At 41.2% G+C, this 144,179-nt stretch overlaps 1 protein-coding gene across 20 annotated transcripts; it reads right to left on the bottom strand.

Annotated features, from left to right (window-relative positions):
• Positions 1-19,886: 19,886 nt before the first annotated feature.
• Positions 19,887-111,351, bottom strand: adgrl2a (adhesion G protein-coupled receptor L2a). 20 transcript variants are annotated; one of them, XM_079575498.1, is made up of 25 exons: positions 111,156-111,351; positions 84,843-85,056; positions 74,515-74,624; positions 66,908-67,708; positions 52,224-52,514; positions 51,398-51,501; positions 50,266-50,451; positions 49,781-49,819; positions 47,340-47,523; positions 46,428-46,550; positions 44,878-45,083; positions 44,050-44,223; positions 42,432-42,641; positions 40,703-40,923; positions 39,982-40,048; positions 33,294-33,385; positions 31,822-31,866; positions 30,399-30,425; positions 29,487-29,655; positions 28,641-28,769; positions 27,273-27,369; positions 24,864-24,992; positions 23,403-23,420; positions 22,577-22,615; positions 21,818-21,959 (listed from the first exon to the last, which is right to left on the bottom strand). In XM_079575498.1, exons 1-24 carry the CDS (start codon positions 111,229-111,231, stop codon positions 22,578-22,580), a joined length of 3,750 nt encoding a protein of 1,249 aa, XP_079431624.1. In that variant the 5' UTR covers positions 111,232-111,351; the 3' UTR covers positions 21,818-21,959; position 22,577. The 20 variants fall into 20 exon arrangements, with proteins under 20 accessions (XP_079431628.1, XP_079431617.1, XP_079431627.1 ...); XM_079575497.1 differs by having other exon boundaries at positions 21,849-21,959; positions 23,369-23,420; XM_079575502.1 differs by lacking the exon at positions 22,577-22,615 and having other exon boundaries at positions 19,887-21,959; positions 52,224-52,511.
• Between the last annotated feature and the right edge of the window lie 32,828 nt (positions 111,352-144,179).

A 144,179-nucleotide genomic window follows, 5' to 3' on the forward strand; every position in this document is an offset into this window, starting at 1 on the left:
AGCTAATTTTAGGTCCACGGAAATATGTTTGATTGGAGAAGACATGCTTTGCTTCACCATAAATTAATTGTTGGTAGATAGATCAAATTGGATCGGTGTATCAGATATTGTGAAAGAGTAACAGTAAAAAAAAGAGTAAGAGTAAAAAAAAAAAAGTCTCAAAGATGGTTTACATAAAATTTAGCAAAATTCACTTCTAATTCGCTGATATAATCCACTACAGACTGCAGTCTTTATTCTAATTCCGTGCTGTCTGTCTACTCCTCCTCCGCTGATTCATTAGGCCTTCCTTCAGTGGGTAACTGTGGGTAGTACAATACACCTCAGTGCTAGATTTACACTCCACTTGACAAATGAGTGAGAGTTGAATAAAAAGACTGTGGCCTTTTGCCCTCTGGTCGCTCAGTAAAGCGATAGCTGCTGCTTTTGGACAGCTGGATGACTGACTGCATCTCCACCGAGGAGCACATTTTTCCACTTTTCTGCCTGGCTCAAACACGGCAATGCCACGAGGCGTTTGCCTGTCTGGGGGAGCGATGCTGGACTAGTGGGCCAGTCAGTGCGCCTGTGTATGTGTGTGTAGGACGTACATGTCCACCTCTCTCACTTACTCAAACATATCCGTCCAAATTTGACAGCGCAGGGGCAGACAGCCATGTTGCTGAATTCTGATCATTTAAATGCTCAGAGGCCTGCTTGAATAGCAGAGGTGTTAAAAAGACACACGCAGAAAGAGAGATAGTGGACTCTAGCCAGCCTCCACATCACATAAGGGACTGCCTGCCACTTTCTTGTGAAAAATAATGCTCACTTGTCAATCTTCTGAGAGCAGTCAGATAGCCGCCAGTCCCACAGAGACCTATCGAGGTGTATGCTTTGTTTCATCCAGGGTTCTTCTCAGAGGATATCAAAATGCTCGCATCCAAAACATCAGCAAAAAGCCCTCTCCATTCTTCACGGAAACCAGTGTGCTCAAACAGCCAAGCCCAACTTGGACATATTTAACAGGGCATTTCCAATTAATGTATCTGCTAAAACTGCTTTTGCATGCTAAATAGGCACAGATATAGCATATGCCCTGAGGATATTACATGAACCGCTGCTCAATAGCACAACAGTCCCCAGACCTTTTAACAGATTTATCACTGGCCTAATTACTTAAATTACTGCCTGATGATAAAGCGGGAAGCTAATGGTTGTATACACAGGTACTGCAGAAAAAGTTATTCTTTAGTATTTGGTACAAACTATAAAAGTGTCGGATGATTCATCTGTGCGGCTGCAAAATATAACAATCAGCACCTGCAAATCTGTCCATAAGAAAACATCACAAAGCAGGTATTTGTTTTATTTACAAATGTCTGTATTTCATTCAAAATTGCTGTACAGAGTGCAACCCATGTGGAGGTATAATATTCATTTGTGATGAGCAATACCGAAGGCCTACGAGCAGGAATTCAAACTTTCAAACAAAGCTCAAATGATTCCAAAAAAACAAAACAGAATTGCAATGCTAATGACATCAGTTCAAGTTGTCTGGAGAAAGCTCGTCATTACTGTTGTTTCAGAGACACCGCGCTGAACGAGCGTGTGTCCTAGACCTCCCATGGGTCATCCCAAATGAGGGGCTTTATATTGGCCTGTGTGCTCGTTCGGCGCGCCACATCTTACTGTTTTGCAAATTATTCACGAGGATTATAAATCAGTGTTGTCCATGTTTTTCTGATGATGGCAGGATGCTTCCTCATTCCCTAATACCAATGACACGGAAAACAACAGCTGCACCAATAAAGCACTCCGCCGCCATAAAAAGAATAAATAAATGTAGAGGAAGCAAAAGCAGAGGAGGCACATCAATAAACGTGTCAGCATATCCAAATGTCAACTGCATGACTTAGCGCCGGCTTCTCAATAATGGTTTGTCAAGTCAATTAACCAGTTTATTTAACCAGTTCCCTGTTAACGCAAACAAAGAAATTGGCAAAATCATGGGCAGCAAGGTTTTACGGCTGACCTTGTGGGCAGCACAATGCATAGTGGAGAGACATACGCCTCACTTGAATTTGTATCAAGCAGTTTCTTTGCATATACTGTATATACTCTGTAATTGACTCTGTGCATAACTTCAAACCAAAACAACGCTGCCCAAGACGTGACTTCCTGTTTCGATCCAGCACACCAAAGTAAAAGCACCATCTTATTCATTAGTTCAGCAGTTCATTAGTTCAACTTTCTTTGTGCCTATCTATTAACAGACAAAACACTTAAAATGTGTGTATTGAATTATATTCTTGTAATGTTGCAAGTACCTGCTGAACTAATCAATGAGACGAGCTGTGTGCTTTTATTTTGGCGTGCTGGATCCAAACAGGAAGTCTCTTCTTGGATGGCGTTGTTTTGATTTGAAGTCAATTAAGTAATATATAATAACTATGTCATTTCTAAAGTCCCTTTCTTTGCTGATTTCTACAACTAATCAGAATCCCTGGGATACAACTTTGACCAATGAGAAGCGCTTTCCTGTGAACTGGCCTGTCAGGTCCAATCAGGAGGGAGGGGGAGGAGCTTAATCATTTACTTTTAAAAGTTCTGTCTCTGCTCTCCTCATTTTGCAAACTAGGACAGGCTGTCTGGTTAAAGGGAGGACAAATTTGATTGTGTACTTTCAAATTTCACTCTGATCCCTCCTCACTTTGCAAACATACAAACTGTCACTTTAACTCAAGTACATTTTTGAAGCAAAGAAAGCTGCCATAAAAAAAGGGCACACTCTAATACTGTTGGACCGCCTTTAGCTTTGATTACAGTAAACATTTGCTGTGGCGTTGTGGCATCTACAACAACATTTCCATGTGTTGCATTCATTTTTCACCAAGATCTTGTATTGATGATGGGAGAGTGTGACCACTGTGCAAAGCCTTCTCCAGCTCATGATGTTAACAATGGGCTTAACATCTGCACTCGGTGGTGGTCAAGTGTGAAAATGATATCTAATGCTTCCCAAACCACTCTTTCACAATATGAGCCGATGAATCCTGGCACTACCATCTTGAAATATGCCTGGGCCATCAGGGAAGAAAAACAAAATTCCATGATGGGATAACCTGGTCATTCATTCATCTAGATTCTTTCGGCACACTGGCTTGCTGAACCTAGGCCTTTCCAATTGCAGGATCCCCAGTTAGGTAAACCCAGGTAGCAACTTTTTTTTTGTATGTGTATTGAATTACTTGAGTTCATCCTGTGTCTTTGTAAACTAGCCATTAACATTCAGAACACCGATCAGACAACATATTGTATAATCACATGTGATGTTAGCCTATTGATTTACTTCCCTGTTATTTAGAAGCACTCTGTTGAGCATTACAGCCACTCAAGTTTGCTAAACCATTTGAAACCAAGATAATTCTAAATGAACAATGATTGATGCAGGCCCGCAGTCAGTCTTTCCCCCCATCTGAACAAGGCGAGCACCTTCACACTCTGTTCAGTGCTCTTTGTATTTGCGCGAGCCGGCCACTGAGGAGGTTCACTGCGCTGCAGCCAGGGTGACAGAGTGTGGTGATTCTGGCTAATGAAGGTGAAATACGATGACACTTCATTTCCACATTAGCCTCCCTGTTTCCCCTCTTCGCTCCTCTCAGTGACCTGATCATCTCTCGCGCACCTTCAAACACAGACAAGCTTTTATTAATATTCTTGTGGGGGCTCGCAATATTTATTTTTCGCTCTGGGAAAGCTTCCATTTGTGCAACTTTGTGTTGAATTCCACTTTGGATCAGGTTGTGTTCTTCTATACATTTGCACGTTTTGCCTTATGGGGACATTTAGCCCTGGCAGATTTGAAGATGTTGGAGTTGTTTTGTTATAACTTTTTGGAGATGGAAAAAATAATCAAGATCAATATATCTGAATGCTAGAAATATTGAAGTTACACTGAATTCAACCTGGATAGACTCAAACAGACAAAAGCAGCGATTAGGAAGATTTATTGACTTGTATATTAGTTTTGGTGATCAGACCCCGGCGGTAGACATCGATGTATGAAAGTCAGTATGGATAAACAGCTTAGATAGGGATGTCTTCCCCCGGAGCCTGGACACTGGTGGTGGTATGGAAGACCCGTGAAGCTGCAGCAGGGAGAAGCCGTGGATGGAAGAGGCGGAGATGGGGTGGAGGCGGGTCGCAGCGCAGCTGGGAAGCGAGCAAACCATAATTGCTGGGGCTTAAAAGGGCGATGATTGGCTGCTACAGAGGTGCGGCTCTTATGCTGATGGCTGAGGTGGAGGTGTGGTCCTCTCGGAAGCGATCATTGGCTGGAGGTATGTGATGCTGAAATTAGTCTCCCAGGTTGAATTAACGCTTGGGCTTCATTATATTATTCGCATACATGTTTAAAATTAGTCTTATTGTCAATGCCAAATGTTGTAAGTTGATTATACAAAAAAATACAACTATTTGGAAATGGTACGTTTTTGTGCTATATTGTAAGGCATAATAATACCTTAGGAGCACTTCGACGTCCGCGCAGTAATATCTTCACTCCGAAAGGATTCTCTGCACGGATGTCGAAGTGCTCCTGGTGTTATTACGCCTCACAATATAGTACCCGCTTTGATCCGCTTAGAAAAAGGACATGTTTAAAGGAACAGGCCACCGTTTTTTTCCATACTGGTGGATGAGCTTGGTCGCTTCTATCTTCACCACGTTTGGAGCTATAGGAATATACTGGGAGAGGCTAAATGCTAACAACATCTTTGGTCTATTTGCATGACTAAGCGCACACGTAAAGACCAGACAGGTACGCATCAACTCGTCTAAGCTCAGGTAAGAACATATCTCCGTATGGAAAAAAGGTGGCCTGCTCCTTTAAAGAAAGAGCACTGTTGACATATGGAGAAGATGGCGCCACTTCTTGTTGATCACCAGTGTTTGTGATCTTGAATTGTTGCTAGCTGAGAAGTTGTCAATAGGCAGGTTACTTTTAATGTGGCTTTTGGATTTTCTCTCATGTGTAATAATAATAATTTAGTCTTTAAGGAAAATTATTTATCAAAATACCTCAAACTACAAAAAACAGCTTTATGTAAAATTTATTTAAGAGCGTCTTTTTGTCTTCTCAGGGAAATACTGAATATTGCAAGTCCTTTTTCTTCTTTTAATCTACCCTTAACTGGGACATTTTTGAGGTTACTTTCCAAATCCTTTTCAATTTATCTTCTTACAGATTCTTAGCTGAGCCACATGACTTATTAATATTACCTCAGTGCTGTCATCTCCTTCAAAATGGTGCGAAGACCTTTCTACGTCCAAGCCCTTGCAATCACATACATAATCTTGTACAAGCTGCATGGGGACTTATGACTGGAGTATGTGACCCCAATTAGTACTTATCGCGGGGTCTTGCAGCGGCGCAATCGTGTGGAGTGGATTTGGAGTGATCATTGTCAGTCTGGATGAGAGCCCGCATAAGTTTGAAAAATGACTCCCATCTGTCAACTTTCTCTGAAGAGATTCACTGCAGTCAATATGAGGGACTTTTTGAATGTGCCTATATTACAGAGAGAAATGTGGCATCACAGTGATATTCAACATCAGCAGTTTTGGTCTTTGGGGCTTAATAATGTTGAGTTGCAGTTCTGGGTGTTGATTGGATGCAAAGGTGAAAATCTAAGATGCTGGAAAAACGAAGCAAACCAATATATATTCATGAGGTTAATTATAGGATATATACTAAAACAATGCCTTTTCATCACCTCGCAACTTGTGAAAGAGAAAGTTATACAGAAAGATGTTGGTTTCACAATTATGAGTACATAATATTAAGTTGTTTATCTGTTTCTTTCTGTTCTTAAGCACTCGATTTCTTTTATTTAGGCTTAAGTCGTCTTTCTCAAAAATCAGACCCTCAAAAATACAGAAATGATACAGAAATGACTTTATAGAGCTTTCTATCCAGTTAAGAGTGTTGTTCCCTTGTCACATACATAGGCGAAGTTGTGAATGTGTCAATCGTGCATGTTTTGAGTTATCGTAGAATCTTACTTCCAACTGCTCGAAGGGCTGTGGCGCCCGCTTCAGTTTCTTCATATATTGCTCCTCCATTCAACCTAAATTCCTCATATGTACAACCAGGCTTCCCGCCTTTTTGCCCTTTTAAGGAACAAGTTTCATGGGAGGAACAGCCATGTTATTAATTTCACAGCCCACTCGGGACCATTATTATGAATGGGGCTGAATGGGACCCGCCAATCTCTATTTATTGAATCTATGGTTGCAACACACTGCAGCCCCTTTTGATTCTAGCGCCATTTCCGCCGTAAAAAGTAAATATAAAAGGCAGTGAAGATTGTTTGGATTGGGAGCAAGGAAGAAGAACTTTATTTATATATTTATATGCGTTGATTTCCTGGTACAAATCAACACTTAGAATGGATTGATTCAACGAATGTAGAACTGTTCAATATAACATTTATATAGCACTTTTCTGCACACTCAAAGATGCTTTACATTGCATTATTCATTCACTCTTTACTTGCTAGTTTTAAGCTACTTTGTAGCCACAGCTGCCCTGGGGTAGACTGATGGGAGCGAGGCTGTGAGGCTGCCAGTCTGCGCCATCGGCCCCTCTGACCACCACCAACCAACCAACCACTCACACACTACATTCACCCAGGCTTCCTGGTGTTCCCACACAGTCTCCCATCTAAGTCAGTCAGACCCTACCTGGTTATCTTCCGAGATCTGACGGGATCGGGCATAGCTGTGGCCCAAGTAGCTCAAGTTCAATGAGCGCCGTGTAATAGAGGCACCTCACTGCCTTTGGAGGCACTACCACGTGTGTGCACCCAAAGATTACACATATCAATGATTAATCCATATAGGCTAATATCCAGCAGCACAAGAGTGCAGTGTGTGAACCGTGGTTTTCAGACTATAAAGATAATAACAAAGAAATGCATTTGCTTAGTGTGTTTGAAATGATCACTGAAAACAACAAGTTGCAAATCATAATCACAGTTTGTTTAAGTGTAACTGTAATGTCATTAAAACTTCAAACGCATCTTCTTGAGAAACTGAATTTACTAACCTTATAATTATGATAATCAGTTCTTATAGGTGATCAACAATTTTCATAGTTAGGTGTGAGAGACAGCTGTAAAACATGTAAACTATTGATTAAACACAGTTACAAACACAATCAAAATCTGTGTCTGGCAACATTGCTACAAATTCACAGCTTCAAGTTTATTGCTGCCAAAACAACCTGTCAAAGCCACTATTAAAATTAACTGACATCAATCTTTGAGTGTAAAAACAATTTGTTTCATTTACACATTAAAATAAAATCCCCCACGCATGTTACCCTGATTTAATGCTTTTTCTAAATTAAGCCATTACGAGATCGTGTTCATGAAGAAAACATGTAGTCCCTGGTAAATAAGCCGTCCTGATTGCCTGCTGATTTACTATTGTACTTCCCAATTGCTGTTGTTATATCACTTTCCACCAACGAGTGCCTCATAACCGGCTCGTGCCAAGAATCAGGAACAAGAGGTGCACATAATCACATTTAGTATTCAGACTGGCCTATCTGCCTTTGATGTATGCCCAGGAGTGACTGTGTACAGTGCTGCTGCTGTTTTAATCAAGTGGACCTTTGTTTTAGTCCAGCTGCCGCCTTTGCCCCGGGCCCAGCACTCGTGCATAGTCATTATGTATTGATCTACAAAGATACAGAAATACTCAAGCGACAGACTCTGGCTGCGTTGTACACCCACGCTCGGACTGTGGAGACAATATTTCATTTTCCTTCTTTTTATTCTGAGAGCACACTAACAGTATATCAAAGACTAACACTATATATGAAATCATTTGAATATGTGAAAGATGTACCAGAATTAGGGATGACAGTGGCTCAAGTGGAGGAGCAACTTTCTATTGTTGTAGTAGTTCAATTATGTTCTGTGCATATAATTATTTATAGAGGTACTATATTTGGCCTCATTTTCACAGGAGCAACGGCATGGTTGAGGTTCCTTCTGAGTGTTTAAAGGAACAGGCCACCGTCTTTAAATGCTGAGATATGTTCTTACCTTAGCTTAGACGAGTTGATGTGTGGCTGTCTGGTCTTTCCGCGTGACTTCAGTCACATAAACAGAGCACAGACGTTTGCATTTAGCCTCTCCTCTTCTCATCTATGGATCCAAATGGCGCTGAAGTTAGAAGCGACCAAGCTCTTCCACGATTTCACTATTTAAATACGGTTACATGAGTCCGTACACAATCCAAGTATAGTCACACAAAATTAAACAAGGCGATTTTCAAAGCGGATAAAAAGGGGAACTATATTGCAAGGCGTAGTAATATATGCCACTTAGAAACTCTAATTTAATTTTGTGTGACTACTTGGATCGTGTAAAGGCTCATGTAACCAGAGTTAGACGTTAGAAGCAACCAGAGCTTCTAACTTCACCTCCGTTTGGGTCCATAGATGAGAAGAGGCTATGCTCTGTTTACGTGACTGAGGGCACATGTAAAGACAGCTACACATCAACTCGTCTAAGCTAAGGTAAGAACATATCTCAGTATTTAAAAACGGTGGTCTATTCATTTAAAGAACTTCAACACAGAACATTCTGAGAATTCTTCTAAACTAAAATAACAAAGTACTTTTATATTTCTCTACATTCCACCTCCGCTCCGAGGCACCAATCACCTTTCCCTTCTCCCTCATCCATCTATGGCTTTTCCATCCTGCAAGGGAGAGAAGTTGTAAATCCGCCGTAGCATTTTATCATGTGGTGGCAACTGCGGGCACTCCCTGTCAGCGCCGGCCGCCCCCGCTGGACCTCTGCCACTATCGACCAAGTGACCCAGTGTACTATTAAGGGAAAAACAACATTTCCACCAGCCTGCTCCGAATCCCCTGAGCAGCTGCGGAGTGGAAGGCAGTGATGTGAGTGGCACCGGGTGACAAACACTTTGAACTGGAGACAACAGGAAATTAATGCAGGGTGCACGGCTCAAGGCACAGCACATAGCGCGCGGTGCACTTAAATTGACATGTCTATCGAGATGACACATGTTGATACCTTGGCTGTAGCCCCAGTGCACTATAGAGATACAGACTGTCCACTGCTGTTGGCACAAAGTGACCACATAAAGACAAAGCCCGCTATATGAATACAAACTCATGAGGCTTATCTCCGTCATCCCAGGACCAAATGTCAACAGGGCACAAAGAAATACAAATGCAAATAGGTAGGTATGGTGGCAGGAGCCGGGGCTATGGAATAATTCCATTAGAAATCGTTAAAGGAACAGGCCACCGTTTTTCCATACTGAGATATGTTATATATCTTACCTGAGCTTAGACGAGTTAATGCAAACCTGTCTGGTCTTGGTGCGTGCCCGTGGATAAGCTTGGCCGCTTCTAACTACACCCCGGTTTGGAGCTATAGGAATGCATTGGGAGGGGCCAAATGCTAACAACATCTTTGGTCTTTTTGCATAGCTGAACACACGCACAAAGACCAGACAGGTACGTATCAACTCGTCTGAGCTCAAGTAAGAACATATTTCAGTATCAAAAAATGGTGGCCTGTTCCTTTAAGCTAGGTCAGATCAAATCAATATTATGGTGTCTGGGAAGAAAAAGGCATAGAACAGGCATGGTATTCTTGCTTGATTCTAGTGGACTGGAAAATAGTATGTGAGAGTATCATAACAAGGTGGTGTTATACCAGTGTCTTTAAACAAATAGATTCTGTTATGGTGTGCAAAGCGCCTGTTTTCAGTTCACATAAGGACACACTCATATTTCAGTAGTGAACACCCAGTTCGTTTAGATCTTCCACACATTATAGATCTTATTTGCATGTGAAATTCACAGCTGTAAGTTGTAATGCGGTTCAAAGACATATATTCAAGATGCAACATCTCGTCAGCATCTGTTAGAATTCCCTGCGGCTTTGCTTTACACTTCAATGGTGCGTGCATAAGCGCCACTAGCATCACTGTGATGTAACAATTATATTGTGCTGTCGCCATAGCAATGCGTGTTATTATCATGTTCTTGGAGGGAGGACACACGAGAGCCGCATCCGCCAGACAGTGCCGCACATAAAGGCTAAACCAATCAATGGGCCGGCGCTGCCACCATAATCCATTACACAGAGTTATTGAAATACATTCAAATTAAAAGTCTATTTCAGGGCAGCGCTAACATGTAATAGCTGCCATTCATAGCCGCGAGTATCAATACTATGATTATCACAAATAAGCTCTATGCAATTTAGGCTCCTGTATTAGGCAGAAAAGACGCCTTGAAAGGGAAGAAAGTGCTTGACATTAGCTCATCTGATCATTGAAATCTATTTTTGATTGTGGGAGATATGAAACCCCGGGCTCGGGTATCTTTAATTGCTTGTCCAGCCTTCTTTCAGTCAACATAATGCTTTGCCTCCGTTCCTATCTGCAATTGGATCCATTGAATCGGAGATGTAATTTACATGATTGGCAAGACGTCTTATTGTCATTTGTTCGGGGTCGTTAAAAAGTTTCGAACTTCAAAAGGTCAGCACAGTAATTTCATCAACAAAGAAAATGAGAATAGATTCACAGGGCTTTCCCGTAAGTAGATGTTAATGGCATAATCTTTTTGTAGAATATGCCGCGACGAACGGTATATTTCAAAGGAATTAAACCTATGTCTGTTACGTATAATTTTCCACGGGTTTTACCAGATGCACTTTCATAGCACTCTCAGAGGCAGGCACCAATGTTTGAAATACATATAAGTAGTTGTGGTAGTTAGTAGTAATCATAGTTGTAGTGGAGACTGTCCTCCAATAGAAAACGACACAAGTGGTTGTTTGTCTTATCCCTGAATTACGACCATATAAGACGTCTACTAAAACAGCGCCTCCAAGCTCCCATTGAGGGTATGTACATTACATTTAACCCAATTCAGAAACGACTTTATTTTACGTAGTGTATTTGACCAACTTTGACAACGATTCCAAAAGTCAAACGCAAAGAAATTAATCACAAACTTGCAAAATTAGCCCCATTTGCAATATATGTTCGGGCAAATAGCAGTCCCAGGTCTTCAGCCCTGCCACACCTGTGGAGGAACTGAACATCCAGCTGAGCCAAAGACTCTCCACGCATCACACCTCCCCAACCGCAGCAGCAGCCACAATTTACCGCTCTCATATTATATTATATTATATGGGTAAACTAGGTTATCGCCATTTTACTCACAACAACAGCGACACCAAAGTATTACTTACCATTGATGTCTTCGTGAGTCCTTCTTCTCCTCCATATGCGTCACTGACAACTCCATATCTCTCCTGTCCACTTCCATCTCTGTCCTCAAACGTCCTCGTGTCTCAGACTCCGTGTCATCCGTACGTCCGGTTGTCCGGTGACCGCTGCGAGCCTCGGATCCGCGCCGGGTTCCAGTGCATGTGATGCAGGTAAACTCCTCTTCTCATCCCGGAAAAGTCGGGCCTCGGCTCCGCTGCTGTTCTCCACAAAGTCCTGCGTCTCTTTCTGAGTTCCTCTGGAGAACGTGCTGCCAAATGTCCGTGATGAAACTGATGTCGTTAATTTCTCCGCAGTTTCGTCATTTAAGGATAAAAATATAAAACATTACAGCCGTGTTTTAACTGCTGTAAAGCATTTCCTCTGATGCCTGTGATTTATATGGACAATATTACACATTTTATTATTTTTCTATTCAAAATAATAATAATGGCGATAACCTAGCCTACTACCCATCTAATATAATATGAGAGTGGTGAACTGTGACGCCGCTTGGGGAGGTGTGATGTGCAATAGCGCAGTGCCCGCTTGGAGAGCCTTTGGCACCGCTGGATGTTCAGTTCCTCCACAGGTGTGGCAGGGCTGAAGACCTGGGACTGCAAATGGGGCTAATTTTGCAAGTTTGTGATTCATTTCTTTGCGTTTGACTTTTGGAATCGTTGTCAAAGTTGGTCAGATACACTACGTAAAATAAAGTCGTTTCTGAATTGGGTCACATGTAATGTACAAAGCCTCAATGGGAGTTTGGGGGCGCTGTTTTAGTAGACGTCTTATATGGTCGTAATTCAGGGATAAGACAAACAACCACTTGTGTCGTTTTGTCGATTTGGAGGACTTGCTATAGTGGTGGTAACACAGTCTGATTTAGCACTATAATCTGTACAAAATGCCTAAAGCAACACCAGTGTCAGAGTAAAAAATGTTGATATAGCATATCAAAAAGCTGCAATTGATTTCACATAATGCATTCGCTTTTTAATAAAATCATATCAGATTATGCCTGTATAGGTTTCCCATGCTTTATTGAAAGCGACCTGAGGTTCAGCCGACAGTAAATTATGCCACTGTTGCTGTATTTCGGCTTTCTTGCAGCTGGGATGTTGTTTTCTTTGAGGGGAAATAGCTGAGGTTTGTTCCTCAATCATTATTATGTACCAAATCTGTCATGAGCAAAGTGTGCAGTCACAAGCCTTTGACATCAGTCTGAATATGGGTGGCATAAGGAATGTCATCTGACAATAAAGGAAAAAGAAAAGTCCCTTTGTCCCTCAATAGCAAACATCACGAGTTAGGTTCAACCAAGTATTTTAGTTTAAATCTTAGTGGCCCTCTTAAGCGCATTCACATTGTTATTCTGACAAAGACAAACTATTTTACAATTAGGACAATGTCTGCACAGTGGCAATGGAAACACTATAGCAAAGATCAACACAGATGCTTCTCACTTACAGTGGGTTGGACCCGGTGGGACCACTTGGCCAGGATTAGCATGACAAGGTCCTCGCACACGGCCCTCCCTGAATCTTAATCAGAACACGCAGTCCAATTGAGACATTTATAATATATCTGAGATCGTGTCCTCAGTCTCCTTGCTCCTTTTGCCACCAGCAAGGAAACTACAATCAATATTCAGCTGCGATTCCAACCTGCACCCAAGGTTACAGGTGTTTTCCTTCATCTTATCAATTATAAACGCAGCCAGACATCCACTACTGTTTTCTTTACGGATCCGATCAGGAAAGGTATGGGGCAAGGCTGCAGCTCGATCAATGGTTATGCCTTAATTAGAAAATTCCATCGTTTCAAGCTGAGGAGAAATAGCAAGCTGAAATACAAAAGAACAGTGTGAAAAATGTTATCCAGCTATATATTCATGCATTTTTTATTTTTTTTTAACAAATCATGCAGAAAACCATTATGTCAGCCAGTCACAGCTTCCTACGCATGTCAGGCTACCAATTCATATGGATGCATTTTCTCTTCCAACCATCTATGTGGCCAAGTGTGCTCTTCCTGCAACGTTATTTTTCTATGAGTTAGCAGCAGTGTTTTTATCCAAATAACTAAATAGCTCAAACAGTCAGTGAGTTCTTGAAGGACAGTCACTACGTAGCATCATGTTCAACGTTTTGGGGTTGCGGCTAATGGCTAGCACCTGACAAAAATCTTAAATAGTACCAAGATTTTGAACAAAACAAACAAAACAAAAAAACGCAAAAAAAAAAAAAGTACCAAAAAAGTTGTTTGATACTATTAGCTCTGAGATAAAAATCTACAGAAGTACTAAGTAACTTGTTTACCTTAATCAATCCTTTTCGTAGGTCCTCTGGGGGTAATACAAATGTTGATGGGACGACTGGGGGGGTCTTTCATCTCCCCCAGTTGTCTCTGGCCAGAAAACCAGACTTGCAGCTTTCCCTGCTCGGACCCGGAGGCCCCAATACACACTTATAGAATCCCAAAGGCTAACAGGCTAACTGTGGGCTAGCACCACTTAATTTTTCACTCAGAGCCAAGTCTGAGTGAAAAATATGATCTCCATTGTGTATTTGGATGTACAATATCCCACTCTCCCTTAGTCTTAGTCTTTTCTGTCAGCGTAGTATTTACTCTCACGGACAATGAGTAAACAAAAACACAACATGCTACGACACCTGCAGTGGCGCTTATGGCCTCTAGGGGCATGAGTTACTTAGTACTGCTTTAATGAACGCAGACGTTTCCTCCGGTCATGTAGTGACTAGTTCATCAGTAACTCACTTTCAGTCATGTTCTCTTGAACTATTTATTGATTTGTGCAAGACACTGCTGATCCTTATAGAGTTCGGGGAAAATCCACAGTTACCATGGAGATCCACCATGTTTGCTGCTGTTAGCATACCGTTTCCATAGACTAACATCAGCTAAAAACAGTATAAAAAGTGGAGGGAAAAAAAGCCGTAGAACAACTCCATTAGCTGCAGAGTTACTGCTGGTAACTACATCTAACTCACTGTAGTGCCCAAGTGTTTTAATGTGAACAATAACTCCAGTATTTTAACTTTTTAAATCTCCATTGGTTCATGATAGAGTTCGGGAACGTGACGTCATATCGCTAAGCATTATGGGATTAGCAGCAATTGTAAATTAATGGAGATTTTAAAAGTGAAAATACTGGAGTTATTGTTCACATTAAAACACTTGGACGACAGTGTGTTAGATGTATTTACCAGCAGTAACTCTGCAGCTAACGGAGTTGTTCCACGGCTTTTTCCTCCACTTTTTATACTGTTTTTAGCTAATGTTAGTCGATGGAAATGTACGCTAACAGCTGCAAAGATGGCGGATCTCCATGGTAACTGTGGACTTTCCCGAACTCTATTGCTGCCAATCCCACAATGACATCACATTCCCGAACTCTATTGTAAAAATAGCGCGAGAGGAAGGACAGCGGCCTCCCGAGAATTCAAGTCAGAAGTCCCGCGTCACATATAATATAAAACAACTACGTCACAAACCTACCGCAGCAGAACAACCAGCCTCATCAACCTCTTCAAAAGCCCATCCTCTTCACCAAACAAAGTCATTGACCCACCACATAGCCCAAGCAGGTCAGTTGGTAGAAATAATCAATACGGCAATGTGTCGGCTAGACGCGCCTTGAGGTGTTTGAGGACCCTGGCTTGTGGCTCTATTACTCCTTGACATTATCTTTTAGTTCAGGTACGGAGGAAAGCGCTAAACAATATTGAGCAGGAATTTGTCCAATATTGTCATTTTGTCATATTTCTTTATACTGTATTACAAATGTATTACAAATTTACACATTAAACGCATGAAGTGCCACCAATAAAACGGTTAAATATGACAATAAAATTACATGAGAGATGACAAAGAAACATTTTTACCTTATCAGACGGACTATTTAACAGATAATTGCAAACAGAGATGAATTTGTATTAGTCACTTCCTAGACTGGCCCTGAAGATTTCGACTCACAAACTCTACTCAGTGCAACAGCGAGCATCCGGAATCCAGGCTCCTAATAAATACAACACTTATTTCATGTAACAGTCAGAGTTATCAGGTTGTTTCGCAGTAAACAGGGACAATGCATTTTTCTACTTGATGGGTTTGGACTCCTATGCGGAGAGGAGCGTCTGTCTCATCAGTAAATCTCACATTCATCTGATAAACTCATTGGCACTTGCCGGAAGGAACGCCCCGAGCAATAACTACGATCCCCTGCCATGTACAAGCTTGGGCAGGCCGATATAGTTAGCCATCAATGCTGTACTCCGTGCTTTACGCAAACAAATGCATTATTCCGCTCTATCACCAAACAAAATGGTCGTCTCCGCGCTCATCAGTGAGTGAGAAAATGCAATTTGTTTGGAAATTGAAATGGTGCTTTCGTAATAATTTGTGACTTTAGTGGATTGATGTGAGGGAGCGCAGACAGAGAAAACACTGTCAGGCACATCATCATGACCATTGACTGGCTGAAGTGAATAACATTGAAACAAATGCATTTTCCTTTGATAAGGGGCGGGAACAATCAGGCAAACCATCTTTTATTAAAAGAAAAAGTAGAGGGTAGGGGAGAGTGGGGGAAGATGAGCCACTTTTTGCTATGGTTGTCGTTGTAAAAACGGTATAAAATAGATACAACATTTTAATATTTACATACATTTTGGGATGTTTTCTAGTGGTTTGCATCTTTGAAAAATTGGGGGTTTTTTTGGTCTTCAAAAAAAAAAGTTTGTCTTGTGGCTCAATTTACTCCAGGTGGAAGTTGAATCACCAGATTTTAATTAAATTAAATGTATTTTTTACATTTTAGTGTGTCCCGTTAGTAATTTTTCTTTTCATACACACCATCTGTATATTATATAATAAAAAAATGCAAAGACTATAATTGTATATTAAAAGGTTCTGTCGCTTTTTATTCATTGTGTCTTATGGAGCAGTCTTATGGGTCCATTTACCCCATTTTTTCTTTGTTGAAAACACCAAGAGAGTTGTGTTTATTTCAGAAGAAATCTGCCTGAACTATGAATCTGTAGAACAGTATGACTAACCAACATGAGGGAAAAAATGGACCAAGATGTATTAGCTTATTTGTGATGATTGTTTTAGTGAAAAACACTTTTTTCATAAAAAGTGGGGTTATTTTTCAGCCATTTATTTTTTATTTTTTGTCTGGCAACTTCGAATCATGTAAAGATCAAATCTGAAATCTCACATAAAAGTTTTTTTTTTTTCAAAATATAAGGGTGGTTCAACTGACCCACTGGCTCAACTTACCCCTCTGCCCCCTACATATCACTGTGTTTCATAAATGACCAGACAGAAATACTCACATAGCTGTTTATTTGGCTACAACATGAAGTAAACATGACGTTTTCGGCATAAGCTGATTGCTCTGACTTTTTTTTAGCCTAAGTATCTACCAGGTGGACAAGGGACCTGATATCAGATACACCATTCATCTTACAGAGCTCTATATACATAGACAAGTCATAAGAACCTCCCTTGAAAGCATGTGAATACAGATGTTAATGTTTGATAAACACCATGAGACAACATGTGCATAATCGCATTGTGGTCAAACAGAGCCAAATGTCTCAGTAACTTAGATAAATGGAGAAACTAACCGGGACGAAGCACCTGAAAGATGTAAGTCTGCCTCGATGACTGGCCCTACACAAAGCAGCATTTTAGTTTCATTCTGTGCGTCTTATTACTTAGACTTGTTCGAAACCTTCAAACTGGGCCTGCAGAATCAGTAGTGCTTCCCCCTTGAGCTAAATGAGAAGTGCGTAAACTAGCAGCCCACGGTTTACTTCATCTCGTTTTGAGGCCGTCGCTCTCATCCTTTTTTTTTATTTGAAATCCTGCATCTGGTAATTTCATAATTATGGGAGGGGATTATAACGAAGGCAGCCGGAGCGCCAGGTTAATTGGATTTTTCACCTCAACGGGACCAGATCTAAGACGCCTATGGGCCGCCAGTTTGGATTTTTTGAAGTTGGGGACAGGACAAAAGAGACGGAGGGAATAAAAGAGGGTGCGCCTTTGACTTTGAGTTGGAGAAGTTAGTGTTGCGTTGCCAGTGACTGTTTCCCGGCTTGAGAGGTGCCGGCTGACTTTGATGCTGATGCCATCTATAATTGCAGTTGTGTTTTCCACTTCGAGCAGTCGCTGGAGTGGCTTCTGCGCGAGTTATTGATAACCCCTCGGAATGTGCAGAACTATTTCAAATGAAACTTTGTAAAGAAGAAACTTGATTAAAACATGAAACTATTAAAATTTATTCATGCCCCCTCAAGGCATATCGAGATAGATGTATTTTTAAGCTGCCAACATGATGTTAATGAACTGAATCTGAGAAGAAAAAGAAAACATCTCAATATAAAGCTTTTTAAAATGTGTATTTCCTTTACGAAACCAACAGCAAATCACAGGTTTTGATGTTTGTGATTTGTTTTTTGCACCGAGGGTTTGAGAGTAACACAATTTAGCTGCATGTGCTTGAATTGACAATATTGTCTTCGTACATGCACTATTTTATAAATATGAGAAAGTGAGAATGGATTCTTGTGGAAGTTGAAAAAGCACTATTTATACCAAAAACCTGACTTTTAATTATTTACTAACATTGAAAACACTGTAAACTTCATAAGAAGAAGCTTCAGTTTCTGCTTCTTTGTTTATTCACAGCAAAAACATGCACTGGTTCCCCATGCAGCATTATGATTTTCATCAGTTGGATCATGACTTTCCACTAATTGCATCATATCCATCAGAAATCTCCCTGATGGGGAATAGTATCTGGTTCTCCTGCACTCCACAGTGTTTTTCTCACATTAGTCCTGTGTGTGTTAGTCAATAATACATCCATCTTCCGCAGGTTCGCCTCCATTCTGCTGACAGGGTTCTTTGGTTCTCTCCTCCACTGGCCGATGATGCGCCGCTCACAGGGACCAGGAGCAGCTCGCAGCCCCTCGGCTCCTGGCCTAATTCTGAATCAATGTTTGACAGAGGCCCAGCCTCTCTTTCCGTAAACCTCCAGGAATTAAACAGTGTCCTGCAATGAGAGAGAATGAAGGACACTGAATCTGCCCTGTGTGCGTTATTGTACTGCTGGAGAAGTCCCATTTTTACAGTGGTTTGACAATGAAACATTTTAAATCTAATTTGAATTAATAGATTTAATATTGTAACTACTACACACTCTGTAAAAAGTAAATAAATAAAAATGTTTGCCTGTAAACTAAAGAGGGCTCCTCACCCACCTGGTTGTGTGGATACCTTGTAAACAACCCAAATCTTATTCCCAATTGGGGACATTAGTTATTCTTGTTCCAGCTGTCTGGGAGTTTGCACAGAAAAATATCTGTAGCCAGAAACCAGGGTCATTTTAATTCTTTCAACGACTAAAACAGAATCTGTGCATTGTAGGTGTTTTAAAACCATATATGACACATATATATGTATCCAATTTAACTGCTCCTAATAATGACTATGATTTTCCATCATTATTACGTCTTGTGTCATTAAGTTTGCCATTTGAACAGTCAGTCACCTCAACACTGACTGACATTCAAGTGGTCTGTACCCGGGATCAGCTAAACCACCAGAACTCCTTTTCTGACACATTTTTGTAGCCTCTGATAATTGCTCCAAATGTCACCTAATTGTGGGGAAAAAAAAAAAAAAGTCAAAACAACACACATCCCACACGGCATTATGTGCAGCCACTCTGACATAAAGTGCTAGATTTTTTTTTTATTTTTTTTTTGCTGTGTGCCAACTTTTGAGTCACTTCCTTCAAAGCCAAACGGTAAACAGTGCAATTTGCCGCTTCCCCACTGAGCCGCCACTTCTCGGCGACTGGCGTTGTATTAAAATGCTCCGTAATTCTGCATTACCTGAGGCATAAAGGGAACCGGGACTCCACTGCGAGGCCCAGCATCCGCAGTAGACATTAATTAAAGCCAATATAGATATGTCATATGCAGATGTATTATGGGTAATGTATTTCCACGACGCCAGCCGAGTGGAACATCGCGGCCCTTGTTAGCTCTGTGGGCCCCTGGTCGGCTAATGGTGTCATATACGACAAGTGCTCGTACAATAACTGTGATAAGGTGGACAAGGCTGGGAACGAGTGTCTTTTTTTTTTCTTTTCGAACCTTTATTAGTGTTACAACCACATAGAAGGAACAGAATTTTACAATGCAATTTTCCTACCTGAGATTCTTCAACTTGAATCACATGGGGAGATTTGGCTTCTCTAACACAGATGGAATTAGCTCAAAAAACTATGCAGCAATCAAATGCAAAATCATATAGAAAACCAAATTTTGCTTCAAGGTGCTTGGGACATACTTACAACCTGAGTAAAAAGTATACTTCATTCATAACAAAATAATGACTTGTTTTTTTTTTTTTTTTTTTTTTTACCTCAACCGTTAAAAAAGAAACGGGTAGTTGACCAAAAAATCTCACATTTATTTTATTTGTTAATTAAACAAGTGTTGAAATTTACATCAGTCTTAAGTGATGAGCCCCTTGGTAATATGTTTACATAAAAAAATGAGCTACAGTACAGCAAATATACCAGTGCTGGAAAATATTCACACATTTTCCGTCCATTTGGAAAGTTTTTTCAATAAATAAAAAAAAAAAGAAAAAAAAAAAAAAAAAGGTAAAATCTGGGTGGAAGAACTACATTTATCGATGCAACATTTTTATTGTCAAAAGTCAGTTTCAGTCTTTCTTCCCGTTGCTCCGGTAAAAAGTTAAGTTACACAAAAAAACTGTGCAATGCGTACAATTCACCCTATTATAACCTGTTTGTCCCATTCTACTAATGCCACTAGAAATCAAAGCAATAGTCTTAAATGGGCGTAAGCAAAACACTGTTCACAAGTGGATAAAGGTGAGAATGCCGTTTGTCGGACCTTCCATATTTTCCTAAACCTTTACTGTAAAATCTACTACCATGAATGAAGTGTTGAAACCATAAACACGCTGTATAACATGTGTGCACCTTCTACACAATAGTCTCTCAAATGTTAAAATTTTTGAACGTAAAAGGTTTCTCAGCATTTACTGTCTCCCGGGATTTTTACACTAGCAATACAACAAAATATATATTTTAGCAATTTCCTTCACAACAGTTCAAATGTACAGTTGAGAAAATATAAGGCCAGGGGCTTGATTGCTAGTGGTTATACAATCCAAACTTCATGGTGATGGAGAGTGACTCGGAGCACTGGACCTGCATATTCCTGCACCTTTGAATGTCTGAGGGAATATGTAAGCGAGCTGGTCCGAGTGCTGATTCACGTGTGCTGTTTGTCTACAATAAAACCAGGACTTAACAAAGATAGAGGTGAATGTATGTACAGCCTTTTGATCGGGACATTGCTGATTCAGTGTATTATTTCATTTTTTTGGCCTTTTTACTGTTTGTTGTACCTTAAAATTCTCATTTATTCAACAGCAGCAGCACATTTAAATACATAGTTGGTTTGTCTCTTTAAATTTAAATTCCACTCTGCATTGTATATACAGTCTTAAACTTTGCTCTGCCATCTGAGTCTGTTGGTCTGCGGACAAAGTGGGTCGAGTGGCATGTTTGGATTGAGATGGCAACGCAGATGGGGGAAGTGAGGCTCGAAAAGGTGGCTGTGCCCGGGGGCTTGTAAGCTCCGTTAAAAATAAAACAAACGGCCAGTAGCTTGACTGGTGTGTCCTCTCAGAGGCAGGGGCTGCGAAAGGACGAGGGGGTGGGGGCTGATTTAAATACATTTAAAGGCTTGTCACTAACTGCATCTGTCCTTCCCGTACATCGCCTTCAGGGATGCAGTCCTCTTTGTTTATGGGGATAATGTAGCCATCACTGCTCCCCCGGCCTATCTGGTAATAGGCTTGGAGCTGGTTGCTGGAGCCCAGGTTGGGCATGCTCTTGTAGAAAGTGTCCTCAGCCTCACTCTTCTTGGACGGGGACAGGTCGTCCACCACATCAGGGCTGCTCTCGGGGAAAGGAGAGTCCTTCAAATTGGGCATGCTCGTGTACAGTGAGTCTCTATTGGGGGACTGGGGGCTGTCCTCAGTGTTTGTGGTGGTGATCTGGGTGGTGTAAGTGTCGTCGTCCCCGTCAGGCCTGCCCTTCCTCTGGGGGGCATACAGGAGAGAGTGAGTCCTCTGAGGGATGAGCGGTGCCTCCAGCTCCAGGCCCACAGGGTCGTGCACCAGGGAAGTGGCGTCAGCCACGATGGCGTCGTCCTCGCTGCTGCTGCCGCCCACCACCGTCACCCTCGGCGGAGCCCGCTCCGTGTGGTGGCGGTGGTGGTACTGCGGGGGCGCGCGGGGCCTTGGCGGCTGCTGTAGGGTCAGGTGCTGCTGCTGGGGTGGTGGGTGGCTCTTGTTACAGGCACGCAGGTTGTTGTGTACTAATTCAGAGATGATCATTTTCTCAAAGGCAGCATCGTCCAGACTCAGGCCGCAGTCTACTACCTGCACACTGTCGCCATAGTCGCCGTTGCGTAGCGAGTAGCTATTGTTAAAGTTACCATTTAGCGGTAGTGTATCCATTGCACTTGTATCCCTCACCACGTTGTTCAGTGAGTGCCCTGCAAAGAGAGGAAGACGTGAGGGGATTCCACATTAGTCAGTCGCAAAAAGCAGCAAATGTCAAGCAATTTAATGCTGTTTAGGATGCAGTGTCACAAGTCAGAATAAGCCATGCCATAAACTGGTTAGTTAGGCACAATCCTTCACAAACAATAAACTCACATGCATCATTTGTAGTGAGAAATCATTTTACTTTCTGCCATTTATACAGTTTATTTTCCCTTTGAAAAATTGCTTTTTTTTTTAAAGCAGAGCACTATGCATTTTAGTTTGCCACAGAAGTGACACAGCGATGAAAAAGATCCCAAACAACATTAAGTGACAAACTGGAACATTAATCACTATCACAGACACATGGGGCAAAGGAGATGTCCATAGGAATGAAGCCGCAAGCGGGCGAGCGACAATACTCAAGAGGTTTTAGCAGCTAATGGGTTTGGTTGTGCCGAGGGAAAGAAAGAGACAAAGATGAAAAAGATGACATGAACAAGAAAGGGAAAATATTTGTGTATCAACATGGGACAGCCATCTTTGTTCTCACTACAAGGGGAGCCAACAAGCAGCACTCCACCATCACCACACACAGCAGGTGAAGAGACTCACTGAAGACACTCACATCATGTCTGTCTGCTCAGCCTATCTGGTCTAAGAGCAGCTGATGTACAAAAGAAAGTAAAATGATTTATTGGAACATGAAAAAGAATCACTCCAAAAGAAATAACAAAACAAAGTCTTAACTGCAGCTTAGCGGGAGCAAGGGTTCAGCAAATTAGGGAAACAAGCATTAAAGAGCTCTTTTGTCTGACAAATTTAATGCCACTTTTGTTGTTTCGTCTTTGTTTTGGGGGGTTTGCTGGCGTTACTTTGTGGTTTGTGTCTCCAGGACTGGTAAAGGTCAGATCTCGCCTGCGGCCCAGCACTTGGCATCTGTCACACTGACAGTTCCCTGAGTCCCTTGCAGAACGAGTAGAATAACAGAGGAGCGGCCGGGGTCAAGCCAGTCATGTCAGGAATGTCTTTGGGCACGGGGGTCGCACAAAATACTGGCAAAAAAACATAAATATTAGCTTCTCTGTGATTAAGTGAGCAGATAACGCAAGAATGTGAGGCGATATCTGAAAAGCCCTTGTAAAACAACAGCTTCAGGTGATAATCTTCTTGGGACATAAGCAGCATTTTTATTGAATCGCTCATATGCAAACCTTGTTGTATTTCAGAGAACTGACTGTTTTTATAGGTTCAAATCAAGCTTTTCTTCTTTTTGTCAGAGTCAAAGTTTAAATAATTTAGTGAACCGCTTGCTCATTGAGTGTGTGAATGGCCTAAAAACAAAAGAAAAGTAAAACCAGTGATTGTGCCGGGGGGTTGGTTCGGTTGTTTTTAAATAAGCATGCTGAAAAAAATTTACATTTGATAGGCAAAGTTAAGTTTTACTCCCATACTTGTCTCTCTGTAGGTCACTATAGAGGGAAGCACAAGGGAAGAGCACAAACAATGGAAGATGCTGTTTCAGTTTTTCAACGTTACAATAGCGCATTCTTCACTGCTAGCTTTTGCGGCGCAACTCCGACTACGAAACAGGAGGCTTAGTGCAAAAAAAAGAAAAGAAAAGGAAAAAAAAAAAAGCATTAGGAAACAAACGCGTGTTTTAAGGTGCAAATAACGAATCGCCTGGTAATCTGCGCAGCATAAATCTTAATAAGCATGCAGTTTATACTAGAGCCTCACCACTGTTTACATTAGGTCCAGCCTGAACACACAGTATCCTATTCCACTCTTAATCATTATGTCTCATTCCGGGTTTTGGATAAGGGAAATCCGAGAGTGCCCCGGGTGGATCAGGACCAACCACAGGAATTTCCATCCTCCATGTGAACATGTGGTGGGCTCTAGACACATACTTCAGTGGATATGTGTGCCACCCCACATGCACTGCCATACGCTAATGTTGCGCAAACACAATTCGGAAAAAGGGACGGGGCACTGTGGAAATGTCAACTTGAAGGCGATGGAATTGTTTTACATGTAATAGGTTGCGTTCACGTCAAGATCGCACCACGGGGGGAGCAGAGGTCGGATTCTTTGGTAGGATTTGTCTTTTAGCCGTGGTGGAAATGAACTAAGGTGAAAATATAGATATTTTTTCCCAGTAATTATTGAATCACAAAGACTTGTTTGTTGGCAGATAAATCTAGCACATCTCTGGACCAAATCCGTTAAAGATAGGATAACCTTTTCTCATAAACCATGTATTGCTTAAAGCTGCATTATTAACTTTTAATGCGGGAAAAAAAAGTTGATATTTGTGCCTATTTGTGCCATGTAATGACCCAGCGGCTGTATGAGTGGTCAGCATGACGCCTTTACTTTCCATCACAGCGGTCTCCAGGATGCTGCAGAATCAGCTGTGTGGAAGGTTTTCACTGCTGCCGGAAAACCTACAAAACAGTTGATCCGGGAGCATTGTAGAGACCGCCGTGATCGAAAGCAAGTTGCCATGCCGACCAGTCATACAGCCACTTGGTCACTACAAGGTCAAATAGGCACAGATATCAACTTTTTTTTTCACATAAAAAGTTGCATAACGCAGCTTTAAAGTGCATATGCCACATTTTAAGTCATGAACGCAACCAATAATCAAGTTTGATGTCAGTAACGCAATCCGTAGAAGGGAAAAGAGTCACTTTAATGTAACTTTCATTTTTTTTTCTTCAGTGTCCCAACTTATTCCGAGTTTGGCAACATTAGTCAATTCTGTGACGGGATTTTGGGGGTGAATGATTAAGAGGGAACAGTCCACTACACTAAAAGTCCAGCTCTAGGATGGCTGTAAGCCCTTCTGACGGACACACAAACGCACAAGCAGAGCAGAGTGAATGCAGTGAAATATTGAAGAAGCACACCTGGCGAGTTAAAGACTGGAGCCGTGGGGGTGTTACAAACGACAGTCTCGGCCAGTAAGGTGTTATAAGGGTTGTTAGTGCCTTGAGGTCGCAGAAGAGGGTTTGTTAGTAGATAATTTCCGGTCATTCCTACAAAGTGTAAGCAGAGGTACATACAGTTCAGAGAAACAGCAAAGACAAAACAGACGGGACACATTTTATAGAGTGAGGAGGGATGAGGGAGGATGCAGTAAGCCTGTTTAAAGAGGCAGTAAATGTCATTGGGCCAAAGTCGGAAATTAAAGAGTTTGTTTTATAGGTCAAATCGAGTTGGGTGACATGAGTTATTTTTCTTTTCTTTTACACCGCCTTGTAAATACAATGCAAACTGCAAATTGTAACATTGCTAACTGTTATAAAAACATAATAAAGAGTGTGACGTTTTACAAAACACGTCCAACATCCCATTTCTGTCTGTTTCAAAAAACCTCCAACCCAAGTGCACTGTGGATTTGGGAAAACTTCTGGTTGCGTGTTTTTTGAATATAAATAACCGGGGTTTTACTGCCTGCGACAAAAATGCTCTGACGTCACATGGCAAAGGAGAACAAACAAACAAACTTTAGGTCCGATTTTGGGTCAGAGCGAGATGTACCAGCTGGTGGGAGAACTATGGGATGGAAGTACAGTCCTTACGGAAGGAACGCCGTCGCTCCCGTCACTGTCGGAGTTATTATGTCCTCACAAAGAGCGTGAGTCGATTCTCAAACAGTCGTCTGCATGGTTAAAAAAAAGTTGCAGATTGCTAGCAGAAAAGCTAAAATACAGATCAAGTATTCTCATTTTAAGTAATTTTAAAGTTGCTTGGGCAAGTTGCTTCAACATTGTAATATATTTTAAATGAGTGATTACAGCATTAAAAATGTGTAAAAATGTTTGCATTACGTATTACTGTTTCAAAATGTAGCTGAGTTACACTACTTTGAGTTACTTTGAGTTACTTTTAAGTTACTTTTGGCAAAATCTAAACTGAAAATAATAATGCCACTGAGCAAAAGTGCAGTCAGAGATTTCCTTTTCCTTCACTTTCCCACTCGTGTTTCGTTCTTAACAACACCGAACTGCAGATCTTATACACCAGTGTCCAACTTGATCTGGTGCTGCATTTTATTTCGGGGGAGTTTGGCATTTTTTCATTCATACATTTAATTGAACTTGAGTTACTTGTATAGTAATGACTAATATATTCCTGTATTTTGTGTATGTTATATTCCTTAGTTAATTATTTTTGTCACACGCTACCCCCAACACTGTCAACTGAAGAATGAGACAAAAAGGAGTTTAAATTGAAGCACCTTAGATTTAAATGCATTGTATTCACGCAAAGCAGTATAAAATAAATCATGACCAACAATAAGTATTTATCGTCATAAAAATAAATGTCATTCCTTCAAAAGCTACTCAACCTTTCCGGTGGCCACCTGAGGTACTGAGGTATTCCCCTGCCATCCATCACTTGTGCTAAATGCCACCTGTCATGTTGCTAAGTCTCCGGGGATCTTTTTAATGACAGGGAAGAGCCTTTAGTGCACTAACCCATTACCATTACCCCCTCGAGTGATCAATACAAAACCTTCGCATTAACTAAAACGTCTATAAGAACCAAAGGGGCCGACGCAATGTGTTTGTGCTTTGTGGCACGCGACGGCCGCAGAAGAGGCAGAAAATGGACACGTATAGCTGCAGCGTCAGAAGTCACGAGAGGGACGCGGAGAGGCAAGCTCAGCTCGGAAAGCCATTTTAGAGACAGGGAACGCACGAAAGCATTCCAGGTCAGCCAGAGTTGAACATCATCTTCTCATCATCATATTTGTGCTCCGGCTAAATAATAAATGACAGGGCTTTTTTCCCCCCGCTTCCCTCTCTCGTAAATCCCTTGGTAAAGTAACACAGGTCACCTCGGTTTGCCTGACGACAAATGGTGCTCTTTCTGAAATGTACTTTTCGCTGATAATATCTTCTCCCGTTTTTGAGCCAGGATTTTTTTCAGAGGCGAACTTTGAACTTGCCCCAATTTAAGTCAGATGTTACTGGTCAGATGGAGTCTGCGCGGAATATTTGCAAACAGATTCCTTTAATCCCCCTTTTTTTTTCTGGCTTGAGAGAACAGTACTGTGCAAAGGCTAGGAATAGATATATCAAGCTGGATCTACTGCAAGACGAAATCATTTTGTTCTGGGTCCCATTGCTAACATTCCCCCAAAATTGTATGATATAAAAAACAACAGTATTTTTCATGCTATGGACATTTTTTATGAGCACCGGGGTTAGACCTTACGGCTGGAACCACAGGGAGGTATTTTTAGCCGGATGATGAAATGTGTGCATATGGGTAGGCGCGTGGTGCAGAGAGATGGGGTGTGCACTGACCTTGGTTGAGGGTGGAGGTGCTGTTGATGTCACCTGAGATAAAGGAGGACTCCGATTGCTTTCTTACGGTGTCATTCCACATTCTCCTGATTCGACTCTGCCAGGTCAACAAGGGACAAGGGCCATTAAGTCTCTACCACTTTTTTTGTTTGTTTTTTTTAAACATTTTTGAAGAGGTATCGGACTCTTAGCTGTGCGAGGGGGGGGGCGAGGGCGCTAGGGATACATGTTTGCTGTGTACGTTTGTGCCAGATGATGTGATAATGTGCTAAGAGTACATTTAACGGAACAGTTTTGTCATTGAGTGTACACAGGGTGCTAAATGCCCCATGCTGTATTTGCACTGCAGTCTGTGGTTAATCGCATTCACATCTGCTGTCGATATTGTGTATAGTTAGAGCTTTGCTTTATTTTACTTTATTATGCACCCAGATTGTATTTATTTCATCACTGTTATGTCTATGTTTCATGTTGCACAACCAAAAAAAAATCCCACTTTGTGAATGTACCTTCTCTGACAATGGCAATAAACCCCTCAGTGATTCTACACAAGACGCCAATAAATCCCCCTCTCCCGCAGGCCTTTGTCTGACAACATGCTCCGACGAACTTTAGTTTTTATTAGTTGTTTGATTTATATTAATTTCAGTATCCTTTCTACAGTCCCCTTCCAATCGTGTAGTTACTCTTGTGCAATAGCCTGCACGTGTACAATACCATTATTGACAATTTTATTATCATCTACCCCTGTTGTGTTTCCGTGCAATGTTTTTATAAATGATGTTTTAATGCTTATATTTATGACTCTAATTTTGTAGTTTTTGTTTCCTTCTTAAAGCTATTATTCCTTGTAAAAAAAAAAACACATTATTTTCCCATCTTTGTCTTCCTTTGATTGCACATTTGAATGTTATTTGATCGCACATTGTCTATCGGCGCCTTGCTGATTTCTGTGCGCAATCAAAGCCTTGTCTTATATTATCTTATTTAGTCACTGATCTCTGTCATATATCAGCGTCCGTTAATAACTCAAAGGCCTTTTATTCTCTCTCCCCCAAACAGAACACCAGTGCAGTAAGTACTGTGCATACTGTGCATAGGGCTATTTATATTATAGACGGCGCACAATGCCTGCACCTTTCCTCATATGCGTAAGTGCTTGCGCCGCTGTTTAAATAGTGACATTTGCTCATGCGTGTGACGTTAGTGTTGAAAAGATAAAAGCAAGTGCTGAAGGGGGCAGAACAGAACAAAGGTGCTCAGGCTGTGCACGGGCATGTGAAATCTGACGGTAGTGTCCGGCAGAAACACATCGCTTTAACTTCTAATGGGAGGAGATCGTAGAGGGGTGTAAACTGCTAGTCCTACCTGTGTCCCAGAGGAGTATCGGGCGCTGGTTCGGGTGGTGGACGTCTTCGCAGAGCTGTGGGAGTTCTCGGTGGGCAGCCCTCCGCAGCAGTACGTGTGGCGGAAGCACTTGCTGTACTCTTTGCGGACCTGCATAGGCAAACAGCGTTGAGTTTACACTACATGTTGACTTTACATATGGCTGAGCCGGGAGTCGACACGCCGGCTCTATTGATTCTTCATATCAGCATACAAAGCCTCAGCATGGCTAAAATTCACCGCGAGAGGACTGTGTGTGTGGGGCACAACTTTTTTACAAGGATTAATCCCCCTGAGTGAGGGATTGTAAATCGTTAAAGTCTTGGAAACAGTTTGTGAAGACAGAGACACATTTTTAGTAATAAACATTTTCAAATTTGAATGGAACATACTTCGAAATAGATGACAATGTGAAATCCAACACAAAAGAAACAGAGCTATATATATAGAATATATATGGCTACATTATTTAGTTTAGTTATTACATTCTTATATGCAATATTCATATCTGGAAAAGCCACAATATATCACTAATTCACTGAAGTCTTCTCACTGTCAAAGAGTTATACTTTTCTTTTCTAAAACAAAACCATTTCCTGATTTCCCTTATTTTAGCCTAATTAACCTCAAATTTTTAACCTTGTTTCAACACGATTTAATGAAAAAACAAACAAATTGCTTTTTGTTTTTCTTTGATGGAACAAACTGTGCTGACATGGTTTTTCGTTGAATGTCGCACTAATATAGTTTACGCTGTTTTCATTTTTTTCCAAGTCAGCTCTCACAATCATTTCAACATGTCCGCATGACCCTTCGTCTCGATCCTACCTTTTTCTGCAGAAGACAGTGGAAGATGAAGATGAACATCCCTTGGAAGGTGTTGAAGATGGTGAAGAGGTAGGCCATGACGATGGACGCTTCGTTGATGAAGAAGAGGCCGAAGGTCCAGGTCAGGCCCAGCAGACATAACAGCGCGAAGGCTCCCATCACCCACGACCTGGACACAAAAGGCGAAAACAAAAACAGTCATCAACTTTCGCGGGGCCAGCCATGCTCTTGTGGGTAAACAGTTTGATTTGTGGCCAAGTATGAGAAAGTAGGGAAAAGGTCATGAAATACGTGAGAGGTAAAAAAAAAAAACACAGACACGTACGTGAAATACAGGCACATCTTTAAGAAAACAGATATTATAGAAAGCGTAGACTTTTCAATTTAGTCTGTAGATTTAGCGATTATCATCAACTCTGAATCTATAAAGCGTGTTTCACTCTTCAAAATACCCTTCACACAATATTCTTATTTCTTTAGATGTACCTGTAATTGTAATCCCCTACTACATTCACAAACCTGACTTGAATTTTTTTGTTTTGGGAGGGGGGAGGATGCAATTTAGCTAGGCATAACGGTGCACTCGGTTGTTCGTTATCTAGGGAGCGTGTTAAGTAAGTTTTAAATTGACAAAGATTCCCGGCTTGTGTGTGAAGGTCTATCGGGGCCTTCACGCACCAGCCCGTTTCCGCACTCCAAACAAACAAGAGCTCTCTCCACACACTACTGATGATGCACATGAGGAGACGGTCACAAGGACAGCTGATGAGAAGCCGCGGTGTCTTGGAGAGAGAGAGAGAGAGGGGAGAGGAGAGGATGAACCGGCAAGAGGAAGGTCAGACAGACAGAGGAAGCCGGAAGAGTCGGAGAAAGAGCTACAAGCTAGAGGTTTTCCGGGCAGCGAGTCCTTACTTGATAAAGCGTTTATTATCTTCATAGCTACAGAGAGCATGATGAGCGGGAAAAGAGAGACACAGTTAGATTAAGCATGGGTTAGTCGAGCGTGTATGGTTTTATGCTAAGTGTTGTTTGCATGTGTCTGGCTGTACATGGTTGCACTCTAATCCTAATTCCCAAAGATTTGCGGCAAAGTTGAATAAAAAATAATAAATTAAAGATCTGATATATTTGGGTTTAATTTGTTTCACACCAAAAAACAAAAAAAACAAAAACAACTCACCACAAAAAGAAAAAGTTACAAAATCTTTTCCTATATTGTATTGATGAAGGGAGGGTTGGACTCCAATAGGAGGCTCTTACATATAGGTCCATGGTTAAATCCAAATTTAGTTTTATTTCTTTTTAAGCCATGTATTTGCGAAACTAGCACTGTTTTCACTAGAGATCGACCAATATTTGAGGATTTTACAATATTGGCTATCGGCCGATCTAACGCCAAAAAAAGCTGATATCTCCGGGACCGAAAATGATAGAGACTTCTCATTGAAAGAGCAAAGCCATGGCTTTAAAAAAAGTCCGCCCACTACTCCCTAGGCCTAATAGGAGCGGAGAAACATCGCAATGAAACGAGGATACAAGTTTCTTAAAGCAGAACTAAGTAACTCAGCCTGGCCTAGAGGCCAAAAGTGCCACTGCAGGTGTCGTAGCATGTTGCGTTTTTTAAACCAATGTCCTGAGAGTAAATACTACACTAACACAAAAGCCAAAGGGACAGAGGGATATTGTACGTCCAATTACATTATTTTCACTCAAACTTGGCGGTAAATACTGTTTAAGTGGCGCTAGCCCGCAGTTAGCTTTGCCCGCTAGCCTATTAGCTTCTTCTTCGTGATCCCAATAGTGTGTATTGGTGACTCCTACCCGGTGCAGGGAAGTTGCAATTGTGGTTTTCTGGCCAGAGACACCAGGGGGAGATGAAAGACCCACCAATCATCCCATCAACACTTGTATTACCCCCAGAGGGCCTACCAAAAGGATTTATCAAGGTAAACAAGTTACTTAGTTCTGCTTTAAATATAAGTTTCACTAAACCTCAGTAAATATGGACATGCTGCATACCATTTTGAAGCGCAAAACCTGGAGAATTCCTCCAAAATGGACAAAATATGGCGGCAAACAACAGTATGCTAATGCTAACGGCAAATAATCAAAGCTGGGATAGAAATTTTGACTGGATCACCTAAAGTAATAAAGTAAAACCGCCCACTGCTTGAAAATATCGGCCAAAAATATCGGCCAAGCAAATCGGCATTGGTCAAAAAAAAATCCCCAAATATCAGTATCAGCCTGAGAAAAACCCATATCGGTCGACCTCTAGTTTTTACATGGGTATGCATTTTTGTGGCTGTATTTGCAATGTACAGTATGGGCTTACCCAGGCAAATCTGTATTATAGTAGCCATCACATACGCGATAAGTACTGTGGAGCGCAGGACAGAGACAAGAGAGAATGAGATAGAGGAGAGAAGAGAAGAGAAAAGGGTATGCGTTAACTTGCAAACATGCAGTGACACTGGTGCTTTGCAGACTGACACGCCACAACAACAAAAGAATACATTTATGCCGCACAAATCCACAAATCCAAGTGTCACTACGCTCAGTAACTGCGGTTTCTCTGATGAGGCACAAGGCTGTCTCAAATAAACCGACGAGTCAAAATAAACTCCCCCCCCGAATGTTCGCCCTGATTGCAGTTTTACCACAGAGCTGTAATGTTGCACGCATTCATTAAGAGAAACCAAAAAAAAAATTGAAAATAAACAGTGGGTAAAAATAGGAGCGCCGCTGCCACCGCCGTTCCTGTTTGCAAAGGAAAACTGTCATGTAACAAGTACAAACAAACATACAGTAGCAAACAAGGGAGAGAAAAAAAAAACATGGCATTCCATCTTACAATAAATACATCATTCGTGGGAAGTGCTAACAACCAAACACAACAATTAAAAAGACATTGCTCTCCGTTTAAAAGCGGAACAAGCTGTAAATGTTTTGGGGACTGAGTGATGGTCTGGCGGTGGCCGCGGTTTAAATTCTTTCCTGCGATCTATTTAGGAAAAGGGGGGTTTGACGTGTTCCAGCAGCAAATACTCAACCATAAACACACGCTCTTTTTTGCATCCATGTGGGGACGTTATTTGAAACACAGTATTTCCTGAAACATGGATATTATAGCAAAAAGTGGCTTGTAACTCTGCCAATAGTGTCAACAAATTCATTGAGTTTATCAATCAAAACAATCGTTCTCTTATTTGATATACTTTACTCCAGGTACATTTAGCCACAGTGATAGTATATTTCAGTTGCTTTAATGTACACGCAACCATTGATGTTCCTGACTATTCTGCATTTACTGTAAATGCGTTGCTAAAGTAGTGCAGACATAGTATACATCACATGTAATTGCTTTTCAAGTCAAATCCGCTTTTGTTCAGAAAAAAAGCCACGACTGACTGGCTCGTGTCCTCACTCGGTAGCATGTAAAGGCACATAGACACAGAGGCTGTACCGCGCCCTCCGCACACACAGTTAAACTGCAGCCGCTTTACGATGTGTGTCAGGCCTGGCTGTGCTCCGTGGCTTGGATCAACACAACAGAGGACGAACGAGACAATTCACAAAGTCATGTCAAGTCAGCATTCGGGACCTCTGTCTATTTCCAGACAAATAACACATCGGTACAAAGCAAACTCGTGATTATTTTCGGGAGCATAGGGTTATGAGTAAAATCGTTATCTCAGAAATAAAAGGGTGTATTTTTTTTTTTGCTGCGGGGCACGGCAGGCAGAATAGCATCAGTGATAAAATGCTGAGCGTGGGTAGGTTTAGTATATGAGTATTTTTACTTACTTTATATTCTCCAGCCGGCTCGAGTCTGGTTTCAGGGTGGTGGAGTGCTTCACCATTTTGTACATGGTAATGACCAGGAAGATGAGGTTGAGCTGTCAGAAACAAGAGACACGGTTAATGCTTGTGCTGTTTCAGGGTTAACTCGGGCCCATTTTTAAAATACAAATATAAAAAGCCATATTACAATTTAGTTGCTTCGAAGACATGTCATATTATTTGTACAACAGCATTTACAATCATACAGAACTCAAGTGCACCGCCCATCTCGAAAGCCAGGCTGGTTCCTGAAATAAAAAATCCTATTTATTTTTCTCACGATATGAGGAATGGTGGAGTTGATTGGTGTCCTGAAATCACTTCTCCTGTTTGGAGACTATACACTTAGGGAGTCATTTACCAAGAGTTTACTCATGTGCAAAATGTGTAGCACATTCACAAGTGGATCAGCAGCAGAGTCATCTGTGCATTATTTACTCACACACAGGATTCTTCCATTTACATTTCAGATTTGTGGTCCCTATACTGTAATACACATCATTTCATCATGTTAAATGAAGTGTAACATAACAAGATAGCCTGCTCTCGCTATAGCACCTGTCTAGATAAAATATTCTTTTCAGGTTTTGGAAAAGTCCATAAAAAATATAATGGGATTATAACTATATATTTTATATACTCAAGATAGAAATTGATCAACTATAAGGAAACTCTTGGCCGTAAAAGCAATTTAAATGAAATCTGAAACTTTTAAAAAACTGAAAAGTTGGCTAGCCTCGGGCGTGCCTCAAAAAGTCTCTGGTTCCACAAGTAAAATTCTCTTTCATTTTTCCCAAAGTAGATTTGAAGCAATGTGGGACTGTTGAGATCCATTTAATAATTCTAACCACACACTGTTTGTTTTAGGGAATGCAAAAAAGTGTGTATTATAATTGAGAACAGAGATCTCCTCATTGGTCAACACAAAACACATTATGATTAAAACAATGCATTTCATGATATACATAGTAAGGATAGATAACCCGGGTGGTGAATGGAAGTGAGCCGTTCAAATATAGCACAAGGGAAGAGAAAAAAAAACTGTTAATTTGTATTAATAGAGTGGAGCGCCTTCAGATGTCTGCATGGCCACAGACTAATCCAATAAACATCTATTGCTCCACTTGGGCTCAGACAGGCTGACTGGCGCCAAATTTAGTGTCATTCTATATCAATGCGAGCATAAAAACGCATTAAAATCCATCAGGGCCTGAAAGAAAAGAAGAAAAAAAAGAAAGAAAGAAAGAAAAAAAAACGTGAATAGAAATATAAAATACGCAGCGGTGCCAGTGGTGAAGCCAAAAGGGAATAAAAAAGCAGCAAGAGAAATCAGAGCCCCTCTTGTTATACAAAACAACTTCGTATCATTTCATGCACATAGTGAAATATTGTAAGGCGAGGCTGGAGGGAGCGTGCTACAGTGTGTTTTTGCTCAATTCTTGGACAGATGAGGAGGGATGCAGCCAGGGAACAAAGGGAAGAAGATATGCTGCCTGTTTGCTTGTGCTAATGTATTAAATCTAAAGCACACCCCTGGCATGGACATAGATATCCGCATGTATCTATTCGGTACCCTTAAAAAAAATCAATAGCCTGATTTAGAGACACACAACAAAAGCAAAACTGGCAAGCAAGAAGCCTGCTCCAAATAATTTAGTTCAAAAACATGCATTCAGGGGCCAAACTAGTCTCTCTGACACAGCAAGCACAAGAGCTGGGAGCGCCGTGTTTGTTCTGCGAGCTCGGCATGTATAAATAATGTCAAGGAAAATCTAAGTAAATAAATAGAAATATGTGCCCGCAATATGAATTTCAAAGAAACAGGGAATGGTGTTGTACCTCGGAACAAAGAGGTCTTGTAAATACTGCTTTTTATCTTGTTATCTTAAGAATGTCAAAACACGGGCCAGAGAAAAATGGATTGGAATAAAGCAATGACCTTTGTGAGCCCGACTGCAGACCTCAGACATTCACTTTTGAACAAGAGCGGCTGGTGCGCGGCCGCACGCTGCTATCAAAGGACCGCGCTGATCAATATATCACCTCTCCGCATGCAATCAGCCCGTGGAGAGAGGCACAAGAAGCCAGGCGGAAAACAAATAAAACGGGAACTCGCGATATTGAATATTGTGGTATTATTTTTGAGGATAAAAATAAAACAGAATCACAACCTAGAAACCCGGACAAAAGCCGGCCAAAGAGAGTGTGGATGCTGATTAAATTTGCATAGACTGTTTGAAAGCTGAAGAACAGGAAGAGTTTTGAACGAGTCTCGAGCGTTTTAGAATTAGAATTGTGGTTGTATTTGGGATTTCTTTTCTTTTTTTTTGATCAGCATTCACTATACACGCCCAGGAGCAATGGACACTTGAGGGAAAAGAAGAAGAAGAAGAAGAAGAATTTGGGACTTTATATTCCTAAGTAATTGCAGCATTAGTGGCTCAATAATTGTGAGCACTGAAATAGCAACTTTGTATTTCACTCTTATTTATCTTGCAGCTATTGGATTACATAAACATTAAATGACAAACAAAAACTACCCAGCTACTTCTTTTTTTTTCCTTTTTTTTTTTCGCAGCAGTGTCACAATCGCGTCTCTCCTCGTCCGAGAATCGACGAAAGGTGTCGGGGCTTTTGAGCCGGCGTTTCACACAGCCTGGAGAGCTGACATGGATCCAATGAGACACCGAAGGAGGACACGGCACTTTAAAGCAACCTAGCAGCACGGCACATGTTCCCACCCCCAACCGACATGCTTTTGCCGGCCTTCCCCCGGGATCCCCTCACTAACTCACTCGCACTGCCCCCCTCCCCACAACCCCCCCTCCATCCTTCACTCTGTCTCTGCATCATCACTGCAAGCCAAGCAGAAGCACCTCGCCACACGGGGACTGGCCAGAAAGCTTTTTTTTTTTTTTTTTTTTGTGGTGTGTGCATGTGTACACAGTGAACTCCGCATGAACTGCCGGGGATAAAATATTAAAGGTGCAGATGGAGCTGTCCGGATGAGAAGAACTACTTGCGACGTGTCATGATCCAAAAGGCCTTGTGTAGAAGCGTAGCTCAAGCATACTAATGGTTGGCCCCACCACTCATTACTTCCATGTTCCCCCTTTCATGGAGCTAATACCCTCTGTGCCCTGAGACGAGCAACAAGAACCCGCATCTAACGGCGCCTCCTTGGCTTTTGTTTGGAGACTTTTAGACGGCAGCGCAGGGAAAACACAAACAGCGCGAGTGAAGGAAACATTTCTTCGATGTTCTTCTCACATGTTTGAGGCGAACAGCGGTTGTTGAATTTCTGGGTCGTTCTTTTTTTTTTAAAGTTTATTTATGGCGTTGATGCGATTTACACCTGGTTTGTCCCGGGTTTTGTTTCGACGAGGGGCAGGTTTTGGACACGGACTAAACCAACAGCACTAGTCTTGGTTTGTTATAGTCTTCTATTTTAATGCTGCCTAAAAATGTGGCTTTACTAAAAAGGCTGATGATCATAGACACAATAGACACCCAGAATATGTTAACCAAGCCATTAAATGACAATTGATTGATTATAGTTGACGTTTTATTAATTGAATTTAGTCCAGGTTTTCTACTGGTTTAGTTAGTTCAGTCCGCACACCACAGTAAACATACTAATCCAGATCCAGCTTTTTTTGTGTGGGGTTTGAATAGACTATCTGCCGATATCCGATATTCACCGATACCAAGAGACCTTCTTAAAAGTGCCTTTCTCCGAGTGAAAAATTGAATTGACTCTTCCATTTTAAGATCAAAAGTCATATTTTATTGTCACGATGTTACGGATCAATTATCAATTATATTTATTGATAAACTATTCGATAAACATTTAACAAGGATCCCTGGACTTTTCTACACTAAATATCCTTGGGTATATCATGACAGGCTTTAGAGCATAATAACATATAATAATAATAACTCATAAAGTGATCTGATCATTAAACATATGTTGTTAATCAGATATTTCTTTAAAGGGACTATACAGAGTTCAACAATGTTAAAACTAAGTATTTTCCTCCCCCTACATGTTCCAGCCATGTCCTAATGTGTAGATTGAGCTCAGACCTGTTCACCACAACTGCCTATAAAATCCTGCACTCAAAAAGGTCTTAATTTGGGTCCGAAGTGCCGTCGTGCACAAGCTTAATATAGTATAGAAGCTGCAGTTACGCATAAGGCCTGAGGTGGCAGTAGTGAGTATAAAATGACTAACTTGCATCTAGCCCCTTTAACTAAAATACAAACACTTGGCTTCAGCAGTGGTTATTTTCTTTTCTTTAGCTACTTTAGGTGTTTCTATCATAGTTTCTGACCCAGCCTTGATTAGTTTTCGTTAGCATTAGCATGCTCCCGGTAGCTTTAGCATACTGATGCTAACCGATGCATTTTGCGCGGCGATCAAAAACACATTTGCAGAGGTTTAAACAAAAATAGCGATTGAATTCCTCAGGTTCTAAGCTTCAGAATGACATACAGTATGCCCATGTTCACTTGGGCTTAGGTGGTGAAAGTTGTGTTTTTTAGGCGTCGAGAGCCAAAACTGGTATCGGTTCAGTATCGGATATTTGTCTCCGATAACCGATATCGTATTTTTTCCGGTATCGGCTCCGAATGCATCCCTAATACTAATAAAAGTGGTTACAGATAAGAGCATTTAACATTTTAAAGTATTTTTGGGACACTTAATTAGGATTGTGGCTTAAATAAAGGCAGCACTTTGAAAGCCAAATGAGGTGGCGCTCTTGTGTGAAAAGTTTGAGAACCAGTGATCCAGACAGCCGACCGCACTTCTTCCATCCGTTGCCGTTTGCCTTCCTTTCTCCTCTGCCTCTCTCATTGACAAGGACAAAGCCAATTTGTAGCAGAACCCCGGGGTCAGGGATGCTGTAGACAAACCTTGCTCCTGCCTGCTCCCCTGAGATGCCCCTTTCCACAGCACTTTGTCTTTTTGAGTCAATTGTTGCACCGAATCAGACAAAAGCTGCGTGGTGTGAGAAAAGCTCATGCCTGAACTGCAAAAAAAAGAACGAAAAAAAGCTAATTTCTGTCACCCGTTAGCCTCGCTACAATACATTAGCCGCTCACGGGGTCATGCTTCTATCTCTCCGGTCATCACCGCCGGGATCCTGATCATCATTTCCACTGCAGACACATTTTTCATGCAAATCATTACAGAGGCATCCACATACAATGGAAAACAATGAGGGCCTAATTTAGATGAAGGCTCTTGTGCGCCTGACAGAGCATTGGCTGAGACGAGAAGAAACATCTTGTTTGTTTTAATACAGTGTTAGCTTGCCGCAATTAAAAGCCTGCATCTTAAATAGTCTCACGAACATGCGATGCAAAGAAAAGTTCTTTATTTCTATCCATTGTCACTCGTCCACCATGGTTCTTTTAGTTAGAGAAGCAATTTTTGAACATTATCGTAGACATTTACCATTTTAGGGGGTACAGGCAAACATCGTCCAAAACCCGAGTAAAAAGTAGAACTGGTAAAACGACTGGTAAATACATACACTCTGTGGTGTCCAAATGCTTTCATATGAACGACAACGCCAGAGCTATACACTTTCAATTATATATTAGTTTACTATTATGAAATAGTGATACAAATCCCTGAAATCGTTGTAGCTTTTACGAATCAATCCCAATATCAAATGTCACGCCTTTCTCATATTGTGCAGCCCAATTCATTATCCAAAATCTGTTCATTTTATTGCAAAAAAAAATCCTATCTGATCCTTTTTGTTGTATTTGTCACAAATAGTGTTTAAATAGTTTTGGGTGTGATGTGTTGCAGGCAGCCATCACACAAGGTTTCAAGGTTTGCGGTTACATAAGCCTGCACATCAAGAGCAGAAAATACAGAGAAACAAAGAAAAAACTTCGCAGCATTCACCACATTTCTATCCAGCGCCAGCCTTCTGCCCTCCTCCATTTTTAAAACCGTACAAGAAACAGCCATGTCTCTATTTGAACAAACTGTGAACTGCAGTCCAGTCAACTCGGCTCCCTCGTTTTTTATTTATTCTGCAGACAAAAAGCCGCTCTATATCTCCGCATCTAAAAGCTCTCCATGGTGCTCTGAGACAGGCTGGAGTTTGACATGGGGAGCCCCCTGTCTCAGCTATATCCACAGTGTCAGTTTGATGCCAGGCAGAGGTCACCGGTACATACTGTAAGGACCAAAATGCCGGATAATGAACACACTGCTGAACAAACATCTCAGAAAGAAGGCTTCCTCATCCCTTGCAGAGAGTAGAAGGACAAACCAATACATGTCTATACATCCCAGGAATACCGCCTGCTATTTCCTTTTCCGTTTTTTTTCTAAGACTCCCCGAGGTCTCATTCGTCCAAGCCCCTCGGATGGAGCAGGGGATAATAATGTCATGACCAGTAAATAATTGCATCCCTCAATGGGGCATATGTCAATATGATATGCTGTATGTCCTTCACCCAAACAGGTTTAGGCTCTTCTCGACTCCTAAGGTTTATACACACATAAAGCAAATTCTGGATTGGGCAAATCTGCTTTTCCCACATCACTGCATCACTGATCTCCCAGTCTCTCGCTTCACCCCCCCCACCTTCAATCCAATATCCGAGGAAAGATATAGCAGCTTACCATGATGATAAAGGTGACAGGTCCAATGAAACTCCATATGAAATGATTATCCACACTTAGCCAGCACCTAAGGGACAAGAACACACATTTAGCCATGGGCCAGTATATGTGATGAGCTGACACCAGCACAGCACAAGGTGTTTTACAGATGCTAGAATTAAACAAACAAAAAATACATAACAACGTGCAATATCGAAATGCTGACAAAGTATGAGCAGCTGCATTACACCCGTACAAACCACTCGTCAAGTTCATTTACATTTGCAAAATAGCTTTGGTTCTAATTAATTTTTTTTTGGTCAATATTTCAAAGAACGTCTTTTTAACATGCAAACTTTTTATCCCGCAAATGACGAGGTGCATGCTGAGACGTAGCCATTAATCGGGGGGTTTTGGGCAGTGGGCCTCTCTCTCGCTTTAAAAAGGCATTTACAAACAAGAGGTCACTGGAGGGTCTTTGTGCAGAAAAGCATTAATGTAGACGCGCCCCTCTGAAACCGCAGTGTTGAGTCTGTCAGCCCCTTTCAAATGACATGAAAAATTTAAGAGCTGCCCATCCCGTCCTCTGGCAAAGGAGCTCAAATGTTTTTGTACGCTCCCCAGGGATGCGCGGACTAACGTGATGAGTGAATGTTCTCTTTACACAGAAAAAAAAAAAAAAAAAAACACACCAACTATCTAACAGTTTGGAAAAAAGCTTTATTTACAAAGGTTCACTCACGCTTTCTTAGTCCCATAGCTCTGGTAGTCGATAGCAGCCGACACACCGACCACTATAGCGGGGAAGAGGTAGCCCGACACATAGTAGTACTTTTTCCGAGAGTATTCGCTTTCAAAGACCTCCACGAGCATGAGGTACAGCTGGACCCCTTCCAGACACATCCAGGTGAAGGAAGCCAAGAAGAAGAAATGAAGAATCCCCGCGATGATAGCGCATCCGATCTGAGTCAACAACAAAACCAAGGGGAAAAAAGTTAGGCAATAAAGCGAAGCTCGAAGATGTTATGATTTACAAAATATAGATTGTTCTAGTGACAGAGCTGCAGCTCTCTGCCAACTACACCGTAAAATCATTGCAAATCTATTTAGGAATTGGCTTGAAGGTGAGCCAGTGAACAAAGAAAATAATAATAATTAAAAGCATTTACTTATTTTGGCCTTGTTTTTGACAAATGCCCTTCATCTCCCTCTCTTCTCTTTCTTTGTCCCTTTATCTCTATTAGGAATACCATTAGATACCAACCATAATATCTCACAAGGAAAAAAAAAAGTAGGGTCCCTTTCATAAATCCACTTAAATGTCACGACGACGGCGGCCTCACCGAATCGGCGGCACACTTTCCCAATGAAAAATGATCAAATATATGAATATTCACCCTCCACCATCGCAGGTTCGGGTTTCCATCAGGGGGATTATAGGAAAGGTAGTGTTGGAAGATTTAATTACACAGCGCGTCTTTTGAAGCCTCGATTCCCACCTGTACGCGGTGAAACTCTTTTGACGTGTGGTGAAAATGTAAGTGGGGGGTGCTCAGAATGCTATGGCGGCGGGCGGAGCCATGGCAACAGCGTTGCTTTAAGTGAGGGGCGAGGAAAGAGCTGTCAAGTGAAAGACAGGTCCCTCAGTAATCTATATTAATGGTTTTGGGCCGGGTCGCGTCATGTCAGCGAGACTTGGAAACAAACAGTCCTTAAATATTTCAAAGTGATTTTTTTTTTTTACCGCCAGGATTAAGAGCATTTTAATGCCAATCTGCTGATTGGCATTCGACCAATCAGCACAGACCGGTCGCGCTCTAAACTTCCTGTTTTCTCACACACTTTGTTAGTGAATAATTGTGCTAAGTGATGATATATGAGTTGGTTTTGGAGGACGCAGTGAAATAAGTGAAATTACAGCAGGAAAAAGGCAGGCACCATATTTGATCATACTTTCTTCTTCTTCTCTTAAACCTGAAGTTAATTAGTTTGGTCCATATTTGGACATGCCTGTGGCAACTATTATTCATTCTTACAGTATTTTCTTGACAAAAGAACCAATAAACTCCAGGACTATGTTTTTATGTTGCCAAAGTTATTTTTAGTCAATTTTTTAGGCAAACAATAACATCACAAAACACAATGCCTCCTGAATACCAGCAACCCCCGAGACTGCAAGTACTTTTTGTATATTTTATATATAAACCTTTGTATTTTTTTTACCCCTTAAAGGGCAAGGAACTAAATATGGCAACTTCACTCACATTGATTTTCTGCATGATAATGAACAATTAAAAAAAAATGTTACAACAGAAATTGCATTATTGTCCCCCAATAACACTCATTTATTTATTTCAAAGTATTTCAATGAGTGCCCTATAAAGGGTTAACTTTATCTTTCTAAACTGAATCGGACATCAGGGCTGCTCAATTAAAAAGAATCTAGTCATCAAACCAAACTTTAGGCCTACCCTCGGCTCGGTCATGTCGATGCCTATGAGGAAGATGAGCTCGGCGATGAAGAGGTTGATGCAGAGGTTCTTGTGGATGGTGTTGCGGTCACTCTGCAGGCCTCTGAAGAAGCAGAAGGTGAAGATGCTGATGGAGAGGCAGACCAGAGACACCACGATCCCCACCCGAGTGATCACCGTCAGCAGCAGCTCGTGCACGCGGTCGTTCACCTGGAGAGACAACAGACCACTTCTATTCTCAAAAAAAAACCTTTGTCACATTTGTTTGTTTGTGTAACTCCTTTAACCAACCGCTTTCAACTGCATTTCATGTTGCACTTGGAGGTGGGGTGTTTTGACAAGGTAATTAAAACGGGGAAGTGTATTTATTTGGGAGAGAGAAAAGCTGCTGCTGGATGCGGCGTCATGTTGACAGCATCCTCCACCAGGCTCGTTCCTTTCCCAGCCCACCTTCCTTATGCTTCCACTCCAGCCCCTCAAGGACACTGAACTCTGCCCACACTCACACTTTTGTATAATATATTGTGCATAATTTCAGATTTTGCTCAACGTACAGTTTGCACCAAGTTGCATCGTTTCAATTCTCTGGATGTTTTCATGAAGATAATTTGATGATTGTTTTTTCAGTCTTAGTAAAACATTTAGTTAAAACGCTGAACTAAAAAGAGTGTTTAACCTCTTAACCCCCACCTGAACAAAGCACATTTTATCTAGTTCGGCATTACCCAAATTGAAGAGCATTAAAATAGCGACAAAAACAAGGCAAAAAAAATCATAAAAAGCCACAAAACAGCGACAAAAACATGAAAAAAGGGACAAAAAAAGAAACAAAAAGCATCAACAAAGCCACAAAAAATATTGAAAGAAAAAAGCTTCAGAAGTGACAAAAAAGCATCAAAAGTGACAAAAAAAACAGCAAAAAAGTGCCAAAAGCAGGCCAAAAAAAGACTGAGAAACTGTGTTAATTTAGTCGACTAAATTTAGTCTTAATTTTAGTCAAAGTGTTATTTTTGACGACTAAAATTGGACTAAAACTAAATTAAACATTTTTCGTGAGACTAAAACTATGACTAAAATGTCCAGATATTTTAGTCGACTAAAATAAGACTAAATAAAAATGAAAGGGAGAGACTAATATCATGTAAATTCACTGTCAAAGGATCAGCTCTGAGCTTTGTTCATGTGGAAGCAGCTCCATGAAGCAGAGGAACAAGATTAAATATGATTATAATGAATATTATCAATGCAAAGTCGACTAAATTTACTTGCAATTTTAGTCGACCAAAACTAGACTAAAATTGAAGATATTTTTTTGACTAAAAGTAGACTAAAATTAAATTACATTTTCGTCAAAAGACTAAAACTAAATTAAAATATGTTGTCAAAATTAACACTGCTGAGAAAGCACAAAAAAAAACATGAAAAAAGTGTAGAAAAAAAAGAAGAAAAAAAAAGAAAACGTGGGTCTTCGCTTTGAGAGGAGGAGTTACACTGGCCTATAGGCTGTAAGCTCAACTCAATAAGCTTTCAGATTTGGGTAAAGCTGTTCAGTACTGACACTACAGTCATTTGAAACATCTCCCTAAAAAATAAAACCAAAAACTGCCTCACGACTTACCACAAGCTGCCGATGTGCCATGAGTATCGCAAAGTTGGTCAGATGGCTGCACGAGCAGGTGGTGTGAGTTTTGTTGGAGTCCACCAGTTTGCAGCCCTGCGTCGACCAGTATCCCATCATGCTCCGCTCCGAGTAGTTCCAGAACGAGCAATTGGAGTTGAAGTAGTGCTCCATCTGCAGATAACAAGAGAAATGCCTAAGTGTCCAAATAATTGACTTGCCTCCATTTGAAGCACATGTATGACACGGAGAACCATTTACCCCCCACTCGTACTAAGTATTCGCTCAGCGCCGATGCGGATGTTTTTTTCTTTTTTTTGTTACTCCGCGGCCCTTATGAGGCGAACTGTATCGTGTTCCGATCTCATTTGGCGCACGCTTTGCCAAATCAACCGCGGCATCTTCGCCTATATGGGACCCCTAATAAAAGAATATAATTGTTTGATTGCCATTCTCTGGAATCATAATAATCCGGTGATAAAATATGGAGCCCCCGCGTGCCCCTCTGGGAACTATGGCGACAAATTTAAAAAGATAATTGGGCACTACAGTAATTTCATCCAAGATTGTACGGCTAATCTAGGAGCTAACTCGCGCCATTAGAAAAGAAAAAAAAAAAAAAAAAAATCATTTATGTCCCAATTTTAATTAACAAATGATGTTTTATTAAGAATTCACTTTAAGACTTTTAATTTGATGTTCTGTGCCTTAAATAATCTACCGTCTGACCTCCGCCAGACATTACCAATTCAAATGGCAGATCTGGGCCCGCTCTACATCCTCCCCCCCTGCAGTTTTTAATATGAAACGTCCATTCTATCCACTCACGTCGATGTGCTCCAGGGTGAACACCACGGGGTCGTTAATGAAGACGCGGCTGGACTCCTTGTTGATTGAAGCGGCGATGATGTCTGAGTTGACGGCCACAGACACGTTGCGGCCGTAAGCCTCGTTGGCCATTCGGATGGTGGCGTTTTCGGTGCTCAGGAACTGGCCCAGGTTTTTGTACAGGACAAAGACAAGCTTGGCGACACCTACGCGGAGCAAAAAGAAAAAAAAAAAAGGGGGGGGGGGAGATATCTGAGCAAACACTGTGTTGGAGGTGGAAATAGGTGTGTGAAGATTATTTTAGGATTGGAAGGTAACAACAAGGTAACAGGAAATGTGAAAACACGGTAGTAAAAGATTATTCACACTAGTCCAACACTTGGATTGTGGGTGGTGTTCTGACTTTGATGACGATTTGTAGCATAGTTTGAAAAGACTTACCTACAGTCAATGTTTTGGGAGATAGATTTGAACCATTTCAACCATAGGGTTTAAAGCAGTACTAACTAACTTGTTTACTTTAATAAATCCTTTTCGTAGTCCCTCTGGGGGTAATACAAGTGTTAATGGGCTGATTGGGGGGGTTCATCTGGGGGGGTGTCGGGCCAGAAAACCACAATTGCAACTTCCCTGTACCGGGTCGGAGTTACCAATACACACAATAGAATCACGAAGAAGAAGCTAGCAGGCTAACCTACAAAGCTAACTGCAGGCTAGCCCCACTTAAACGGTATTTACAGCCAAGTTTGAGTGAAAAAATGATCTCCATTTTGTTATTGTGTTATAGCTATTTTAAATTGCTTTTATTTGTTTTTAAATGATTAAATGGTGCTGCCCCTTTGTACCTCCTCAAACCTTATTCTCCTTCTCGGTCTCTTCGGTCGGCTGACCAGCTCCTCCTCAGCGTCCCAAGGACAAATGGGAAGCTCAGAGGGGACCGGGCTTTTGCAGTGGCAGGACCTAAGTTGTGGAATGACTTGCCTTTGTTTATAAGACAGGAACCGTCTGTACCTGTTTTTAAATCTCTTCTTAAAACTTGGCTTTTTATGTTGGCGTTTGGTACACCCTGATATGTTTTAAATATTTTAAGATATTTGTATTTTGTAGCACTTTGGTCAACCTGGTTGTTTTTAAAGTGCATTATAAATAAAGTTGCAGTTATTACAGTTATCCCTCTCTCCCTTTGTCTTTTCTGTCAGTGTAGTATTTACTCTCACAGATAATTAATGAGTAAAAAAACGTAACATGCTACGACACCTGCAGTGGCGCCTATGGCCTCTAGGGGCATGAGTTACTTAGTACTGCTTTAATAAAATTGTCGCAATGTCGTTGCTTTTTAGTTGCACTGTTGTCACTGTTTTGTGGCTCCATTTTTGCTTTTTAATCACTTTTTAATCGTGTTTTTGTAGCTCTTTTATTTCCTTTTTTTTCTCCCTTTTTTGTTGCATTGTCATCCACATCCAAGAAGCTTTTAGATTTGGGTGAAGCCGAGCGGGAGAAAATGAATGATGTTGAACATTCTTTTAATTTTAAAGACTTACTAGACTTACCATTGCGACTGTTGAGTTTGACTGTATTGGCTGAAAGCTGGATCGAGATCCCCCCTTTGCTCGACTGTGGGAACTTGAAATCCTGGACTTGGCCGTCGGTGCTGAGCACGTACACGTCCAGGACTGCAAAGAGAAGCGGGCTAAGATTAAGTCAACATTTTACTTGCAAAGTCATTAAACTGAAATAAGACCATATTCATTTAAAAGCTTTTTTGTCCAGCGTTTATAGCGCTGCGCAGGAGGGACGATGCCGATGGGCTTAACACTAAATTTTGACCATGAGCTAAGAGATAAAAGTGCCAGTCACAGACCAAGAGCCTGTCTCCTGCCTATTAGAGCCCAGAAAGATGTAAAACATGAACACACAATCCTAAACGCTTTCTCTTATTGTATGTAAACATCAAAAGAAAATCCGCCGCGGCGGAGTGCGAGGATGTTGCAGATAAACAATGGTGTTTTTTGTGACTCCGCGGCAGGCTAATGTTCGCATTAATGTATACAGTTACAAGGTCTGGACGCGCACATTTGTAACTAAGCGCACACAATCGCGGAATCCAGTCCCTTTAATTGTCCGATATACATCACTTTGTCAGTAAGCGACTCGTTAAACCTAATACGCCTTGTTTTGCCGTTCCCCGGAGGTTTGAATGCTTATTATGAAAAACAAAGTCCCCTCTTTTTTTTCTCTTTTTTTTTTTATAACAGACTTGTTTTCCCCCCATCACAAGAAGCAAATGCCCCATGTGCGGCAAAGAAACAAGTACACAAAACGGCATTAAAGCAAAAGTATGTCTGTGTTATTTAAGAGGAAAGATACTGTGCTCCCCTACTTGCGTCGAAGTGCCTCTCTGAGTGACGTTGCCCATTGCGCCTTTCTGTTTCTACAATCTCTACATTCCAAACTTCACTCACTGATGTTGTCCGCGGGGACTTTGACGATGGCCGGCTCCATGAGGTTGTCGGCCAGCACGAAGGCGCCCTCCTCCAGCGTGTCCAGGAGCATGGTGGCGGCGTGCGTCTGCTCCGTGCTGTTCATGTCGTGCCAGGACTTCAGCGCTTCCGGTCGGAGGAGGTTGTCCACCGTGTCCACGATCGCCTATACGAAACAACAACAGCAGTGCAATGAAGAGATGTATTGAAAAAAAGTGAAGAGGGTTGAGGAGTGGCATGCACACAGGGGACGATGCGGATGGAGTGAGATTACGGTGAGCGGGGCACAGGGCAAGATGTTATGGACGTTAAAGTAGTGGATGAAAAGCAATAAAAGTCCAAGCTAGTTTGCGCTAGTATTCTTTAACATTGTGGACTTCAAAGTCATGATGGCGGGCGCGATTGTCTGCATCACTGACAGACGCCTAATGTAAAGGAGGAACAGGGTGGCGGCGTGGCGGGCGGGCGGGGATTCGGTTTCAAGGACGTCTCATCAGTGGCCACACACAGCGGGGGGGGGGTTTCGCTGCTCTGTTGCCAATCCTCCGACGAGTCTTTTAGTGCTCTGTGATTCGCGACAACAAGTGCAACAACTAAAGGGTGCCTTTAGCCGCTCATTATTTGGGAGGAAGAGTTCAATTGCTTAATTAAACTATATCCATCACGGGAAGGGAGAGAGACGGACTGAATTTATCTTTGACCTCAAGTCACCCCAAAAAAAAAAAATAACCCCGGCGTGCACACGGAGAGAGAGAGCAAATTGTCCGTATCCAGACGCTGCAGTTTGCTATACCTCGCGGAGGAAAAAAAAAAGAAAGAAATTAAATCAATGTGTCTAATTAGGAGATCGATGTTGGTGACAGCTCGCGGAGGGTGGAAGAAGGGGGCGAGGGGAGGGGGGGGGGTAGGTTTGGCTGATGTGACGGCGCATCAAGTATGGCAGGTTTCGGATAGTGCCGAGTCAGGAGAGCTTCAACCTCAAAATCACATAAACTCTGTCATTGCCCCCAATCAACCAAACTCAATTACTTTGCATTAGGCCGCCTACACATTCACATTCACTTTTGCTTTTCTTCTTCTTCTTCTCGTTAAAAAAAAGTGGTGGAATCATATTGTGCGTTTATTGCGGCTGTTCGGCGAGAGCGTAAGCCGCGGGAATAACAGAATCAACGATAAAGTTTGTGTTTTTGTTTGTCCGTTTCCCCCGTCTGAAATGATGGTATCAGAGTCTGGAGCATTGTGGATGGGATGTTTGGGTGCTATCCGAGAGCTGTACCTATTCTCGCTCTTTTTTACGGCCGTTGACTGGCTAATTAGCCCGATCCATTTTAATGCCCTCCCGGAGGAGACGTATCCGGATTGAGGGGGATGACTTTGGTGGCAGGTGGAGGACACTGATCTCCCTAATGGTTGAAGGGATATTTATGGCTTTTGATTTGCGATTTTTACAACAATAAAAAAAAATAAAAAAAAAATAAAAAAAACAGAACAATCTTTTGACCTCCTTTTTTGGGGGGATTTCCCGGACCGCGCAGATCTTAAAGGTTTGCATCCGAAAAGGGAAACGACCTGAGTGACCTATAAAAAGCTAACATGTGCCCTTGTGAAACGTGAGAACCTTTTTGCAAGCGCAGTAAAGGGGCTAATGATAGTGCTCGAGTAAAAGAGCGCAAATAAATTACAATTCGGAGTGATTTTTACGGCAAGGGACTACACCGGACAATGCGAAAACAATGCCTTCGCAGTAGGTTTAAATGAAAAAGAAGCGAGATGGAAAAACAGTCAAATGTGCAATTTTACGTAAATACACCTCGACATGAAACAATATTATGGAAGTATTTACATTTCAGTTGTTCAATTCAAGTTCACCTAAGTATGTCGTTTTTCATGTTAAGATTATAGTTTAAAATGTCAAATCAAAATGAATAAAAAACATGCTTGAACTTTTGTTTCGTCATGTGTGCATTTGTGTAACACAGTTTCACTTTTCTGAATTGAACAACTTCACATTTCCAGAATATTGAAAGTAATTGCACAGCGGCACCGAAACCATGTCAACGACAGGTGGGGAGGGGGGGGGGAACAAACGAAAGAAAGAAAGAAAAACACAATGTCACATGAACCTGAGAAAACGAGGGGGACCAAAAAGGCAGCTTCGTATTTTGGATATGACTTCTGTTTGACTTCGAAAGCACTTTGGAAAAACTACAGTACAATAACTATGTGTGAAGCAATTACTCAAACGAAAAAAAAAAGGAAAAACAAAACGCAAAGGAGCAGAGCGTAGGGATATAAGGGGGGGGGGGGGGGGGGGGGGGGAACATGACAGTGCGCTGGGTCCATGCTGCTCAGGCTGGGACACGGACAGAGAAAGAGAAAGAGGGGGGGGGAGGCAGAGCAGGCTGCAGCTGTAGCTTCAGTACCTTCATATACGCCCTGCATGTCCTTTCACGCTTTTGAAGCTTTTTTTTTATAAGAAAGGAAAAAAAAAAACACAAACAGGCACATACTGTAATTTTGGAGATGCTTTAAAAAGAGGCCCTAGTGACTTAATAAGCAGAAGGACAGATCTGCACTTAATATTACCTCAGAGCACAGCACCAACACAGGACACTAGTGTGCAGAATAATAATGGGATACACTGAAGCTTTTGAAGAACTGTATCAAATAAGTGAATGTTAGCTCGATTTTTATGTTTAGCAATTAGGTCATTCATGAGTAGAAGGACAGCAATAATACAATTAAACAGTTCACCTATTTTACAAACTCAAAATAACACACTAGAATATCTGCAATAGAGTATCTGTTACTTGAGAAAAGGCATGCCTTATCTACCTCGGTCGCTCTATCTGAGAACAAGACATCTCGGGGACTTTTTTTTTTTTTTTGGCAGGACATTTTTCGGTACCTTGTTGAAGCTCCGTCCCGCTGAATCCTTCTCGCTTGGCCTGAGCTCCTGCAGCTGCGCGTCCAGGATGTCCACCAGCTGCTCCATGAGACGCACCGAGGAGCTGACGTCGCCGGCGAAGATGGGCCCTTTGGTGTGTTTGGCGAGCTCGTTGGCCAGGTTCGCCGCGTTCTCTCCGGTGCGGATCTGCGGGGGTTTAAACAGTGAATAATGTCCCGGAGAATGCGAGGAGACAGACGTGGAGGGGCGCTTTTTGTTTTACCGACGCTGTTATTGAACTTAAATGACTCCTTGAAACATCAGGGGGGAAAGAAAGAGTTGGTGCGGTGGGTTTGGAGATGAAGAGTAACTGGTTTATATTATCAATGGTGTTTATCTATCAGGAGAAGGACCAAATTAAGTAGCATGGTGAATGAGTGGTTGCATAGTAGGCTCATTTTTCTGCTAGGTGCTCGTGAACATGAACCAAGCTCAGGAACCGTTTGTCTGAATGGAACTGAAGGACGGGTCAAATGCAAAGAACGAATTTCCAAACAGGAACAAAACTTAAACTTAAAAACCACATCCTGATATAAAATGACTCGCAAGTCTTCAAAGGTCACTCCAGTCCCCACATGAACTGTGCGAAAACACCAAAAACGTTTCACTGAAGAAGTTTCAAATGGTTCTTTTAGCGATTTTAGTCCTTTACAATTGTATTGTAATTAGTATTGTCTGGTGAATAAATCAAAATTCTTACAAAAGAAAATGGTTCTGAAGGCTTTGCCAGTTTGTTTTTCTTGGTTAAAAAAAGAGGACAACTGAACTAACAGTAGCCTTGTTTTAACATCACAACATCTAATTAACCAACTTGATGACTGAGAATTTACACCATTTTATCTAATCTAATCAACATTTCTAAATCAAACTTTCTCCGTTCCTGTATTGGAAAGTATTTTTGTTCATTTAAGTTTGAAAAGGCTTTCATAGCAACCTAATCTAGTCTCTGCTAAAAGCTTTGCACATAAGGCCACCTGCTTTTAATTCACCTGCATTTGCATTTGTTTTGTACACCCAAAAATGTTTACATCAATCTTATTTCAATAAGAAACATGGATGAAAAGACACAGCAAGAGTGAATGTGTGTACAAACCTTTTGGGCGATTTGGTTGACCCAATGGGACGTGCAGTTGCTGAGATCAGGGCCCCTTGGGTGCCAGGCCCCAGTGGAGAGGACACATAAATAAGACGCTGTGCCTGACAGGGGAAAAACAAGAAGAGAATAGTCATGTATAATCAAGTCAGATCCAATTTAGTCTTTTCCTAATGATGTGCTTTAAAGAGCAGCAGAACGCGGATGAAAAGACCAAAGTGCACACAAACAAACAGACGTCTCTGCTTGCGAGACGCGAGGATAATTTCATCGAAGTCAAAGGATAAATTAAAGCGAGATGGGTTAATACTAAGATTTTTCTTCCTTCAGAATGTTACCCATAGCTCGTGCCCTTATTGCTACGATTGCCCAGCGTTTTGTGTTTTCTCTGTCCTAATTAGTCTCACGTCTGATGAACGCTAACGCAATTTCACACACAATCGGATGAGGGATGCTCGTCTCCAGGCAGGCTCCGGGGAGACACAGCTGAGACCGCCGCCACAGACTGCTAAATCATGTTTCGATGTCAAATGACACAGCAAAAGCCCAATTACACACTTCTCTCCAACAGTGCTCGTCAGCAGTTGTATATGGTACAAGAGACTGCGGCTTTTAGTATTATATCATAACTCAAAAATCATTGGTGCTTTTCCGGTGGTGAAAATATTGATGACATTGTTGTTACCCCCAAAAATATCATTCATTTCACAGGCCAACTCCCTGAAATGTTTACTGCTAAAAGATTGTTATGCACGACCGTCTCTCTCCATGGACGTGTAAAGTTCACACTGAAGCTGCCATGGAGGTGTGGAGGAGCCCTGTTTACCTCTGGTTCCTTTGGGGCAGGGCCGCTCCACCAGCATGCCCCTCTGGGTCTGAGGCCACACGATGTCTCTCTTCTCAGTGGCCTCGCAGAAGCGCACCGGTAAGGGTAGCGACTGCGTGGTAGGAGGGGAGGTGGTCTGCGGAGGTTGTTTGGCCGCTCCCCGACTGCCCCCCTTGAGGACAGTGGTGACTGTGGTGTTGCCGGCGGCCCTGTGCACTGTGCTTGTGGTGGTGGTGGTGGTGGTCCTCAGGGGCACAGGCGACGTGACACTATCAGACAATGTAGGAGCTGCTAAGACAGGAGAGAAAGGTTATTTTAGCGGAGGCAGTTGGAACAAAATGTACACGACTGGTCATGAATAAAATGGGCTGATAGAAAGTTAAATCTTTTTTAAAACACTCATGGTGAATCGTTGAAAAAGCGTCAATTCAAAAACAGCTACGTAGGTCTGTCACGATAATTACTATATCGATTTATCGTAAAATAAATAACAGATAAACGATACATTTTTGGGTTTGATATTCATCATCTGTACATTCATTAGCCTCCCCCCTATTTTTTCTTTGTAAAACTTTGATTTCTAACCGAAACAAATTAAGTTACATTATATTTCGCGTTTATTAAGTTTTACTGTCATTTTTATGCCTGAGAGTTGACAGTATCTTGTATTGTTAGAGTCAATAACATTGTTTATCACGATACTTTCCTGCCTCAAAATATCGAACTTCAAAGTTGCTATCATGACAGGCCTACAGCTACGTATGTATCAAAGATGTGAGGTAGTACAATATGCTAGCTGGGTATTTCGACCATTCTGAACACTGAGAGAACACGCCACAGTAATATGATGAAAAAATGGTGATCTGATGACTCCCCTTGAAAATGAACCACAAGGGCATTGTTGTCTGTCGGCATTTGACGCTATGTTAGCTGCACTACTGGCTCCCACGGGCCCATAGTAGCTTCAACATGTTGCTGTAGAGGCTTAAAATGTGTCGATTCAAGTAGGGCAGTCCGATATGGCCTAATATCTATATCACGATATGAAAAAGAAATATCACGATAACGATATATTTCAGTGTTTATGCTGCTCTGATGGAACTCAGCTTGACGAAAATGATATCTTGTCCACAACGATATCAAAGAATTGTATTGCGATAACGATATGCGATACAATAGGGCCCCTGGATTAAAGTTCCTAAAAGTACAACGTGCCAATACGTCGAAGTATACAACTGCTAGGGTAAAAGTAAGCAAGTAACAAAGTAAAGCGGCTGGTTGTCTTCACACTTGACGCCACAGAGTGATAAAAATTGAATCCAAATGTTTTACTTGTCCTGTGGCAGCACTGTAAGGTCAGCTCATTAGCTTGACACCCGTTGTGTCGGATATGGATCCTGTTTTTCAGCTCAGCACATTCGAACACGTTTTCAATCTTGACCTGGTGGCAGACATAGGTCCAGTCCCAAACTTTTAACACTCCCTTGCGTACACATTATCTCCAATTTATTTTCCCGAGCATGCTTATACATACAAGTCTCCTGTTGTGCAAATGGCCGCTAAGTGCCGAGTGCCACAAACATATTTGCTTTCCCAACGACTGTGCCTCATCCAAGCCACTCTGTCTGCAGCAAACAAGACAATAATTACAGTAGCATTCTCTTGCCTGGCAATCATTTCTGCCTTGGAGATTTTGTGGCATGGCTGATTAAATTTCACAAGTGCAACACAAAACTTCCACCCTCCGCTGCCTGCTGGACAACCATTTTACAAATGCTTCACCACAACTCAAACTAGACAGGCGATAAAACAGGTGTACAGTAACTCAGCACGGCTCCGGGCTCAAACGTTAGGGCGAAAAGAGGCGGCACATTTAACAGAATGGGAAAATCTTATGGCTGTCGCGTTAATTACCATATCGACGCTCAATAAATAGTATATAAACGATGCATTTTTGGGCTCGATGTTTATCGTCTATACATTTATTTGTATTCCCCCTATTTTTTCTTTGTAAAACTTTGATTTCTAACTGAAGCAAAGTGAGTTTACATTCCATTTCATATTTACTGCAGCTTGTGCGGTATTTTAGGATATGATTTTTAGATGACAGCTTCGAATATCGCTAGAGTCAATACTATCGTTTATCGCGATACTTTCCTGCTTCAATATATCGAACTTCAAATTTGTTATCGTGACAGGCCTGGGAAATCGTCTTTCTAATGAATGTGCAAGGTTTAAAAGATGGAATCGCAAACCTTCTCAAAAAACAAAACAAAACTAGCTCAGACGTTCTAAAAATATGTGTACATAGATTTTAAATGCACCGGCACATCAATCAAAATGCCTCCGATTTGAATGCGGTGTGCGTAGTGGATCTAATCGTATTTGAGTGCTTTGATTTCCCCCATTAGGCTGCCTGTAGAGCATGCAGCCAATGTGAAGAGGTTGCTCCACTGCCTGAGCTAAGCAGATCCTCTGTACTACCAGACAAAGACGCGGCTAAGAGTGCGCGAGGTGGGAGGAACGAGACAGGCAATGACAAGGAAATTACAAAAAAAGAAACAATGAATCCAACCAAGAGGAGAGACACTTTCTATTCAGTGTGCGTCGCTTTTGGAGTCTCAAATGCAAAGGCGTTGCTATTATGATTATTACTACTGCACCTCTGCAATAAACAAATGGCGAATGACTGGGGACATCATTGTTTAGGCTCTGAGCAGGCAACAGATGCAGTCGCCGAAGCAAGCTTCAAAACAGACACTTTTTTGATTTTTATGAGTTACTTGCGCCATGGGGGAATACGAGCATACACCTAAAGCAACATAGATAGTTGAAAGCAGGAAAAGGTGAAACCAGGAGATGAGTAATTCCCCAAACAGTCTAACAATATCTTCTAAATCAACAAAGCAATGCTGTTTCTGTCTAGGTCTACTACATGTACGAGAATCTAAGGCCACTGTGCTAAAGACTGTATTTATAGATGCCGGAGCAAGACAAAGATAATTAAGAGTCCTGTGGGATAACATTTGTGTACTTTGGTTTATTTCATATATATATAATAAGAGTGTAGAAAGCCAGGGCGCTGTATTATGGTAAAGACAAGGGAGGCCCATTGTTGTAAAAGGATATCTCACATCTCATCTATTTATTTTCCCGTTTTTTACACTGAGCTTAAATACACCAGCCAATCTGCTCTCTTAAAAGCTCTCGGCCAACGGGAGAACAATCCTGCCACGTGCCGCTCCTCACCCCGCCGAGCCCTGCGATGGAGGAGATCTCTGAGCGCAAGTGGAGATGAAGGCGATGTCTTCTTTCGAGTCGCAGCAGCTACCTGTGGCGAATTAGGCCCTATTGACCTGAGGAGACGACTCCGAGCCCTTTGCTCAGAGCGCGGGCATGGAGAAGCTCACAGCTGACCGGTTTCACCCCTCCTGCCTCTCCCGACACCTCCGCCCGCCACCCGCTTACCTGCATCCTTTTACTCAACGCGGCTGGATTTCTCGCACTGTCACTTGGCGGTGGAGACAACCTGTGCTTAGTGTCCGTCTGACGCAGGCATTTACACCCGTCTCTATTCTGCACCAATGAACTTTGATCGCGGCCACAACACTGTTCCCGGCGAGATTTGCAAAAGGTTGGAAGGGAAAACGAAATGCTTTGCAAAGTTTTCGTATCAGGCGCATCATCGCGGGCCATTGGCGGGTGAAGGGAATTTAATAGTGTTCACCGTGGCACCTGTTAGTTCGTAAATGCTAGCTAGTAAGTCTGATGACTAAACGAATCGGAAAAACCTCCTCTCAAAGGTTTATCTGTTCTGGTCTGATACGCTTGACTTCTTCCTGTTCCATTTGTTCATGAAAAGTGAAATATATTTTGTTTGGCAACTTAATTCGCCATCTCTTGGGGCCCATGGATGGATAAACTTACATTATCGAGGACATTCATGTTAAGGTGTCAGGATACACGGTGAATAGGAGTCTGTTTTATCAGCGGTTATGCGTATTAAGCAGGTGGATGTGGCTGAAAGCATGCCCAATCGCGGTACTTTCCCACACTGCATCACTTAATACTCCAACTTTGACAAATGCGGACAAATGCGCCCTGACAGTGTGTGTAAATGATTATTTGTTCCTTTTAGAAATATCTAAGTCAGCGTTGCTTGGCAAACCTCCAGCAAATTCCCCAAGAAACCGTGAGGCCCTTCATAGGTTTCTCGTTTCCCCAAAGTATGAAAGATGATAACGATAAAGCCGTGCTCTCCATGGGTGGGGAGTTTTGGAACCAGACAGAAATAAAATGAGTATGAATCGGTGTTCGGCAGGGTGATTTAAGATAAGGCTCTCACGACTACGAGCTATAAATCAAAGAGGCATCTGGTAATCCAAGCACATTCCTTTGGCATGTCAACTAACAACTGTATCTTGTCCGCACCCCTCACTCAGGAGGGCAGCCTGTCACGGCTCGCTGGGAGGTGCAGCACCAGCGCTCCAGTTGCATCGCGCACAATTAAACCCCTTTGAAGTGTGTTTTTGATCAATCATTTCGACTGCTATCTGCGTGTACGGGGCGAGTGCACTGTAGTTGTGAATAATCTCGGCTCTATTTTTGGAAGCAGAAAAAAAAAAACTAAAGGGCAGAGGTGGATTATTTCAGGTTATTTCACTAAGCACTTTTTTATGGGTTGTTTAAGCGAAAAGCATGTGTCTCTCTATCAGCACATAATAAAAACTACAGCAGTGGTTCAGTCGCTGTAGCATGTGCTGTGACACCTTAGTCATGACATCATAATGAAACCATTTAGAAGTTTAACCCTGTCTACTTGTAGTAATTCTGTTCATCAACAATTCATCAACGCTTGGAAATGTAACCATTTTTTTGGGAATAATAGATTTGGCAGTGTCTTTGCATTAACATTAATTTGCTTCTATTACGGACACTCGGGAGTAGAAGTGAACAAAAGTATTCATGAATTTGAGGGGAAATCAGAAGTACGCTTGCCTTACTGCTAAAGTATGAGAACAAGCTGTACTTTTAATTTATCTTTTGCTCATGGTATAATACAGTGTGGGCGCATAGCTAACTCTGAACAAACAAGCATATACAGACAATGCAAAATAATGATGTCCTTAATGGCTTATATGTGCCGTCATGCTCTTTAGCTGCACACTATATAGACTAACAAATGGCAAAGTGGGAAGGAAACACATAAACAAAACAACAACAAAAAAGGAGCATTTACTTGCCCATGACATGATTAATCCTCTTGCCTCGCTACTAAACGGGCTAATGTGAATGTCGACCACACTAGAGAGATTTATGCAGAAACAATGCCACCTTTGACCACCGCCGCCCTGTGCTGTGCGGCTCATAATCCACAATAATCTCATTACCTTTAGACTATAGCTCCCTTTAATGTAATCCACTCAGAGCCTGGAGGAATTAACCCATAGGTACAAAAAAAATAATCTTCCAGGCAGTGACTTCTCCACACAAACGTCTAAGTGGATAGGTTTTAGTAGTAGCACACGGTGAGGGATGGCTATTGATCTGCTGCTGGTGCTGCGGGAGCCTTTCTGAGCCACTTCCGCACAGGTTTGGTGTCGAAAAATCGCTCTATTCTCAAAGTTGTTCATAGAATTTTTGGCAACTTCAGCTCCTTCTATATGAAAAATGACACTTCTATAGTACTCATTCTACCTTTTATTCTTGGTATTTCTTTTTCTGTTCACTGTCTACATACCAGCATGCAGGGACTGGCTTCGTACTGTGTGTGAAAAGCCCTACAAATTATTCAAATTCGCCTTGCCTTTCTTACAACATTCTCTGCTTATTTATTGATTGGTAATGTCGCTTGTTTGGAAACCGTTGTTGATGCAGCACATTGACTTGTTTCCAAAAATGTTAAACTATGATATGAAAGAGTATCTGCGATAAAAGAATATTTACAATCGAAAAAATAAGATTGAAAGAAAAAGCTATCAAAAGGGTCACTACCAGTACTTGATTATCATTTCTCTACCAGATTTGTATGAGCTGAACTACAGTGTCTCTCAATAGTCCGCACAAGAGCTTGTTCATGGGATTTGACACCCGTTTATACTCTTTACTCTTGCACATGCCGCACATTGGTCGTGTTATTAATACCGCCGGTGCTGCTACAGGTCTGGAGAAGATGACAGGAGTCAGATGAAAGGGAACCATATGCATGAGTATACAGCCACATACACACACACGCGCAGAGCCGAGATGCCGGGCCTCTGTAGTTGTGCCAGGGTGACAAATGCAATCCGACAGCCTGTGTGTCTTTTATATTATGGTTAATAGCTTCACTTTGAGCGGGCGCGGCACGCTCGATCGTCAGGCTAATCTTTCACGTGCCTTATCAGCTGCTGTTTATCTTGCGAAAAGAGGCAAAGTGCTAAGGTAACACATGGATAGCATTTGCTGTAGCTAATTTGCCACATTTAAACTTATTGGGTTTTAACAGTCTCTTGTTCTACAGGCGGGGACTTTGCGGAACAATCGCAGAGTTGTGTCGAGTAATAAATTCTTCATGCTAAGCCAGGAGAACCATGGGCTTTACACAGCTCCCGGTGGTAATGATCTCCTAATGGAAAAGGAATGCGACAAGTTAATAAGTCTGTAGATTCAGGGTTTCAAGTAGGCCGCCCTTAGATGAGGGAAGGAAACCTGTGAGAGAAAAAAATCTGTAAAATGGTATTATGCATCGGCTGTTGGTTTGCTGTAGAGAAAAACAAAATCATTGAATAATTTGTATTGATATTGATGACATAAATTTCCTTTCTGCGATGCATTTGTTCCCCAAGTTGCACAGCGCCTCAAAATCTTATGGAAATTTGTCTTATAAGACATTGTGATGATTTATAATACATTTGTGATGCATTTTGATATCAACAAATAATAACAATAACACACAAAGGAAATTGGATTACACGTCGTTCACAGCGAGCTCCATCAGCGGCGGTGGAAGAGAGCGTGGCACATGATTGCCTGTGTATCAGCAGTAAATATGAGGAAAGCTGAGTGAAAATTCAACATCAATTCCCACGAGTTGAGTCCTGGAGAGGTAAATGCATTCTTGTCAAACGGGGACAGAACGTGAAAGCAAGATTATGTTACTCCCAGTTGTTTCCCCCCAACATATTGTAAATAGACCAAAGGACCCGGAGGTGTGGTTAACCCTGGCCCTAGCATCTTGTAGTGTAACTATGTTCTGCATACTTACAGGCCTCTCTGTTTAAGCTATCATTTGGAAAGTAAATCAAGAATTTAATATATATTAACAAAGAGTTACAAAAATGCATCACTTTTTTCAGTAACTAAGGAGTACAACATATTACTGAAACAAAATATGGAAATATATTACAATTCAAGTGCATTTAAATGTATGAACAAAAAAATGCCCCCAAATAAAATGCAGCACCAAACCAAGTCGGACACTGGTGTATAAGATCGGCAGTTTGGTGTAGCTAATGTCATCGAAACAAAACACGAGATAATAGGGATAGTGAAGGAAAAGGAAATCTCTGACTGCACTTTTGCTCAGTGGCATTATTATTATTATTTTCAGTTATATTTTGACAAAAGTAACTCAAAAGTAACTCAAAAGTAACTCAATAGTGTAACTCGGCTGCATTTTTGAAACACTAACATGTAATACAAATATATTACAATTTTAAAGTAACTTGCCCAACACTGGTCATCATAATATGACCATACTTTTTTTTTTTTTTCAAAGACCCAAGTTTAAAAGTGAGATCCAGGGCAGGGCAGGTGTCAATTCAATCTGGACCTTCCCACTAGAAGCAAAAACAAAGTTCAACATTTGTGTCAACACAGTGAACTGAAGTCAGAGCGGTTTCAAAAAGTAGCAACACAAGTCAATCATTTGTTGTTGTCAGCAGAGACGACTGCAGAAGATTTATTTAGCAGGTCTTTGCACCCAGTCACTGACGAAATCCACTCTGCATCACGTAAGATCTACAGTGACAACGCGCTCCTCTCCAAACCTTGATTTAAACCTCCTCAAAGGCTATTGTCAGAGCGCAAAGGGACCGTTGTGATGCCTGTGTAATAATGATTATATTGAAATGGTTTGTTTCGCCGTCGAAACCGCAATCAAACGAGAGACCGTGCATCCCCTCGGCTGTACGTTGGACTCGGTGTAAACCCTAATCCCCGCAGCTTCTGTTCTGTTGATGTAAAACAACTCTTTCTGACTCGCTAAATCACAACCCCGGCTTGGCTGCCTCTGCCTTAAATCTTGCTTGCTGTCAGTGGGCACAGTGCGTTCAATAGTTTAACAACAGTAGGTAGAGCGAAAAGGGAAAACAGTGGGGCTATTTTTGCACTGGGCAGCATGTTTAGTGAATAACTATCATTTTCGGTGCAAGAATGATTGGCCTCCACCTGTTTTACTACAGTTGCCTTAAGAGGATAAGGTCACAAGGCCAATAGTGCTGTACAACAACAGGGAATGAATGGCATTGTGGCTCGGCAGCACAAGACATATTCAGAAATGTAAAGCATAGAGCCACCTAAGGCCATTTTAGTTTATTTAGATTCATAAGATGATTTAAGCACTTATCGAGTGGGAAATGGCTGCTATAAACATTGTCATAAATGATGCTGCCATTTTACGATCTGTGTTACAAACAGATGCATCTTTGGGCCTTAGGCAAACTACAGTCAACAATCCATGGCCATTGTAAGCAAGAACTACAGTTGTTAAGTGGGCTGGGATATAAAAAGAAAAATACTATCCACCTTCAAACTTCTGCATCTCAATCCAAGTAAAACCGTCCATAGATAGTTAAATTAAAATGAAAAATTCTGTTTGTGTTTTAATCAACTTTCTCAAAAGGCTTGGGCTAAAGACGCTCCTAAATCCCATGGTGTACTCACTGCCCTCATTAAACTTGATTTGAGCAGTCTGAGCTGGGCCTTAGCCTGGCTTCAAGAGGGACGCCAAACAATTATACACACACACACACACACACACATGCTGCTGCATAGACCCACGCTTGAGAGATCACGGGAGGCAGTGAAAAGAAAGGACTCCAGGGCAAGGTTACGGTCTAACAAAAGGAGCTCGTCACACACTTGCACAACATCTACGATCCTTGATCCGGGCCACTACATTTTTACTTTTTTTTCACGCGGCAATTAAAAGATTGTGCGGCGCGTTGGGGGTAGTAGTGGTAGTAGTGGCTGAGCGGGTGAGGTCAGGCTACTTTCACTTTTGTGTTTACAACATTATTCCTGCCCTTCCAGGAAAGTCTAACCCATTATTCCATATTAAAACAAATTTCCTGTCTCTCCTCTTTCACGGCCAGGCTTTTCGCGCAAGCCTGATGTGGCCGGGCGTAACAGCTCTAAACACCATTCCCCTTCACCGTCCAACCACAAAGTCATGGTGGATTTCGGAGTGTGGCATAAGGAGAACAATACAGATGGAAACCGGGACTAATGAACGATGAATAGGAGAAGTGGTAGATGATAACAATAGTCAAAATGTAGCCGTGTGTGAGATAAGGTTGACAATGAGACTGCAGTAGGCAGCACAAAGTAACTTTTGGATTTGGGAAAATGTAATGACACAGCATGTGCAAATTGAACATTCAACATAAGAAGGTATATCTTCCATGATTAGGCACAAAAATGTCTAACTAAAGAACTATATAGATTTTTAAAGATTTTTAAAGAAAGTAATTCTTTGTTTCAAGGTTAAAGCAGTACTAAGAAACTTTTTTTACCTTAATAAATCCTTTCCGTAGTCCCTCTGGGAGTAATACAAGTGTTAATGGGATGACTGGAGTGTATTTCATCTCCCCCTGGTGTCTCTGGCCAGAAAACCTCAATTGCAACTTCCCTGCCTATGGGTCGGAGCCACCAATACACACTAATGGAATCACGAAGAAGAAGCTAACGGGCAAAGCTAACTGTGGGCTAGCACCACTTAGTATTTACAGCTAAGTTTGAGTGAAAAAAATATCTCCATTGTATAATTGGATGTAAAATATCCATCTCTCCCTTTGTCTTTTTTTGTCAGCGTAGTATTCACTCTCACGGACAAATAATGAGTAAAAAAAATTAGCATGCTACGACACCTGCAGTGGCGTTTATGGCATGAGTTACTTAGTATTGCTTTAAAAAAGGCTGTACATGAAGTTTATCATTTTGAAATCTAGCCTTCTTCCACAAAAGTAACTATCTATTCTGGCAATTGGACAGAGCCAGTCTACAAGAGGATACAGCCCAGTGGAAACAAAAAATGGCCACTTCAACACACTCCCGGAGGCAGAAATCTCTCTCTGTCCTAAAACTTAAAACCTCCCCCTGTATCTCGCCATCAATCTCATCCGTCTGGGCCTGCTTGCGCCTGGTTTGTCTCTAAACGCTGCCACGCACAAGCTGACCTCCATGTAAGCGCGGCGCAAGACAGGAATGAATCATAGCGGTGCTTATTAGAGAAGCTGTATATTCATCAGACTATAAGAGGCAGCCTCTCTGGGGTAAACGGCTAATGCAACATGACTCACGGGGGTCCGGAACAGCTGAGCGTTTCTGCGTGGTGCAGCACTTTTTTGCAGCGTGCCAACTACAAGGGGCATTGTTGTGGCCACATGCAGCGATCGGCGAGCTAATTGGCTCAAGTCGCGTCAGTGAGAAGAAGCGCGGCTCGTGATTGCCGACAAACTGGGTCATTCTCGTCTTTGTGGGCTTGTTTGTAAAATAAAATCTTGATAGCACTGGCATGGAAAACTACTAAATGGAAGCTATGCTCTGTGTAGGTGTTACCTTCTACTGTAGAGATCATTCGGAATCTTATTTTGTTACATTAAGATAAATAGAGGATTTTCAAAGCTCACCTACATCCCATTGAGAACGCCATTTGTGCTAATTAGAAAATATGTTTCTAGTTCCTTATTCAGTTGTTAAAGGAGACACGGCATAATTACTGCGGCGTGTGCCTATTTGTCCTCTCTTGAACAAGCCCCTGTATTTCTTGTGCAAGGAAAGGTATCTAGCTTTAGCAGAGGAACCTAAAGAATACATAATTTGATGGACAATATACGGCGAAGTCTTTTCCAGTATCTACAGAGACATAAAAAGGGCAACTCAGGCGCTGCTAAATGAGTGGATTACGATGTTGCTTAGAGCCAAAAGAGGGGCTTACTGACCCAGTTACTGTCCACTTCTAGTGAGGCGGCATTTTGTGTGTCTGTGTGTGACCCCATCCACTCTCTAACCTCTAATCCTACAAGAGATGAAGAGGCCTCAAAAGGTGCTCCGACATCGACTCAAGCCTGTACTGCAGCGAGTCTCTACTGTGACTCGGCGCTATGACATCGTAAATCAAAAAAGGAAATTCATTTATCTTCTGGTGTTTATCTTGGGTGGACGTGGAGAGATTATGCTCTGAACCAAGGGTTTCCATACGAGCAAACTGCAGCTATCCGAGCAGTTTTTTTCTTGTTTTGTTTTTGCCCTTCTTGACCGAAAAAAAACAACCAAAAAAACATGGACACTACAAACTGCTTGCAAAGATAGCACACTTACACTTTGCTTCCCAGACAATAACATTGCATCATCCGTTTGAAGGGCAACAGTTGCATTTCAATAGTTTTTTTTTGTTTTGTTTTTCAGGTCAGATAGGATTTTAAGCACCTTTTGCAGGTTCTCCAGCTTACTCAAATGTATACTTTTTTTTTTTACTTTAACTACCGCAAAAGCGAAGGTCTTCTTTCTTACAGCTTGTTACAGTGTCTAGTGAGGCAGGCAGAGAATCGAGCATCAAGATATCAGGCGTGCGGGCGACCAGTGACAGGCAGAAGAAAAAAAAGTGCCATCATTTATGTGTCAACAGCAGCCATGTGGGAGGACAAGTTTATTGACATCTTGATGATCATCCTGGACCCATTCTGCTCGCACTCATCGACAGCGGGCTCAACATACATTAGTCTGTAGCGTGGCTGGCCTGCATCTTTCATTTGTCAAGAAGATGGACCAGTGCTGGGCGTTGACACCAGAGCAGAGACTTGTGAATGTGGCGGCCGCATGAGCTAACGCAGTGAGACAGTGTCCCCCCATGCATTCTTACGTGCAATAGGAAGCGGCGCTCTGATTTCTAAGTCAGTCCTCATTGTCTATTCAACAAATGAAATCAATTGTGGTGCGGCTCGCCTCCACGCACGGCCTATTCCAGGAATCTATAAGAGCCAGAACTGGAATAGAGGCAATGGCGTGGCTTATTGTCTGCCTAATAATAACAGCATTAATGTATTGTTGTAAATAAATCATGGTGTATTGCTATTTCTTTCAGCACATAATACAAGCAGCTACACTTTGCCCTATACACTGAAGATCTAGAAAAGGAAATCTTCTTTGTTGTAGAAATCGCAAAATCTTACAGGTTCAACCAATGTGGAAGTGTGGAAACTATTTATGAAGGTATTGGTAAAAGGTACCAAAATGGACCTGCGTTAAATCTTAAAGTACTGGTACCAAGAAAGAAAGTAGTACCGATCGAAACATACTTCGCTTTAATGCCTGGCAGGATGGAACTAAAGGAACAATTTGGTGAAGATAAATAAATAGCGTTTTATAGATTTTAAAAGTAATATCATTCTATTTTATTGTTCTAGATCAGTGGTTCTCAACTAGTGGGCAAGGACCCAAAAGTGGGTCACGGAACCATTTGCAGTGGGTTGCGAGCCTTCACAGAAAATATTTCTTCCAATATTCTAATCTAATGAAAAGGTTTACAAACACCACCTGTGTCAGTTGAAATGACTGTTATCAGGTAGTTTTTAATTATTATTTTAGCTTTTTAGGATTAATTAATGCATATTCAACAGAAATGTGTGGGATAAATACAATCATTTACATTTTTTATTGGGTTGCCACTCTACGGTTATGGTGAGTCCATTTGAGCAACACTGTTCAAAATGTAAATAATGTTGCACAGGCACCAAAAATGTCCTAGTCGCATAAACCGAGCAGTGTTGAATTTCTGGTACAGAAAAACAAAAATCTAAATGTACCTAATTGCCATTTCTATAGTTTTATTTGTTTATTTGGTCGGGACATGTAAACACATCACGCCGGATTCCATTGACTAATTTGCATCGGTCGTCCCCCAGTCGCACTCTCAAACACACTCTCACTCCTGGCCTATTGCACATGTTTTTAGTGGTAGGAGAAATCAGAGTACCCGGAGGAAACCTAACATGCAAACTCCACACAAAAAGGTCCAGTTGGGACTCGAACCTGGGACATTCTAGCTGTGAAGCCCGAGCGCTAACCGCTGAACTACACTGCCGTCATTCAACTAAAACAATATTGATGTAATCCGTAAACTAAGACTGAACTATTTTTGGAAAGTTTGGAAACTGAAATTTACAGAAGACCTGCATGATCGGTGTGTGCCATCTCCCAATCAATATAGACTCAGCAGTTGTATTGCTGCTGTCCATTGATGTGCAAAAATGATCACCTTATTTGAATCATACTCTTTTAATCTAAAGAATGACCCCTTCCCATTTCTATCAACACTTAAGTGGACAGCCACACACTTTAATGAATATTGAGCTCTTGGATTATCTGTGGAAAAGTTGCCTGACCTCCAAGCCTCATCAGTGAATGTATAGAGCATTACGTAGACTTAGGACTGTGGGTGTTGAAGGGATTAGTGTAATTACTGTTATTATATTCTCAGTAAAAAGGCTATCACATGCCGTAGCAAGCCACGCCGGAGCTCTTGACAGTTAAATTAAAAATATGCAGCGACCCAGGATGATTGATCCTTTGCTCTCCAGTGCATACAATCCACTCACATTGGCACAAAACCTGGAATACTCACACATTCAGTCTTTTTTTTTTTTTTATAACGGCCAATGGAGATTTGCCGCTTAGGCATTACAGGGCGAATGATCTAACCTTGCCTGGGGCCAGACTTTGCACCTGTCCGGACATGTATGTTTGCAAGAGGTGAAAGTATATCTTTCTCGCTGTCTCTAAAAAAAGGCATATGCTAGGCAGGGGGTCCCTCGAGTTCTAAACCAAGCACTAGGGACTAAGAAAGAAAAAAAAAACCTGCATGGTAAACCTCCCCAAATCCCCACGACACCAATCCCTGGTGGTAATGGCATTGAGGTGTTGTTTACCACTATGGCTGAGTCACTTTTGCCCTCTAGATGCTGCACTGACTGTAAAGCAGCCATAACATGTCTACAGCATATTAGATTCTAAATTAAAAATCAGTCAGCTGTGACACCTGATACATACATATGAAGAGACACGACAGATCTGATTTCCCTGTGTTGCTGACATATCAGGAACATCGTTATGATAGTTTTCCCCAAGACAAAGCAGCCATCCTGTTGTTGACGCTACAAGCCTGCACAATTAAGGTAGGAATGAAGGAAGGTAGCGTGTTTGTTTATTTAGACTTGAAATATAGTTTTGTTTGATGTTGGGCGGTCGAATTGGAGCAAATTATGACACGACACAGCATTTATCAAAGAAAGGGGACTTGTTCTTTGCAGGAACCAGAAAGACGTTCCTGGAATGCCAGCAACAAATCAGATCAGCTCAAAAGACATAAATAGTTGGAAGACATTTTGCAATTAAACTCTACTCAGGGAGGTGCGAGTTCTTACCATGAGCTGGATCCGGTGGGCCAAACTCCAGAGTGTATCTCAGGACGTAAAAATTATTCCATACATAGAGCTGGTTATCTCTGGGATTGTAATCCACAGCAGCGATGTACTGGTACTGGTTGGGAAAGTGGATGTCCACGTACTCTCCGTGGTTCTGCTTGGTGTTGTAAACATAATCGATCAGGCTCTTGCTGACCTCGCTCTCATTGTCTTCGTAGGTCGACCGGACTACGTACAGTACTCCACAGATCATGAACGCGTTGGAAGCCGAGCGCTTGTCGTAGGCCGTGTCCCAGGTCGCCTCGAAGCGCAACGTGTAAGGGTTCAACTGACTGATCACCATCATCCCATTGTTCTGCTCCGTGGCGTAAATGACCCAAAGGCCGTTCTCGTCGACGGCCAAATCGATGTCCGTCTTGCCGCCCCACTTGTACGGCGACGTGTCGTGGTAATTGGCGTTGTTGATGATGGCCTCTCCGCTTTTTATCCGAGTCCGCAGGTCGAACTTGACAATGTTGCGGGTACGCTCCTTATTGAAAAACACGGCGCCGTCGTAGACCACAAATCCAGTTCCGTCTACGCGGTGGGGCAGTTTGTAGGTGATGGTTTGCCTCGCGTTTTGGAAATCGTCCAACGAGGAATACTCTATGAGCGTGTCTGTCCTGTAAGGAGTCCAAGGCATGAAGTAGATTTTATCGCCGGCTTGCAGCGGGTCTTTGCACCAGGCGCCGGCTTGTTGCTCCGCTTCAAACAGAAACGAAGGGTCACCGACAGCTTTCAGAGTCCCGGGACAAAGAAAAACTAGTGGTGGAAGAAAAGTAAAATAAGAAACACATACAGGTTAACATGTGAAAAACCAAAACAAACAATAAAATTGCAACTAAACAGTCATGTGTAATCTCTGTGTGTTTAACAGGTCCATGAGGAGTGGGGGACAGACACAACATTAAAAAGTGTCCAAAAAACACAACTAACACTATAGAGCCAATGATCCAAAAGGGTATTACAAGGTGTTTGGCATAGTGCATAGAAAGAAAAAACAGAACTAGAAGTTATTAGGCAGAAAGTGGATGTGTGTGTAGAGATATTACAAAATCCAAAACAAAAAGAAGCCTCTACTGTGGGGAGTAAAAACAGAAACAAGGGGAAAACCAAAAAATTTAAATACATAAAAACATTTGGTCCTGTAAACAAAAAAAATACTGCAGCCAACTAAAGTCACTTGGCAACAAGACGGGAGAGGTTATGAGAGAGCAGGAGTCACCACAGTCTGCAAAATGTACTTTTTTTTCAGAAACACCAACTCTTTTCTTTTTTTTCTTGTTTTTTTTTTCTTGTTTTTTACTATAAACCTGTGGCGCGTGTCATTTTCAAGTGGTGCAAATATCACGATGACTTAGTGTTTTTCAGGACGACTACAGAAGGCAAGTGTGTCTGTTGAGGTGGTTTTGGTTGTTGGAGGCATTCGTCTTGACAGAGAAGAAAAGCAGCAAGTGGTCAGGTGTGTGGGGGGGAAAAAATGGGGATAAGAGTGAAGAGATATGGGCTCACGGAGGAAAAGTAGGGGACAGTAAAAAAGCAATAGGCTTTGAAGAACAAGGGCCAAGAATCACTGTTACCATGGCATGCTATGGAAGAGGGTTTGGAAGCCAGGCAGTATGAGGAATTCTGCTGAGTAGCAAAAAAGCACCCAGGGAGAATGAGAGAAGGAAGCCCCTGTGGACCGCAGCCAACATGCCCCGATTTACATTTTTGGCTGCTTCTGTGCTGTCTTTGCAATGACCAGACTCACTTCCCTTGATGCACTACAAAAGGCATTTTAGCATTACAGTCGGGGGCCAATCTGGAGATAGGTCTGTGATGGGCTGTAGGGGCCACCATGGGAGAAGTAGGTAGTTTACAACCAGATGCCACAAAACAAGGAGCTAGGGTTCGGATCGTGTCTGTTATTTACCTTTTTGCTCCACTTCTATTTTAAGCGTTGGAGAGAGAATGAAAGGGGTGCAAGGGAAAAAGAAGAGATTAATATGAATTAACTACCAGAGCTATATGATTACATATGCAGAAAAGTTATGAGACATTGACAAAGTCCGGATGACCTATTCAGGAAAGGTAAGGTGTTAGTCAGAACCAGCACATTCAGCTGCCAAGGCCTTGTCTCAGACAGACTGTGGCCATTATCAGATTGTGAAGGGTGTACAGTGGTGGGCGACGATAATTAACAAAAGAAAAAGGTTTGATTAATCACTGTGGTCTAATAGTATAATCATTAAACTTTCATCAGTAAATAAGCAAATATATTTCTTTTTTCTTTTCCAAGATCATCACTAATAATAATATCTTCCAGCAAACTATAATTTATTTGTTTTTACAGATGTGCAATTTTCTGACATTAATGCTACCATTAATTTGTTTTGGGGACTTAACCCCCTACCGCTAGATTAGAGTATTAATAATAATCTGTTTAGCAAACAATGCAATATATCAAGTGCATAAATGTACCAACTGGTGGTTAATCCTCTGTCATCTGTGCTTCAATACTTGTTCATTTGTCAAGCCAAAAGTTAATTTTATATATGTATATCATTTTTCAAAATACTGAAAATGACATAAACATGCCAATCCACCCACCACTGTAGCCCTTTCATTGAATAAGCACCAAAAAGGAATTAATAAATGGCTGTGTTTGTAATATGCAATTAGACCACGAGAAGCCAAAAACTGGCTCGGTCTTGCTATTTTAATTTAGCAACTTTCTACTTGGCCTTATCAAGAAAACAAGTAATCAGTGTTAATCACTGGACCAAGCTCCATTTCTAAAGCACTTGGCAGTTGAAACATGAATTAATTCAGCAATAGAACTTAATTAGTTGACTTTTTTTTCCTTCTTTTTTTTTGCCTTTTTGTGTGCAAGGCGTCTATACATTATGAAAATATTCAACAAGGCACTTTTCTAAACTATTGTCAGGCATTTAATTAAAACTATGGTTGTTCATTTGTAAGTTATAACAAACTGACTTTACTTATGATGTATTAACATTAAGTATAATAATAAACAAATAGCAGAACTAGGATTGTTTACGACAGTGTAAAATACACACCAGGGTCAACCCACACATCATCATCTACATGGAAATGTTGCTAAAACTTTAATGAGCTTCATTCAGGGGTCATTTATATGAGAACATTGATCATGGAAATAAACAGCTCTGCCATTTCTGATATTGTATTCACATGGCCCAGGCAGAAAGTAACTATAGAAAGAGAAGAAAGAATCAAGCTTCCATCCGCCTCAATAGGTGCGGCAGATCCCCATGACAAAGGAAAAGTCTGCTCCCCTCTAACTTTTACAGCAACGTAAACTGAAGATATATCATTATGTAAAGAAAGTCTCCCTGTCTACATATTACAAACCATAAATCCTCAACAAGCCGCCGATATGAGCTGTGTCGGATTGAATTTTTTTTGCATGATTGCCACTATATTACATTTTCATTTTGATTAACACACAGTGGTCTATGAACTGTACATTTTTTTGCATGGTCCAAAGGACAATCCACAAAAGTCATTGCTCTAAAGGGATATTTCAGGATTTTTGACATAGGGCCTCATTTACTAGTTATGCAGAGTGTTGTTGATTTCTGAAGATTTTTTTTATTTTTTTATTCATACAGTCCTTATATTTGAAGAGTTTAGTGGTGCTAGGCTAGTGCTAGGCTAGCGCATGTCTATAGTAACTAGTAGCCTGCATTAAAAACCACCTGAGGAAAATCACTTATAACACCAGACTACCGATATAAATGTCTGTGTTGACTGAATCATTTTTGAAATATAACCATTTTGCATTTAAAAGGACTTATATTTGAGCAGCATCAGCTTCCTGGTTGTAGCTACACAGCGGCGGAGGGATCTGCTAGGTTACCGGATCTACAGTAGTTTGTTTACCTGCGGCCGGCATTACTACACGTGGAATTCACAAAGGAGCTTTCTACAAATCAGATATGGCAACGTTTGGAGGACTACCCCATGATTTTGAAGAGGTTTTTAATGCAGGCTACCAGTTACCATAGACATGCGCTAGCCTAGCACTAGCCTAGCACCGCTAAACTCTTCAAATATAAGGACTGCATGAATTAAAAAAAGAAATATATCTCCAGAAATCAACAACACTCTGGATAACTAGGAAATGAGGCCCTATGTCAAAAATCCTAATATATCCCTTTAATGGTAAAGCCGCATTTATCATGTAAATGGCCCCTTTGTTTGTTTAAAGTTAAAATGATGTGTAACTTGACCAAGGCATTTAGAGCGCAAAGAAAAAGAGATGCAAAACAACATTAAGGCTAGTAGTTCTGCCAAGGAAACGTAACAGCCCTGTTAAAAAAAAGAAATAGTGATGACGCAACAAACAAATAAATATTCTAAATATGGTGGTGTCCTTGACGTTAAAGACAACAGGCAAGAAGTCTGACAGAAAAAAGCCGTGAGTGTCTGAAAGGGAAAAGGCAAGACATGGCGAGAGACGTGGTGACGTTAGTAGACATGTATAAAGAGCAGAGCGGCAGTGTCAGAAGTAATGTCAGAAATGTGGCGAGTCTTCCTGAAAATTGCACAAGGGAAGAAGAGTCAGTAGTTTAAAATAGCAACATTCATGAAAAGAAATGGCACAACCCAGCCCACGTCAACCATAAAGAACTCAAAAGCACAAGACAGTAAAGGCTAGTCTACGTGAAGATGCATCGCGGTATTTGGTAATCACACTATTATTTGTGCAAACTACAATGTATCGGGGGAGTGCGTTGTGCGCATCCCGCGTGGTGCACAACGCCCCCATCGCTTATGTGGTAAAGGGGATCTGGCTTTTGATGATGGGGAATAAGAATCGCAGCTTCTGTGACTTCAGAGACACTGGCTCCACTCTGCGCTTTAGTGAGGTGAAACAAGGATCGCTGAAGATCGTAGTCTTCGCCTTCTGAAAATAGTGCGCACCGAACAGCCTTATTAAAGAAACATCTTGACTTTTATGTCTGATTTGTGCAATTACAAGAGCCAGCTCAAAAGGGTGACTCAGTGCCAGGTGGAGACAAATTTTACATCCTTAGCTGGAACATGCAGATAATGTTGCTAATGAGGGCAGTTGATGACAGGAGCTGAATTACAGCACAAACTGTGGAAAACTATTGCAAATTATTTTTGGAAGAATTCTTCTGGAAATTGCATCCAGGCCATGTTTATTGTTTATTTGTCTGCAATAAAAATATAACATCTGCTGGTGTGGTAAACTACAGAGTGCATTTATATGAGACAGAAGCAACAGCAGTTTCTATCTTCTAAAAAAAAAAAAAAAAAATTGGGACACTGTCTAGAGGCCTGTCGCTGATCAGCTTAATAGGGATTTAATATGTTTTCTTACAAAAACAACTTCTCAAGTCTTGTATCCACGGCAAATCCGTCAGATCCTAAGCCGCTAGACCACTGCTATGGTGCCACTTGTAATTCCTAACATTTGGCAATAGCTGAGAGTATTGAATGCACCTCTGCTTTCTTTTCGTTTGTTTTGGCGGGTATACATACACTGTAGGTGAGGAACGGAGGATTGGTAAGGGGCAAAGTAACATGGGGGCTGCCTGTATGAAAAAGACAATTTAAAATTCAAACGGAACATACTTGGGGCTTGAGGGCGGGGAAAGTGGGCTGGACTGGGCTTGTGTGGACTGAATCAGACGGGGAGAACACTAAGCACTTACCGGGGCAGTTGCGATACGATACATTCTGTGTTCTTGATCCTATTCTGGTAGGGCATGGACCTTGAGAAGCATAAAAAAGACGGAGGGGCTACAGACATGCATGTTTGAAACTTTGAGTGATCTGGATTTGGACCTGTTTGCACGTTTGGCCAGGGCGCAAAGTCCTTGGGCAGAAGATTAGTAAGAGTGTGTGTGTGCGTGGTAAAAATGTGGCAGAATACAATGGTGATAACAGTAGATGGACATAAATGCACCTCGGGGCTAATCCTGCTATAAAGGCTTGAGGTAGCAAGACACAGAATCAATACTGTACTTAACTATGAGGCGTTTGCTCAAAAGTCGTCCAAAAACACTTGAGGAAAAGGGTGCTAAAATTGGGCTCGAAAGGGTGACTTCCAATACGGATTTCTTATTCTGGTTTTAATTACAGGTGCTCAAAGCCTTGGCGAGGTTAACCTTTAAGGTTTAATGAGTTTCCCCATCTAATGATGCTCAGTAATGCGTTCTGATTTAGCTGTAAGAGAGATATACTCGGACAGCTTTGCTGGTAATGAGCAGTCGGGAATGCGAGTGGTAAAATGTTTTCCTTTTTTGCTTATATTTAGATCTTTAAAAACTCTCATTTGGATTTAAAACTAAAATTAAGCACATCTTGTTCTTGTCATTAGAAAAACTACCCAACTTTTTGCTATAGTTCATAAAAGACAAATTGCAAATGAACATTGGAAATTAAAGTCACACTGTAGCACCCATTAAATAAACCAAACTTAAAGCAGTACTAAGTACCTCATGCCCCTAGAGGCCATAAGCGCCACTGCCGGTGTTTTGTTATTTGTTATTTTGTTATGTTTTTTTACTCATTAATTGTCCGTGAGAGTAAATACTACGCTGACAAACTTGGCTGTAAATATTGTTTAAGTGGCGCTAGCCCACAGTTAGCTTTACCCGTTAGCCTGTTAGCTTCTTCTTCGTGATTCCATTAGTGTGTATTGGGGCCTCCGACCTGGGGCAGGAACGCTGCAAGTGTGGTTTTCTGGCCAGAGGCAAAGAACCCCCAATCATCCCATTAACACTTGTATTACCCCAAGAAGGACTTTGAAAAGGATTTTTTTAGGTAAATAAATTACTTAGTACTGCTTTAATTTATGGGTATTCTCATTTAAAAAATATACAAATAACAACAAAATGTCTTTACAGTGACCTGACTTATGACTTTGCTGTGAGTGGGACAGCTCGTCTCCATGAACATGTATAACCTGGAATGTTCCTCAGTGTGCCTTTAATGGGCAAAGAGGGAATTTTAATTCAAAGAACAACCTAAATATTATCTGGAGGGTGATTTGGGTATGAATAATTTAGCCCGGGACAAGCCGAGAAAATGGATAAAATGATTAACTTGTTGACTTACAAGAGCAAGCTTGTTACATAATGTAACATCTGTTAGCGTATCACAACACCTGTTGTATGGATGTATATTAAGCCATCAAGGTAATTCTGTTGTTGTCTGCCAGAGAGACTGACATCGCCTTTCCTTTTACCCTACTGGTTCATATAAGCAGGCATGTCGGTCCGGGCTGGAAACACGGTGAGTACATCAATAATAGAAGGCAGTACAGAGGAGGACCAAAGGCTTTCACAGGTCATATTTCATGAAAAGTTCATAGTGTGACACGGATGGAAGATGAGATGAGGGAGGGAAAAATGTGCCTGAAGTTGTTGCAAGAGCATCTGGACAAGGAAAAAAAAAGTAGAAAAAACAGAGAAGAAGCCGGTGGAGGTAATAAAAGACAAAATAAGATTGAGGTGAAGGGAATGGTCAGTGAGGAGGTGTTCAAAACATGACAGTAGGCTCATACTTACTGTAGGGGACACACTCATACTGGACCTCCAGGTACTTGTAGGTTCCAGGACACGGGTCGGGGAAGACGTCCGAACCCGTGATCACAATGCACTGGGTTCGATTGTTGCATCTAGGGGGGAAAAAAACAAAAAAGAACAAGAATTACATTGTGAATAATGTGCAATAGAAATCTTTGACAAGAAAAATAAACCAGATGTCTTCTGATCAAAATAATTCATTATCTCTTTGTAATCGTTGCTACATCCAGCTCCTATGTTTACATGAAAACTGTTGTACTTGACCCAGGCTTGTGGTGGGCATATTCCAATGTTATAAGCAATGAAACAGTACTAACAAATAAAACAACGACTTTTCTGATATTTCTTTATGTTGTGATCACCGCTAATAATTCTGTTGCCTTGATTGTTGTACATATTTGATCAAAGCTCTATGTCATAATTATGTGGGTTTGGGACGAAGAATACACTGACTCGTGACCCTTTGTTGATGAATTCAGCTCAAATAAACATATTTATAAATGTAAAAGGAACAAAAAGGTGTCGTGAAGTCCTTTTAGAACAAGCTGCAGCGATCATATTTAGCGACTTAGCACTGAAGTCAGGGTCAAAGCTTTCAGCGCAGTATAAAAGAGAAGCTTTTTCACCGAGTTTTTCTCAAGAGTTTAAAATCATTAGAATCCATGGCTAAAAGGGGGAGATTGTATTATGTTTTAAAACAAGTAATGACATATCCCTTGACTGCTGATTCACAGTGAGGAAGACAGTGTGTTTAATTAATATAAGCACTTGGATGAGAGCAATATAGTGCAAATCTTTGAGCATTAGGACGACATTATGATCGTCCCAGGAGGATTGTTTAGAGATATTTAACCCCGAATGTACTACAGAGGAGTGGTGGTCGCAGGTGACCCCCCCGCCGAGCTGAACTGAAACCATGATAATGACATCAATACTCGCAGCTACCACTGGGACTCCAAATTCTATTGGCAATGTGAGGAGGCCGATCAATAAGTATGTTCTGCTGATTTAGCAAGGGCCAGAGACAATATTTGTTTCTTCTGTAGCAGACCAGTGCGGCCACTCACGGCGGATCATTAGAAAATGTATTACTGCTGCATCGCACCGCACTCGGAGTCCGGCTGCTTTGTTTTTTTTTTTTTATTTGTTTGGGTTGCTGAGGTAATCACTGCTCTGTGTCCAAACGTTATTAATATAATGCCCGGCGTTTTAGCGGAGGAGGGACCCACTGGTTACTCGGGAGGTCTTGGTGGAAGAGTGCAGACAAAGAGCAAGAAATTGGGTGGTTATTTCGATTCCAAAAAAACATGGCGGCATGGTGGCACCGCCGTGTTGCAATGAATCATTAAGTAAAAACACACTTTCAGTCCAGGAGGAAACAAACAGAAATGTATAAAGCGATTAATGTTATCTGAGGTTGGGGAGAGGCAGGTGTTTCAAGTCTCAGGAGAATCGTGGCAAAGTCATAAACAACGGCGCGTCATATTATTCCCGGATTATTGGGTATTAATAATATGTGATCTTTGAATTTGCTTCATCACATTTTCCTATGATCAGTTCTTTATTTGATTAAAACAAATCATCAGGCTTCTCATCATAGTTACAACACTAGAATCTGTGTATTTTGTAGATTTACTACCATGACATTGTTTTCCGCAGAAAGTTACGCCGACACTGATAATGTTGGTTTTTAAAGAATCCATTGGGGAAACAAAGGCAGGCAGACAACAATACAAAAAAAAATATTTCAAATTTATGACACTAATGAGACAAAGACCTGCCAGCAGATGTATTAAACAACAACACATGAGCAGCTCGTATTTCTTGCGCCACAAAGTTGACGTAAGTGCTGATAGTGCTCGGTGATGTATGGCCCTCATTTTGGCGCTGTGGAGCAGGAGTGTTCTGATCTATGGGCCCGTGTGACGCTGATTTCATCTCAGCTGTGAAACCTCAGGCTCCTCGTGAGACCAATAGAGACAGACCCAAATGGCGAGTACAATGCATCGCGTTAGGTCTCAATTTACGAGTGCGCACATGTCGTTTTAATTCTCCATCTTCCGGGGTTGTGTCACAGAAGTGAATTAAAATCATTCAAGTGTAGTATAGTGTAACAAATGCACAGCACGAGTAAAGTGCAGACGTAACAGATGATATTCATTTCACACTGGACGGTAAGCATCAAGCCATTTGGAATCTTACATCCACAAAATGTTCCCTATTACTCTAATTGGCTGCTTCCCAAGCCCTATCTGCCGCTTATGGCTGTCCACTGGCTTGAACATTTTTGAGACGTTCGCTTTCTGCTTTCTACAGGCTTATGCTGGAACATTAATACAATGACAAGAGACCCTCGGGGGTGCTATTTAGTGGTAGTAAAATATATAGCTGTATTGTATTCACATTTCACGCAGCATCTATGTTTTAGTAATTGAGCTTTGCACAATAAATGTGAGATTATTGTAAACTGCGCCGGCTGTCATGGGATGACCATTAAGCCACGCTAAATTTAGACTGATTCGAAAAGCCAAAAGGTTGTTTATGCCTGCTCCCTGTGTGCCCTCTAATAGTTCCCTTACAGACTCAATTTGACTAAAGAATCGCAGCAGTGAAGACAATTGCAGTGCAACTGGAGCAGAGAGGCGACATGAGTGAGGGCAGCGCATTACGGCAAAGGCACAATCTACTTCCTGGTGCTCCCAGTTAGAATTTCAATCAAATTAGCGTCTCTTAAACTCAAAGTGACCCGTCTGGCTCCATTTCATCTGAAATGCTGATGAGGTTCATGGCACAATTATCAAGGCAGACATCTCTCTCAAGAGGCAGCCTGTTGATAGCAGAAAGGCCATTGAAAAATTAAATCATTTCCAGGGCCACGGCGATGGCAGCAAAGAAAACAGCCAAGGCCCGACACACACACGCTTAACACACACACGCTTAACACACACACACGCTTAACACACACAGCCACCTCCAGCACCAGTGCATGCAGCGCTCTCTCTAACGTGGTGGCTCAGTCGCATTTCAGGAAATAGCTAGTTAGGAATTAACCGTTTGCATTCCACTTGATTCCGACCCGATATTGGATTAGGGCATCCTGGAACGCTGTAATTACTGTCATATGCCGGAGTTAGGACTATATTTATTGCTTAGTAGGGGAACTCCACCAGGGGTCTGTCTGGCTCACATCCGTCACTTACACCTATTGATTTTTTTAAACCAGCCAAGGTATTTCCATGTGTCCAAAGTCAAAGGAATTACTCCGGTGACATTTTATGGATTGACCTGCACATTTAGTATGAGCGAGGCAGGTAGAGGAAATGTTTACACTGTGCTGTTCTTAAAGGTTATGATCGCTAATATCAGTGCATTGTACAAGTGAGCCCATTCAAAAATGTAGTTGTATTGCGAGTGAGCTCATGACTGATTCAGCAGTAGAATTTCAAAACACTGATGATGAAAAAATGCATGTGTTTTTTTATTAAGTCACAATTAAAGGGATATTTCAGGATTTTTGACATACGGCCTCATTTCCTAGTTATCCAGAGTGTTATATATATATTTTTTTTTTCCTATGCAGTCCTTATATTTGAAGAGTTTAGTGGTGCTAAGCTAATGCATGTCTATGGTAACTAGTAGCCTGCATTAAAAACAGTCTGACCCAAGCACAGCGCACCTGAGGAAAATCACTTATAACACCAGAATACCGATATAAATGTCTGTGTTGACTGAATCATTTTTTTTAAATATAACCATTTTGCATTTAAAAGAACTTATATTTGAGCAGCATCTGCTTGTAAGCTGTGCAGCGGTGGAGTGATCTGCTCGCTTACCGGATCTATAGTAGTTTGTTTACCTGTGGCCGGCATTAGTACATGTGGAATTCACAAAGGAGCTTTCTACAAATCAGATATGGCAACGTTTGGAGGACGACCCCATGATTTTGAAGAGGTTTTTAATGCAGGCTACTAGTTACCATAGACATGCGCTAGCCTAGCACCAGCCTAGCACCGCTAAACTCTTCAAAACAGGACTGCATGAACTAAAAACTAAAAAAATAACTAGGATGACTAGGAAATTAGGCCCATGTCAAAAATCCTGAAATATCCCTTTAATTCTTGTCACCAAAGATCTGTTGCAATGACGCAGCATTTTGCGCTGACGTAATTAAGCCAGGCTTAATGGTTGCTGAACTTTTGTCTGTCCCGCTGAAACTCACCAGCTGAATGTGGATCTTTATAAAATCTTAATCTGCCGTGCTTTAAATACACTCTGAGGTTGTATGTACGGAGAGCAGAACAAGGCAGAGTGCTGTCAAGCGGACACAATGCGTCTCCTCTGAGAGCCGTGCCAGCAGTCCTGTCACTGATATAAATAGTGTTCGCAGCAGCATTTAGTCTGCACCCAACCTGCAGAGCACACAGAAACACTCAGGAATATTTACTGTGGGCTGGCCTTTTTCTTTTTCTTTTTTAAGTTATATAAATACTATACTACAACTATTTAAAAAGGTAATTAGCGGAATGATTCAGAAGGAGATGAGTGTGTAAAATGTGACAAGAAATACCGCTTACAAACACCATAAAACATGCAAACACATCTCTGCAGAAAGTAAACGAACCTGGCACTTTATAAATACATTTTCCCAAACTGGGTTGAAGTGTGCCACAGGAAGTGCTCCATACTCTGTCGGCTCTGTCATTTTCCCCTCCGCGTTGTGCAGTAAGTGGCAGATCGGCATTGATCATGGCATGTGTCATATGCTCTTTGGATATCGCATGAGGCACAGCCGGGGCCGGGCCCGAGCCATGTTATATTACAGCAATCAATGATGTTGTTATGAAATACTTAGCCTGAAGCTCATTAGTCAAGAAAATCCATAGACGCGGGCCACTTATTCATATTGCATATCCTAATGCGTGTCGTCCCAGTGACAATTATCAGTCAAGATGCACCGCCGCCATCTCTGCTCCTCCTCAAGCCATTCCACAACACGCCAAATATAATGAAATAATAACAAGTAACCAGATGGCCAAGTGTGTAAACTCAGCAATAAGAAATATGATTGCAATATATTTTTACATCGCATTTAGAGTGTTTTCATTAGCGACTTGCGGGCCGCGATCGTCACCATTATCGTTAGAATCATTACGGAGGCAGAAATTTAATTATTAACACAGAAAAAAAAAAAAAAAAAAAGAATCTGAAAGGGAGTTCATGAAAAATCTTTTTGCTGAATATTATTATCATTGAATTAATTATTTCAAAGTCTCGCGGTTCCACATCTGCCGGGGAGGTGTCCATGTGAAAAATTCCTCCACAGATTATCACCCACTTGAGTCGACTAATTGCTTGCAGCTGAATGTTCTAATTGAGCCACAACAGTCCTAAGGCTATTTTCATAAAAAATCATTGTGCTCATGAATATAATATGCCAGCCGGATATATAAAAAAATAAAGAAGAAGAAGAAGAAGAAGGAGGAAGAGAAAAAAAAAACAACCCGGCGTGCCAACAGGATATATCAAACGCAGTGAAGCCGCAATCCAATTCTCCACAGTTTAGGACCACATCAATTTCACATGCTTAAAAGTGAACACAGCTTTCCACAAGTGCTAATATGATTTTCCCCCACGCACACTGGAAATTAACAGGCCGGGGTAATTATGGCAACAAATAATTTTAGCCTCTTCAATCCTTTAGTAATGGAGCCGGTACAGTAGATGAGACCAGTTTTTCCCTTTTTTTTTTTTCCCCTCCCCGAATCGCATATGGAAGACGATGCCGGCATTTTTAGCCGGAGCTACACGGATACAGCTCAAACAAAGAGGATTGTTGTCTGTCTCGAAAAAGTGAGGATACATTTAGAAATCAACATGTCGAGATGAGTAAAAATGAAATGTGTGGGAGAAGTTTGCTCCTGACCTGACTCTGGTTAAAGTTCAGATTGGGGCAAGGGACCAGGGCTATGGTTATGGTAAGGGATTCATTTTCATTCATTATTCATTGTTGGCCTGCCCTCCTGTAAAAAGTCAAATCACTGTAAGGATGGGCATCAATAAAACCTATGTAAACTAAACAGGCAAATCGATGCAAATCCGGGGCAACAGATTTGCAGTGGTGATATTATTAGAGAGCAAGAATTATTATTATTTTTGTCTATGCTGTAATTTTCAAATGGGATTAAAGGGATATTTCATGATTTTTGACATATGGCCTCATTCCTAGTTATCCAGAGTGTTGTTGATTTCTGGAGATTTTTATTTTTTTTTAAATTCATGCAGTCCTTATAGAGTTTAGCGGTGCTAGGCTAGTGCTAGGCTAGTGCATGTCTATAGTAACTAGTAGCCTGCATTAAAAACCTCTTCAAAATCATGGGGTCGTCCTCCAAATGTGGCCATATCTGATTTGTAGAAAGCTACTTTGTGAATTCCACGTGCAGTAATGCCGGCCGCAGGTAAACAAACTACTGTAGATCCGGCAAGCTAGCAGATCACTCCGCCGCTGCATAGCTTACAACCAGGAAGCTGATGCTGCTCAAATATAAGTTATTTTAAATGCAAAATGGTTATATTTCAAAAATTATTCGGCCAACACAGACATTTATATCGGTAGTCTGGCGTTATAAGTGATTCACCTCGGGTGCACTGTGCTTGGGTCAGACTGTTTTTAATGCAGGCTACTAGTTACCATAGACATGCACTAGCCTAGCACCACTAAACTCTTCAAATATAAAGGACTGCATGAATTAAAAATCTATATATATCTCCAGAAATCAACAACACTCAGGATAATTAGGAAATGAGGCCCTATGTCAAAAATCTTGAAATATCCCTTTAAGAAGCAGCAGCAAATAAATGTACAGCTACATAAACAGCCATTGTGAGCGAGGTGTGAGTTGTTCTAACCCGCAGTTTACGCAACATAAGGAGGTAGTAAACTTGACAAGCACAAAAGGGAGACACATAAAGCTGAAACCTTTACAAAACACAATGCTAATTTCACATTATATTAGCAGTCACAGCCCTCCTCTCGTTGGAAGCCGTCCTGCTCCACTTGCCGGGTTTTTTTTTTTTTTTAGCCTGAATAATTCCGCCCACACACCTGAGAGACCTTTCATATCCAGTGGCTTTCTTTAAAACACACACTTCTCATGTTGTTCCAAGCACAATAGCTTATTTTTTTTTCCAGTGACATTGAAACGCCGAAACATATTTGAAATAACTTCTGAACTTGGCCCCTGGCTTTCTACGGGAGGGGGGGGGGGCGGAGACTGAGATGATTTGAGATTGAAGTTGTCAGTACTTCTGTAGCTGTGGTGCTATTCGTATATGCTAGGGTTGATCATTCCTCTGTAACATTTAGGCCCGATACCCGTCCGATGCTTTACGTTTATTCAGGCTTGGGATAAGAATAAAGTGCATGGACGTCAGGATATTGAGGCAACCGATCTACAGCATTTTATGTTTGCGAACTTCAAGTCTTTTAACTTCACTGTAAAAGTCTGCGTAGGAAATAGGAGATAAAGGTAAGTATTTGTCTTTAGCTTGTTTGAAAAGTTTGAAAGCACTGGATACTGGGAACTTTTTAGCCGTGGACTTGGTTTCAAGGCGTCTTTTTTTTTTTTTTAGGGGTGGTCAATATGTGTGCGCCCCAGCCCAGACAGGCTTAGTGCTAGCAGGCTATGTAATACGCAGGTCCACAAGCAAAGAAAAGACGAGTGCGTTAGCTACCCGTGCTCATCAAACCCGGCTTGACAATAAACCCCTAAATACAAGAGCTTATATGTTTTTTATTTCCCAGAATGCACTGCCACATACAGGCTGACATCCTCCCTTTTTTCTCCCTCTCTCTCCCTCTCTCGCGTATGTCATTCCATCCACTGCACTCCGGGCTCGGGTGGCATCCCTCTACGTGACAACTGTTCTCGTGTCTAGGGTCTCATGTAGTGGATATGGCATTGCGAGTGGGGCAAGTCCATACACCTTGGCGGCAGGGATAGACTTTCTGCCTGATATAATCCGGGCTTTTTGAGTGATGGCGAGAGGAGAGAGTGCAGGAGATATTTTTTAAGGCCATGGGGTTGGATGTCGGTGATCAATCAGTGGGATTTTAAGATGTATGAGGCGTCTTAGAGCGCGGCCTGCCAAAAGACGCCGCCCTTAATCTGAGCGAGCAGGATTTAACACTGGGTTAAAAGAGCAATCATTTGAATTTAGGGAAATGTGTTTTGGAATAAAGACTGAAGCGTGTTGTGCAGTAGGTCTCCAAATTTAGGTTACAGTGAGTAGTAGGAAAGATACTGGACAATGTTTAGAAGGCTATACATCATAATGCAGAATAACATACATTAAAGTGCCAATAATCTTCAAAATGGACCTTCCTGAGCTTTTAACCATCTTGTTTGGGCTGTGTGTTGTTACATAAATGCGTGTTTTTCAATAATCCAAGCAATTTAGTCTCAAAACAACTCCTGCCCAACCTGTGATGAACTCACGACATTTCCTCGCTTTCGCTGTTTCTACACAGATTCATTTCTAATAGATGGCAACTATTGTTTTCGGATTCTTTTCTTTTACTGCTTCATTCCTCTCTGTGCCAACAAGCAGAGTTGAAGGTCCATGTGTTTTTATGCTAACATTGGGGTGAATTGTTTTCACCTTTTTCTTCCCAAACTTAACAAAATGTAAAATACAAATCCATCAACAAAACACACTCAAAACATTTTTTTTTAATACTGAGGTGTGTTCTAGCCTGAGCTTAGACGAGTTGATGCGTAACTGTCTTTGTGCGTGCGCTCAGTCACGCAAAAAGACCAAAGATGTTGTTAGCATTTAGCCTCTCCTCTCCTCTATGGGGCCAAATGGGGGTGGAGATAGTAGTGACCAACCTCATTTCCCCTATTTAAAGCAGTACTAAGCAGTTCATACCCCTAGAGGCCAAAAGCGCCACTGCAGGTGTTGTAGCATGTTGTGTTTTTAAATATTACGCTGACAGAAAAGACAAAGCGAGAGAGGGATATTGTACATCCAACTACACAATGGAGACATTTTTTTCACTCAAATGTGGCTGTAAATACTGTTTGAAGTGGCGCTAGCCCGTTAGCCTGTTAGCTTCTTCTTCGTGATTCTATTAGTGTGTATTGGTGACTCCAACCCAGTGCAGGCAAAGTTGCAAAGTGGTTTTCTGGCCAGAGACACCAGGGGGTGATGAATTACCCCAATCATCCCATCAACACTTGTATTTACCCCCAGAGGGACTACGAAAAGGATTTACAAAGGAAAACAAGTTAAATGGTACTGCTTTAAATACGGTTACGTGAGTAGTTATACGATCCAAGTATAGTTACACACAAAATTAAACACCTAAGTAAAGTGAATATATTGCTGCGCGGGCGTGCTCCTAAGGTGTTAATACGCCTTACAATATGGTGATCCGCCTAAAAATAAAAAAAAATTGGGTAACTATACTTGGATGGTGTAACTTAAACTGTATTTAAATAGGGAAAACATGGAAGAGCTTGGTCGCTTCTAACTTCACCCCCGTTTGGCCCCATAGAGGAGAGGAGGAGAGGCTAAATGCTAACAACATCTTTGGTCTTTTTTGCGTGACTGAGCGCACGCACACAGACCATACAGGTACAAATCAACTCGTCTAAGCTCAGGTAAGAACATATCTCAGTATGGAAAAACAGTGGCATGTTCCTTTACATTCATGTTGAGGAGGTCACAGAAAATGATGTAGTCTTTGCTCAAATTTACGCGAGCACAGTCTTTGCATATTCTACGGTTATGTACAAACCTGTCACTATAAGTGTACTGTTTGTGCGCTATATGGTAAATGATGAAAAGTGCAAATGCGAGTAAAACAAACCAAAGCACATCGGCCATTCGCTGTGGAATCCCTTAATTCTTTTAATTGACTCCATTGACTTTGAAAACGGTTTTCTCTTACAATGACAACTCTCACCGTTTGCTATTTCTGTTTGAATAAATCAATCCAACATAGCCTGCTATTGCTCTATTTGGCAGATGCTTTCTACCAAAGGCAAAAACGATGTGAAAGGTGTCAAAAGGCATAGAATTACAACTGTTGACAACTGCCCAAATCTAGAAGCCCAGAGGCGCGCTTTATTTGTAACTCTGTCAATTTCCGTCTTTGGAAAACCTATACAGTGCATTCAGAAAGAACTCGTACCCTCCTTACCTTCGCGCTTCGCAACCGAAAATACCCTTCCCTCTGTTCATTCTTGTGAATACGTTGCCGTCTGATATTGATAATGTTTAAACCATTGCCATGAGTCGCGTTTTACCTTTGTGACATGATCTTGTAGGCATCTGGAAGGTAGCAGTTGACGTTCTCCATCTGGAAGGGGTCGGCGTCACAGATCTTGTCATCCGTGCGGCCATAGTTGGCACTTTCGATCATGATGACATCACTTCCTGGACACCGCAAGTCAATGGGGTAGCCCTCGCATGACAGCTCCCTCCGCACCAGGCCAAACGGCAAGGCAGCGCGGCTAAACCCTGGAGACACAGAGAGGAGGCACAGGGGGTCAGCGTGGGTGGAAATAGACCAGAGAACTACGGGCTTTTGAGTATAAAAATAAAAATAAACCAAAAAAAAAGGAAAAAAATCAAACGAAAAAAATTTAAATCACTAGTTTGCTTAATAGAAAACAAAAAAGACGCGCGTGGAGCTTTAAATGGCTGCAGCGCGACAAAAATGGCGGGGTTAATTGAGGCCTTTGCAGACGGCACCACATGCACTGTTAATCGACTCGGCGCTCGGACATCAATGTGGTACATAATTACAAAGCTCGATGTTTATTGTTTTAAGTTCACCTCAATCCATTTGGCTTGTGGAACAACTGTCTTCATTTTACCCCGTTGGATACTTCATCAATTAAGCCTCAATACAATTATCTTTAGCCTGATTAAATGCTGTGGTATAATGGCGGCGGATTAGCATTCTGTGCAGCGCCACTTGTTTTGCAAAAGGCTACAGTGGTATTTTACAAAGGAAGACAAATGTCACCTTATATTTCCTTATTGAGGACCAATCAGGTTAAAGACTTGCCCCGTAAAAGTGCAGGGAATTGACAATAGACACCATCCCAGCTTTGCAACACTATTTACGTACTGTGATTTTATATTGTATACTTGTATGTGAAGCACTTTGGGCACCTAGTGTTGTTGTAAACGTGCTATACAAATAAAGTTGACATTGACATTTATTTGGTTGCAAGCAATCTGTGGAGAGTAATTTTTTCTTACTCTTTTCTTGACAGCAAGCATACCCCTGTAACCAACAGGCAAAAGGCTTCTAAAAATGAAACATTTCAACAATATTTCTTTTTTTTTGCTGCCTTTCTCACCCTCTAGTGTCAAAATCGAAATGCTTATAGTAATAAACAATTTATCTGATGTTGTGCAAGTATGTTCGAACAACAAAAATGAAAGAAAGACCTATGGAGAGAGGGGGAAAAAATGGTATATCGGGGGAAGTTGACAAGCAATCTTGAGTTCTTGTCAATGCACTTCAGCGCAGCCTCGTCAAAAGTCGAGCAATACATTGTGTAGTCATGCTATAGGCCTATGTAAAACATCAGTCAGTGTCAAATTACACGTCTTAAATGGTGATGGGGGAAGGAGCAGATGTGGAAGACATGCGCTGCGTTCTCGCTGACTGCAACGGCGCACCAGGCCCTGTGTTTAAATTGAATTCAAATGCTGAATGTGGAATATTATAATGCAGTTATTTAAAAGACGTGAGGTAAATAATTGAAAAGGCCAAGTGTAGAAGCAGAAAACATACTGTATGAGTTTTTATGTGCTGTTTCATCAAGTACTACTTATAGTAAGTACAAGCATGTAGGAATATAACACCTACACCCACAGCCGTATAATTGGAAAGGGACACAGTGATTTTAATTGCTTTTATTTGATGACATTTTTCTTTAGATTAGATTTAGATCTAGAGAACATTGCATCTTATTACATTGAATTACTTCTTATTAACAAAATGAGGTTTCAAGTTTTTAGTATCGTGGCAATGTATTTCTACTTCTTAAAAAAAACATTTAAACTTCCCTATTCTTCATGAGCTCAAGTCTAAATCAGACTGAGAGTTTAGAGGTTTGGTAAACTGTCTCATTTGTTCTTCTTAACCACCCATCGGAGCCAAGCACATTTTCAAGCAAACCTTCTTGAAAAAAACTGGCAACAAATGTAGCGAAAATGTTACAAAAATGTAGCAAAAATGTAGTCACTGAAGAAGTGACAAAAATGTGACAAAGAAATTACGAAAATATGACAAAAATGTGATGAAAATGTGACAAATTAACGAAAATGTAACAAAAAATTGTAAAAACAAAAAACAAAAAAAGTAATGAAAATATAATGAAAATGTAATGGAAATGTGCCAAAGAAGTGACGAAAATGTAACAAAATAGGACAAAATTGTAACGAAAATGAAACAAAAATGTGACAAAAATGTGACAAAGAAGTGACGAAAATGTGACGGAAATGTAATGAAAATGTGACAAAGTGACACAAATGTAACAAAATAGGACAAAATTGTAACGGAAATGTGACAAAAATGTAACAAAGTGTCAAAAATGTAATGAAAATGAAACAAAAATGTGACAAAGAAGTGACGAAAATGTGACAGATATGTAATGAAAATGTGACGAAGAAGTGACAAAAATGTAACTAAAGTGTAGCAAGAAAAGTAACGAAACTGAACCAAAATGTAATAAAAATGTAATGCTAATGTTACGAAAATGCTACAAAAATGTAACGAGAATGTAACAAAAATGTAGTGAAAATGTGCCAAAGAAGTGACGAAAATGAAACGAAAATGTAACAAAAATGAAACAAAAATGTAACAAAAATAGGACAAAACTGCAACAAAAATGTAACAAAAATGTAACAAAGAAGTGTCAAAAATGTAATGAAAATGTAATGAAAATGTAACGAAAATGAAACGAAAATGTGACAAAGTGACGAAAACGTAACAAAAAAGTAACGAAAATGTAGTGAAAATGTAATGAAAATGTAACCAAGATGTGATAAAAATGTAACGATAATGTTACGAAAATGTTACGAGAATGTAATGAAAATGTAACAAAAATAGGACAAAATTGTAACAAAAATGTAGCGAAAATGTAACAAAGAAGTGCCGAAAATGTTACGAAAATGTGACAAAAATGTGATGAAAATGTGACGAAAAAGAAACAAACGTCACAAAAGAGTAACAGAAAAGTTACAATGCGACAAAACCGCAAGGAAAAAAAATCTGTTTGAATAAGTTTTGCAGGTCTTAGCTTTCAAATGATACGTTATACTGGCCTATAGGGTGCAGGCTTTTAGATTTGGGTAAAGCTGAACTGGAGAAACTGCACTTGGTTGAGGCAGGGAAATCACTGGTACAAGAGAAAAAAGGTTTGGTGAAGAGCCTTTGAATCATTTTGACCAATGGCTTCACTATTTCCCGTCAGATGTGCCGACACTCTGTTTGGCCGTGTCTAAATCCTCACTAGAATCATTAGCAAACGCCTCACGCCTGTTTACAGTCTCAGCTGCGTCTCTTCGGGCCACATTTTCCAGCGATATTAATACAGCAGTCTTTTCACTGTAGATCTGTAGATTTTTCTCTCTGGTCCTTGGTGGTTTCCTCTCCCCCCAATAATGACAATAATAAATCTTAAGTTTTAAAGCACTTAATTAATTGGTGGAACACGCCGGCTGTTTAAAAATACAGAGATCCCTGCTGCTGTAAACTTCGAAACCTCAGAGGATGCAATGGATTCAATTTAAATGAATAACTTTCCGCTTTCATTTTGGGGTGTCACATCATCAAAATAGAACTGGCCTAATTACACTGACAGATGGAAGATAAAGTGAAATTAAATGCAAATATGGTACAGTTTTGTGCGCTAGAATAATCTACATAATCTGTACTCAAGTAGAATGTTTATATTCCTCCCAAACATTAGTGGTAGAAGCAAAATTACTCCTAGTAGTAAAATTAGCACATGAGTCATCTCATGTGCAACCATCTTCAATATTAATACTTTTATGTCAGATGCAAATCCCTTTTGCTTTATAATTGTATTTATTTAGCATTGATATGTCATTTTGTCAACTGCATGTGCACTGAAAAGCACATTTTCTCCAGTTTGGCTTTACCCTAATCTAAAAGCTTCTTGAAACAAAAGTGTCAAAATAGTGACAAAAAACGAGATGAAAAGGGGAATGAAAACGTAACAAAACATATGACAAAAAAGTGATGAAAAAGCAACAACAAAAAGAGTGACAAAAATGCAACAAAACAGGCGACGAAAAAAAAGTGATGAAAAAGCAACCAAAAAAATCTGCAAAACGCAACAGAAAGGGCGACAAAAATGCAGCAAAAGAGTGACAAAAACCAAGCAGGCAACAAAAAAATGCAAGGAAAAATCTTAGATGAGCTTTGTGGGTCTTAGCTTTCAAGTGAGGCGTTACCCTGGCCTATGGGTGGGAAGTCTCCAGTCGAGAAGCTTTCTGATTTGGGTAAAATTGAACTGGAGATAATGTGCTCGGTTTCAAGTGGGGGGTGAAGAGGTTAAACCCCCTGGACTCTTCCACTGCCAGTATAGACGAATTGAAGCAAAAATCAGAAGCTGCACTCATTATTAACAAGACGTAGTGTGTAGCTGAGGCAATTTGAGGGCTGAAAGGACCCAACTGAGTCTGGGGGTCACAAACCACGGAAACCTGATGACGGGTTTCTTGAGAAAGAGACTCACTGGATTATTCAGCAGATTTCCGTGCAATTTGTGAAAGTTTGCGGCGACCAGCGGAGTCACGTAAGGACCGGGGCGGGATCTGCCCGCTCACTCTGGCCTACTTCGCAGCTGCATCTGATCTAGTTCCTCTGCCGTGCGTAAGTCCTCCGAGTTTGATCTCCAAATCCTCAGCCACAGGCACTGATGCTCTCCGAGTGTCCCAGGAACGCTGCTAAAACACTTAAATCGCTCTGCAGGGCCAAGTCTGCCTCTGCTTTTATGATTTACAACAAAGTGGGAAAACAGGCTGATGCAAGAGGACGGGGGGGGGGCACTTCAAAACACGGACAACACGAAAGTCCTCGCTGCTTTACACGCTGATGGCCCTTACCTCGAAAGATGTTTTTTTTTCTGCTACAATTTTCAGCAAATCAGACTAAATGGCCCGTGCCTAAAGGAGGTTTTATTTGCCAGCGCGGTTTTTAGGCATCGCCGAGCTAAAGCGCGGTCATAAACAACCGCGGACAGCCCCTCTCTGTCTTTCCATTGATTGTCCTCGGGGCTGAACTACTTTTTTCACTCCGGAGTTGGTGGGTATTTTTGGAGCGGGAGATATGTGAATGACACAGACGGGATCGATGAGGGGACACCAGATGACCCCCACGAAGCCAATCGTAAACAGGTTGAGCTTTGTGTTTTGGACATTTAAACCCGTGTGCTCATCGCTTTAGAGTTAGATATGAAAGGCCACTGCATCTTTCTGTAGATTTTGTTTTTGCTTATGTACCAATTCATACATAATTTTGTATTTACTTCATTTTGTGTTATACGTTATTATAATTGCCTAGTTTTTTTGTTGTTGTTTGGTTTTAGCAGTATTTGTTATTCGGATCTTGCAGGATTTTACTGTCCCAATTACACCCAAATTATGTAACGATTTGGAACCGGACAATCACTGCCAGCTCTACCACCAGCATTTCAATTACACAATGGAGAAGATCTATCAATACGGCTGTAATAGGGTCAACTGTCGGATTGACAATAGGATTATTATTGAAATATATTATTGATCCTTTCACAATGACCCAGAAAGTGCCGACTCCAGCTTTAAAACTGCCAGGCGCTTTAGTGCTAAGTGCATCTCAATGTCAAACCATTAAACTAATAAAGACACATTGCAACTAAACATTTATTTGCTGAAACTAATTTGCATATACTCACCAGTACATTACTGTGATAAAGCACAATTTGGAAAGAGCCATGAAACGCTTTATAAAAAGCAAAGAAAACAATCAAAGGATCCATCTTTACTGCATAACAGAGCAATATTTGCCAGGCTGCTTCGCTGAATCAAAATCTGATCCTAATGAAATTGCATGAATCCCCTTTATATTGTATAATCAGAGTTTATATGGCTCCTGTTTTCATACAGATAATATTGAGACAGCCCAACACCATCGATCATCTGCTGGCACAATGCACCACAGTGTTCAAACTGTATCCAATGCTTAGAGTCTCGCTAATCCAAATAATATCATTATTCTAATGAGCCTGAAAAGTAATCATGATTTAGCTTGTGCATCATTAGCATAATTATTTATGGAAAACATGATCTGTGAATTATTTGCTATTCGCGTGGCAATAAATAAACCGAATCTCCCTACATGCTGGGGATTTTTACAAGAAGAAGAGAAAGACGGAGATACTTGTTGCTGTAATTGAGGTATGTTTTTGTGCTGAAAAGAGTTGCTGAGCCAACAAAATGAGAGTCCACAGAACACACTGGCGCCGAGCTACAAAAACAGATCCGTGTGATTAAAAATCAGAGATGTTTTTTCTTATTTGTGTTCTCTTATGATTGTCAGCAACACACATGCATTCACACTTTTCACACTTTTGATGGAAAACCTAGCACTTGTCTCTTCACACGCTGAAAAACACCTCCTCCAAACATGAAAGATGCCTGCCATTAGAGAGCACTTGAAGCAGTACCTGTCAATCAAGCACCTTAGCGTGCACGTATGTCCTATATGCACTAAGATCAATGCGATGCTGCGAAGGACGCCCGCTCTGGTGGCCATGGCAACAAGCAGAGACAAAAACTGGTGGGATTCTTAGCATGGCCTTGTTGACAAAAGTCTTCATCGGATATTCTCATCAGCTATCATTAGAAATTTAATTCAAGAACAGGTTTCATTCAGCGCGTTACAATTCATATTGTTAACATGAATGTCAATTATTAAACCAAAAAGTACATTTGCCCCTCATTTGAGAAACTCATTTCAAGAAATCTGTCTATGGGGCAAGCAAGTTGTTTAAAATAATCTAAGTGTAAAAAAAACATTAGTTACTCAAAAGCTCTATTTGAATTTGAGAAACAACATTTAGATACTAAAGTCAGGATTAGAGCAAAAACAAACAGACTTTATATAGCTTTATAGCTATCGAACCCAGTGGTATCTTACCGGGCACGAGAAAAAGGGGGAGACTGTTATTTTCATTGGAGAATGAAAATCAGCTGACCGTGCATGGGATTTACTATATGGCCACTGAGTGCAGTATCAAATTACAGCTGTATTGTGCATGTTTCAGACTTGGATCTATACATTTGCCTCTCGTCATATTGTTATTTTTTTGTGTGTTAAATTCTGGTTCATCAGCCCAGTTGGGAAGATTTTGGCTTTCTGTAGATTCAAAACTAACAGCCTTTTAATTGAGTGTGATAATATGGACATGCAGTAGATAAATGTCATGGACTCAAGCAGAGTCCATTCCTCCTATTTTCACAGGTCATGATACTTCATTGCTCTAATGAGGTATGTCTTTCACATCGCCGGCTGCCATGTCCAGTGTAACCTTTAAAATAATACCAGGTCAATACAGCTCAGCTGCAAAGAGAAAATCCAATTTAGAGAAAAGAGAGGTGATGCTGGAAGTATGTGATGTTGTTTTCTCCTCCTATAGTTACTTTCTGAATAAAATATATCAGTATATGCAGAAATGGGTCGTAATCTTTTGGTACATTTCCTTAAGTAGTTTTTAGATGACATTGCACTTCTCCTATGGTTAGTATATGGCACAGTTATAAGCACTTTTGCTTTTATAACATATCAAAATTCTTCTATCAAACATTTGGTTACACTGTGTGTGAATCTAAGTGACTAAACCTTTATGTTGATTTGTCATGTTTGGTTTGACATGTACTTTACTTTATCTTTTTCTCTATTATTCTCTATTTAATGCTTTTAATGCCAATTTTAATTCTCAAATACTACATTGTAATGTCACAAACGTAGTAAAAAAAACGTTGTTTTAAATCGCTGCATATTTCATTTCTTAGGATTTGCAAACATTTCATCAGGGTAAAGAGAATAGGACAAAACGGCACGTTTGAGCAAAACTGCAGCTGAATATGTTTTTGCCTCTAATTTAGGTATTTTCAATGAACTCATACAGTAATAATTGTTGAGCGATGTCATCATTTTCCAATAAACTTAGATTTAGTTTAAATCCAATTCCAATGCTTTTTAATGAAATATAAGGCCTTGTTTTTGGCTAAATTAATTTAATGACTTTTAATGCTTTTTAATGCTTCACGGAAACCAAGTAAAAGTATTTTCTATGGTTATTTATCACAAAAAATATAATTGTCACATTATATTTTATGTATATTTTATGTCTGAGGGATTATACTCGTGCTGCACGTGAGTAAATGATTGACGATCCATCAGTTTCTACTCTTATGTCGGTCATTATTTGGCTTTTTACTCTTACTAGTTGAGTTATTCTTAGAAAACATTTTTACCTAGACTGCCCCTCTCTTGTGTAAGACCATGTGTTGGTTTACTGGTCTAGTAAGCAGTGAACATCTCAAATTTAGTTCTGCTCTTCTTAAAAGTTTCCCTATTAAAAATACCTCTTTGTAATATGAGTTGCCTCCATTGCTTGTCCACAGAGTGATCAAAAGCGCTATTCAATCCACTCCACGGCTGCCATTTTTGTGACCGGGGGGGGGACAAAAGGGGGGGTCTCCAGATTATTTTGATGTGAAAGCAGATAATTTTTCCTGTCGAGGTCCCCGGTCACTGCTTGTCCACTCTCCCAGAAGCTTGTCGACTAGCATTAGCGCGAGCCTTTGATTTGCCTGCTTCTTTATAATGAGGGCAAAACAGCTGCTTGTAAATGAGCGCGCATCGCGGGCAGCAGAGGTTACTCGCTGGGGGGTGGGGGGGGTGGGATTTGAGGTGAAAAGAAAAGTGTGGCGTATATGGCGCTGGCTGCGGAGACATCGGAAACACAGCTTGAGGTTGCACCCCACTTGCGAACCAACAAGTTAAAAACTCTTCCAACAGGGCTGATTCTATAATCCAGGGATATCGGGTATTCTTAACATGTCAGTTCTACGCAGGGGGAGGTGAAGAAAAAAATATATTGCAAATTTCCTGGAAGCAGCAGGGAAGAAGCTAGACTGCTGACACTGTGTGGCCATTGTAAAAAGGGGGGGGGGGAACGTCCTTTGCGTTTCCCACTGATGCACTTGGACACTGGGCTCCTATTTGCGTCCATGTGTCATTGTGTTGCGCGCTGAAAAACTGAAGTCACTTTTGGCCACGGCTGACAGAAACAGACAGTCACTTATGTTGAGGTTTTGGCGTCTCCTGTAATTCGGCCCATAACATCTGAACATTATTAAAGTCCCTGACAAGCGATGTCGAAACTATGACTTTTGCGGCGGGGCAGCATTCGCAAAACTTTTTGACTTAAATGTGTTTTTGAGATATCTATAGAGACGGGATTTTTATTGTGGAAAACAGTCTGAAATGTGGGCTTCTTGTGATCTGAAAGATGAACGTGGGGCTCTATACTTACAAAGAGCCTGGGAATAGCCTTATCGTATTGTGATGGTTACAACACGCAAAGGTTTTAGTGAAATGTAATCAAATGCTGTATAATTAAAGGCACGTTGAGAAACATTTTGGACTATACTGTTGTCGTCAATACAACACGTGATTCTAATGACCGGCTCGACACAGATAAGTCTATTTTTTGCAGTGGGAAATCAAAGAATGGGTTTCGATGAAAACTTACCCAATATCTACTGACTTTAGTTAACATCTCCATGGTGACGACGTACCCACTCCCGGTAAAGTTACAGTCATGTCTTAGCAGAGCTGAGCCGCTCATAGCAAAAGCACATGCTTTTTTGTACATTTATGAGGTCATTTTCAATGATGAAAATATAAGTCATAAAATAAATGCTTTTTTTTTTTTTTTATTGGGCTTAAGTCTTTAGTAGGGGTGCAACTGTTTAGCGATCTCACGGTTCGGTTTCATTCCCCGGTGCAAGTGCGATATAGATAAAAAGTGTTTTTTTGAAACATAATAACTTAAAGGCACACTGCGTAAGATTTTGGACTACTAATGCCATCAGTACAAAACATGCTCCTAATGAGCAGCTCTACACAGAAAACACTCTTTTTGCAGTGGGCAATCAAAGAATGGATTTAACCTGTTTAAAGTTCAAAGTCTGCTGAGTTAAGCCGACATCGTCATGGAGACGAGCTGGAGACGTACCCACTCCCGGTAAAGTTACAGTCATGTCTTAGGAGAGCTGAGCCACTCATAGCAAAGGCTCATGCTTGTTTGTACATTTATGTGGTATTTTTCAAAGACAAAAATAATATAAATGCTTGTATTTGAATTGTATTTGTTGGGTAAAATTCTATGCGGTGTAGCTTTAATATTTCATTATCAGGCCTTATTTAGAATCTCTGAATAAAATTGACAATGCTTTTTGTAATTATCAAAACTGTTCTATAATAACATGCGCCCCTAAACTAAATTGTAGTGCTATAAAGTAAAACAAAAAACAGCGCACTGTCACGTGTAGGCCATGTGCTTGTTAAGTGTTTGGCTTTTGGTTCCATAGACGAGTTGAAACGGTGCATTTGATTTGAGGCTTGTGTTTGGGCTGTTCCTGGACAACATTCTGCTTGTACATTTTTGGGGAGGAAAAAAAAAAAGCTTTTGAAGGCTGGATTATGGCCATAATTGGATCTTAAGCATTTGTCTGTGCCTCGCACAATGCGCCGTACACTGGATCTATCATTTCACCGCAGCCTGGTCATCTGCAGGAGAAACCATTGCAAAGCCACGCAGTTTGCATGTGTTTTTTGGAGGATGTGCAGCTGGTTTATGTGAGGACATGCACACGTGACATGCACCGCAGGGCTTAAAATACTGCAGTATAGGCTAAAACTTGCACCGTAACTTTGATGCATATTTATATCCTTATTGTTATGTCGCTCTTTAGCAATGATAATATTCAATGGTGGGTGCAGCTCACTGGGTTCAGGAGATACTCTTACTCTTCTGTGTATATCCCAGTTGAAGTCTGACGCTAAAAATAGTTCTTTTATTTCTTCATTTAAAAAAAAAAAAACTACACATTTCTGTACCATGATCAATGGATGAATTTAGGATGAATGTTCAAAACAGCATAGATATGATTGAGAATGATGTAATGAGTCTGAAGTAAATGTACAATGAGTGTGTTTACATGCGCTCAAGTAACCTGGTTATTAGGCCTATCCTGGTTATGACAGTATTCTGGATATGATGTTTACATGCGTCCGAGAAACCAGGACACTCATATCCCTGTTTACATGAGCAACTACAGCATCCTGGATGTTTAGGCTCCAGAGAGGAGCGGAGACATAACAAAGAGACTTAAAATCCACATTAATAACCAGGTTACTCGAGCGCATGGAAACACACTCATTGACGCATCACATCACAATAACATTTTTCCTCATCTTTTTCCAAAACCTGTTTCTTTTCAATGTATAACCAGAGTACAATTTTTACCAATATCGTAAGGTAAAATTACATCATTTTTGTGTCAGACTGGCAAGAAGATATACATGAATGAGAGCCCTGTGTGTGCTCCCAGCGCTTTGAGTTTCAGTTCGATTCTATTTCATACTTGCACTGATTTGCTGATAATAAATGATACCTTTATCTCAACATAATTTTGGAAAGCGTCATCTGCACAGCATCACACGGCGGATATTATCTTAAAAACAACAATAATGCAATGCAGTGTGAATTTATGTTGAATAATCTTGGCCATTGAGAAAGCCGAGTTGAAAGCAAGTGGGAAAAGTCGGCGATGAGGAAGAAATATTGGGCAAAGATGAAGCACAGAGCAGCAGGGGAATGAGCGGCTGCGTCTCATTGGTATTCTCCACCAGCCAATTCACTCCAGTTCATTTACATCTCGGCTACTTCCATAGCAACAGCAGGGGGCTATCAGCAGCATCTTTGATATAGGTGCATGACTCTGAAAAAGATCTTGTCATTTTGCTTTGAATATAAGCCGCAACTCTTTTTGGAGTAGAGGTGGGTTCTCTTAAAACCACCAGGGATCTTTTCAGGAGGAGTATTTTGATGCAGCATATCATGTGAATTAGGAGCGTAACGCTGCAAACACTTTTGGAAGAAGAGATTTATTTATTATAGGGGTGTAAAACTGGTGGACATTATGAAAATGCCCCATCTATTGAAAGGAAGGGGGGGGGGGGGAGCTGTAGAAAGACTAATAATGAGGAAATGTATTCTAATAATGATATGTTTGAGTACATGCTCAGTGATATTTCAAGCAAGTGTTCAATTGAATAACCAGTGCTATATTTGATCCTGATATGTGTATGGTGTATGTGTGTGTGTGTGTGTGTCTTCCCCTGTTCCCATTAACCAAAAGTACTGTGGGTACCACAGATTTACAAATTCATAGTTATACTTGCTGATCATTGGAGGCCACAATACAATTACTCACAGTATTTGCATAATTCTTATATTTATTATGTGCTTTTGCGCAAAAAGTTTTGGATAACCTGTGTTTTTTTCCAACTACTATGAGCCTTAAGCTTGACTCCTCGTTGAGTTGTAGGGAAATCCGGATTCCACACAAGAATTTCAATTATAAACATTCATTAAATTAAGAAGAAGAGCTTTATTTGTATAGCACTTTTCACAAGTATACATTTATACTTTGTAGCTTCCTTTTCCCCTGGGGGAGACTTACAGAAGCACAGTCACGACTGCACACATCAGCACCAACGGTCCCTCTGACCACCATTCATTCACTCATTCAGTGAGTACTGTATTCTGAATACTTCAAATTGATTTGCATTATATTCATGTAGAAATATGAGTATAATTAGAAAAATGTCAGATATGCTTGTTGGAACACAGGTTATAAACTTATTCACCGCTAATAAAGGAACACAAAATCTATTTTGGCAAATGCACACACATGTGCTTTGCCTAAATCTTTGTCTCATTTTAGGAGCAAAACATTTTAAACGTTTTTTTCTTTTCAACGTTAAGTAATACAAAGCTACAATGATTGATAACTGTTATGATTCCTTTGACTTTAAAGGGACTATACGGAGATTAAAAATGTTCAAATTGAGTATTTTTCTCCCCCTACATGTTTCAAAATGTCCTAAGGTGTAGAATGAGCTCAGACCTGTTCACCACAACTGCCTCTAAAATCCTGCACTGTCACTCAAAAAGGTGTTAATTCGGGTCCGAAGCGCCGTCATGCACGAGCTTAATATAGAAGGTGCAGTCACATGTATGACCTGAGGTGGCAGTAGTGAGTATAAAATGGCTAACTTGCATGTAGCCCCTTTAAGAAATTCTAAATACTCTCAAAGTAAAGGACTGTACCAGAATACAGTTACTTCAAATGAGTATTCTAAATACTTATTCTAAAATACATGTGTTCCATTTCTGATAATGAGTAAACACTTTTTATACTCCTTCCTGATCCACAAAACTATAAACTCTGCATGTTTTCTGTTTTATATTATTTTGTTCCATTTCAGTACAACCCAGTTGCAGAGCAATAAAAATGCACGGCGGGGAAACAGGCTCCTCCTACATTTAGTATGTAAATCAACCTTTGAGGCCTAATTAAGCTCCGTGGGCCTCATCAAGGTCATAAATCCCTTTTTTCTTTTCATAATGCATTATTGACTTCACATCATCAGCACATGTCGGCAGCCACACGCACTCGGCCCGCACAATGTCATCTCACTGTCTAATATCGGATAGCCCCGGGGCAGGCGCCGTGTGTGTTTGTGACCGTGTGTGCAGGAGAATACGGACGGCTTTTTTAGGTCACACAAAAAGCAAGGACATCTAGTAATGGAGAACGATGCTAGGTGTGTGCCATTCAACTTGTTTAACAAATGCTGCACGGAATGCACTTAAGATTAACAATGCTTGGTCAAAGATTGAGAATTTATAAAGAATCACACTGTATTTGACAAAGTGGTAGCTATAAATACGGTGATAATGACGAGGATCTTAAGACAGAAAATGTTGATCTCTTGCAGTTTTGCAAATTTACACAGAATCTCAACATTACCTATCGTTAATTGGTAAAATAGGTAGGTTTCAAGTATATTAGAGTCTATTTTACATTTATTTTGAAGTAGGAATACGGGGAAAAAGTGTCATACTCAATAACAGTATTGAAAATTGTGATGAAGACATTGCAATACTTAATTAAAACATTTCAACACACTATGTTTCATAACATTCAAAAATATAAATATAAAACAACAAAAGGGGGACTAAAAAAAACTACACCATAATGTACAGCCGCTAATGTAAATAGTTGCAAAAGTTCAGCAGTCATTATTGCTAGAACATAAATGAACAGAAAAACGAATCGGTACAATCTGAGTCAGAGAAGCTCAGTGACATTGTAAAATATTGAAACTTCAAGCGATCTGATTTTTTTATATATATATAAAACCATCCGTCTGAATTTCCCAGCGATAAAGGCCTGAGACTTCCTTTACAGAGTTTTTGTCCGCCACTTCACCGATACAAAACACAGCGCACTTCACCTATGGCACCTTCCATGCTCGATGTGGTGATCGTGTCGAGTCATTATACAAACTACATCACACCCACCATTACAATAAAGAGACTGAGATACATGGTGCCTGCCCAGACTTCCTTCTCTGCTTCAATGAACCGTTTGATGCCCCTCCATTCAATAAGAAAGTGTTTCCCATTGGGTCACCAGTGGCAGTACACACAAATGAGAAGGGTCCATCTGCCATGTTTTGTTTTTTTTTCCTTTTTTTGCATTTCCCCAGTGCACTTCCTCTTCCACAGCATCACATCCTCTCTCGCTCTCTCTCCCCACTCTCATGTGTATGTATTTGTGCCACATTATTCAGCCCCTGCCTCCATTGACCCCCGCTCGCCAGTTAAATTCCCTGACCAACCGGACAGTCATGCCCTTGCAACATCATGCGTGACAGCTCTAACTGACTTCGTCATCCAGCACGTAGCTTGTGTTGAGAGAGTTTGTGTCACACGATTTCCCAATGACAAAATTATATGATAGTCTGCGTTTTTTTATGTCATGATAGTCTGCAGCTCAATATTTGACTTAAGGTACATTACAAACAGCACACCTCAGCAAAAATTGTAGTCAAATCAAAGTCACACTTTTAAAGCAGTACTAAGTAACCTATTTACCTTAATAAATCCTTTTCGTAGTCCCTCTTAGGGTAATACAAGTGTTGATGGGATGTTTGGGGGGGTCTTTCATCTTCCGGAAAACCACAGTTGCAACTTTCCCTGTACCCGGATCACAGGCCCCAATAAACAGTAATGGAATCACGAAGAAGAAGCTAACAGCTAAGCTAACTGCGGGCTAGCACCACTTAAACAGTATTTACAGGCAAGTTTGAGCGGTAAAAAAAAGATCTCCATTGTGTAATTGGATGCACAATATCCCTCTCTCCCTTTGTCTTTTCTGTCAGCGCAGGATTTACTCTCATGGACAATTAATGAGTAAAAAAATGTAATATGCTACGACACCTGCAGTGGCAGTTATGGCCTCTAGGGGCATGAGTTACTTGGCACTGCTTTAATGGTCGCAGTTATGTAGGTGAGATAATGTCTGCAAACAGCAAGAAATCTCCAGGCCCTTTGGTTGTTTAGTCGCCAAATCGGTCAATGGGGTCTTGCTTAACCACATAGTTTAAACAAAACTGTTATTTTGGCGTTTGTATAGTGGCAAATGTGGTGACGTTGACCTAAAAAAAATAAAGACGGCAAAAACAGATAGATGTAGCAGTGCTAGCAACAAAAAGTACAAATGTTCACATACAAGGTAATATTAACTTACAAATCTTAAAGAGGGAGCATTGTGTTTATTGGTAATAATGTAAAAAAAAAAAAATGTATCACTATTTTGGTTTGTTGGCTGATATCTAGTCATTTCAATCCCTGATCCTCTGAGCATTACAAAATAAGCCCCTCCCACTCCGCTCCCCTTTGCTGCGCAGCTGTTTCAACAATAGATACATAGATTTGTAGACGTGTTTTCGCTTCACAACAGGTTTAAGCTGAGCACGAGACGGAGACAGAGTGAAGAAAGCATTTCCTGAAACACGAAGGACCTTCAGGGGGAGTATTTCGGGAGAGCTGTCGCCACAGTGCTAAAGAATAGCCACCGGTGAAGATCCAAAGATTACTCAAAGGTGTGCTGGCGGCTCGAAACGCAACTCCGCTATGTTTTTGATGAGAGAACAGCATTGTAACATGTTAAAAAAGAACAAAAATCTCTAAAAAAGTCGATTTTGCATGATGCCCCACCTTTAAAACATCTTGCAGTAATCAATTTAGCAGAAATGCAAGGGGAATCAGGCCAAGATAAAAATTGAATTTGCACTCGCTCTCATTAATCACGGACACACTGGCCCTGACTCACGGTAATCCGAGTTCTGCATGTCTTGGTGACCCTCTATTCCGAATGTACCTTGCTCTGTGATTGTACCGTTAATAGCTCACATTTTACTCGTCATTTTTTAGATTAACCTCACTGGGAAACTACGTCGCTATCTGTTCCTCCATCTGCGACTCGCCCTCACACTGACACGGGCGGCGCACTTTGAAGCTGTCATTTAAGGATGTGCCAAAGTCTCTCGCGGTTATCGACTTTAATTATAGCTTGTTGTTTTTTTTTTAATATTGTTTGAAGAATAAGTGTATTATGTAAATTAGAAAACAGCAAGACGCAAGCAAAGGGGAATTGTCTGGCTGCGCGAGTGTCATGGAATTATCAACAGTGAACTCATTTAGGTGAAAAAGTGCGATCACGCTTTGCTTTTAGAGACGATATTTTTTTTTTGGCCCGTCATTCACTGGAGAGCAGGGCTGTAGGTCCTGACAGGCAAACACAACCTGAGGTCATCGCAACACGCGAGGCCAAAAGGTTAAGTCACGCGGGTCGGGGGCGCAATTTGTAGATGACAGCGGCTGAACTTGCACTTAAATTTACACAAACACTGTTGCAGAGGGAACTGGATTACTTTTTGCTTCCAGGTTAAACATTGAGCACAGCGGCCTCATTGTGCAAATTCACTTAGAACCATGTTGCTTTAATAGTGAAAAAATAAAAACCTGAAGCAGCACATTGCGAGGAAAAAAAGTATGAAATTAGCAAACCGTTTTAAAGCTAATGTGTTTGGAGAGAGGGGGGGAAAAAAAAATCTCTGCCAGGTATGTCTCTTCAAGCATCGCCTTATCACGCGGAGAGACGGGGAGTTCTGAAAGCAAAACGCTCGGTCGTACATGTTGACTTGGCCTAAAAGCATTTAATTGAAGGAAAACAGCAGATGCACTTGAAACCTTGTAACCAACCCCAGGAACAGGCTTCATAAATGGGCTCTTAGGGAGGCTTCAAAGGGTCTGCGTCTAAATTCTTCATATTTATGGATGTAGTTTCACCACCCATCGTTTACAGGAGCCACAGCAGGATTTATGGCCGCTCTAAATCAGGACCGAAAGCAAGAGGACAAAAAGGATTCCACAAAGGGCAAGCCGGAATATCTGGTAACTCACTCTCCAGCCTGCACCGCGGCACTGGGGCGGGTGGGGGGGGGACTGCATGCTAGACGTACTTGGTCATGTTGACGTTGACTAAGTGTGGCATTGAGGCAGAATCATCAGAATGAAAAAGTGATTACACACCACTAAACACATGCCTGTTGTTGTTTAAAATAGCTTTCAGAGGTGTCCATAAGCAGGTTTTTAAGCCGCAATATAATAACCATTATATTCCAATTCAATGAAACTGCAAGACTTAGAAAGGGAAGTACAATGTGTGATGAAGAAACAATGATGAATACAAACTCACTGTCCTCTGTGTGATTCAGAATCTGCTTAAAAAAGAACCTCAGGACACAACTACAGTCAGAGTGACTAGTGACTGCTTACTCCTTTGACTAAGCAGAGCTGTTCCATTTGTCTGTGAGTTGCACATGTTTGGCTCCTGTTTGATATTCCATCTATGGTGGATAATCAAAAACAGTCTCCTCGCCCGACCCTTCCACACAGCACTTCATCAGCAGTCCTCGCATGAGCCCGCCACAGTCCTTGATGTCCACTACACAGCCTCCACCAAAATGGACATATTACAAGCACTAAGGAGACACCATTGTGCTATTTCAGTGATCTAAATGCTGTTTTTATGCTACATATGCTGCTGCCTGTCAGAGTTAACCAAAATTGTTGGAACAAAGAGTAAATGGTCAAAGGAAAAAGGCATATTGTATTGCAGTGGTTTCTTAATTTGCTGCTTTCCTTGACCACAGTAAAACTAAGTAAATTCAACACTTGACTTTTGACTTTGACTTTGAATTTATGTAAAATGCTTTACCTATAGGGGCAACAAACTACCACTGCTGTAACATAAATAGATTTTGCAAATCATTTGCAAATAACCACTGGGCCATCGTTTATGACTGAGTTTGGTGTTCTTCTCATATCTGCATTTTGCTCTGGGTGCTCTGGTTTTCCCCTTACCCCAAATTTAAGCAGGCCAGGTTGGCTTACAGTGGCACCTCGCGTAGTTACAGTTGCTCAAAACCAACCCTCCATATGATGTATGTAATTTGTCATTCAACAGTTTTGTCAAAAAGACAAATAAAGCAGTTTACCTCTCTCCGCTTTTCTGTAAAATGTAACAAAAGGCACAATACAATGTTTTTATGTCATGTGGCACTGCATTAAGAAATGAGTGATTCCGAAGTGTGTAACAACTGCTCAAAACCCTGACAAGACTTAATACTTAAGTAAGTGTGCAAACATATTTTTAAAGCCTTCTAGCTCTTAACAGAATAAAGAAAGAAAACTTTACAAACAGCTGAAGTGCATTATTCTGACAAACTGAATTGTGTTCATAGACAGATGCCCACATACCGCCATCGTCCCTTTTCTCATTCTGAGATCAACCAACAAAGCACTGGACAATACGGGTTTCTTCAAATAAAAGCTCTTTGGTTACAGACCACTGCATAGAGATACATTATATCTCTATGTTCCTGTCTTGTTTTGCTTTCACAGGCGAGATTTCATTGTATTCACAATATATTTGGATCCACACGATAGAGACCTGCATGATTCTGCCTTTACAAACAACATAGAAAGACAAAGCAGAAGCAGGTCGCAAAAGGCAGACGGGGACAGGGAGGTAAAAGACTAATGTGAGGTGACTGAGATTCCGGCATAGGCCTCATGGGACCAGTGTGAATACCCATTATCCACAAGCATCAGTTCTGACAATGATCGGGTAAGCCAGCGTAGACAGTAGCTCTGTCACCTCAACCACTCTGTGAGTCTGAAAACCAATTAAAGCCCATGCTCGAGCTTGACACATGTTCCATAGTCCGGCGGATACTTTGTTCCTCAAGTAAAACAAACGAGCTCATCTTTCAACTGAAAAATAAGCTCCATTTAGACATGGCTCTTTGGTAAAAAATATAATGTGGCGTGGCTGTTCTGTGACAGGAAGATGAGTAGAGTTGAACAATCCTGCGTGTCTCTTGCAGCCATGTCAAGGCCAAAGATCGCAGCGTGAATTATAGCCAGTGACAGCAGACAACAAACTAATGACGCTTCCGAAGGTTATCTCTGTATAAATAAGCATTGGGGGGGGGGGGGACGCTGATGCAGCAGGTTTATACAATTAGATACAAGCCAGATTCAGGCTGGGAAAGTGCGGCAAAAATAGTTTATATTGTGACCTAAACAAAATGAACACAAGCAAAGCATCACAAGTAGTGCAGGGCGACATGGCCTAAAATCTATATCGCGGTATAAAAAAGAAATATCATGATAACGATATATTTGACGACATTATTGACAATGGACAAAATACTTCCCAGCCTCACGTCTAGTGGGAAGACTAATTCAGTGATATTGTATTCTTTCAACGATATCAAAAAGTTAGATCACGATACGATATGGCCCACCCCTAATCACAGCCTCATCAGCCTATAATAAAAAAACTTTTTGCACCATGGCATTAGTTAAAGCAGTACTAAGTAACTCTTCCCCCTAGAGGCCATAAGCGCAACTGCAGGTGTAGTAGCAAGTTACGATTTTTTAACTTATTAATTGTCTTGGAGAGTAAATACTACGCTGACAGGAAAGGCGAAGGGAGAGAGGGTTACTGTGCATTCAATTATACAATGGAAATATTTTTTTTCACTCAAACTTTGCTGTAAATACTGTTTAAAGTGACGTTAGCCCGCAGTTAGCTTTGCTTAGCTTAGTTAGCTTTCTTCGTGATTCCATTAGTGTGTATTGCTTTCTCCGGACCGGTGGCAGTCAAGTTGCAAACATGGTTTTCTGTCCAGAGACACAAGGGGGAGATGAAAGACCCTCCAATCATCCCATAAACATTTGTACTATCCCCACAGGGACTACAAAAATGATTTATTAAGGTAAACACGTTACTTAGTACTGCTTTAACACACTCTTGGCGAAATGCGAAGTAACAAGAAAGAACAAGAAAAGCAAATCTAAATGGAATCGAAGTCCTTGTCACCGCGCTCACTTTTTGGTAAATGGCTTTGAAAACCGAACTTTGGACCTTTGGAAATCAGTCACATCATCTTGCAGTTTCAATAAATGTGTCATTTGGAAATGCGTCCCCCTTTTGTGAACAAAGCACATTATTAAACATTTCTCCAATATTGGCAAACCACAACAAAATGACACACTGTAAAGGAGAGATAAGGACACTATTGTATAGACAGACCAAACGTACTTCTCCGCACTGAGACCAGGGCCATTTTAAACCCTCGGCGAGTCTGCAAAGTTAATAATCACTTTCATATAGTGCTGTAGTTTGGTGCTCGGTGAATAGGGGTTTGGGGCTTGATAAAGGTGGATCAAAGATGCATGACAAACACCGATCTGGAGCCGACTGTGACAAGCCCTAATCCTGAAAATCCCTCCTTCCTCTGCTTGAAAATCCTAATGAGGATTTGAAGTGCTCTGCGGGAAGAGTGCCCGGGGGGTGTGGTCCCACCTTGCCACTGCGTGCTCTCACAGTCATTGTCTCCTTATCTGCTCATTGGCCGAGGCTGGCTGCCCATGAAAGAGACGTGACAGCATGGCGGGTCTGGGTACACACAGGCCCCACACCGATACGGCACCGCGGGGAAGCCACAGCCCACAGCCAGCAACAAACAATCCCATGACATCAAGAGGGAGGCCGTAAGACAAAGCTAACATGAGCTGTTTACTGAGGGCACTGACGCAAAGAGAAAGCTCTCCCTGTTTGCTCCAACTTTTTTCCAAACGCTTCCTTATAGTTAAAAAAAAAGGCTTGAAAAATCATCCATATTATCAATGTTTTTAGCAGTCTCTCATGTCAAACCTTTAGAAAACCCCTTTTATTTAAACAAGGGTAAATGCTTTAATCAAATATGAAATGGGCCTTCATTACAGCAGAATGAGATGAAAGAAAAGTGCAGCATTCGCGATTGTGATTACTGCAATACCAATATTAGTGTTATATAGTTTGTTTCATTAAAGCAGTACTAAGTAACTTGTTTACCTTAATAAATCCTTTTCGTAGTCCCTCTGGTGGTAATACAAGTGTAATGGGGTGATTTGGGAGGTCTTTCAGCTCCCCCTGGTGTCTCTGGCCAGAAAACCACACTTGCAACTTTCCCTGCTCCAACCCAGAGGCACAATACACACTAATGGAATCACAAAGAAGAAGCTAACAGGCTAACGGGTGAAGCTAACTGTGGGCTAGCACAACTTAAACAGTATCTACAGCCAAGTTTGAGTGAAAAAAAAAAGATCTCCATTGTGTAATTGGATGTACAATATCCCTCTCTCCCTTTGTCTTTTCTGTCAGCGTAGTATTTACTGTTACGGACAAGTAATGAGTAAAAAAATGTAACATGCTACGCTTATGGCCTCCAGGGGCCATAAGCGTTACTTAGTGCTGCTTTAAATTTAAACACAAATCGTATTAAAGGTGTTGTTCATCATGTCAAAACAAGGCAAGTGGATTAAAATGAGGAAGATCGCTGACTTAAACTGAACATTTAGCACTTTTTAAAGCATTTTTTCAATATGGCTGTGCTCGTCTGAGGTTGTGTGACTGTGATGTCTTGCGAAATAGATCTAATATTGCAATAACAATGTAATATAGACTTTTGAATACATTAATGAAAATGTGAAATGTAATTAAAAGCAGCGATGCTCATCATCAAGAAGAACACTATAGCGTAGAGGCTTCACAAACGTCTGTGATTGCATATTTCTGCTTATGTGGAAAAAGTCAAGCAGAGTTGCACTGTTGATGGTGGATCCCATTGACACACATTCCTTCTCACATTGAGCCCTGAGCATTTACCTGCTGTAATTACATTTCCGAGCACCTTGATTGTCTATTTCAATCCATTGACTATGAAAGTGGAAGAAGAGGGCTTAAAGTCTTTCTTTTTTCTGTTCACGTCAGACACAAAGGGGACTTTTAAAGGTGCCCTTGCTTGTTGCCCTTGAGAAATCTTGAGTACTTCAAACATTTTAAGTTCAGCAGAGAAACAATGGAATGGTTTTCGGGGTGTTATGGACTGAACAAAAAGTGCCTGTTCCAGACTTGTTCATACAGGTCCTGCCATTGAAAAGCTTTTATCCCACGACATTCCCTTTATAAGGCATTTAGCTCACAGACACAACCAGCTCAGGCTAAATCGACTCCAAAAACACGGTGACATACAAACACCTGGTCCATTGTACTATTGCCTTTTGTATTAAATTCCTTCTACAGGTGGGAAAAATTGAAATACTCTAATAAGCGGCGGTGTGATATGAATTTTGGCTTTTTGAATTGCGTATGAAAAGAGATGAATCTATTCATAGCTTTATAAATGCCCACACAACTCCACATTTGACACTTCATTTACATCATGTTGCAAGCTGCCCTCTCTCAAAATTCTTTTTATTGGCCTCATCACAATGTGCAGAGCCACGGAGAAACCCTTTGAAGAGAGAGCGCCGCAGAAGCTAGGTGCGAATTGTCATTCTGATACAGACAAATCCTTTCAACCGGGCCAGAAATGACACAAATGTTAGCCAATTTAATCATGTGTTGCACAAGGAAAAATTAGTGGGCTTTTTTTTATTAATATATGAGTATATAAATCAATTTACAAATTAAATCTTCACCTTATTTTTTCAGCCAGGTTGCTATGGTGACATGCACGTAGCCCAATTGGACAATGGGAACAAGACCTGCTGCTGCAAACCAAGATCCCTCTAAATGCCAAAGGGGAACACCTGGGCTAAAGGCAAACAGTTTCAAAGCAGTTGGACGGAAAGTACCATCATTAGCGGCAGACAAAGGTGTGGCTGCCGTCTCTAACCCGTCTTAGCCGCTGTAAAAGATTCAACAAAGCAAGAGGGAGGAAGCCAATCTGATATTGTGAATGTTAAACAACACAGACGGGTGCAGTGCGCCTCCTATAAGCACCAAAACAAGGGTGCCGCATAATGTATGGAAGTAAAAGTAATAATTACTATATCGACTTATCGTTCAATATAAAAAAGAGATTAACGATACATTTTTGGGCTTGATGTTTATCGTCTGTACATGTGTTAGCATTTCCCCCCATTTTGTAAAACTTTCATTTCTAACAGAAGCAAATTGAGTTACATTATATTCCATGTTTATTACAGCTTGTGTGGTGTTTTAGGATATGATTATGAACTTTTAGAACAAAGGTTTATTGTCATTTTTATGCCTGAGAGATGACAGTATCTAATATCGTTAGAGTCAATAACATAATTTATCGCGATACTTTACTACCTCAATATATCGAACTTCAAATTTGTTATCATGACAGGCCTATATGAAAGGAAAGCGTCTGATTTATGCTAAAACATACACAGAGCAGCACATTTGATTTGAGACTTGTGTTTGGCCTGTTCCTTATGCGTGTACTTTTTGGAAAATAAAGCTTTTGAAGACCCTTCCTATGATCTGCGCCTCTGACAATACTGCCTGCACTGGTTCTCATTCATTCTGGTCATCTACAGGAGAAACCACTACAAAGCCACACAGATTTAGTTTAGTGATGATGACAGTCATGCACTTGCGGAGCTTATGAATAAAATGTATATATATATAAAACGTGCATTGTCACTTGGGTATGATGCATATTGTCAGATTTTAGCACCACAGGGTATCATGGCACAGTGCATTGCTTAGATCCTTACTTTCAGGCTCTCGCATGGTGCTTGGGAGTGTTCAAAATGAACATAACATGCCCTACACCTGACCGTTTTGAAGCAAATTAGAAAGAGAACTGTTGCAGGAAGCCAATACGGAGAATCACTAACATATTGATAGTACAGGTCAACAGAGAAACTAACCCTGCTAGACAAAATCAATGTTGGCTGTGGCTCAAAAACAAAAATAGGAGGTAGGGCCACTGAATAAACTGCTCACGGTATTCCAATAACCCATTTAATTTAATTATAAAAATGCATTAAAAAGATATTAGCCGTAGTGGCCGTGTAATGAAGCATGTTAACTTGGGGATATTGTTTGTAATGAACAGTGTCTGGGCTGATCCCAACAGCCGAGGTAGGGAAGGCGAGGGAGGAGGGTTGCAGGTAGATGATAAATGGTGTAAAGAAGAAGATCTGGAGCCTTGGTGCTGATCCACTTGTGGCACATAAGCTTTTGGTAACGCTTTAAATGTCCAAAACGGTCAAAAATGCACATTGTATTATTTTTATGCCTGAACATTGTCCATTGAAACAGCCTGTGAAGGAACTGGCGCAAGCACTATCTGGCTTGTGAGAACTTGTTGGCTGAATTAGGCTGATAAAATTCTGATTCTTATACTTTTCAAATCCAAAAAGAAAATGGCTCACCCTGCCCCAGTCCTTTGGCAGAGAAAACCCAGAGCACCCACTGGGAGTTTAATGACACGATCACTCACTGACTACTGCCAATTGATTTCTGTGTATTGCCTGGTAAGGCCAAAGTCAATACAGGCTCACAGTGTGTCTGTCTATTCTGTCCTATTTTTTACAAGCTTTATCATTGTACCATGCCACAACGGCAACGGAGGGGTCCTGCTGTGCACCAATATATTTTAAGACTTTTACTATTATTTATTGAAGACCGCTCGCACCTTAAGAAGATGTTGTGTGTATATTAAATTGTGCACAAATGTCTAATTACACTTGCACAGGAAACAAGCAATACACAATTGGCAAATGGATATGAAAATGTATATATGCAAATTTTGAATTTACCTACACATTACTATGTAGAAAAGGAAGATTACTTAAATTGAAAAAATAAATAAATTGTGCTTTAATGTCTCAACAGTACAATGCTTGTTATTATACAGCTTCAAGCTAATTTGCCAAACGTTTTCTTCTCAGCCCAAGCAAAATGGCAAATACAATATTGTCTATCGAGGCAGATTTACAGTGTAAATTAAGAATCTTGAGGAATCATTAATGCCCTAACCTGAATCGATATCCCTACATTAGGGCGATATCTGAAAATCAACAACAAAGGTAGAAGTGAGCTGTAATCTGATGGCGCCTTGTCTTCCTATGTTACAGCTTTTTAACTCAGTCATTCAATATCTCCAACAGTGGCCTGTTATTCTTCTCATTAAACCATAATGTGCCCGGGACAGTGTAGTTACAGCCTACAAATGATCATTACGACACAGCCGAGAGTGATCAAGGCTAAACGCGCTATGATTAAAACATACTCAAGCTGTAGATTTTTGTGCGTGTGCATTTGCCACGAGACAGAGCATTTTAAGAGGGAGGAATTTTACAAATGGATCCCGCTCTGATGCCACTGGGAACAACTTATGCTTTCAAGCAGAAAATCTCTGACAAATCACAATTTACCAACTAATGAAAGCACGCGAGATTATCCCCCATCGGTCTGTGCTGGCTGTCCTCAGAGCAGCACACACTCAAGGGGGCAGCTTTTGCAGGAAACACACTTTGAGCGACAGTACTTTTGAAATGGGACAGACGAGAAAATTGACCTTCTTGATACTTTAGCCACATAACAACAGTCCCTTACCAAAAATATACCTGGAGGAGTGTTTTGCTTCACTCACGCAAGTTTGAATGATTCCGTTTAACGTAGTTGTTTCATCATTCATCTGTAGAAATGCTTCGATTGCTATTTACTGATTTTTTGTTGATGATCTGCATTATCACAGTGCCATAGATTTGTTAGCATGCCATTAGCAGACACAACCATATTAGGTTTATTGCCAAAAAAATGAGCGTTGGTACTAATATTTACTCTGTTTTTTAGGTGCAAGCTAATCACAAAACGGCGACATGAACAACAAATGTCCCGGGCTGCCCACGACACAGAATTAGGCAGACACACAAGCCAAAAATGCTGAATAGAATATGTAATATGACAAAGGGGGGGGGTATTGTTTCACTTACCCTCTGCAGAGTGGACTTGAGCTAAGGTGAGAATAAACCAGCAGAAGGTGGGAAACTTCCACAGGGCGCATGCCATGGCGCCGGCGGTCCGTGGGCAGTTTCTGTGCTTAAAGGTTCAAGATTAAAGAAGTCCAAGCCAGGCCTTCTCTATGACGATCATCGCTGACCCCTTTCACCTGTAGAGCAGAGGAAAAAACGTCCTATTTAGACACTCAAATGTTTTCCACGTGCAAGCCTTTTCCCCGAGTCACACTCCCATCACGAGGCACTTGATGCTATAGGTAGACATTCCAGAGCCAGAGATGTGACGAATGCGAGCCACTGGCATAAAGCCTCGGAAGGTCAATATTGGCGTGAAGAGACATCCTAGAATAAATGAGAGCTGCATGCTAACCATTTTCACCGTGAGGGAGAGGGAGGAAAGAGAGAGGGGTGAGGGGGGGGGATAGCTTTGTCTGGCATCGTCATCAAACAGATAAAGCACGCCCTGTCCAGCTCTCCTGACCCATAGCTAAGTGATGTTAACCTTATCAGAGCTGTGTCAGGTTACATTTTGGTGTCCACGCTAAAGAGGGGGCTGCAAATGCCTCCTGTTGAAAAAGCAGGATTTCAAATGCAACATCTTTCTTATGTCAAAACATGTGATCAATAACGCCAATTATTTTTCCCTTCCGCACTTCATGGAGTTACAAACGAAGGCATTCAAGGAGAAGCGAGAATAACGTTAGGGAAGCTACATGCGCAATACAACCGCATGGAGGAGAGGCTCATTTAGCTGACCGTAACACTAAATACTCAAATTATTCTTGGTAATAGCTTAGCAAGCATTATCCAAAAAGCTTCTTGTCGTGTGGTAGTAAAATGGGTTTGCATTAGCTTTGCAGTTGTTTCAAAAATCAATGGCAAAAAGTAAGCTTTAAAGTTGGCAGCTTGCCCCAGTACTATTTATAAAGTTGTATACGGATATTGAAAGGCATTAAAACGCATTGTGTAAATAAGACATCAAGGAAAAAAAAATGTTTTGTGACCTTTTTCCACCTGATAAATAGGCAAATGTATGATCGAGCTGTCAATATGCATAAATATAGATTTCCAGAATAAAAATAACTGTTGAGAAGTTGCATCTTTTATTATGCTTTGTGACTTGTTAGACCCATGTGCCTTATCCAAGCAAACAAAGGTAACTGGCAAATGGTCACTTCTGCATGTTTTGACTCCACACAGAGCCCGTGTCCCGCCTGCACCCGACACCCACCAGTAGCAAGACACCGCTGCATCCCTTAAAACCCCCTTTGTCTCTACCTCATCCGAACTTGCTCCTGTGGTAGTTTGTTTTTTGGAGTGTTTGTTTTTGCTCTTTCTGCTACAAAGGCATAAATGGCCTCCTCCCTGTCACCGATCAAGAGCGGGTGAAACCTAATGCCTACCTGCGCGGGCCCAGGCATGCGTTTCACACTCCTAACGGCTCCCTTTTGTCTGCGTGTTTACACTGCCGGCCCAAGCTCTGCGCTCTCACTTCCATGAACCATTAGCACATTCACCATGGGATAAGGCATCGCTCCGGCAACAAGGCACATAGGACCCCATTAGAAACTGTTTTTTTTGTTGGCCTTTTTAGTAGATTGAAAAACAACATTCCATTTTAGTGTCCTCCAGCCGCGATGGCTGGTTAAGATTTAGAAAGAGTGGTTGTTTGACATGTTCCTGGAAGCGACACTATACCAAAAAAGACCATGAATTTAGTGGAGCGACGTTCATATTCAAAAGCTATCTTAACAGCTAAACCCATTTAAGACCTACACATTTCTTCTTCTTGGAGACTGAAGAGGCACCAAGAGCCACCCATACCTGCAACACAGTGGAGGCGTCACAATAGGCGCAAAAGGAAACAAAAAAGGGACAAACAAAGAGGTATCCGGGCGAGACTCACAGTTAAGCCACACATGCCTCCTATTGTTCTGACTAATGGACGTTCCCTGGAGAAAAAAACAGATTAACTGCGAAGCTCTTCCCAGAAGATGGTGAAAGACTGTTGTGGACCGGACGGGGCCGAGGGAGCTGCGCAGGAGGAAGGAGGAGAAGGAGGAGCTGACCAGTACAGGACACCATGCTCTGAAACAGGGACAAACCCAGCAGGCGCTGCACTATTTCAGAGGAGACTGAAACACTTCCATTGGGATTTTCAATCAATAAATCAAACTGTATTTATAAAGCGCTTTTCATACATTTCAGGTAGACACAGATTTTTAATCCCTCAGTTTAAACATCTAATTTCTTGATGTGCACATGACTCTGGCCTGCAGTTACACTTGGATGACCAAGTCCTGGATTTTGACCATCAGCCATCGAAGCGCTAAAACATCAGCGCTTCGACTTTCTCCAGCGAAAAATATCAATGAAAAAATGTGTAAGAATTTGTTACTTTGTTTTGAAGACATGGCTGAGCAACAATGACCTGGCCAGTGCCCGTTCGACCAGCATTCCTGCAGCAGGCACTGCCACCTGGAGATCCACACACCCAGCACACAGTCTCTTCGAGTCCTGCCATCAAGGAGAAGACTGCACTCTCGATTTATGCCAAGCCCAGCTGACTGAAGAACAGCTTTATCCACCAGGCTGTCAAGAAGCTCAACTCTCTCTACCCAGTCTTCTTCTACCTCCTATTTTATAACAGTATTTTGTCTTCAGAGAAACACAATTGGGATTCTAATACATGTGCTCTTCATGAGGTAGAATTCATAATAATAATCAAAAAGCAAACTAGACAGTCCAATAAGAGCAGCACATAACCATCTCTCCCTGCCGAGCGACTTTTTCTGCTGATCTTCTGCAGTCTAATAATACTCGCCATTAAGAAAACGCGCACATTAACCAACATAGTTCTAATTAAACCTGTAATAATCCGCTCATCTGCTATGACATTATGCCTCACCTGAGACCTCTAATTTCGGAGCCGTTCACAGAGGTTGACGGGAGCAGAGCACATCAAGCCAGAGTATATTTAAATCAAAGGACATAACACGCGCTTGGAATTTTCTGAATGAAAGTTGCTCGGAGAGAATAAACGAGGTGTGTAGCATTCTGACTAATCCCAAAGCCTTTGTTTTCGCTGACCAATGGCTGTGGACCTAATTAAATTTATCAGGCAAGTGAATAATCGGGCTTTGATCTCGGTTCATTTGGAATAACGAGACCTTAAGGAGATTGTATAGCTGTACCGTGAGCGTATTAGCTTAGGGATCTTCTTTGGAGCACACAGACCATAAGCTGTTTAGTCCACATGCCGGTAAGACAATACCAAGAAAGCACCCACAATAAGACCTGGGAGTCAGTACGGACTTATAAAGGGTGCCTGGGTAAGGCTTTGTCATTGCTAAACAATTCCTTTCAGCTGTGATTGGTACAGCTCAAAGACCTAAAAATAAGGTAAAAAGTAATAGCAAGAACGCCCTTACGAGACAGAATATCAACAATATTGTCATCGTGCACAGTGTTATATTGCTATGTCATCTTCACAATTTGCCGTTGTCTGTAGTTTATGAATTTTCCCGAAAACCGCCGTGAATACAAATACTGTAAACGCATTGCCATTTGTTTGTGTCATGCTCGGATGTGGATGCGCCGCGCTCGCTGTCAACAATCCCTATGCATGTCGGCCTGCGAGCGCGGCGTAAAATCAATATGATAATTCTTCCCCCCGTCATCTTTGCTTTGTGGACAGACCGCCAGTGTCAAGATTCAAAGACAAAGATTGAAACATTTGCAGCTCTGAGGCGGCGGAGACCCCCCGCCTCGATAAAATGTGTGATGCAGTTGGTCGTACACAGGATAGGTTTCTGTGTAAATCGATGATAACAGGGCTATACTTTAATACATTTGGCGTCGTGCTGTGAGCGTTTAACATGCTGAGGCGAGCAGTGGGGAGACTTGGGAGAGACTGGCGCGATGCTCATTACACATGTCGAGGTCTCCGCTCACAGCTGGGGGTAGCACTTTCTTCTGCGCATCTCAACAAAAAAAAGAAAAGAAAAAAACGCCCCGGTCCCACCTTGACTGTGTTCTTAAGTAACCCGCAGCTTGGGTTTAATCGCTCGATGTTTGTTGTACATTTTCTTGAACGACGGAAGGAATCATTCACACTTTTTTTCAATTTCCTTTAAGAGGACACGCTTATTTTAGTTTCGTCCATTTTGGTTCTGTTAACATACTGTATAAACTTTCACCTGGAAGCAAACAAAACACCTAATCTTCACAATAGCACGTTTAATTATTGCACTGACGCAATTGTGGCGGCATCTCAGGAATCGCCCATATATGGTCATGTTTGAAAACAGTTAAGAGGGAGAACAATTTGGAGAGAAATCTAAACTTTCTCTAATTATACAAAAACTACTTAAAGGGACGATACGGAGTTCAAAATGTTAAAATTAAGTATTTTCCTCCCCCCACATGTTCCAGCCATGTCCTAATGTGTAGAATGAGCTCAGACCTGTTCACCACATCTGCCTCTAAAATCCCGCACTGTCACTCAGAAAGGTGTTAATTCAGATCCGAAGTGCCGTCATGCACGAGCTTAGTATAGAAGCTGCAAATACGAATAAGACCTGAGGTGGCAGTAGTGAGCATACAAATGACCAACTTGCATCTAGTCCCTTTAAACAAATGCTGAATAGGTTTTCAACTAAATAAAGATACAAAGACGGGAGGAGCCCATGAATGCATAAATAACATGATGCGTCATGCTAGCATCGTGCTAATGCTAACGCTACCTAGCGCTAGCTACGACTGCCGTTTTTCCGCTTCTACTGAACAATCTGCTGTAAATACACATCCGTATGGACCCGATTCAGACTTGACTTCACTTGTACGTGATAGATGAGTTTACATTTCGCTAAAAAAGGTGGAAAATTCTGTTTGGCCACGCCCCCTTCTATGATGCGATTCCCAGACGGCATCGCAACAATATTTTTCACCCTGATTTATTGAGTTTTGAATTTCAAAAAAACAGGGTGATAAATCATTTTTTAATTTCTTTTTTTACAGATTTTTCCACTAATGAACATCTTATTTTAAAACTAAACAAGATATCCAAAACCCTTTGTTACTAAAATGTCAACGAAATAAACCCATTAATTTAAACCAGGCTCCGTCCATTAATCAGCTTTCATCGCAGAAAATATGTGGCATTTTTATTTTTTAGGCAAACTTGCGATACATATTCAAATGTATGTAAATAATCTACAGCAAAAGTTTCAAACTGATATTTCTAAATAAAAAATTTAAAAAAACAGTGTCTCGCCTGAATCGCTACAATATGTTTCATGTCCGCAGTGACCTGAGGGTTAAACTGCTGTTTTCTGCTGTTTTGACTGATTTACATTGAACATCATTGCCTTCTATCAACAAAATGGCTGATTAATTTCTCTCCATTGGCAACAGTGTCAGTTTATAATAGCAGGGTGGTAGTAGCACGTAGTCCGCTGACACACTACACATTATACTCAAGTAGCAACAAATACTTCCGCTAGATCAACACTAGTATTTTTTTTTATGTAGGCAGACAGATGATGGAGAGAATCATTGCCAGCGTGCCTCGTGGCTTTCGCTATTTTTTACAAAACAACACCAATCTGGGCAATGTTTACTGATTGTTAAGCACAGATTGCTAAAAAACTTAACAGGCGACACACTGGTGGGGCTAAATATAAAGCGGATCCAGACAGATGTTTAAGCACTTGGAGAAATGGAGAAGCCACAGGGGCATGCGCCTAAAGGCTTTCACCATATGCAGACTTGATATATGTACAGCACTATGCAACACTTATGACAACTTGGGAAGAAAATCCAGAACTGTGAGCGCCCAGTTGGTTCTCCTCAAACGCCAAACTTTTCTCTTTTTTTTTTTAAAAGGGAGGAAAGTGGTTATCAGACAGAAGGGGATGTGGTTTGATGGAGTTGGACAGTTGGGAAATTTGAATGCGATGGGGGGGGCTGAAAACAACAGGCAGATGCAAGACAATGGACACAACTCTTTTCAGACAAAGCTTTTTGGAACGTCCCTCCCTGGCTGTTAAGAGGAGCGTGGAAGAACAGGCCTATTCTCCCCCTTCCAAAAAAAATGAGGTCTCGAAGAAAGGGGAAAAGTGGGTGAGACAGGGGGGGTGAAGACCTGCGACAGGAGGAGGGGCTGTGCATAACAATACGAGATTGACAGCTTGCAAGACTTGGTTGACCCGTGAATTAGCCCCCCAAAGCATTCCGTGGATCTGGAGAAAGACAAGGGATGTTAATTGTCAGGGAACATCACTGGAATTCACAGGAAGGGGGAAGTCTGAGTGAAATGTAATTCTCAGGACAAGGTAAAGCCCAGCTGTGCATCTATACATATGAGAAAAGGTGACTCAAAACTAAAGGCATCAGTGCTGTTTAAATGCACGTTTAATAATAACCTACAGTATTCCAGTTGTGCACACTATTTCTAGAAACCTTGTGTCATAATAATTACAGTACAAGTAGTGCTTATTTAGAAAGCAACAGCAGCTTTGTATTCGTAGCTAGCCTCTGCAAATGTTTTTTGGGGGCCCATTGGCTTTTATCTGCTTCTTGGGGTTGTTCTGACTCTTCCAGTTTCAAAAGTGTAACTTGAAATCCATATGTTGAAGATTGAAACACGTTTGGTTTCTTTTGGGGCGATCGGACAATATCCTCATGCATAAATTCATGCATACAGCACTACAGCATGAGCCTCCTCTTATTCGTGTTTCTCTTCGCCATTTTGAGAGAAAAACTGAACTACCGGGGGACACGCGGCTCAGTGTCAGAACACACAAGCTTAGCCGTGGAAGAAATATATTCCCAAAAGAGATTGTTGCGCCGTGCCTTGACAGTGCTGAAGATGTACAATTTGCGAGCGTAAATCAGGAAATTCACAGAGCCGATGGGGTGGGGGGGTGTGGGCTTGTTGAGATCGGGCCCGAGATGGGATGAGTGCGGACCCCTGCTGAGTCAGATGTGGGGCAGGGACGAATCAGATGCTGACCTCTCCACTGACGGGATGATTGAGCGGCACAAGCCTGAGAGGAGCTGAATGACGCCCGACTAAACACTCTGTGACTGGGTGCCCCAAACACGGTCCCTGACCCTAGTCCGAGGAGTATCAGGTCACACACATGTCGTCGGAGACGGCACAGCCAGACAGGAGTACGAGAGGAATGAGGGCCAGAGTTGTGCAGAGGGGGAGGAAAACACGTGAAGAGTAATATGCAACAGTTACTTTACATTTAAACTTGGATTGTCATTTGTCAGGTTGAATATTTACGCTCGTCAGTTAATGCAAACAAATAAATGACAATGTTTTTTAACACTCTTGGAGTAGTGAGAGGTGGGATAATGTGTAAAAAGGCTGTGTACATACTGGGGCGAACAAAACGACTTTTCATTCATTTATTCATTCATTTTAGGCAAAGGCACTTTAGTGGTGAAGTGATAAAAAGTGGTGAAGCTGGAAAAGGAAAATGTCATTTTGTAACGTAAATAGGGCTGCAACAAACAATTATTTTGGTAATCGCTTAATCTACAGATTATTTTTGCAATACATCGATTTATCACTTGGCTGTGAAAGGGGCATACAAATTTTATATTAAAAAAAATAATCACATAAAGCTTGATGGAGTAAACTTAAATGTGCTTGTAGCGTGCTCTTCTGCTATTTCTGCTTTCTGATTGGACAAGACACAGACAGATTTTTATGAAATTTACAATGTACAAAACACTACATACTGTAACTTTAAAAACAAAGTAGGTTTTCATCAAAAATCCATAATTGTCATGTCATTTTTGCTCTATTTGAGTCTGTGTTTACTAGAAAACGATTAATTGATGACACAAATACACTGTAAAATGTAAAAATGGTTTCAATTAAAAAAAACTAAAACTAATTCCAACTGCTGCCATTTTAGGTTAAAGCAATAACAAATTTACAATGTAGTCGATTTGAAATTTGAGATTCACTTCTTCAGTTCAATTGTATTCTTAGGTTGACATAACTGTTTTCAGTTGTAACTGATGTTACAGTTATGTCAACCTAAGAATACAATTGAACTGAACTGTCTAAAGAACTGAGTCTCAAATTTCAAATCGACTACATTGTAACGTTGTTATTGGTTCAATATAAAATTTCTCGGCAGCCCTTGGAATTAGTTTCTTGAGTTGAAACAATTTTACATTTCACAGTGAGTCAACTATTTCACTAATCGATGAGTTGTTGATTAACCGATTAGTTTTTTCAGCCCTAGACGTAAACAAGTAATAGTTGCTGCAGTACGATCACTGTAATTGCAGCTGTTGTGTAGTAGTAGTGTGAAAAGTCAATAAAGTCTACTGACTTACTTGCACTGTATTACAATGAGTTTTTATGATAGGATATCAAGATAGAATTGGAAGATAAAAATAATCTTTGTAATATTGCTGTGCAGAATAGTAGCTTATTAAGCTAAGCCTGGACACAGACTCACGTAACAGGCAGGGCTGGGAGTGTGACAGAAGCATGCAGTTTGTCATGGTTATAGCTCTTACAGTTTGCACCATTTATCATTTTTATGAGGCACTCAATTAATCGATTAGACTACTCCCCACTGGTCGGGACATATGGCTACTAAATAAAGCAATCATGAGGCCGGCCCTGGAACACTCCGCCTCATCAATACATTTATGGGAACTAAAATGGAAGCGCCGTGTTGTGGGAAACTCCTCGTATAAAAGATAAAAATCACAGCCGCTTCCTGGAGTGTCCTAATTTGAAAATGTTAATTTAAACGTGTTTTATTAGAGTCATTTCTCAACTTCTCCCAGTGCACTGAGTGACACGCTGCCCTTCGCCTGAAAATATATTGAATCCATATTGCTATAATCACGTTAGCGGTGCAGCCAAATCCTATTAGCAGGTAAAGATATCTACACCTGTCGGTCCGTATGGATTATGGCCAAATGATTCGCCGCCGTAACAAAGTTTTAATACAGGCTCCATACATTTAGACTTGTAATGTTGATGTTATACTCGGGGAGTGAAGTGGATTATCTCGAATGAAATTTCAAAATGTCATTTCCACTTGCTGATAGCACAAAACTATTCCTTTCAGGTCAGTCGTAGATAAGAACGATTCAGCCAGGGCTGTTAAACGGTGTCTTTGCCAAATCGCTTAGGAATTAATGGGCTGACATTAATACAGCTAGATAAATAGGAAGGTCGGGAATAGGAGCCCCGCCATTATATGGGCATCTCACAGTGATAGTGGCTGCCAATCAAGGCGCGTGAAGTCCTTGACATAGCATGATTCACCTTGGGGTTCAGCCTGTACATTCGGTAATGTATATCCTTCCCAGTTCCCCAAGCCATTCCAATTAGCATGTGCACATAAATACTACGAAGGGCTGTTTCTGAAGGAAATTATATACGTTGGAACCATCAAAAGTATTCCCAAGCCAGTTATTCATAGATAACATAGGCCAAATATATTGAGTAACACAGTTGAATTGTAATCTGCCATTTTAGGTCCAAAGAAACAGTCTTTTAAAATGCTAGAATAGAGCCATGAAACAACCCTGATTGCGTAGTATATCTATTTTCTATATTTTATTTAAAAAAATTTCTTCTTCTTCTTCTTCATTCTATCTCCAAACCCCGCTGCATCGTCCTGTCCTCAAGCCAAGCCTAGCTCTACACAAAATGTACCTCAGAGCAGCTCAAAACTCATTGCAAGACTAATGCAACGAGTGGAAAAAACTAGGCAAGCTAAACAGCTGCGCATCTCCAGTTGTCAAGGCGACGGGCCGAAATAATATGATGTCGAATTAAAACTAGCGGCAAACAGGGCCCCGCGCCCTGCCGAGCACTGGCGGGTCACTCGAGTCTCTGCGCGTCACTGAAACATTTATATTCCAGCGTGACACGAACAAACTGATTTGTTTTGGAGAAGAGGGAAGGGGGGGGTTGGGGTTGGGGAGCACGGTCTCGGTTTGCTGTCCATGATATTAACGTACAGTATTTATTTGACCATGCACCGGTAAGCAGCTTTTGTGACCCATCGAGCCGTGTCTTTTCAAATGAGCAGCTGAATGGTGAAAAGAGCGCAACTCGATCCTTTTTTTTGTTATTAGAGATGTGCTCGCTGGTCACAGAGGAAATAATGCAAAAAAATAATGATTAAGAAATATATACAAACATGGTGTCGGCCTATATGTGTCTTTTATCAGAAAAAAACAATGGCGTAAAGTCACACATTAGGAATAAAGAAAACGTCCTACACCGACTCACATTCAGTTCAACGCTCGACACCTGTTTCCCAAATCCTTCCTGTTTGCTTTTGCTTGTTCCTCTACGTGTGCGCTTTGTGGCTGCTAAGGCAAAAGAGCCTAATAGCGGCTTTTACATGGATTTACCATTTCCTCTTGCTTAAACGCTGCATTTTCATATGTACACATTTGTTCAAGGCGACTCTGGAGAAGTCTAGGATAGAGAAGCCTTTTAAAATTCTTTTATAAATATTCTAGGGCTCCGCAAAAAAACATCTGCGGTGCACTTCTGGAGCATTACGGGTATTTTGACTTTTCAAGGGTGAAAATTTTCGCAGATTAGAGACATTGTGCATTATGTGGTGACCTTGGCTCGGTGACTAATTGGGGCTTTTAACCTTTTTGTGGCGCGGAGCAACAAAACACAACCAAAATAAGACAGAACCACATAATCTCGGTTTGCGGACCGAAATAGCAAACAGCGTTTAGGACCTCATCCTTATGCTGCAGGAAAAAGAGGCACTTCTGTATCCTCCTCTTACCCGACACATTCCCCCGTTCCAGTGATGTTGTGTCTATTTTCAATCTGAGATGGCACGGATGCCTTTTTTTGGCAGACGGGAGACGCTGCATATGTCAATCTACAACGGGATACAGTGCGGCGTCTGGAGCAGGAAGCGGTGACAAAAGGAGTGGGTGTAGTCCTTCCTTCCCCGGCGCAATCGCATGCCAGTCCCAAAAATTTTCACTCACTATTGTCCCGACAGGTAAAGCGGGCTTGTTAAGTCTAATGAAGACCTACAGTGTCTGCCGTTTGTCACAGTAAAAAATCTTAGTGACATTTAGCACGTGACAGTATTAGATAAAGCATTAATGAATATGTATTATCAGGCATCGCTTTATATTAAAGGTGTGCTCATTTAAAGGTACACTGCGTAACATTTTGGACTATGCTGTTGCCGGCAAAACAAAACATGCTCCTCATGACCAGCTCAACACAGGAAATGACATTACTGCAGTGGGTAATCAAAGAGTGGATTTGGATGAGAAACTAACCTGTTTAAACCTCATATTCTACTGCCTTTCGTCGCATCTCCATGGAGACGAGCTGGAGACGTACCCACTCCCAGTAAAGTTTACAGTCATGTCTTAGCACGGGTGAGCCTTATAAATGTGTGTTTCTACATTTATGAGGTATTTTTCTATGATGAAAATATCTGTCATAAAATAAACGTTTGTATTTAAATTTTATTTATTGGGTAAAATTCTACGTGGTGTGGCTTTAAGTATTCATAAGCATTAGTATTCATTTTAGGGTTAGGGTGAGGGTTAAGGTTAGGGTTAGGATATGAATAAGCATATTATTAATGGCCTATTAGTATGTTAACAGATAAAAGTATAATAAGCAGTGTGTTAATACTATACAAGCATATTACTAATGCTTATTAATACTTAATGAGCACACCTCAATATAAAGTGATACCAATTATCCAAATTGTTTTAGATTTCAGCCCAATAACTTCCACTTTTTTCCGCAGGACATCTTACTAAAAACGACAGAAAATAAATCCAAGGTTTACCATTGACCAACATTTTACATTTTTTACATTTATTGTGAAGGTTATGGACATGGAATCAACCATGACTTAAAAGGAGTATTACGCTTGTAATATCATCCTTACAGACACTATTGTGACAAACTGGGCTAATTTACGTTGCTTTTAATGCTGAGGCTGTATCATTAGATTTCCTTCTGCGGTTTCGGTGTCACTATTCCTTGGCCTCTCCCCACCTCTCGCTGTGAAAGAGAGAGGACAGTTTTGGGGCTGTGCCTTCTTCTCGACACTGTTCATTAGCATAACATCAGCACAGTGTGGGGGATTGTGATGCAAACAAGCTCAGATTGGCCCATTCCATCCCCCCTGCTTTAATAACTAAACATGCTGTAGGATCTCACTGTCAGCCAGGCAGCTACTTGGGGAGTGAGAGATAGAAGCAGCCTCGCAAATATGCCAAAACTTTTCTGGATTACTTTACAAACTTCCACGTCCTCTTGGGATGTGGTTATCTGAATATACATTGGGAGAGTAATCGTTTAATGGGTTATGCTGTTTGGGTCACACTGGTGAAGGAGGCGACGCGGGTTTTTACGCTGACGGGTCGACTGTAAAGCGCGCTGTGGACAAGATGGCTGAACCTCAGTATTTCTGAGCAATGAGGGTAAAACTGCAACTGTATGAATAAATATCAGTCACATGAGGCTACGACAAGAAGGGCATCTGAATATAACAGCCCGACTGTTGATATTTTGTAATTCTATGGTCGTGAGTATGACGGCATTTTTTAAAAATCGGATGACTTGGTTAACAACAATTGTTGTAAATTTGTAATTCTGATGTTATATTGATAATCCCATTATTCGTTAGCCACAAAGCATAATTGCCTCACTCATATTTCACTGTTTTTGGAAAACGTGAAAGAAAAAAACACATTTTTTTTAGGAAACACATTGCTATTCTATCTATTGTAACAATACAAAATGACTTAGGCAATTATGCTATGTGGCTAACGAATTGCAGTGATTGCATTATAATATTTTTATTTTATTTTGCTAAGTATGTTTCTACGCTGTCCGAATAAACATTCAAACATTAGTTGTTTTCTTTTATTCATAGATTTTGTTGTTGTGATAAACAATAATTATTCTAAATCTTGCTTTTTTTTTGCAAATACTGTTAATCCAGGAGTTTTCCTACGGGCAAAGACGGCTAAAAACAATGACACTTATTCGGGGACTGTCTTCCTCGACAAAAGTATTATTTCAGAAGAATGTGTCCAGCATTCAGCCAATGATTAAAAAATATGGAAATGGTTTGGGGTGGCATACGTTATCGGCCCCTGCCACCCACAGCAGGACGGCAGATATGGCAATCGCCGCTCTGCCACCTTGTATGTTTAATATGTGTTTGCTCTTTGGCGATAACAAAAGGATGGGAGAGAGAGGAGCAGGGGGGCAAGCTGGGCTACTCTTTCTGTTTCTCTCTTTCTCTTCTCGTCCCTGGACCAAAGTCAGAGAATCTAAAAGACACAAGGAGAGCAGCAGATAGGAACGACTGTCACAACTGCCGCCGATAAAACATTCACAGGTAAATTATCTCGCTGTCATACGGGCCCCTGTTTTGAATACCAAAGGGATTCAAATTCCCAAACAAACCCGGAAAAGGTTGACCAATTTTGTTCCCTTCCAAGCTGAAAGCGTATAGACTAACAGGTCGCGCTTTTGAACTACAGCAGGTATAAAGCAATCATTTTAATCTCCATATCTCCGCATAGGTAATCCACTAAAGTGTAATTGGAACTGCTCCGTTATAAAAAATAATGAGAAAGTAAAAGAGTGGCTATGAATACGAAGTGAGAGTGAGAGATATGAAAAAGTCCCATGTCAGAGAAAGAAAAAACTACGTTTGACAAGGGCTCGTGCTGTGGAGGATTCTCTCCAGTGAGGAGCAACACGACGTGTTGCAGTGAGCATCTAATTGTGTCATGTAGACTGAAAATAAGAAGAAGAAAAATGGGACAAATATTGTCCTGGTGTAAACTGAAAACACTTTCAATCAGTAGATGGTCAAACAACTTTCTGTAATATGCAGTCAGTTCATCAATTACAGCATTAATGCATTGTTCAGCTGTCATGTGATAACACACTTTTATTTTTAATTACGAAAAATACAATCCTGTTGGCAGGATCAAAAAGACTGTATATGATCTAAACTGCGAAAAAATTAAACTTTCAACACAACAAATTCATGAAAACGACACCTTTGTTTGCATAGTAACGACAATCGTATTACTGCCGATAGTAAACGGAAAATGATAATTTGGGGCCTATCTTCAGTCATGTGGAAATGTTTAAGTCGCCTTGTTTCTTTTTACGATCTATCCACTGCTGTAATTAGTGCTTGTCTGGGGCTATTACTGCATGCTCTAGTTGTATGAATTGGATTGTTAAAGCTTCATTACACACAGCGTGTGTGCACAAAATATTTACTTCAGCAAAACTGCTAATGCTAAATTACAAATAATAATAATAATAATAATAATAATAATAATAATGATAATGATAATGATAATGATAATGATAATGATAATGATAATAATAATAATAATAATAATAATAATAATTTAATAATAATGATAAATATTATTATTAATTACTATTTTAGTCATTTCAGATATCTTTTCAGGTAAGAGAACATTAGAACGTTTGTGTGGTTTGTATTTGTGCGAGTGCTCTATCATTTATATTCTACGTAGTGTTGTCTTTTCAAGGTGTTCATGTGTGTGTTCTAGATTGGTAATTATCTATATATAAGAGAGTTTTGAGTGTCCTTCCCTGAACAAGTTTGGAGCGGCCGTTTAAGTCCGGCCCCTGGGCACCTGGACCTATTTGCAATGGTAATGGCTGCAGGAGCCGCATCCAGTCACGTCTCTCCAAACAAATAATAAGCTCAGGCCTGATGAGAGGCCGTAATGCCACGAGGTGCCCCTTTTACAGCTATGTGGTCCTTTTTCACAGTTGCCCCTCCACTTGGATGTTTTCCAGCCACTTCCAACAGGACCATCAAACAGCAGCCTGTGCATCAGCCGGGGCATAGGAGGACATGCAGTCAGACATCCACACTCACGTCTGTCTGGAACACATCTATACCTTATGCGGCTTCATCCTTGAACAATTAGCAGAAAACAAAGACACATTTGCCACAGAGTGTGTATAACATAATCACATTTTACATGAATTTAATGAATGTCTCTGAGTTGCATTTTCACATTAAGACTGAAAAATATTCAAAGGATAGCCGAGTTTACAAAGAGCTCAAATTATTTTTCTTGAACATTTTGTTGTTTATATTTTGCAATTCAAATGCAATTACAGCGAGTATTTTCGGGGAACATTTCTGAACTCCAAACAAAACTGTGAGTGTGGTTAATTTGGTGTAATTATCCAAAGAGAAAATTTGAGATTATCTCAACATTAACAATTTTACAATTGAGGAGATACACGTATGTGCTCTGGATCAAAGCAATATGCTACATCATATAACACAATACATTTTATTGTATACGAAATACTGAGAGATGAAGCATATTCTTTCGATTTGTTTGTTTTAAGAATTGAATGAGCCATAATGTCAGAAAAGAATACGCTAAAATTCAACACATAAATCTGATAATGACTTTTATAAAGTGACTGAAAAAAACAGAAAGCTACTCCACTGAAATGAAATATACCAGCTCACCAATGTATTTCTCCTGTATACACAAGCGAAAAACAAAAAAAAAAACATTTTCAGCAGTTGGATTTTTGTCACATAAGAGTGGGTAATTTGACATGTTGCTGGCGAACACTGTGACTTCTGAACAGTGTTTAAAATGCTCATTCCTTAACTCGCCTCACTAGAGTGGAGGAGGAGTTGGATCCAAAAGGCGGTAGCGTCTGCCAGGCCTGGCACAGCTGTACAATCAGAGCTGTAAGGAGAAGTCAGCGGCCACTGTCGCTCAATCTCCCCGTGCATCACTCCACACCGTCTGAATTCACCGCACACGCACACACCCCTGTCCACTGCTTTTACATTACAAGACCTTTTAGTATTGTTCATGAGCAAAGGATTGGTGCATAATGTGCCAGTCCCACTGTGATGTATGCACGAGTATGAACTCTTTCTTTCATTTAAAGCTTTAACAAGCACACTACCAACTCCAGTATTCCAACTTCTAATACTGTGTGCATTACATTTCTCAGGTCAGGCCTACACAGTTCAACATTTCTTTTTTTCCTTTTTTAAACATCTTCCATTTGACATTTTCAAACGCTCCCAAGCAGCTCTTGTGCAGCTGAGCCGGAGACCAAACGTTGCCTGTGGCTCGTCGCAAGCACAAGAGGGATGCGCTTCCGTGGGCAGCGGCGGGGCTCGTGCCCGAGATGGCAGCAGCAGGTGCAGAAGTGACAGTCACCGTGCTGTTGCTAGAGCCCTACGCTGTAGTCAAGATGAGATTCACAGATGTGGCCGCTCAGCGCACGGAAGGGGTTTTTCGCGGGCCCACCTGAAACAATGCATCTCCGTTTAAAGAACAACCCTGAGTCCGAGTGATCGCGGGATAGGAAAGGTGGAGGGGGAAGAACCAAATCGGTGCGCTCAAGGTCAATTCTGCACCGCCATCCAAGCTCAGCCAAGGAACAGCATGTCAAAGATGAATTACCCATCGATTGCCACAAAATGAAACGCCAAACAAAACAGCACTTTTTTTTGGGGTGGGGGGGGGGGCGGTTCTACTGAGAGCTCAATTGAAATCGCACACACTTCTCAATTCAGAATGCTGGTCTAATTATTGCAGCGAGCAGATTCACTGGCTGTTGTCAAAACACGATTCTTGCTAATTACCAAGCTTTTCTTGCTTTTGTTGCACACGTTTTCTAAAGTGCCACCGAACGCTCTCCACCCATACATCTTTATGCACATTGTTAATAAAGTCATGCAACGTTAGCCTGGCATGCAGCACCCGTGAGCCAAATGCCATTCCGCAAAAGTCTCAGAAATCAAACCTGTTTTTTCCTTCCATTTCTCGCAGCTCATCAAAGTGTCCACACTCCGCCGCGTTTTAGCAGAATTTCTCTGGAGTGCTAGAGATCTGATAATACCACTATTGTTTTCCTGTAAAGCACCGAGTCTCTTGTACAATTACTGGAAGGAGCTTCAACCAGGGCAGTTAAATCATTTGCAGAGACATTATCTGCGCACGGAGAGGGGAGAGCGAGGGGGGGGGGGGGGGAGGCGGGGACGACATAAGGTCCAAAAACTTTAGGAAACATTTTTTGGAAGACCACACATGGAGGTTAGAGCTCAGATAAAAGCAACATGATTCACCAGTCGCTGCAGGAAATTAATAGAGTAATGCGCTCCTCTGTTTCTGTGCCAAAACCCACATGGTAAGACCAAATTGTTTTCATTACAGGTGATGATGGATATCTATGTAAATTATAACAATCTACAGCGACTTTACACACAACCGCAAACTTACATCCACTAGATCTCCGTCGAGCAAAACCCCAAAGTCACAGTCTGTCAGCGTGAGCAATCATTAAGAGATAATTTGATTGTTTTTTCAAACCGCGCCTGTGTTTGATGTCTCTGGTATGCCAGCGATTCAACAGACAATTATTTTGTTGATTAGCTTGGGTTTTTTTTGCGACTTTCCATGCTTGTGATATTCCTCTGAAAGTCCCAGACCAGACGCTCAACTCCATCTGACTTGGCAGCAGTGTAAGAACAAAGCTTTCACACTCCCAACTAAATACTGTACAATAGAATGTCAGCTACAGGGCTGCACTAAGCCAAATGAACGGAGGATAAATAGCCCAGAATGTACTGAATGCTTCATATGGAATGCATATGACGGATTTACAAGTACAGAATCAGAATAACACAGCAGTATCTTATCTTTTAACACACGCCAATAAAATGTACTAAACTGCGTGTGTTTACAGTGTCTGTTGAGGTCATCATAATTGTATATAAATATAAGCTTTCTGAATACATACAAGTCCAACAACCTTACCTCTAATTTACCTTAAAATTCAATATTTTGCATTGGGCCTATATTTATTTTACATGCAGGTCATCTATTACACTATTAGTGTAGTAAGTAGTTATATTGCTAACCACACAAATAGTGATCAAAGATCAAAATGAAAACCAAACTAAATCCTAAATCTGCCCTTGTTGACCATATCCAAGGATGTGACTGCCTATATGGAGGGGACACATTTTGCCGTGTTTGCCCACACCATGCCTAAATAACAGGCTGCCTTGTTAGAGAAGGGGCTTTTAAGTGTGAATGCGCAGCGCGCTGCTATAATCCAGCCGAGACGTTAGTGCTTCCCCCGGCAGACGTACGCAGATCCCCCTTCTTCTGCTGCTCCCTGTGTGCACGAGGCAGGCCTCACTCTCTGTGCAATGGCACAGCGGCAATAACTGCTGTTTGCTCACAGCCTCATCTCCCAGTTTTTCCTCTGTCACACACCAACTGAATATTTTCTGCAATAATGTTACAGCTGTGCTCAGATCAGAACAAGACTCGTTCATGTACAGGGCAACCAAAGGCTCAGTCCATGAGTGTGTGCTTATAGTTTGAATTACATTAGATGTGCGACATACGGTATGTGTGCGGACAAAAGCCAGTTCATTTAGTTTTTTTTCCTTTTTTCCAGCTGGGATTATAAGAGAACAAAAACGCATTTGTAAACATAAAAAAAAGGCATATTATAAAATATCAATGTACTTTTTCATCAGCAGTATGCTCACAGTATGTAGAACACACTCACACTGTGTGTGATGAAAATACAAAGATGCAATCCAAAAGCAGGGCTTACATGTTTGCAGTTACTTTATAACCAGTCCCCAGCACTTTTTTACAACCAAGTTCTGCACTTTGCACTAGCTTTTCTCATCGCCTTTTTTCAGAGGCAAATGAATTGAATGAGACAATGGAAAGAGATGCCAGATAAGCTCAGTGGAGCTGCCACTTAACCGCTGGAGAGAGCTACAAGAGAGCCACCGCCTAATATCCATGTTGTTTCTTGTCACAGAAGTTTGAATTGACCCTTACTTCCCTCCGCCTGTGTCCTTGCCGTGTAATTTACTCCACGAAAATTATTTAGGCAAGCAGAAAGTTTCACCTGCCATTTCAGGGGCACCGAATCCCCTGCTGCAGCAGGGGCCTTTGGCAAGTGGAAACAAATGTTCTACAAAATGGCAGGGAAGAGAACATGCAGCGAGCATTTTTATGCCCTCTTTTTCCCCCCATAATTACAAATCATAAAATAAAATTAGGCATGAACGAGTAGGTATTGTGGCCACCACTGTCAGCATGTTACATAAAATGAACCCTCGCTTTAGTTTATAGTGCTGCTTAGTCTCTTAAACAGAGTGTACGTCGTGACTCCATGTAGCTGGTTTAGTTACTCAATAGATTACATCTGAAAACAACAAGAAACAATTTACTCGGCAAATAAGCAATGTGATGTAAATTCAAATGCCCTTTCAACACTGTGCAATCCCACATCCCAGCCCTCGTACACGCCTTCATTTAGCCATGAATAAGCTAGCACAGTACTGTATGAATTACATATTGATCCCACAAAGACAGCAGTACTCAGGGAAGAAAAAGCTCTTGAAAAAAGCCCCCCTTTTGGTTTACTCCTGGCACAAACAATCCGATCCTTTCAGCCACAATGCAACCTCTACAACAGTCATATGGAATCGCTGTTCAAGACAAAGACTACAGGCTGCTATTGGCGCCCGAGACACCACGCCACACCGTGTTACGTGGAAATATGCGGCCATTGCACCTTCACACAAAAAGAAAATCTAAAAGCAGTTTGCTGTTTTTCAAAATAGGCTAATTAACTGTAATAGTGGGACGTCTACTCTGCGCATGGGCTCGCTGCTGGAGAAGGAAGCGGTGGTAAGACACGGTGGGTAATATCACAAATTTTGATATGTTCACACCTTCTCAGTCATTCACACTCTTTATCTTAAGAGTCCCATGTGCTGCCAGAGTGTGATATCAAGAGCTGAGAATGGAGTGATACAAACGCAGCACACCGCTATATCTGCTTTATTCCAAACACTGTATGGAATTGTCCTATATCGATCTGCTTGGAGGGATGAAGTAAAGAGAAGAAATTTTGTACTCAGGCAGATCAAGAAGCTGCAGTTTGCTTTGAAACCAGACGCACTTCCACTGAAATGAGCCTACACACGCAGAAAAAGAAAGCACACACACGCACACGCACACACACACGAACGCCAAGCACACAAAAAACAGCTACAATACAATGTAGCTGTTGTAATGGCTTTTAAGAAACTTCAATGGACAAGACTTCACAAATAATGCTCTTTGATAGTTCACATTCAAAAGTAGGTGTACAAACAACGCAGGCTCACCTGTTACAACAATTGGACTACCGGTGATTTGAGGAGCATGTTTTCAGTGTCAAGTCTTTTATGCAGATTAGAGAAAATGTTGCCTTTCCCGTATCTGAACAAACAAGACCGTCACAGAGAAGGGAAACCCTAAAGCTCACACAACCTTTATCCGGGGCTTAAACCAAGTCACAAAATACACTGACTCCTATTGAACAAGTCCTATGACCACTTTCATATGGTAATTCTTCTCAGCAACAGGAATTTAGCCCTCAAGCCCAAATAAAACACAGATTATCCCAAAATATAAGTGGTAGGACCAGATTTAGTTGGTGGATCCTCATACCAAACTACTTACTACATGCTGTAAATTGCAGGAGGGGCTCGTAAATGGATTTCAATAGAGTTTGAAGGTGAATGCCTGCTTTGTTGTGTATAGTGAGGAGAGATAAAGGCTTCTCGCGGCTCTCGGGTTAAATAGTCGTTCTACTGAATGGGATATATGCGCTGAAATGTGCGTAAAACTCCACGCTACACTAATGAAAAATAATCCTCCTGAAGAAGCCTAACAGAGACCACGGTGGGATTCAGCGCAACAAAGACGTCGAGACTGTCTGCGCTCAAATAAGACACAAAGTCTGTATTTACTTCACCGCACTGATCGATCACTGAAGAGCGCTGCCTCTGCCATGTGTTTTACCGTCGGGGTCAGAGGGAGACGAAGACGCACGCCGTACCGTAAAGCGGCGTGTGCGTAAAGGCTCTCCTTGTGGCACAGTGCTGCTGCTTTACGCTTTAAACACATTCTCGACAAGACGCTTTCGGAATGGCAAGACTTAAATAATAAATGCCCCGTAAAAGGATCTAATTTTGCCAGCACGTTGCATCAAGCACCGAGGCGATCTTCCATTTTTTAAAGATTTCTACAGCGCCGCGTAAAATTGACGCCCACAGCTTGAACGAATAGTTTGCAATTTAGCCTAATTCAGCACTCCTGTTAGCCTCATTTAGTGTCTGTGATAAGGGACTCCGAAATACTAGCATCTCAATGAAGAGGCTACAAGGACCTCATGTTTAAATGCCATTGGTAGAAACTCCAAGCGCACTGTAAAGTTCTTAAAAAAGGGGGACCAGTTAAAAAAGCCCCTTTTACATGTTCTGGTTCACATCACGTCGATGCGTTACGGCCACATACACACACTTTTTTTTTTTTTTTTTTTGTAATAGTTTCCATTCATCCCAAAGTCGGCAGCCGCGCGCGTATCAATCCACATCTGGTCATATTTTGATGAACACATTTTCAATTCGCCACGCGCACTGTCTGCAAACACTACAATACTAAGCTCTGTTTAAATCTGCTTTTAATTGTGTTTAATTACAACTGAGTGGTCGTTTTACGGGGCTACGTATGGGCTACACTGTTAGTTTCCAAATGATCCATGTTGTTATGGCCTAACCTCCCCCCCCCCCAAAACAAAAGTTACAGGTCACCTATGGGGAGGCTGCGAGGGAATGCAATGTAACTTACCTGTTTGTGGGAGAGCTGAGAAATCAAAGCGAGTTCAGGAGCGAAGCAGGAGAGAAATCGTGTAAAATGTCAGATGGAAACAGAGTCAGTTGGGAAGTCCAGTGCAGCCGAGAGCGCGTGAATCTCAGACATGATCCCTGCTCGGATGTGGGACGCCGGTTTGAAGGGTTGTTGGGGTGTTTTTTTTTTTTTAGGGGGGGGTGGGGGGGCAGGGGGGGTACAGTACTTATGAGTCGTCTTGTCGTCCCGGTAGTCCGCACATTTCCCCGCGCGGGACCCACACTTCCATGGCAAGTGTTGTAAGTCCGTCTCAGGTTGAAGACCTTCAGCGGCTTCCCATCCACTCACTCTCCCGTGTGCAAGTGCAATGTGCCTTCACTTCCCGAGGAGCGGCGGCGGCGGCAGCAGCAGAGAGAGAGGGAGAGAGAGTGGTGACCAAGAACAGTGACTGGATGTGGACAAGTGAGTGGAATTATTCTGGTCAATGAAAAAAAACGCTCACTTCTTCCTTCCTTCCTTCCTTCCTTCCTTCTTCTCCGTGCCCCGCGCAGCCCTCGTGCCTCTCTCCCTCTACTTGTGCGTGCGCAAAGTTTGCTTCATCCCGGCGCGTCGCTCAGAGAAGATCCCCCCCGCTCACAGACAGTTGAGACACTTTTGGTGGAAGCAGCGGCGTTGTGGGGCTTCCAGTAAACAGCGCCAGTGCAGCGAGCGGAGAGCAGGCTGCCGTCTGCACGAGCCGTCTGAGCGCGCGCGGAGGGGGGGGACGCAAGAAAAACCCGGCATGGAGTAGGAGGCATCACCTGGACTGAGGCGGCGTGCGCGCGCGTGGAAGTGCGTCCGTGCGCCGCATCAGCGCATTGGCGTACCACGTGCACTTAAAGTCACTTCGCCAAAGTGATGGTGCGGTCTGGGGTGTTGGGCGATCATTTTACAGTGCAGCGTTTTATTCATACTTTGGGCTTTGTCACAGGAAGTCCAGCCCATTCAGCCAATGACAGAGGACTCATTCGGCTGTAATACTACCGAGCATCAAACGGAATCTACAGACAGACATTCTTTTTTAACTCACTGCGACTGGCCCCACAGGATAACGCTTCACTACCAGCAGCAGCAGCTTGACCAGTGCCGGGTGTTTTTTTTTTTTTTTCTTCTTTCTTTTTCCCAAAGTCTGTATCTAACATTGTGAGTGCCCGGGTACATATTCTCTTTTTCTCTAGCCCTCGTCTCCTACATGATTCATGACACCATTCCACATTCAAGGGCACTTTTTGGGCTGCTTTTTCTACGCTGACCCCTGCACTACTGTTCAGGCACCACATTACTACACTGCGTGCACACTCTGTATTCAGGCTTTGATACAGCTCCTTTGTATGGCTATGGGCTTGTCAAAAGATGCAGTGTGTGTGTGTGTGTGTGTGTGTGTGTGTGTGTGTGTGTGTGTGTGTGTGTGTGTGTGTGTGCGTGTGCGTGTGCGTGTGCGTGTGTGTGTTCTTGTACTTACGACATTGTGAGGACAAGTTTGAGTTTTTTTTAACCAACAGAGTGAGGACATTTTTGTAAAGTGAGGACATTTTGGGTCACACTTATTTGAAGGACTGTTTGAGGGTCAAGATGTGGTTTTAGGGTTTGGTTAAAAATTGGGTTTAGAGTTTTAGTGTTAGGGTTAGGGTCTGGGTAATAATGGTCCTCACTAAGATAAAAGTACAAGATCGTGTGTGTGTGTGTGTGTGTGTGTGTGTGTGTGTGTGCGTGTGTGTGTGGAATGTAAGTCTTTTTCGTTTTCAATGGTTCTGGAGAAACAGCTGCCTTTTGGTGCTTTCATTATAGGTGCTCTATCTTCGCATTGGAAAATTGTGCCACACTTCATGTTTACATCCAGTCGGGGAACATGTTATGATTTGCTTGGAGCGTTTTGTCCAGAGGCATTATGGGAAAGGACGTGGGTACGCACCTGGCTCCAATAAGAACTACTTTTGCACTGAGGGAAAAAAGTGAAGTTGAGTCATGCTTACCAGGTGAAGGTGAACAACGGAGAGGGGGCAAACTTATGTTTTCATAAGCATAATTTTACATAATAATACCGCCATTTTTTTCCCTCGTATGGGACAAAAAAGAGAAAACAGATGTAATAAAAAGGTCACTTGGTGGCAGGCATCCATATCTAGGGAAATGTTTATTTATAAGCCCCAAAGAGAAACACATGCAGCCCCGGAGTGCATGAATAGATTGGAGGCTGCTTCCTCTTCATTGTCAACAGAGGGCATCAGACTTTTATTGCATTTCTCAATGGCTGTGATTGAACAGTTTGGTACAGTCGAGTTTGTGTGAATGGAGATTCTACACAGCCAGGCAGGTTTTGAGATTGTAAATATTACAGTAAGCGTGACCTTAACTTCTACGTGACTTCCCCAGAGAAGTCAATTTTTGAGTCAGTAGACTGAGCTATCTGTGTAAATGAAATTTCACACATTTTACAAGTGAAGCAGCAGGTTTTTAATAATACAGGGCAGGGGAGACACGCAGGGGCAATGACAACGTGCAAGATGTTATTTCATTGAAACATTCGAGGACAGGGTATAGTACTATTTGAATTAAATGATGTATTTCTCTCTCTTTAAAGACTTTACATGTTATAGCTTTTCAACGTACTCAAGACAAAATATATAGGAACTTTCCCAAAATGTTTGCACATAATTGACTTCTCCAGCTCACATGACGAGTCACAGGACTGAAAGTGACCCTGCCGTCTGCCACCCACACTAAGCCTCCAGTTGGTTTTAGGGTTCACCGAACATTAACAAAATTTATAGCCACGCATTTACCACTTTAATTTCGTAAGTGAGCAAACTCATTAAGTAGTTACTCTAGTTTTTTAATTCCTGACAGTTTTCCCAACGAGGTCCGAAGCTAGGGGTGCAAAAGGGTTCATTGCAACCTCATTTTAAAACGTTTGTTTTAGTTGGCTCACAGTGTATTTGAATGACAAGGATCTCTCTGCACCTCTTTGACTCTGTGAGGCATCTGTGATCCTAAGTCATTTGTTTCTCGTCCAAACTTGAATTGGACGTTCTAAGACAAAGATTTGCACATGTGTATGTGTTTTGTTAGAATGAGCTGTGAACCAAATGGTGTTGGTTTTATGCTCGATGCACTTCCTGACGCATCTTTTAGCACTTTACAGCACAGGAAGAACATGGTGGAAAAAGGACGGAGCCTAAATGACAGAGTTACTCACTAGCAACAACACACACACCTGTCATTCGACTTAAATTCATGCTAATAACATTAATAAATCGCCCAATCCAGTAAAATAGCTAAAAATGACCTGGAAACATGGACATTTGCAAACTTGTTGTATCCGTCATGTTACCAAGTGGAGCTGTAAAGTGTGGCCCAACTTTGAACCAGGTTTAGGACAAAGAGTAGACCACCAGCATGAAATCTCTTACAACTGCGGTTTAAAGTCAATTTAATTGGCTCAATCATGCATCATTATACTCCCCATGTCCAGAGCAGGATGAATTTCCATGTTATATTTGCACTGTAACCAACGACTTGTGCAGGTTTTAAAATGCTTGAAATCCACACAGCTCCTGCTTCCTCCCTCGGTCTGTCTGTCTTCTCTCTCCTCAATGTCGTCGCTGCGGTCTCCTTGGATATCAGACTCTCCGAGCACAGTCATAATCAAAGCAGCTCTTCTCCATACAGCCAAGACCCAAGTTAATATTTATGTAGCTAAGGGCAACTAGGCTGCTCTGACCTCAATGCTGCAGCACTGAGACAATCTGAGGTCCAACTCAACTACGCTCCTCACAGATTAGGAGGCATTATTGATGAGGGGTTTTCATGGTTGAGAGAAATGTTATTTCATTCATATTGCAAGACAATTCGATATTTTAGTGCTATTTCTTAAACTCTGCCAGAAAGGCTAATGTCTTGTCATATTTTAAAGCAGCACTAAGTAACTTGTTCGACTTAATAAATCCTTTTTGAAATCCCTCTGGAGGTAATACAAGTGATGATTGGGGGGGTCTTTCATCTCCCCCCGGTGTCTCTGATCAGAAAACCACACTTGCAACTTTCCCTGCTCTGACCCGGAGGCGCAATACACACTAATGGAATCACGAAGAAGAAGCTAATAGGCTAGCGGGCTAAGCTAACTGCGGGCTAGCACCACTTAAAAAGTATTTACAGCCAAGTTTGAGTGGCAAAAAAGATCTCCATTGTGTAATTGGATGTACAATATCCCTCTCTCCCTTTGTCTTTTCTGTCAGCGTAGTGTTTACTCTCACGGACAATTAATGAGTAAAACAAAAAAACGCAACATGCTACGACAACTGCAGCAGCGCTTATGGCCTCTAGGGGCACGAGTTACTCAGTTTTGCTTTAAAGCACTAACCCACAAATAGAATTGATTCATATTTAAAATAACATTTAAAAAAAAAAAACTGCCATAGGGTCACGTGGAAACAAAGAAAGAGCCAAAGTTGCTATTTAAAAAGTCACCTTATATCAACTTTATCTTTTATTGGTATTATGAATATTTTAATAAAGAATAGTGTCACTTTTTTGCAAATTGATGTCTATTCGGATGTGTTGACCAATTAAATCATTTGCTTGAGTCTGGCTCTTGAGCAGCTTTTAATCGTTAAATATAGTAATACTAGTGGGGATTTCACCAGGCTGCACCTGACCTAGAATCAATATGAGCAAATACAGTCGTAAGCCTCTGCAAATCAATACTCTCCTCTATGTCTCCGTTTCTTTCATTTTACTACAGCGAAGAAAAGAAGCCCACGCTAACATAGTAATAAGGTCCTAAATGTTGAGTTAATATTCTGCACAGTGTCACCCAGTCAAACACGATCACATCAGCCTGATCTCACATTTCTGTTATTCAATCTCCAAGTCTGCCCATAGCCTGCCCTCCGCAGGACCCTTTAAGGAGAGAGGGCGCAGGACTCATAATTGACCCAGCAGACAGGAAGCAATTAAAAAGAAGTCAAACACATGAGGGGCTTTGAGATCAGGATTGGAAAAAAAAAAGAAAAAAAGCCAGGTCTGCTGTGGGCACGCCGGGTTGTGGCTTGCACAACTGTCAAATAAGTTGACTGTGAAAAGACCACATAGAGTAAACAAGTCATTTGGAGAGAGCCCTGTCAGTGAGTAAACTCTGAAGATGAACTCTGTTTTGTGATCAGGCGCTGTTTGTACGGAGAGCGGCCTGCTCTGCCTCTGCAGTGTGATGTATGACACATGTGTCACCTCCAACAAGTGAGAGGAGCAGCAGACATAGGTGACGAGTCTCCATTCATATGTTTGCTATGGAAACTTAGCCAAGTGGAAACATGTGTGCCTCACTGGTGACCTATAAAAAATGATATATGCTCTCCAGTAATATGGTTCAGCACAGGCCACCACTTCCAATTTTCTTCACTTGGCCATTCTCTATCCTTTCTATAAATGTGGACATATTTCTCAAACACAAAGATTGTAGAGTTTTGAAGCAAGTTTAAGACGACTGGACTGTTCAGAATCAACCATTTGAGAAGCCCAAATAATGCAGGAAAGAGAGAGACCATAATATTGTTTAGCTTCTATTTATTTTAACTTTGTTCCTGCTAATGTTAGCCTAAAATGAGCCTGGTAAACCTGATTGTGGGATCGTGTATATATTTATTTGCGTTTTAGCTTGTTTTTCTACCAGATGTCCCTCCCCTCAGTTTAACTCTGGGTCTGGGATTGACACAATAAATCGACCTACACAAGCTTGCGACTCCACGTTTTGCCACCAATCATCCCAATTATAAAATCTAAACATTTCCGTTCATAATAGCTGCTATCTGGACATATTTTTCCAACACAAAGATCATACTTTTTTTTTGCTCACGCACCAAAGACTTTGGAATGAGCAGATGGAAAGCCCAATCATTTGTGATGGCTGCACGCTGGAAACTAAAGGTTCTCTGTCAACCGCACACTTACCACCACTATCATTTATCACAATGATCCATTATAATTTATAGAAACAACAAAGTTCCTCAGCAGCGCAGCACATCTGGGAGAGGCTTTTCTGAGGCTTTCAAGGAAACTCCGAAATAATAAGCTCATTCATTTTCTGACTGCGTTGTTATTCGTCTGCTGTCTCACACAACTATATTATATCCACAAACTTTCCACTGCACTGGGAATAGGCTTACATGCTGAGACGTGTTCCTGCAAGCGCTTGATTTATGTTCACCCGTGACTTTGAATATATCAATAATAGCAGTACATAATTGCTTCATACAGAGCATACATATTTGCTCTAGAAAGTACAGTACACATATCACAAATGGACATTTACCTGTAGTTCTTTGAGGAGGTCAGTCTCAAAAACAGTTAAACAAGTGTCCTCTTCAGTGCGTTCAATACTCGTCTTGTTGGTCTTTCTCTTGAAAAAATGTCTCATTGAAATTCACACTTGTAACCCTGTAAGCCATTATTAGGATTATTACTATTATTAACTACTGCACGCTGTTATCATTGTATGAACAAAATAGTTTGTGTTCTAAATAATTCCAAGCTACAGAAAAGTGTCCAGGGAGAGTTGAATGAACAAAGGACAAACCACGTGGGTCCAAACACACGGTGGCTGGGAATCCCCCCACCTGGACGGACAATAATAGGAATCAACTTTATTAGTGAAGTGTGGCGCGGATTATCTGCCCTGCTGCATGAGAGCCAAACGCCCTCAATTGTTCTCCATAATGAAGCGCAAACACATGACCTCCACAGTCCCACAGAGGTCAATAATCTTTCACAATAATTGCCTCAATTTTTAATTGAAGCAAAATCTCACTTAGGCGTTCATCATTACGGACAGACAGTCCTCCCTTCCATTTGGCATTGCGATTAATTCCACTAATTTAAAAGTAACTGCTTTGTGCAAGTATAAAAGAACACAATTATAAGTTTTAAATACATATAGCCCATTTCCATAAAACATTTGGACAAAAAACAAGCTGCTCACCAGGGCATAAAAACAGTCCAAATTGGCAAGACCAAAAATGCCTAAAGCTTTTGCCAGATCCAATATTATAATAATTATCTTATTATTGTAATTATCTATTTATTTATTTATTTTTGCAGAAATGTGCATTACGCATAGATCAAAATGCGTAATCAGGGGGGATCGGACCCCCGGGTGCAGCACTGCTCCCTGCGGGTCGTCCAGTGGCGTTGAGGGATGGGTTAAATGCAGAGTATGTATAATGTATATAATCATGTATAATGACAAATAAAGCAACAAACAAACAAACAAACAGACAAACAAACAAAATGTTACTTGTACTTGTAACTTGTTCTTGTACTTACGACATTGTGAGGACCAGTTTGAGTTTTTTTAACCAACAGAGTAAGGACATTTTGGTAAAGTGAGGACATTTTGGGTCACACTTATTTGAAGGACTGTTTGAGGGTCAAGATGTGGTTTTAGGGTTTGGTTAAAATTGCGTATAGATTAGTGTTAGGGTTAGGGGCTTAGGGTTAGGGTCTGGGTAATACATTATGTCTATGAGTGTCCTCACTAAGATAAAAGTACAAGATCGTGTGTGTGTTTGATCCTTATTATTTGTTACATGAGCTTTTTATTATGTGTGGTTTCTAGTCCTAGCAATAAGTGTGGTAATAAAAGCCATGCCCATGCAATGAAACTAGTATTGATAGTATTTGTACTATACAGCAGTATATATAGATACATATACTACTGTACATATTCCTCCACATACAGGATGAAAAGACACGGTTTCACTCTAGTAAAGGGTGAACACAACAGCAGAAAAAAAAGATTAAAGTCTCATTCCTGTGAGTAACAGAATTGCTGTGTGTCCCAATTTCTCAAGAGATCCTTTATAATCATGGATGATTACTGTTGCATGGCAAAGGGAATGTAGCAACTGCTGTTTGTGACTTCATGTTTGCAGAATATGCATCAGAAGTTCAATATATTATTTCTAAGATATTGCATAGATTTTGGATTGCACAAAACATATGCAGTTACACTTTTACACTACCTTGATACAGTGTACCCAACAAAATTTAGAAGAACGTAATTTACTTTGTAACAATCTGTAACAACCTGTACCTCTGTAGTACATACATAAGGGAATAATGTGTATTAGTACTTCGTAAGTACATGATAATAAGACGTAAGACCCTTAGAGTTAAGGTTTTACATTATGTACCTTCAAAATACAAATGCATATGATTATATATGGAACCCATAGGTACACGTTGTTACACATTGTTGCACAGCACATTACATTGCACTAAATTTGGCAGATGCAATGTATCAAGGGTAGTGTAAAATAAAGTCTTAGAAAATATGCTGCATAAATCCCCAAATGCAATTGTTACTGAATTATTTTGACAGTCTGGATAATTATAACTGACAAACAAAAGCCTTGGCAAAATGTAGTAACTGCTCCATCAATGTTGGCCTTTGGCGTTCATTAAGCATTTCTGTCAGACTAATGAAAAATAAAGGGGTGAAAATACATGTGTGTATTGAGTTCCCAACTATTGTACTTTGACCCGCTCACTGCTTTGGACTCCTGCCAGAGCGCTCTTTACAAGCGGCATGGGTGCTTTGTGCAAATGTTCTCAACAGCAAACCTAGTAGAAAAATCTGTTCTACACATAAATACCACCTGTATTATAATGGCAAACATATTTTTTCAGAATTAGGGTAAACCAACGAAAGGGGGACAAAATCAAGTGTGTCCAAACCAATGGAAAACAGAAAATATATCAAAACACATCATTTGAGTTTGATCATGAATGCACCGTATGGTTGGATGGGGTTGAGTTGTCCGAGAGGGAATCTGCTCCAAAGAAACAAACAAATAAATAAATAAAAATCTAACCCCCAGAAATGAAATGGTAAAAGAGAAAAGGAAAGAAGAAGCATTTAAGCGAGGGAAGGTGTGTCGGATGCATTGGATTTTTGTATCCTCGGGCAGCATGGGACATTCAGATAAAATGTAATTTCAGTCCCTAATATGTTGTTACTTTTCCATTGTGCATAAAATATATTTTCTGAGACTCGGAGGTGATTGCATTCGCTTTTTTATTTACATTTCAGTGGAATTGGTTTTAGAAATAGATTTCTGTAAAAACCCAGCGTAAATGGGAGGTAAAGCCAGTAAATGTTTCAGAGGCAAGAGTAAATGGAACGAGGAAGCATGCAGCGCTGATCCATATTTCAGATGAGAGGGATAGGCCTGCCATGTTTAACCTAACACAGGGATGTTTGATTAACTGTCTTAATCATTTCCCATCTGCACTGGGCCCATGTCTCTGCCTTTTGATTAAATTCCAACTAGTCGTGCATTGTTCATTATGTGTACTTGTCAAATAATTGACTGCTTGCAGGCAAAAAAGAATGGTACGCCCTTCAATCTGGATGAGGAAGCGCTTTAATATTATGTCATTCACTTTGCATGGCACGTCCGCGAGATGAGAGATGATAACTGCCACTTCACACAACCTGCACTTGTTATCTATCGAGGCCCCTAACTGGGGTTTCGTCTTATCGTATATACTCATGAGGACATGCGTGTGCCAATGTTAAAGAAGTCGCAGTAGTCACAAGAAAATACACAAGAAAGCAGAAACCTGGTCCGGAAGGGCTTATACTGTTGGGGTGTCCAAACTACGACCCGGGAAACCAAAACATCTCATTTAATGATCATCATATGTGCCTTCATACGTGAGCCTATTTGATGCTGTATTCTAAGGGAACAGTCTTCTCATCTGTGCTTCTTTTCCTCAAAATGTCCAAATTCCGTCAGTAAATACTGCACAATAGTCATAGCCAAACATAATCTTGTCTCTATCTGGTTTTGAAATTGCTTCATTACTCCCAGAACATCAAATCAAGTCTGCGGCAGCGTTCTTTCGGTGAGAGCTCCGACCTGCGGCGATAATGACGCGAGACTTAAATGACAGCCACATGCTGGGTTATACCTGGGGTTAAAGGGGCTGGGACTCTTTTGCATCCTCTCTGCTCCAGGCCTTCCTTTTAATACATTCATGTTTGTATAGTTCTTAATAATGGAGCGCGCCACTTTGTATGCATATGTGCGGCTTGACACCTCCCTCTTCAAGGATAAACAGGCACCGAACACTTGACATAATTAGCCTTGCGCTGTACTGTAAATGTGAGGTATATAAGCCCAGTGCTCAAGTGTGTGGGGGGGTTGTATGGATAAAATAACATCTTGATTCTACTATTTCAGTCCCTGCATTCATATGTTTTGTGTAGTTGACAACAGATATATTCTGGTTATTGATTTGTTTCTTATTCAGGTTTTATAGCATCCAAAAGAATCTTGTTTGGATGTATCCGTCTGTGCAGATGACTCTAAGAAAAATGAGTTACAATTCATTCTAAAAACCCAGCAACAGACCATTGATATTCTCGAAAAATGACTATGAGTCATTATATCAGGACTATTCTGGATGACAACTATCTAGAAATAGCTAAACACCTGGAACGACAACATGTAACGCATCATTTTTGTTTCAGTTCAGACAGTGAACCTTAAAGCAGAACTAAGTTACTTTTTTTTTTTTCACCTTAAAGGGATATTTCAGGGTTTTTGACATAGGGCCTTCATTTCCTAGTTATCCAGAGTGTTGCGGATTTCTGGAGATATATTTTTTTATAATTCAAGCAGTTCTTGTACTTGAAAAGTGTTTCATGTGCTCGTGTGATATTTCTACGATATCAGCTAGCCTGTTTTTAAAAAAGTCTGACCCGCTCCACAGTGCACCTGAGGCAAATCACTTATAACGCCAGACTAACTAAATATAAATGTCTGTCAATAGAGTATTTTGAACCATTTTGCATTTAAAAGAACTTATATTTGAGCAGCATCAGCTTCGTGGTTGTATAAGCTATGCGGCGGAGGAGTGATCTGCTAGAAAATAGTCCCTCAAAATGCGATCATTCATGTGATGCAAGGTCAGTTATATTCCAAAAATTATTCTATCGACACAAACATTTATTAATGCAGGCTAGCTGATACCATAGGAATGCGCTAGCCTAGCACAAGCCTAGCGCCACGTAGCTCTTCAAATATAAGAACTGCATGAATTACAACAACAAAAAAGTCCAGAAATCAGCAACACTCTGGATAACTAGGAAAAGAGGCCCTATGTCAAAAATCCTGAAATGTC

This window comes from Gobius niger (genome assembly GCF_951799975.1).
Source record: "Gobius niger genome assembly, chromosome: 17".
Classification (NCBI taxonomy): Eukaryota; Metazoa; Chordata; class Actinopteri; order Gobiiformes; family Gobiidae; genus Gobius; species Gobius niger.

Bases quoted from the DNA above. Each gene is read 5' to 3' on its own strand.
- adgrl2a (XM_079575491.1), bottom strand. From the start codon at position 111,231: ATGGCATGCGCCCTGTGGAAGTTTCCCACCTTCTGCTGGTTTATTCTC. The intron at 49,820-50,265 runs GTACCGAAAAAT...ATAAAAAAAAAG, and splicing joins CGGGACGGAGCTTCAACAAG to CTTCAAAAGCGTGAAAGGAC. The intron at 47,524-49,780 runs GTACTGAAGCTA...TGTTTCGTATAG, and splicing joins CATGCAGGGCGTATATGAAG to GCGATCGTGGACACGGTGGA.